Here is a 115,622-nt window from a genome sequence, read left to right on the forward strand (position 1 = left end):
GGTACAGGTGAGTGTGATCAGTGAAGATGAGTCCGAGCAGTGAGTTATGGGAAATGTAGTCTGAGAGTGATACAAGACTAATCTGGAGTGTCTTCTGGTGGGTATCAAGGGCACTCCAGCTGGTGACCGCTACATAGCCCCCCCTTTAAGGAGCGGATTCCAGACGCTTCAAACTGCGGTGGAGCAGGTTGTGGAAGCGACCAGGGCGGAGCAGGCTGTGCAGGGGACCAGGGCGGAGCAGGCTGTGCAGGGGACCAGGGCGGAGCAGGCTGTGCAGGGGACCAGGGCGGAGCAGGCTGTGCGGTTAAATAGAGCAGAGCAGGCTGTGCGGGTGACCAAGACGGCGCAGGCTGTGCAGGCAACCAGGGCGGAGCAGGCTGTGCAGGCAACCAGGGCGATGAAGACCCCTCGGGAGACCACGGCGAAGACCCCTCGGGCGGCCACGGTGGTGAAGACCCCTCATGAGGCCACGGCGGTAAAGACCCCTCATGACTAGACACCAGCTCGGGACCAGACACCAGCTCAGGAACAGACACTAGAACAGAAATGGTCATGAGGACAGACACAAAAACAGAAACAAACACTGGATCGGGAGCAGACATTGGATCGGCCATCTTGTCCGGAGACACTGGGTTGGCCATCTTGTCCGGAGACACTGGCTTGGAGGCGGCCATCTTGTCCGTAGACACTGGCTTGGAGGCGGTCATCTTGTCCGTAGACACTGGCTTGGAGGCGGCCATCTTGTCCGTAGACACTGGCTTGGAGGCGGCCATCTTGTCCGTAGACACTGGCTTGGAGGCGGCCATCTTGTCCGTAGACACTGGCTTGGAGGCGGCCATTTTGTCCGTAGACACTGGCTTGGAGGCGGCCATCTTGTCCGTAGACACTGGCTTGGAGGCGGCCATCTTGTCCGTAGACACTGGCTCGAAGGCGGTGACGTGAACAGAATCTGGATCAGCAGAAGTGATTTGAACAGTCTCTGGCTCGGCAGCAGTGACGTGAAGCGTCTCTGGCTCGGCAGGGCTGACGGTGAGCGCAGGCTCGACAGGGCTGACATGACGAGGTCCTGGAAGCTCTGCTGAGATGTGACAAGGCTGAACAGGCTCTGGCTGGCGGGACCCGGGAACGACGGTACTCTTGATCCTCCGCACTGACTTCAGCGGGGGATCTGCCACACTGGCAACCAGTCCTAGACGGCCATAGACCGATCTGGTGACAGGCTTAATGGTTAACGTGGCGTGAAGATTTTCAGGCTGGGTGGGCGAGGCGTGAAGAGACTCAGAATTGGCAGACGTCAAACTCACAGAAAGAGTTGAACTGCTCAGTTGCAGGGCCAAGTCAATATAAAGTTTTAGAGTCCAGCTAGGGTCATGCAATGGCATAAGGAAGCTTAGCGGCTCAGATAATCCTCCACGAAAAAATATCATTAAGCAAACCTCGTCCATGCAAGTCAGATGAGCAAGGTCCAAAAAGTCCATCACAAAACGCTCAATCGTTCGATTTCCTTGGCGGAGACGCATAATTTTGGGCTGCTGGATTCATTTTGGTAACACTGCTGGATCTTGGTGTGGCGAAGTCTTCTGTCATGAACTGCTCCGAGGCTGGAAGATGTAGATCCAAATGCAGCTTTATTAAGAATAGTTGTACGGGCAGGGTCGAGAATCAGCAGACAGGACAATGGAGAAAACACAGTGGGAATCCAAAAAACAGGCAGAGGTCAGGGCAGGCAGCAATAATCAAAATCCAATAATAATCCAAAGTCAAAAATCGAAGACAAACACAAGAAAACGCTCGGAAATGCAGACACACAGTACAACAAGATCTCGCAAACAGTGAATGTGAACACAAGATATATATAGACAGACAAACAGGATGATACACAGGTGAATGCTATCAGTGAACGAGGTACAGGTGAGTGTGATCAGTGAAGATGAGTCCGAGCAGTGAGTTATGGGAAATGTAGTCTGAGAGTGATACAAGACTAATCTGGAGTGTCTTCTGGTGGGTATCAAGGGCACTCCAGCTGGTGACCGCTACATAGCCCCCCCTTTAAGGAGCGGATTCCAGACGCTTCAAACTGCGGTGGAGCAGGTTGTGGAAGCGACCAGGGCGGAGCAGGCTGTGCAGGCAACCAGGGCGATGAAGACCCCTCGGGGGACCACGGCGAAGACCCCTCGGGCGGCCACGGCGGTAAAGACCCCTCATGACTAGACACCAGCTCGGGACCTTACACCAGCTCAGGAACAGACACTAGAACAGAAATGGTCATAAGGACAGACACAAAAACAGAAACACTGGATCGGGAGCAGACATTGGATCGGCCATCTTGTCCGGAGACACTGGGTTGGCCATCTTGTCCGGAGACACTGGCTTGGAGGCGGCCATCTTGTCCGTAGACACTGGCTTGGAGGCGGTCATCTTGTCCGTAGACACTGGCTTGGAGGCGGCCATCTTGTCCGTAGACACTGGCTTGGAGGCGGCCATCTTGTCCGTAGACACTGGCTTGGAGGCGGCCATCTTGTCCGTAGACACTGGCATGGAGGCGGCCATTTTGTCCGTAGACACTGGCTTGGAGGCGGCCATCTTGTCCGTAGACACTGGCTTGGAGGCGGCCATCTTGTCCGTAGACACTGGCTCGAAGGCGGTGACGTGAACAGAATCTGGATCAGCAGAAGTGATTTGAACAGTCTCTGGCTCGGCAGCAGTGACGTGAAGCGTCTCTGGCTCGGCAGGGCTGACGGTGAGCGCAGGCTCGGCAGGGCTGACATGACGAGGTCCTGGAAGCTCTGCTGAGATGTGACAAGGCTGAACAGGCTCTGGCTGGCGGGACCCGGGAACGACGGTCCTCTTGATCCTCCGCACTGACTTCAGCGGGGGATCTGCCACACTGGCAATCAGTCCTAGACGGCCATAGACCGATCTGGTGACAGGCTTAATGGTTGACGTGGCGTGAAGATTTTCAGGCTGGGTGGGCGAGGCGTGAAGAGACTCAGAATTGGCAGACGTCAAACTCACAGAAAGAGTTGAACTGCTCAGTTGCAGGGCCAAGTCAATATAAAGTTTTAGAGTCCAGCTAGGGTCATGCAATGGCATAAGGAAGCTTAGCGGCTCAGATAATCCTCCACGAAAAAATATCATTAAGCAAACCTCGTCCATGCAAGTCAGATGAGCAAGGTCCAAAAAGTCCATCACAAAACGCTCAATCGTTCGATTTCCTTGGCGGAGACGCATAATTTTGGGCTGCTGGATTCATTTTGGTAACACTGCTGGATCTTGGTGTGGCGAAGTCTTCTGTCATGAACTGCTCCGAGGCTGGGAGATGTAGATCCAAATGCAGCTTTATTAAGAATAGTTGTACGGGCAGGGTCGAGAATCAGCAGACAGGACAATGGAGAAAACACAGTGGGAATCCAAAAAACAGGCAGAGGTCAGGGCAGGCAGCAATAATCAAAATCCAACAATAATCCAAAGTCAAAAATCGAAGACAAACACAAGAAAACGCTCGGAAGTGCAGACACACAGTACAACAAGATCTCGCAAACAGTGAATGTGAACACAAGATATATATAGACAGACAAACAGGATGATACACAGGTGAATGCTATCAGTGAACGAGGTACAGGTGAGTGTGATCAGTGAAGATGAGTCCGAGCAGTGAGTTATGGGAAATGTAGTCTGAGAGTGATACAAGACTAATCTGGAGTGCCTTCTGGTGGGTATCAAGGGCACTCCTGCTGGTGACCGTTACACATCCATCCGTGTTCAGCACTCCTGTTTCAACACACAGCGCCCCTAAGCTGCCAAAGGCTTCATGCTGGACATTTGCACTCCTTAACTTCTGATTATTTCCTAACAGACAACGGTCAACCGCTCGAAATGTAACTAAAGAACACCACGAAATTCAGTGCGGTCAATATGACCGTCCATAGCCGAAATAGGTAAATATGTTCATTTGTTGTTTTTTTTTTGCCTTGTGTAATTTTTATTAAAAACATGTTAAATGAAAATACAGACACTTTTAGGAAAATTCATCCAGCTGGATTTTATTTATTTTTTCAACAAAGTTATTGTAGATATAAAAATTCAAATCGGTCAAAATGACAAAATGACAAGATGAAAAACATTCTAATTTATATGTATTTGTGTGTGTGTTTTGCAGAAAATAACCCCAATTTGTCCAGCTTGTTAAATGTTAATATTTTTTTACTTTAACTTTTAACTACCAAATGATTTTTCTTGTAGCATTCTTTTATTATTTTTTATCTTCTATTATTATTATGATTATAAAGTGAGCTTTTTTTATTTTAATTTTTAATCTTGTTTTATAATATATATATATATATATATATATATATATATATATGTATCTGTGTGTGTGTGTGTGTGTGTGTAGTACTTGATGTTCGTGTCAGGGTTTTGCAGAATTCTGACCCCTGGGGTAATAATTTGGCAAGGTGTTAAAATTCATAAAAATTACAGAGTAATCCTGTTTGTGTCTGTCTCGTATTTGACTATGTGACATGGGTGAATCAGTGGGTGGAGCTAAAGAAGCAACATAGAAGTAGGTTTTGATCTTCTGCTGAGGTGGTCTTTCGTTGCACTATGACGCCATACTGATATAAAATCCAAAACGATTTGTTTTCTGAACTTGGTTTCAGTAAATGTGGTTTTTGGACTAATGAGGAAGTTTTGAGTTCTGAAACTTACAGGATATTTTTATAGTACAATGACCTCTTAAAAGATTAAAGTCCCTGTAAAGTCAAAATGAATTATGTGTTCTGAGTTTGTCACACCTCAGAAAATGAGGATTATTCTCTGCTCTCAATCGCTGGGGGCGTGTCCACTGGCTTTCCACTCGCGGGAAAGCTGCTGATGGCGATCTTAGGCTGCTTTCGGGACGAAAGGATGAAGGCCGAGGCGGGAGATAGTCGGTTCGGCCCCGTTCACCAGTAACAGCGGATTATCAGTGAATCCCAGTTGTCTCCGACTAAAGTTTATAAAACTCTCCTGTGTATTAAACGATCACTACAGAGGTGGGTGTTTGTGGTGATCCTCAGCTCTCCATCAAGGTGGCTCTTCACAAAATTAATCCACCTCTTCTTGATATGATTGTTTTTCGGAAATTTAAAAAAGGACACGATCTGTTTTCTAAGTGATCGCATCCAGGTAATACGAATTTCCGTGACGAGGGCAAAAAATCCTGAACACAGCAATGGTGTAAATTGTGGACACAGTTCACAGTATTTGTAATGTGTTCTAATGTTTATAATGTGTTTAGAATTTTTTTTTTTAGAATTACCTTTTATAGTGACTTTAAGGAAAATTTGATTTATCAATTCACAACCCCTTTAAAGAACGTAACCATGTTAACTACGTACGTTCCGTGACTCAACAGTACATTTATACTTCAAACAGTCAAAGCACTTTTCCCTTTATAGTAGAGTTCAAGCATGTCCAGAGAAGGCTGATTAAGCCAGGCTCCAGAATGAACGGGGTTTGGAATACCGCCTTAACACTATAGCGACATTTTCCCAAGACACCCCGAACAAAGCTCAGTTCATGGCCCTCCTCTGAGATTCACAGCTGAGACTGTCGGATCATCCTATCTAACCCACATCACACAATCACACGTCAGACAGCGAGTTAGACATTTGAAACTGAAAGCATGTTATAGGAAATTAAAATGTTGCAACCGGAGTATGGTGTATTTACTGGCAGTGCATTATGAGAGGCAGTGGTGTATAGTTGGAGGAATGCAGTGAGATGAGTAATAAGAGTTGTACGGCCTCTAGGCAATCCAAGCCTGGTTTCCGTGGTGAGAGGTGTCCACAGTGGGAAAGTGTGAAGCGGGAAAGGCCTGCAGCTCTAATTAGCAACCTAGGGAGATGCTGAAGTTTGGAGGTGACGGACTGCCAAAGGGGATTCGTTAGGGTGAGCATTTCCAAAGAAAGCTCACTGTATTAACTGTTTAAAATGTGCTTTGTGTTGTAACATCTAAATTGATTGGATTTAGTCAAGTCTAATGATGTTTCTAATGATATAATCATCCTGAATATTTCAGATTAGTCCATTTTTAATATATATTTTTTTGATATTTTAAGGCGAGACACTACAGGTGAATAGGGTAATGTTTTCTAATTAGCAGATATCACCATGAAACTTTCCCAGTTGATTACCTACATTTAAAATGAGACAAATTTTTTTCTTTAATTTAATGTTTAAATATGCAAATTAGGCATACATCTGAATAGGTAAAAAGTATTGTTCACATATTAGATGGGAAAAAATACTTAAGATTTAGATATCTACTTTTATTAACCTGTTAATCAGAATATATTGTCAATATCATTAAAAATGATTTCGCCATGTTTTTTGGAATAAAATGTTATATAAATCAGGCTAGGAATAATATATGTACAAATCCCTCAGTAAATGTCTTCATAATATAACTAAGTGCAAGACTGGAAAGTTTGGTGTATATAGGTGCTAGTGAAGGGGAAATTTTGGACTTAATTTGAGAATACGGGCTAGTTTAATCCCACCGGTCACAATTGTGACCGCAGCTTTTTTCTTATGTCTGAAAGCTCTAAAAATGTAATTGACTTTGGGTAAGAAATTCAACTTTTAAATGACAAAATAGATTGTCTTGATTAAAATTAATGTCATGTGACTAGTCTGAAAGGTCACATGACCAGATCAGTTCACTTCCTGCTTGCGCATCCAGGCTGCGTTCCAATCCACTTTTAGACACGCACTTGCGAACTTCCCTAAGCACTTCCCCTTGGGAGAATCCTTGCCGCCATTTTGAAGTGCGTTCCACTTCGTGAAGTGAACGAGGGAAGTTTATATGGACAGACACTCGTTCCCTCGATTTAGACCGAGGGAGCGAGTCTACTTCATATGTACACTTCAGGCATTTTAAATGCCACAATGCAGTACGACTGTGACGTAACCACAGATCGTCTAAACACCACCACAACAAACACTCTATGATATATTAATTATAATTTATTTATTTTAAAATAACCCAAACACACCTGTGGATGCTGCATTAAACAAATTCGTAAAGGGGAAAAAAAGTAAATAATAAATCAACTCATAGCTGATTCAAAGTGATCAAGGGCTTAGGACGTTCCAGTTCAGCTCATTGCCGTTTCCGCCAGTAGTGGGCACTCGTGCAACGTAAGCAATGACGCACATCCAAGTGAACGAGACGGAGGGAAGTTAGCGAGTGAAGGGCATGGCAATTTTGGACTGGAACGCAGCAGAGGAAGATTTCTTCTTCAGACTACTACAAAAAAGTAGTATATAAAACATCTTAATTTACAGATAGAACTATCATATTTCTTTAAAGGGTCTAATACTGATATATTTTGAGAATTATACTCCTGCATATATATTTTGCTCGTAAGACTTGTAAATTTGTTAACGGTCACAATTATGACCGGTAGTATAACACAGTGCTTCAATTGAAAACACAGGTAATGGCAGGTATTGGCAATCCTACACTGAATATGACTCACCTGTGAGGGGGATGGATGATTTTGGCAAAGAGAAGTGCTCACTAACACAGATTTAGACAGATTTGTGAACAATATTTTAGAGAATTATGTTTTTTGTGTACATAGAAACGGTCTTAGATCTATGGGTTCAGCTCATTAAAAATGGGGGCAAAAACGAAAGTTTTGCGTTTATAATTTTGTTCAGTGTAGCATCAGTATCCCAGAAAAGTTTAATGTGTTGGACGTTCTGGATGTACGTGAAATGGATGTTTCGGAAACAAATATGAGACAAATATGAAACAAATATTGACAAATATGAGAAGCCATAGGACACGTTTCCACCCAGAGGAGGAAAAAAACACTCTGGCTGTATCGGTCTCTGTATCGGTAATATTGTTATATTATTAATTTACTTCGAGAATGCTGCTAGTTCAGGCACACGTTTATTTGGTTCTTTGCAATGTTAATAAACATTTTGTACATTTTAATTCTTAATTATTCACTGTTAACTCTATCAGGTGAGCAATGCGTGCTGATCCAGACCACAAGATAATATCTTGTCGACAGTTAGTGGTGGCAGTCTCAGGTGGAAAAATAAGCTGTTGATCAAGATCAGTCAGCATCTTCCAGGCCTTAGCAGTTTCCAGTTGTCCTGGGCGAGAATTGATTTTAACACCTTTTCTTGGTGGTTGCTCTCCTGGGTGGAGGAATATTGTCTTCTGTGTGTACTGTTTTGCTAGAACGGGTGGTAACTTATTGGTCATGTAACGCTTGCCTTCCAATGCTAAAGCCAAACATCGCAGTACTTGGTCATGGCGCCAAGTAAACCGACCTTGGCTAAGAGCCACCTTACATCCTGTCAAAATGTGCCTTAATGTGGCAGGTGATGAACACAAAGGACAAGAGGGATCAGAGGTTTAGGTTCTGTGGTGATGGGAGAACATCATATGTTGACCTGATAAGGAAACTGATCCTACTCTCTTCCATTGACCAAAGGTCTTGCCAGTTTTTAACACAGGTGCTGCCTCCCAAAATCCTGCTGTGTGAAAAGTGTTTTGACTACAAGATACAGAGCAGCGGGGAGTTCAGGGAGGAGTTATGGATCACATATCAACATGCATGGCATTGTTTCAGAAAAAGATTTCCTCTCGGTCTATTTGGACCCAAGAAATGGAAGAAAAATGAGTAGAAATTTGGCATGAGCACCCGTGTTTATTTGACGTTTCATCTGAGCTGTATCACAACCGGGTCGAAAAAGAAGAAAGTCTCACGTGAGAACTCCGGTCTAGCACGTGTGATGTCCATGGTGATGTCGCGTTGTTTTCTTGTCGCATCTCAAGGAATGAGATGTTTGTTGTGAAACGTAGTTTACGCGCAGCATGCTAGACGGAGTTGTCGGCGATTTTTTTCCTATTGTAAAGTCATGCAGTGTGAAACCTTCTGTCGCCGATCCATCGTGCGGTGTAAACACAGCACGAATGCTGGCCAAGATAGTCATGCAGTGTGAAAAGAGCAGCGACCTGACTACTTTTAAAATCGTGCAGTCTGAACTTGGCATTACACATTTGTCTTGTGACTCTACTAAGGTAATTTCCTGTCTGACCTTAGCACACCTAAACTCTCCAGTTAAAGCAGAGACTGGCAGCTGCACAATTCCTTTACTACTGTATAAAGTCCCACTCTGCTGAGGCAGCGTTAAACTCCCAACCATTTCCTGATGTATGAACTTAAAGGATTAGTTCACTTTTGAAAAAACTTTTGCTGATAATTTACTCACCCCCATGTCATCCAAGATGTCCATGTCTTTCTTTCTTCAGTCGAAAAGAAATTAAGGTTTTTGATGAAAACATTCCAGGATTTTTCTCCATATAATGGACTTCAATGGGAACCAGACGGTCTAAGGTCCAAAAGACAGTTAATAACAGTTTCAGATGCAGCTTCAAATGTCTTTAAACGATATCAGACGATGAATAAGGGTCTTATCATGCGAAACCATCGGTTATTTCAAAACTTATTCCAAAAATGTAACTTTTCTAAGGACAAATGCTAGCCTTGCTCTATTCTGTGAGGTATGTTTGTAACGTCACTTAATACGCAATTACGTTCAAAAGGTCACGGGCGACGTAGCCGGAAGTACAGAGTCCGTGTTTACAAGTTGAACGCATAGGTTGAACGTGCAAACTAACTCAAACGCCGTTTACAAAAAAAAGGAATTAAAAGTTAAAACAATGATGTAGGACGATTTTGATTCTGTACTTCCGGCTACTATCCCTCCCACCCCTTTGGATGTCATACGGCGCCTTTGTGGAGGGGGAGGGTACTGTAACGTCACCGTATAGATCTGCACTACATTTCCCAGAAACCTCTTCACCACACACCTGCAGTCACTCTCCTGACTCAATCACCTGCACCTTTTCCAAATCAGTAGCCAGCTCCATATCAACTCCCAGTTTTCACTCAGTCATGGTCAAGCCTCCAACAGGAACAGACCCTAACCAGTCTCCAAGGAACACTCTGATTCATCCAGCACCAGGAATGTAACGTACTCACCTGAAAATACGAACCTCTTTGTCCATGTTCTGATGTTCCCAGAATCTGCTCTTTGCTCCATGTTTCCTGAGTCCTTGTAATCTTCCTGAGTCTCATTTGCTGATGGATGATCTGAAAGAGAAAGACAAGTATCACTGGACTGTCTTAGGCTATGTTTACACGGAAACGATTCTGAAGAGAAAACGCAAAAGTGGCGTTACGTTGTTACTTTTTATTGTGCGTTTAGACGAGCGTTTTGGGTGGGAAATCCGCGTGCGTATGATGACGCAAAAGTGTGTGAAATTCAGGTGGCTAGGAGTGCATACTACACAACAACACCAAGTCCGCGCGCCTGCGTACAACCTTCACTGTCAAGCAGACTTTTGCATTTTTACCCTTTACACGGGAACGTGGCGGTGGAGCGTTTTTAAGATTTCCACTCTGGAGCGTGGTTTCACTTTTTTGCGTTTTTAAGCCCCCAAAACGCCATCGAAGTGTAAACGAAAGGCACATCCAATAAAATATTTTTACGTTTTCATCCGCGAGCATTCTCGTGTAAACAGGGGATCCTTCCTGCAACGTATCCTCCTCGAATTCACCTCTGAAACACTGAAACTTTGAACACTCACCTTTGAACTTGAAATAAAGATTTATGTTTATTCGTATCATATTATATCATATATATCATATTCATTTTATGTCTCCGGGCCTGTATCCTAACATTATGTAGTATTACATGTTGTCATATTCATATATAAAAATATTATCTAATAATAAAGGTAATATAATTATGATATTCTATTAATATAAAATTATACTTCTTTTGCTAAGAAAACTACTTTTCATTTTATCAAGCTAACAAGAAAAGTTCAGCTAAGGACGGCTTCATTTGATGATTGAGTTAAAATGTCAGTGAATGAACACGAAAGACAGACTGAGATTGAGAGAGCGAGCGAGAGAGGGAAGCACTCAGCCGCAGTAATGACTCCGCTCCCATGAGTCTAATCAAAGATTTGTACATCTAATTGCTGTCAAGTCAGCGCTTGCCACCTGCTACGCTGTACGGCACGTTCTTTCCTCTACCAGGATCTTTTCCAAACCAATCCATCAGCGCCTGGTTAGAGGGCATTTATAACACAACCTGTAGCCAGCCACAGACAAACACTATCTGTTTAGAACTGTTGTTATAGATTTACAAATGCACAAGAAGCCATTCACAAATGTGTGCAGCTATTTACAAATGCACAGAAAGTGGTTCACAAATAAATGCCAAGCAGAGTAATGTTTGAGACATAACAATAAGCCAATCTCATTCTATTTATTTGTGAATTTTATATATTTTTTGAAACTCTTTATATTTGTTTGTAGTTCTTAATCTATTTATTTGTGAATTAGATCAATTTTTGTGAATCACTTTACATTTGTTTGTGAATCTCAATCTCTTTATTTGGAATAATGCAACAATTCTCACCCCATGAAGACCCACTGGGCTGAACCAAGGAAAGGGGACGTACTTGCATCAGAGTCGTTGTTTGAATTCACAAATCGGAGACAACGTGTGTAATGGCTACTCTGATAAAAAAAAAAAAAAGCCATAACAATGTGTGTAGTTTAGTATGCATCACTAAGGGAGTTGCTAGGCCGATTTTTTTCTACAAAAAATATCAAATATGTATTATACGTTTAATAAATGGTAAAAAGATGATTTATATGTACACTAATTGTGTCACTTTTACATTTTTTTGTGAATAGTAACTTTAAGGAGTGATGCTATTAACAATATTTTTGGATTTGTGGAAGTGTTCATTTATAAGAATTGTTTTTTTTATGCCATGTTGTATTGTGAACACAGTTTTAATTGCAATGAAAATGTCTCTCATGCTTTTGTTAGGTAGTTTTCATTTGAGTGAATCAGTTCATTTAAATTAATCATATGAATGGATATGTTAAAAAAAGATACTTATTCCCTGTGTGGCGTTTCGTGCTTTTTGTTTAGTTTCTTTGTAATAAACAACAAATTGATTTAGACATTATTACCTTGGGATTTTATGTATTCTGTCATAAATAAATAAGTCATTAACTTATTCCCTGGGGGCTTTTATGAATAAATTATTAAATTAATACAAAATAAATAAAAATCACCTTATTCCTTGTTTGTGCTTTTAACTGTTATGTTTAAATAGATAAATAGATAAGTAAATATTTACTTAATCCATCTGAGGCTTTTTATGTCTTTTGTTTTAAACAAATAAATATTCGGTTATTCCTTGTATGGCTTTATATGTTTTGTATTTTGAATGAGAGAGTGAGTGTGTGTTTGTGTGTGTGTTTACTATAATCAATTTTCTATAAGGCAATTTCTTTTGCAATATTGCAGTTGGCTTTTGTTAGTAGCTTGTAGTTTATAGTTAACTATGGAGTAGCTTTACTGCAGATTAACTGCTTTAAATTATTATGAGTTTAGCTGCAGTTAAAGCAGCTTTCCCAACAAAGACTTATAGCCCATAACCTTCATCACAGGGCCTGGGGGATCAATTGTGCCCCCAACAAAAGTCCCGAGTTCCATTAGCATTATACAAGCTGATTATACAAAACAACAATATTACGTCCACCATTACAAAAGTACTAAATGCTTGCGTAACCTGACTTAGAATTACTGTAGCATAACAAGAAATAAGACAGGACAGAATGTCCCGTAACCGTAATGAATTGCGTAACACAGTTACACCCGTGGAGGTCTGAGTGCACTATCTATAGTTTAAGCTCTGACAACAGGTGTCTGCATTTTCTTTTGCACACACATACTCTCTCTCTCTCTCTCTCTCTCTCTCTCTCTCTCTCTCACTCTCTCCCTCTCTCTCTCACGCTCCTGGAATCCCAGGGAGAATCCGTCTGCTTTAATTAATACAGCCTGCCTTTGGCTTGTTGAATCCAGGCCGCAGTGAGAGAGCTGTGACCAGGTCTCGAGAGCTTTGAGCCCTTGAGCTGAAATACTAACCCTCATTAGACTCATACTAGGAGACTGTTAAGTAGGGCCTCTGGTCTGGAGCAGAGAATAGCAGGTCAGGGCTTTTTCTTCCACCTCACCTCAATTAGCTGTGTTGTGTGGGGCGGATTGACTGATCTATATATATCTACCTACTGTACATTTGTCAGTCTGTGTGTCTAATAGCTTGTTTTCACGTGACATCACGCCACTGCGTTGCCATGGCGCGAAATGCAGATGGAGGGCAGGAAGTGATTTTCTATTAGGGGTGCACGATATTGACAAAAATGTGATATTGCGATATCGATAATGAATATTGCGATATCGATATTAATTTCGATATTTTTAAACGGATGTAAAACTACAAAAGTTATTGGAAAGCGCATCAAAAAAGATTAATAAATAAAACAAGTTTTCTTACAACATAAAATTTATTTCAACTGACAGTCATATTGGACTGGTACAGCATTAATAAATAGGCCTAAATAATATGTCTACAGAACAGGACATGTTAGTTGTGTACACTACAGTGTAAAAGATAATAAATAAATAGCAAGTCTACAGAACACACTATGCAACATAAACGCCACTATATGCGTTTTCTTTGACCGGATAGCTATGACCGTGAAAAGAACAGGTGTAAATGCCCTGTGAAACGCATTCGTGACGTATTTGAATCTAATCGCTCAACCACTTCAGGAGGTGGCCTGGGCCGCATTTCAGTCGAAACTGGAAAAATGTAAATGCATCTCGTTGTTGAAACCCAAAATGTACTCCTTTCAAAAACGCTAAAAATGAGAACGTTACAGGCTTGTCATGTTATGGCCAGATATGACGACGCGCGCGACTGCAACACGCATCACCGCAGATGAGCAGCTGCTGAACATTTCCTTTTCATTAAGTCAACGCGCAAACTATCGCAAATCAAAGTGAAAGTAAGTCGCAGACGCTTTTCACAGTTATCTTCATTAAAAGTAAATAAACGAACTGATCTTATTTTACCTGATGATCATTAAACGCAACTCATAACTGTTGACGTGACGGTGACGTGCACTCCATTAAATCTGCATATAGCGCGGGAATTGAAGATCGTATTTTGATAAATCAGATAGCTATCCGAACAGTAAAAACGCATGAAGTTGTCAGGTGGACCGTGGCCTGATGTTTATACTTGTGCGCTGGTGTGCGCGTCGAGCCGGGGCAAGTGTGTGTGTGTGGGACTGTGTGGTTGGAGAGTGACGGCGGTTAGCTTTGTAGCGAGTAGCGACTTTATATTGAGAAAAACAAAGTGTCTCCCCTGTTCTTTCTGACCACTGTGGGAAATCTGTAGCATGAAAAGTTAAACCTCTCTTGATTTAATATTGTTTATGGAGAAGGAGAATCAGGAAATGAGTCGGGGGGGAAATGTCGGACCAGACGCATCATAAACAAAATATTGCATAAATATCGCGACACTTTCGATATGGATATCGAGCAACGTGATATCGCGATAACGATATTGATTCGATATATCGTGCGCCCCTATTTTCTATATTTAGGAAGCACTATAAACACACTCAAAATGCCTATGTTTTGCGTTGTTTATGGTTGCTCAAAACGATCAAACCACAAGGAGTTTTTATCGTGTGGCAAAAGTTGTTGTTCATAAGGGGGGAAAATACAAGAAATTGACAGAAAAACACCGGGAAAAATGCCTTGCAAACCTACGTCTGCGGTTGGGAGGAGCCGAATGGGAGAATGCCTGTGTGTGTGTGTGTGTGTGCAGTGATCACTTCGTTAAATGTGAGTTAATACATTATTTATGTGGCTTATAATTACATTATTCAGGTGTTTAAATATACTTATGTGGCTGTTTGTGTAACGTACCAGTTTCCGAACTTTGTAAAGTCAAAGGATGTCTGTAAGACTGTCGATGGCAGGCAAATCTCTCAATTCAGTGGAAAATCGGTCCTCTTCATAACGTAAGGATCACGTCCAACATGTTTCGATTTTCTGTTTATATATGTCTCTTGTAATAGCGTCTAAAGTAGTACAGTACGGATTTTCCTCCGTCTCGTCCATTGCGCTCTCCATTCTGTGCATCAACCCAATCACGTGACTGCAAACCACCTATTATCTATTTAGTAGGGATATATCTACACACGCACACACACACATACATAATTATCCTCAATTTATCATTTTGCAATCAAAAAAAAAAAATGCGTTAGTCATTTGAAACCATGTTAAATATCTCCACCTAAAACTGTAGTGTGGAAACCTCCATGACTCCACACACCTCCTCCATTTGATGTTACAGTAATCCATATAAACACGTCTGGTTCAGCCTCATGGCTCTGGTAATTACTAGACTTCTGTGATAAAGTTATATGCTACTATATGACAACAGGCTTGTTTGATAGCAGTGGGATTTGGACTGGATTCAGAAAGGCAAGTCTGAGCAGGATTCCTCGTATCTCTGGGGATGTGTGTGAGAAGTGCTCCTGACATGGGCAGATCTGCGTGTGATCGGGTTAAGCAAACAGCTGGAGGGCTGGCTGGGTGACACGGGAAAAGAGTGCTGGCTGGCTGCTCCTGGCATTGACTTCATTGCTTGGTTTCAGACCAATTTATGTTGGCATCACGGTTTTTCAAGTTTGATTGCATGTATTGATCGCCTACTTCGGATGCAATGAACTCTTAATGTTTTCATTCTAAAAAGGCCACTGTATGGAGGTAAAATCAACTGTTAGTCATGTTTACTTATTTTAATCTAGACGTGTTTCGAGTAGTTTCGTGTGTTGTGAAATGGCGGTGGTGGATCCCCAGCACTTCATGTCATCACACACCACGTCATTGGATCTGACTTCTAGTAATACAACGTCTGAATAATCATTTCTAGTATATAAAATGAGGAAGGTAGTATATTTTGGTCACAGAGAGTGAGAATCTCTAGTTTATGACATGAAAACCTAAGTCTTCAAGTTTGTACAATCTCGTTCATACATTTTATATGTTTTTCTAACACTCCATTGAGGTTTAGTCAATTAGCAAATAAAGCACAAAGTTGTAAAAAATACACCTTAAAAATTACTTCACTGATATTTTTGGTCTTGAGTGGATTAACAGTGTTGTGTTAAGTTGTGACCAATATATAATACGGTAACACTTTATTTTAAGGTGACGTATAACGCATTACTACATAAATCCATAAACCATAACCATAAATCTATAAATAACCTTAAAATCGTTCACTAGCTTTAGTACATGTAGTTAACTCATAGTTAAGTACAATTTAACTACGTCTCCTTAAATAAAGTGAATCCTATTACTATTATTTTATTTTATTACATATATTTTATTTATTTTTATTTTATTATTTTTAGTGCTTGACAACAATGAATTGTGATTAATCGCTTCCAAAAGAAAAGTTTGTTTTAAATAATATATGTGTGTAGTGTATAATAATATTTTTATATATAAATACAATTATTTAATTTTTTTTTATAAATTTGAATTATTTTTATATATATATATATATATATATATATAAAGATATATATTTATCTTTTCTTTTGGATGTGAGTAAACGTTGCCCAGCACTAATTTTATTATATTATTTTATTCTGTTAATCCATCCAAGAGCTGACCTGTCTGTTAAAATGGTTTTTCTCCTTATTAAAATGCTCTTCACGAGAGAGGGAGGCGGAGAGAGAGACAGACAGAAGAAGGTTGATTTGCCTGTTTTGCTCTACAGAGAAATTTCTAAAATAATTTGATGTTAATTTCAGCAATCAATAAAATGTTCAATACAACTGCAACTTTAAACCTATATTAAATTCACAATGCAGATCTGATCACAAAATCAGAGCAGAAAAGGCAGTCTCTATCAAATTCAGCTCTTGTCTTTCTATAGAGCCATTACTGGTTTTATGTTCTCAGTGATAGTTTCTTGGTTTGGAGATCCTATCTGCTCCTGGTAGCTGCAGTCGTTCTACTGCAATTTGATTTGCGCACGCACACACACACACACACACACACACACACACAAAAACATCTGTTAAAATGGCAAGTAATTAAATGAGTCGTGATGGCAATTATGCAATCAGTAGCGTTCTCTTCTGATTTCGTGACAGCAGAGGAGATATGAGCAGTCACATCACTGACTCACATGCTCGCCGGACCATCTGATCAACCGTTTCTATAACGACCAGCAAGCATGTCTAAATATGAACTTGGACCAATTTCTATCGGTCTCTTTCAATATGATTCATAGTTGCATGACCACAACAGAGCTCTAAAATAAAAGAGCTCAACAGATCTTGCATAAGAATTCACATAGTGTAACACACATGTGTAGTGCTGTTTGCAGGTGAAATGGGCAAAAAACAAACAAACATAGACTTAAATAAAATAAGCAAGCAACTACAAGCATCGGTCCTGTGGAAGTTCACTGAAAAGTATGAGATGTTCTTCATTAATTTTAAGCAATCAAAAAATCGTTTTCAATCAAAGCAATCATAAAAATTCTACCATTATAATTAGCATTTCAACATGCAAACCAGTCACAAAAGTTTTTTTTTTTTAATTTATTAAAAACAAAATCATCAGTATTTCAGTGAGAGAGAGACTCATGGAAAGAATATGTGAATGAAGATGTGTTTTAGTTTGCGTAGTAATGTATATGATTGTAAATTATTTATTTTAAACAAATTGTATAAAACATTTTTTATAAACATATATATATATATTTATATAACTCACACTAAAGGACACATTTTGGATCTAATCTGCTGTTCTGGTGTTACACTTATTAACTGTAAAGCAGATCCTTTCCCTTTCTCTGACCACATGCTGCTCTCGTTCAGTATTAATCTTTCACTCTCTTAATCTAAACTCCCACGTACTATAACATTTCGAAATATTAAGGATATAAACTTATAGAATTACTGTAGCAATTTACCAATTTATCTTCTGGCATAACTAGCCTTCCCAGTATCGACAGTTTTTCTGCCCCGGATGGATTGCTCTCTCACTATAATTTTAATCTTCATAACCTCTTTAATAACCTTGCTCCACTGAAAACCAGGACAGTTTCTTTTACTCTCTCTGCACCTTGGTTTACTCCCACTCTTAGAAAATTGAAAGCAAAAGGCAGACAACTGGAAAGACTTTACAGGAAAACCAATCTCACTGTGCATAAGGACATGTATTCAAAGCACATTCTCCTTTACAAAGATTATATTTCTAGGGCGAAAACCACTTACTATTATGGTTTAATCAGTTCAAGTGAAAGAAATTCAAATTACAAACTTCACAAAACCCCGGGATCCACTTCCTCCTCACTTGTACTCTTCTGATTTTTGTAATTCTATATTATCATTTTTTTCTTTAAAAATTGAACACCTCCACCAGCAACTTATGTGTACTTCTGGTCTGAGCTCACCAGTCTCCGTTTCATTTGCTCCCACCGATTTATTTACAGCATTTGCCTTACCATCAATAAATGAAATTTCGTAACTCATTAAAAAATCCAATTCTTCAACCTGCAGATTAGACCCCCTTCCTACTGTTCTTGTGAAGGCTGTTACTCCTTCTCTGTCCCCTCTCATGACAAACATTATTCATTCTTCTCTTGCCACTGGAATTGTTCCTTCTTCTCTTAAAACAGCTGCTGTAACTCCTCAGATCCCAATAACTTTAATAATTTTCGTCCTATTTCAAATCTCCCATTCATCACCAAAATTCTTGTAAAAATAGTTGCTGCTCAACTTCATACACATCTTTCCGAGAATAATCTATATGAACAATTCCAGTCTGGTTTCCGTCCTCTTCATAGTACAGAAACGGCACTCCTTAAAATCACTAATCACCTTCTTCTGGCTGCTGATTCTGGTTTACTATCTATACTCCTTCTGCTTGATTTGAGCGCGGCATTCAATACAATTTCACACACTATCCTTTTAGACAGACTTTCTTCTATTGGTATTACTAACACGCCTCTTAACTGGTTTTATTCCTATCTCTCTGGCCACACTCAGTTTTTTCAGTTAAAATCATTCACTTCTCATTCAGTTTCTGTCACCACAGGAGTGCCCCAGGGCTCTGTCCTGGGACCCCTGTTTTTTATTATTTATCTTCTTCCTCTTGGTCACATTTTCCGTAAATATCAGATTCAGTTCCATTGCTACGCAGATGACACCCAGCTCTATCTTTCAACCGAACCTGACTCAATACTTCCACCATCTTCCCTTACTAATTGTCTCGTTGACATAAAATCCTGGTTCACTTCAAACTTCCTTAAATTAAATAGCAATAAAACAGAATTGCTTCTTATAGGTACAAGATCAACATTAAACAAACTCCATAATTTTTCAATTCCCATTGATGGTTCCTACATCTCCCCCTCCCTTCAGGTTAAGAGTCTGGGTGTCATCTTAGATAGCACCCTCTCTTTTACCTCTCATGTTAATAATGTTACCCGGCCTGCTTACTATCATCTCCGAAATATCAACCGTCTGCGCCCCTTCCGAACGCCACATTCCACTGCCATTCTTGTTTATAGTTTAGTCACTTCTCGTTTAGATTACTGCAATTCCCTTTTGTTCGGCCTCCCGCATAAAACACTCCGTAAACTCCAAATGGTCCAAAATTCAGCTGCTCGTATTATCACCCGTACCCCCTCTATTTATCACTCCTATCTTACAACTCCATTGACTACCTATCATTTATCGTATCAACTATAAAATACTTCTCCTAACTTTCAAAGTCATTCATGATCTTGCCCCTTCATATCTTTCTGATCTTCTCCATATATCCACATCTGCTCGCACTCTTAGATCCTCTTCTTCCATCCATTTCACTGTTCCCCGTGTCCGCCTTGTTACTATGGGTTTTAGCTGAGCTTTTAGCTGCTCTGCTGTTCTGTTCCCTCTCACATTTTAAATCAAAACTTAAAACCCATCTTTTTAGAACAGCTTACTCCCTCTGATCATAACTGTGTTGTATTTTAATTGTATTGTATTTCTTGATTGATATTGTTATTGTTTTGTTGTTTATAATATACGGTGACCTTGAGTGTCAAGAAAGGCGCCTAGAAATAAAATGTATGATATGTATGTATATATATATATATATATATATATATATATATATATATATAGTGTGCAATGTTATGTTTATATATTTATACACATACATACATACATTACATTTATTTTTATGTGTGTGTGTATGTGTATATATATATATATATATATATATATATATATATATATATATATATATATATATATATATTTAAACTATCTTTAAATAAATACATCACATATAAGCTATAAATATTTATATTTATATATTGTCATGGTTTATATAATAATCGTGTTTACATGTTTAAAAATTGTATCTGATCATTTTAATATTTAATTTTTTAATATTTAATATGTATTTATATATATTTTTTTATATTTAATATTATATATATATATATATATATATATATATATATCTTAAAATACATTATATACGTATATCTTAAAATACATTATATTTATCTTAAAATACATTATATAAAATATATAAATTATTTGTAATGTTTTTTTTATTGAACACCATGTCATAGGATCTGAATTCTAGTAATACAAAGTCTGAATAATCATTTCTAGTATATAAAATGAGGAAGGTAATATATTTTGGTGACCGAGAGTGAGAATCTCTAGTTTAGCTATGACATGAAAACCTGCAGCCTACAAGTTTGTACAATCTCATTTTATACGCTCTGATATATTTGATTTATAACAGACATTATATAAAATTTAAGTATTTTATTTAATTAATTTTACACACACACACACACACACACATATATTATTATTATTATTATTATTATTTTCACAATATATTAATGTGTTCTGTAAATCTTTCGTTTTTTTCCGTTTTAAATCTTTTGCCTAACACTAACTGTACCAAATATACTACTCTGAACAACTGCGTATAAATGTCATCGAGATATTTTCAAGTCCCAGCTTTTTCCATTTAGCACTGTGCTGTGATGGAACAATTATTATTTGCTTACCCAGCTTATTTTCAATACCACCTTGGACCGCGTTTGCCAGCTAAGGACTCTCGGCCAAAAGTAAGTGGAGATCTGTTGCCACTGAATGGCAGGAAATGACCTTAAGAGAGCTTATCCTGCGTAACAGTAACTTAACACAATATGAGGCATTTCTTAACCGGTAAACGGCCATATTTTTCCGAGCGGACACTTAAAACTGTTTATTTTCCAACCTGTTTCGAAGTGGCCACCGAGTTCAACTGTTATTGTGAAGTCGACCAGCTGAACTCTCTCAGGCCCAAAAAATCGGAAAAAGAATCCAAAATACGCCCACAGATTGATAGCCATAAAAACACACCCCACCGCGAGTACCGATGGAGGGCTGTAACCTCGCTGTGTTGAGACAGCTGCTCCGATGACTTGGGCTCTCAACAGGTTGCGTGATTCATCTTGTGAGTCAGGACTCGAGACTTCATCTCCATCCGTGTGTGTGATTCACCCACGGCCATTCATTTACGTGTCTGTCCAAAGCGAAGCAGCCAAAGGAACAAAACCAGGAGTCACGTAGAGCGTGAGATAGTCTTTTCACAGCAGCGGTGGACAGTAACCTGCTGTAGATGGCTTTGCTTATTGTCTTTACTCTGCTCTTTGTAGGGAAGCCTGTGAATGAAGCTTTTGTTCACTAGCCGATTATTGATGCAACGCCAGGGAAGAAATGTGGGATTTCCATGGCATTAGAGAGCATCTGATTGGACGAAACTTTGCACTCGCCCCCATTTAGTTCATTTTCCCAGAAGACAACATTTTAAATGTGTATATCTGAATAAAGCTTGTTTTTCTCAACTTTAAGTACAGTACATGGCCTTGAAACTTAAAGTTCTCAAATGTTGCCCTCTTTGACGTGAGAAAAAAAACAACACGTTTGCTCAGTAAATTTGAAAAGCACTCAATTAGTGCTTCATCTGCAGCAGAAAGGCTAGAGAGAGAGTTCACGCTTTACTTTTCAATTACAATTAATGAGCACTTGGCTCTGACCCCTCGTGTCAATGCTGAAAGTTCAGTTTGTTTCTGCGAAGTCCTCCTTCCTGTTACATGAGGAAAACTTTTCCAGCTGCCCAACCCGAGATTGAATAATCTGCTTTTGTTACATCATGACTTAAGGCACCAGACCACAACAACTTTATCTGAGATGTTCAAATGTATAAATACTGTTCTTGAATTACATATTTTGTCTCTGGTGGTTTTCGTATGGTTTCCAACGTTTATAAAATTCAAAAGGTTAAATGAGAGTAATGGCAAACAGCATATTTAACCACCCAGAAATCTCCATAGAAGTTCACATAAAAAAATAATTTGGCCAAAATAAAATCTACCGCCTCTTTAGGAATTTAACATATTAGAATTCAACCCAACGCGTAATTTTTGCCGTGCGCACATTCGCGCTCGTGCGGACGTGTCGAGTATAAACAAGGCTTTACTCCGTGTCAGCACGCGCTCTGATCAGGGGTGCACAAACCTCTCCCGATTCATCTCCAGTCGTAGCAGCCTCTGATCGCACCACTAACTCCGCCTCCGTTTCCCTCCTCAGCTGATATTAATATTTAAACATTCTCTATGATAAAAAATGTTTGTAAAAAATATATTTTATAAAAAAAATATTTTAATAACACGGTTTTGGCGGTTGTAGAGTTATAATGATGGTGTTCAAATACATAACATTAGACTAACGTTAGCCAGCTTATAGTATCTTGATTCAGTATGCTAGTATTTATTTGAGATATTGTTTTTTTATTAATTGAGCAGCAGAAAAAAAAATTCTTTATATTAGTCGTCCAATTAGTCATTAGATTGGTCGACTAATCGATAAAATTATCGCCCAACTAATCGTTTAGTTAATAATCGTTTACCCCAGCCCTAGAATTCAACATACATTATTTATTCAAAAAAGAAAATTTGTGTCCTTGGCTTAAAGGTTGGAGTTTTCCTCATTTTTTATTTTTTATTTAAGCGTTAAGATCAATTTCCATAAGATGATTTTTTTTTTCCTCTTTTTAGTCAACTTTAGCATGGGTGTGTTCACTTATGCTAAGCACGGTATATAAATGTATTATGTTTATAAATATTTATCTAGTTTAATTTTCAATTTTCTTTTAATATCATATATTTGTGTACAAGTATATATTTGGCTAATAAAATTACAATGCATCCAAATTGCACTCATGACCTGACTGAAACTGAGACACAAAGAACCTCATGTAATACAATTATTATTATTATTATTACTATTATTTTAAATATTCTATAGTATCAAATCAACCTCATTTTTTTATTATTTAACCATAGAGCTTCTCAAACTGATGGTCACAAGTGCTATTCATGGAAAAGTATGTCAGCAAATGTTGGGGTGTCCCACAGAAGCAGCAGCTCTCTTATTCTTGAGTCAATCCCAATAGAGTGACCCTAACCAGAGTCTGTGTGTTAGTCAAAACCTTGGCCTCCAAACAGGCTTCAGTCACACCCTCCCTGGCTGTGGAAAGCAGTCTCAGAACTTTGACTGGTTCAGTCTGGTTCCTCTTGCCACCAACCGTTCAGCACCTCCCTGTGCTAGTCTGGACGTGTGTGTGTGTGTGTGACAAAATCCCAACATGCATCTAGCGCACAAAAGCCACGGCACTCCTCCAGTGAGTCACACAAACCTCTCGGGCCTCTGGATTATGGTGCATGCGGTGAGGTACCCGTGCATTTTTTTACTGTATTATGGCTTTGCTATTGAACCACAGAATTCAACACAATCGTAAGAAGAATTGGCTGATTTGACAAGCTGTCATTGAACAAACGCTCCAATCCGCCACACCCAGCCCCAAACACAATTGCAAAGATCACTAGGAGGAAGTCTCTTTATGATAAAAGTGTTTTAGGCATTGGTTTCCAGCTTCCGATTGAGACGGAGAGAGCGAGAGAGCGGATCGGAGCAGCATCTCTTCACGTGGGCCTGAGGGTGAAGGGTATTAGGGGAGAGGTGAGCGACAACTGTTGCTCCGGGTTACTGAGTAACCAGGGCGATTGCCTCCCTCTTAAAGGCCTCTCTCACAGCGCTTCTGTTGTGTTTCTACCCATCCTCCTCTTCTCTAACCCCCAGCCTTCAGGTCTTTCCTTAAACCCAGTTAGTCTAAGCTAATGACCAAAGAAATGTGCTTAAATGATCCTTTGTTAATTTGGGAAATGGATCTATTTTCCCTTTCCTTCTGTTTTGCATCTTTACTCTGGTTATTTGCTGACCTTGACACCCACAAGACGCAGCGCAACACTGTACCTGCTGTCATGACCCCGTGATACAGATCTACACCAGCGTGCTGTTGACTTGTGTGTGACAAAGCTTGGATCTGTTTTTCAGGATGAATGGAGCCTTGTTTTTGTTTTATGGCGGTAGTTATTGTTGTAATGACTAACAAACAAAATTAACAAAACGTAAATGAGACAATATCATCAGTCCTTCTTCAAAACCTTTATTTTTCTTACCCTGATTCACTATTATACGCGTTTATATTTTAGACCTGTCGAGATGGGTTTCGCTGGAAATTGCACACATGCGTCACTCGACCCGTGCGTCTCATCATATCCTATAAATAGAGAAAAGTTGCTCCGTGTGTCTGGTGTGTGATTGACAGATGTTAGTTTTCACAATGAGTGAGAAAGGTTGGCATGGAGCAGATAAATCTCAAACCTCTGGAAAGACACCGGTTTAAAACAAACCCCGAACAGAGGAGATTCTGCTGGTAAAAAGTGAATGCAACAGAGCTCGTAATTAAACAAGAATCAACATTAGATTTTCAGAGATGGTGAGAACTGAGGGGATTTGAAATGTAAAAGAGATGGTGTTTTTATTTCTCAACAGGTGAGGACGATATTTTATTGAACTGATAAATTGCCGTTTGTCGCTCTCTAACAGAGTTGATTGTAAAGCATTATCTATTGTGAAGTGTCATTTCATATATGGTTGTATCGCTGTTGAATTTATTTTCAAGGATGTACCGTGTCTATTAATGGATAAAGCTACAGTAACGTCTTCAGCTAGTCAGCTTGAGATCCTTTCCATTTTAACTGGTTATATCTCTTAAACCTAGTAGTGAATGTTTTATGAGATGTAGGATAATCTCTCTTTTTAGTAGTTATGAGTAAGAAACATATTTATCACGCAAAGCAGAAGCCTTTGAAAACACAAAAATGGTCCACAAACAAGGAACAGATTTAAAAAAATGTATTTAATTACATAATAAATAAAATTCTCTTTTCAAATCTTTTATTTATAACAAAAGTTAAAAAAAGTTTTAAAATTATAAGTAATAAGTATTTTTAAAAACAATTTTGTAGATTTTGTTATTTAAAAAAAAATAACTATAGCAGGAAGTATATTTTTAAGATTGTGCCTTTTTCTCTTTTTTGTTTTTTTACATATTTTATTTTTAAAAACTATTTTTAAAAACAAGTTTGTAGAAAGAACCGCAATCGATTTGTTTTTGTATTTTTAATCTTATTGGCATTTTTTAATTGATTTATTTTTAAAATATATGTAAAAAAAAAACAAAAAAGAGAAAAAGGCACAATCTTAAAAAAAATAACTATAGCAGGAAGTATATTTTTAAGATTGTGCTTTTTTCTCTTTTTTGTTTTTTTACATATTTTATTTTTAAAAACTATTTTTAAAAACAAGTTTGTAGAAAGAACCGCAATCGATTTGTTTTTGTATTTTTAATCTTATTGGCATTTTTTAATTGATTTATTTTTAAAATATATGTAAAAAAAAAACAAAAAAGAGAAAAAGGCACAATCTTTAAAAAATAACTATAGCAGAAAGTATATTTTTAAATGTATATTTTAGTTTTATTTAAAAATAAAATCTTTAAAATTCCTTTTTTATTAAAACTGAAAACTACAGTCAAAAGAGGCATATTTTTTTTAATAATTGAAATTTATTTAAAAATAAAAATGTAGTACAAAGAACCACATTATTAATTATTTTTTTCAGTTTTATTCAAAATATCTAAAATGTAGTTGAAAGAGGCATTTTTTGTTTGTTTTTTAAATAAACAAAAATGCAGATATCTTTATTTCTTCAAATATATATATATAGTCACACTCCTAATCATAGTACATAAATCAATTAGTGAGTGTTAAGGTGAAAGTCACTGTCAACATGATGGTTTAACACTGCCAGACATAAAGTCATGAATGAGTAACCCGACTCTACTATAAGCTCTCTGATGTAGTACACCATGTTATCATGACTCGAGCCAACAGAGATTACGCTCTCCGAACTGAATATTTACAACTGTGTCACTGCTTTCCTGCCACTTAACAACAACAAAAACAAGAACAGCATCACAGAGTGATAAAAAAAAAAAACCCCACAACAATGACCAACGACAGAGCCATAAACAGGGTCTGAAGTGGCACTGTTTGGAAATTATGTAAGCGGTTTTGTAAAGGTTCCAGGAATCTGGACAAAGTGTTCACATTAGCTAAGCAAACACATGTCTTTGGTGTTGAGAGGAAACGATTTGCACAATAGGGCATCACTGGCATGTTTGGTACAGTAAAAGGATTTGGGGGAACTGAGAGAAAGATTAGTGTGATAATGTAGCCTGGCTAACGTCATGGAGACTTTGGTCTGGGAACCACGTTCATTTTCCTCGTACTTGAGACATGGTTACGAATCCAGGGCCGTTTATTGGGTGTTAAGAATGTCTATCAAATATGCCTGTACGTAGCTCATAGCCAATCGTTTTAATTAAACCAGATGACGTATGTAGAGCGACAGAAATTAGACGACGAAGAAGACGATGGGTCATAGATTTGTGTACAAGATGGCGTGTATCTAACAGCCGTTTCACAGCGCATGCGTGAGCGGCGCATATTTTCCCGGCGTGCATGTTAATGATCGGTTCAGAAATCGTCGGGCTAATCAAATTGCCTTTATACAATGATGGACAGATGATCTGCAGTTACGTAATCATCACATTATATAAGAGCGCTTGGGTTGAACTGGTTGGTTTCCCTCAAAGATGACTGCAGCTGGAGAATTGAGATGTATAGATTCCGCTATCGCGTCTGTTGTAAAAGAAATCGATAGCGCATTCGTTTTAAAAGACGAACAGAACTGATATCAAGGCATTTGTCGATCAGAAAGATGTGTTTGCTGTCCTTCCTACAGGATTTGGCAAAAGTTTAATTTATCAGCTTGCTCCGATGGTCACCAAGAAGATGGGACGCAATGAAAAACCTGTGGTCGTTGTGGTTTCTCCTTTGGTCGCACTCATGGAGGACAAAGTAAAATAAGCAACACTCATTATCTCACTTCTTCTTCCAGAGTGTGTGCAGTTTAGTTCTATTGACAACTATGGGTAGCTCAAGTTACGTCACTTACTGCGTTGCTCTGATTGGTTGTTAGTCTATAGAATTGAGTGCAGAGTTTTTTTTTCCTGGTTCGGTTAATGCCTCAAAATCAAAGCCCTATGGAACAGTATCTTTAGACTTTTATTCTGACTAGAATATGAGTATGACAAAGTCAGGCTGTCATATCTTAAATGTCAGATGAACTCATTTTTTCAAGTATCATCTTAGTCTCAACTGTGACTCCTAAAATACTTTGCGTGAATAAAATAGAGACAAATTAAAAGACAATAATCTCATTTGTTTAATTTGAGTATCATCTTTGTCTATCAATGTTTCTTCTAAAAACCCTGAAAAATGGGACAAACGAGACAATTGTTGACATACAACATAGTGTATAGAGCTATGAATAATCTCCACTTGCTTTTATCTCCTTGCCATCTAGGATATCCAATTGAGATATTAAAGAGTCTAGTTTGTGATTCTAATGCATTCACATATTTATAAGTGCTAACTGTGCAAACATGTATTTTCCCCTATGCAAAACTGGAGCATCTATTTTTGTCTTCAAATTAAAGGGAGATTGAAAACTGCAGTGTAATATTGACGTGGCATTGAATGGTCCAAATTAGTTTGAGTGTTATAAAAAGTTCCACTCCCAATTAGCGTGTCAAATGCGGGCAGTGTTTTTTTTTCAGCTCTTTAGAGTTGGTCCAACCATGAGCATCTGGCTCTCTGACAGAGCAATGAATAACCACATGAAGAAGAGAAGAGACCCCTCGCGCTCGGCTGAGCTGCCCAGCCCGCTAGAATGACTGGGACACTGTTTCTCGTGTTTCATGTTACGTTAGATAATCTCTTTCTTGCTCTCTTTCACACAGATGCTATTCACTATGATAATGAAGGGTAAAAGTACTGCAACTCTTTCTCAAGTCAAACACTGCAGTTCTTAAAGAGTACACGGCTGATTCGTTACTGGTCTACCGTACTTTAATGTCTACTGTAGTAACAGTCCAGACAGAATGTGATAGACATGGAGTGGGTCATTTTGAAAGTGACCACCTACAACCACCAAAACACCTTAGCATCAGCTTGGCAATCAGATAACATTCATCAGAACACCTTAGCAACCACATAGGAAGATCCTGGCAACCACCCACACCTTATATCACTGTGTCGGTGAAAATCACATTTCTGCACATTTCTTTGTTAAACCAAAACAAAACACAAAACCAAACCCTGAACCAAAACAATATACAAAACCAAACCCTAAACCAAAAAACCACCCACAAAACCCAACACAAAACAGAACCCTGAAACAAAACCCAAGCACAAACCAAAACAAAAAACCCTAAAACAAAGAACCCTAAACAAAATGAAAAACAAAGCACTAACAGAAAAACCTAACCAAAACACAAAACCCTAATACAAAATAAAGCAGAACCCTGAACCAAAACACAAAACCCTGAAACAAAAACAAAACACTAAACCAAAACAAAGCACAAAACCCTAAACCAAAACACAAAACCCTAAAACAAAACACAAACCCTAAACCAAAACAAAACACAAAATCCTAAACCAAACCACAAAACCCTAAACCAAAACAAAGCACAAAACCCTAAACCAAAACAAAACCCAGAACCAAAACAAAACGCAAAATGCTATACTAAAACACAAAACCCTAAAAACAAAACAATGTTAAACCAAAACACAAAACCCTATCACAAAAACCCTACAGCAAAACAAAACACAAAACCCTAAACCAAACCACAAAACCCTAAACCAAAACACAAAACCCTAAACAAAACACAGAACCCTAAAACAAAACAAAACGCAAAACAAAACACAAAACCCTAAACCAAAACAAAGCACAAAACCCTAAACCAAAACACACAAAAAACAAACACACCATAAACCAAAACACACAAAAAACAAACAAACCCTAAACCACAAAACCCTAAACCAAAATGTAAAACACAAAAACCTAAACCCTAAACCAAAACACACAAAAAACAAACAAACCCTAAACCAAAGCAGAAAACCCTAAATCAAAACAAAGCACAAAACACGAAATCCTAAATGAAAAAAACCCCACAAAACCCTAAAATACAACACAAAATCCTAAAACAAAACACAAAACCCTAAACCAAACCAAAACACAAAACCATAAACTAAAAAAACCCTCAACCAAAATAAAAAAACACAAAACCCCAACACAAAATAAAACAGAACCCTGAACCAACAAAAAACCTAAACCAAACCAAAACACTAAAACACAAAACCCTAAGCCAAAACAAAACCCAGAACCAAAACAAAACACAAAATGCTAAACCAAAACAAAACCCTAAACCAAAACTCAAAACCCTAACACAAAATAAAACAGAACCCTGAACCAACAAAAAACCTTAACCAAACCAAAACACTAAAATACAAAACCCTAAGCCAAAACAAAACCCTAAACAAAATTGAGTATATTGAGTCATTACGTCACATCTGTACACATGAAGAAGGAGTCTCGGCTAGTATAAGCTATATTGAGTCATTTAGTCACATCTGTACGCATGAAGAAGAGTCTTGACTAGTAGACTATATTGAGTCATTACGTCACATCTGTACACATAAAGAAGAGTCTTGACTAGTAGACTATATTGAGTCATTACGTCACATTTGTACACATAAAGAAGGAGTCTCGGCTAGTAGACTATATTGAGTCATTACGTCACATCTGTACACATAAAGAAGGAGTCTCGGCTAGTAGACTATATTGAGTCATTACGTTACATCTGTACACATGAAGAAGAGTCTTGACTAGTAGACTATATTGAGTCATTACGTCACATTTGTACACATAAAGAAGGAGTCTCGGCTAGTAGACTATATTGAGTCATTACGTCACATCTGTACACATAAAGAAGAGTCTCGGCTAGTATAAGCTATATTGAGTCATTACGTCACATCTGTACACATAAAGGAGTCTCAGCTAGTAGAGTATATTGAGTCATTACGTCACATCTGTACACATAAAGAAGAGTCTTGACTAGTAGACTATATTGAGTCATTACGTCACATCTGTACACAAAGAAGAGTCTTGACTAGTAGACTATATTGAGTCATTACGTCACATCTGTACACATAAAGAAGAGTCTTGACTAGTAGACTATATTGAGTCATTACGTCACATCTGTACACATGAAGAAAGAGTCTTGGCTAGTATAAGCTATATTGAGTCATTACGTCACATCTGTACACATGAAAAAAGAGTCTCGGCTAGTAGACTATATTGAGTCATTACGTCACATCTGTACACATAAGAAGGAGTCTCGGCTAGTAGACTATATTGAGTCATTACGTCACATCTGTACACATAAAGAAGAGTCTTGACTAGTAGACTATATTGAGTCATTACGTCACATCTGTACACAAAGAAGAGTCTTGACTAGTAGACTATATTGAGTCATTACGTCACATCTGTACACATAAGAAGGAGTCTCGGCTAGTAGACTATATTGAGTCATTACGTCACATCTGTACACATAAAGAAGAGTCTTGACTAGTAGACTACATTGAGTCATTACGTCACATCTGTACACAAAGAAGAGTCTCGGCTAGTAGACTATATTGAGTCATTACGTCACATCTGTACACATAAACAAGAGTCTCGGCTAGTAGACTATATTGAGTCATTACGTCACATCTGCACACAAAGAAGAGTCGGCTAGTAGACTATATTGAGTCATTACGTCACATCTGTACACATGAAGAAAGAGTCTTGGCTAGTATAAGCTATATTGAGTCATTACGTCACATCTGTACACATGAAGAAAGAGTCTTGGCTAGTATAAGCTATATTGAGTCATTACGTCACATCTGTACACATGAAGAAAGAGTCTCGGCTAGTATAAGCTATATTGAGTCATTACGTCAAATCTGTACACACGAAGAAAGAGTTTTGGCTAGTAAACTACATTGAGTCATTACGTCACATCTGTACACATAAAGAAGAGTCGGCTAGTAGACTACATTGAGTCATTATGTCACATCTGTACACAAAGAAGAGTCTCAGCTAGTAGACTACATTGAGTCATTACGTCACATCTGCACACATAAAGAAGAGTCTTGACTAGTAGACTATATTGAGTCATTACGTCACATCTGTACACATAAAGAAGAGTCTCGGCTAGTAGACTATATTGAGTCATTACGTCACATCTGTACACATAAAGAAGAGTCTCGGCTAGTAGACTATATTGAGTCATTACGTCACATCTGTACACATAAACAAGAGTCTCGGCTAGTAGACTATATTGAGTCATTACGTCACATCTGTACACATAAACAAGAGTCTCGGCTAGTATAAGCTATATTGAGTCATTACGTCACATCTGTACACATAAAGAAGAGTCTCGGCTAGTAGACTATATTGAGTCATTACGTCACATCTGTACACATAAACAAGAGTCTCGGCTAGTAGACTATATTGAGTCATTACGTCACATCTGTACACATAAACAAGAGTCTCGGCTAGTATAAGCTATATTGAGTCATTTCGTCACATCTGTACACATGAAGAAAGAGTCTCGGCTAGTATAAGCTATATTGAGTCATTACGTGACATCTGTACACATGAAGAAAGAGTCTCGGCTAGTATAAGCTATATTGAGTCATTTCGTCACATCTGTACACATGAAGAAAGAGTCTCGGCTAGTATAAGCTATATTGAGTCATTTCGTCACATCTGTACACATGAAAAAAGAGTCTCGGCTAGTATAAGCTATATTGAGTCATTTCGTCACATCTGTACACATGAAAAAAGAGTCTCGGCTAGTAGACTATATTGAGTCATTACGTCACATCTGTACACTTAAAGAAGAGTCTCGGCTAGTATAAGCTATATTGAGTCATTACATCACATCTGTACACATGAAGAAAGAGTCTCGGCTAGTAGACTATATTGAGTCATTTCGTCACATCTGTACACATGAAAAAAGAGTCTCGGCTAGTATAAGCTATATTGAGTCATTTCGTCACATCTGTACACATGAAAAAAGAGTCTCGGCTAGTATAAGCTATATTGAGTCATTACGTCACATCTGTACACATGAAAAAAGAGTCTCGGCTAGTAGACTATATTGAGTCATTACGTCACATCTGTACACTTAAAGAAGAGTCTCGGCTAGTATAAGCTATATTGAGTCATTGCATCACATCTGTACACATGAAGAAAGAGTCTCGGCTAGTAGACTATATTGAGTCATTACGTCACATCTGTACACATAAAGAAGGGTCTCGGTTAGTAGACCAAATTGAGTCATTACGTCACATCTGTACACAAAGAAAGAGTCTCGGCTAGTAGACTATATTGAGTCATTACGTCACATCTGTACACATAAAGAAGGGTCTCGGCTAGTAGACTGTATTGAGTCATTACGTCACATCTGCACATATAAAGAAGAGTCTCGGCTAGTATAAGCTATATTGAGTCATTACGTCACATCTGTACACATGAAGAAAGAGTCTCAGCTAGTATAAGCTATATTGAGTCATTACGTCACATCTGTACACATGAAGAAAGAGTCTCAGCTAGTAGACTATATTGAGTCATTACGTCACATCTGCACACATGAAGAAAGAGTCTCAGCTAGTATAAGCTATATTGAGTCATTACGTCACATCTGTACACATGAAGAAAGAGTCTCAGCTAGTAGACTATATTGAGTCATTACGTCACATCTGCACACATGAAGAAAGAGTCTCAGCTAGTATAAGCTATATTGAGTCATTACGTCACATCTGTACACATGAAGAAAGAGTCTCAGCTAGTAGACTACATTGAGTCATTACGTCACATCTGTACACATAAAGAAGAGTCTTGACTAGTAGACTATATTGAGTCATTACGTCACATCTGCACACAAAGAAGAGTCTCGGCTAGTATAAGCTATATTGAGTCATTACGTCACATCTGCACACATAAAGAAGAGTCTTGACTAGTAGACTACAGTGTTTCCTCTAGGATTTTTTCAAGCTGTGGGGGCAGGCCCATTTCCCCAGGGGGAGGGGGCGTGGCCCACGAGTGATATTCCCTTAGGCCACGATCATGCGCATCCCGTGTGCAGAATGATGCACTTGAAGCAACACCAAGTCACAGCACGCAACGCTTCACATTGAAAAGAACAGAGCGAAGGGATTATATCTATAATCTATGCTTAGTAGGGCTGCACGATTTGGGGAAAATGTCATATTGCCATTATTGAGCCAATATTGCAATTGCGATATGCGACTCCGATATAATAAAATGGTTTCATGAGTCCAACTTGCTTGGTTCTAAAGTAAAATGCACACACAGATTAATGTTTATTTCTCAACTCAAACTAAAAACAACAACTAAATGATTGATAACACCTATAATGATCAATAAACCATCAACCAAACCAACATTACAGTGATTCCATCATTACAATTGAAAGCTATCAACTTATATAGGCTTAAAAAATATATATAACAGCTTTTAAATTAAGTGAACTTCAAACAATCCCCACATAAACCCATAATAAAAAACATATTTACCTGTGCCCTTCCTGTCTTAACAGGTACAGAAATTGAATAAAGTTATCAAACAGTCTGCGCTGCATGAATCATAAATTATATATATAATAATCCTTATTAAAGCTACAAAAGTTCTTTAGTCAAGATCACATCTGCACACATAAAGAAGAGTCTTGACTAGTAGACTATATTGAGTCATTACGTCACATCTGTACACATAAAGAAGAGTCTCGGCTAGTAGACTATATTGAGTCATTACGTCACATCTGTACACATAAAGAAGAGTCTCGGCTAGTAGACTATATTGAGTCATTACGTCACATCTGTACACATAAACAAGAGTCTCGGCTAGTAGACTATATTGAGTCATTACGTCACATCTGTACACATAAACAAGAGTCTCGGCTAGTATAAGCTATATTGAGTCATTACGTCACATCTGTACACATAAAGAAGAGTCTCGGCTAGTAGACTATATTGAGTCATTACGTCACATCTGTACACATAAACAAGAGTCTCGGCTAGTATAAGCTATATTGAGTCATTTCGTCACATCTGTACACATGAAGAAAGAGTCTCGGCTAGTATAAGCTATATTGAGTCATTACGTGACATCTGTACACATGAAGAAAGAGTCTCGGCTAGTATAAGCTATATTGAGTCATTTCGTCACATCTGTACACATGAAGAAAGAGTCTCGGCTAGTATAAGCTATATTGAGTCATTTCGTCACATCTGTACACATGAAAAAAGAGTCTCGGCTAGTATAAGCTATATTGAGTCATTTCGTCACATCTGTACACATGAAAAAAGAGTCTCGGCTAGTATAAGCTATATTGAGTCATTTCGTCACATCTGTACACATGAAAAAAGAGTCTCGGCTAGTAGACTATATTGAGTCATTACGTCACATCTGTACACTTAAAGAAGAGTCTCGGCTAGTATAAGCTATATTGAGTCATTACATCACATCTGTACACATGAAGAAAGAGTCTCGGCTAGTAGACTATATTGAGTCATTACGTCACATCTGCACACATGAAGAAAGAGTCTCAGCTAGTATAAGCTATATTGAGTCATTACGTCACATCTGTACACATGAAGAAAGAGTCTCAGCTAGTAGACTACATTGAGTCATTACGTCACATCTGTACACATAAAGAAGAGTCTTGACTAGTAGACTATATTGAGTCATTACGTCACATCTGCACACAAAGAAGAGTCTCGGCTAGTATAAGCTATATTGAGTCATTACGTCACATCTGCACACATAAAGAAGAGTCTTGACTAGTAGACTACAGTGTTTCCTCTAGGATTTTTTCAAGCTGTGGGGGCAGGCCCATTTCCCCAGGGGGAGGGGGCGTGGCCCACGAGTGATATTCCCTTAGGCCACGATCATGCGCATCCCGTGTGCAGAATGATGCACTTGAAGCAACACCAAGTCACAGCACGCAACGCTTCACATTGAAAAGAACAGAGCGAAGGGATTATATCTATAATCTATGCTTAGTAGGGCTGCACGATTTGGGGAAAATGTCATATTGCCATTATTGAGCCAATATTGCAATTGCGATATGCGACTCCGATATAATAAAATGGTTTCATGAGTCCAACTTGCTTGGTTCTAAAGTAAAATGCACACACAGATTAATGTTTATTTCTCAACTCAAACTAAAAACAACAACTAAATGATTGATAACACCTATAATGATCAATAAACCATCAACCAAACCAACATTACAGTGATTCCATCATTACAATTGAAAGCTATCAACTTATATAGGCTTAAAAAATATATATAACAGCTTTTAAATTAAGTGAACTTCAAACAATCCCCACATAAACCCATAATAAAAAACATATTTACCTGTGCCCTTCCTGTCTTAACAGGTACAGAAATTGAATAAAGTTATCAAACAGTCTGCGCTGCATGAATCATAAATTATATATATAATAATCCTTATTAAAGCTACAAAAGTTCTTTAGTCAAGATCAGTGAGTAATTTTCTAATTTCCCTTTGTTCTTTTAACTTTACTGACAGAACGCTTTATTCGCTGCTGGCCCTTTAAGAGAACCCGTTGCCGAAGACGCGGATCTCACACGCGCCTCATAGCGCACAACTCTTTTCATCCATAGACTTTTCTTATGTTATGAAGATACTAGACAAAACGACATTTTGGCATAATTGTGTGTGCTATTTTTCGTTCAAGCTCGAAAGAGAACTGTAGCCTATATTCTGGCACGCGGTCAGTGCATGCGCATTATCATGCGAGTCTCATCTATTCTAGGGCACTCACAGGCAGCTTTTCACTTCTTGTCGTGCAAAATGCGAAAAAGCATTTGCACGAATAAGAGGGGGATCTTGTAACACTAGTCAAAGGATGACAAAAAAGAAGAGATGCTGCGTTATATAGCCCTAATTTGTTTATTTCATATAAAATCGCGGCATTTTGCGTTATATAATTGCATAGGTTTGAGATCGCTATTACGACTGCGATATGATTAATCGTGCAGCACTAATGCTTAGTGTATTCTATTTATGAAACAGTTTTTTGAGCATTTTCTTTTAACAGTTTTAAATTTCAGTGCGCATGAAGAACATACTCTCGACTCCAGTGCTGTACACCCGGCCAGGGAATGTGATTTAGAAAGGGTAAACTCCACTCCAGCAAGATAGTCATTTTATGCAAATCATAGACCTTTATGCTTTATCTACAAATAAAGTATAATATTGGGAACATTGATCTTGAAGAGAGTGTCGTCGTGTCGCAACCGAACGCGACGGGCTGTGTGAATGCTGAATGGAGAATGACTGAGGCGAGATGACTTTCCGTTAACTTTAACTTAGAGACTAAATATTAATTTTACCACACATTATGCTATTGAATGACTTTAGAAGTCTTGGAATATAGTGTGAAAACTTGATTGTGCTTTACAAAGTTTTTTATGCCTTTAGTGGGGCTTAACAAAATAACACAATATGCAGAATGTCGGACGTCACTGAATGAAACTGAGGATTTTAAGTGTGGCGGCCCGCCACGGGAGAATGAATGTAGCGGAAACACTGGACTATATTGAGTCATTACGTCACATCTGTACACATAAAGAAAAAATCTCGGCTAGTAGACTATATTGAGTCATTACGTCACATCTGTACACATAAAGAAAAAATCTCGGCTAGTAGACTATATTGAGTCATTACGTCACATCTGCACATATAAAAAAGATTCTCGGCTAGTATAAGCTATATTGAGTCATTACGTCACATCTGCACACATAAAGAAGAGTCTTGACTAGTAGACTATATTGAGTCATTACGTCACATCTGTACACATAAAGAAGAGTCTCGGCTAGTATAAGCTATATTGAGTCATTACGTCACATCTGTACACATAAAGAAGGAGTCTCGGCTAGTATAAGCTATATTGAGTCATTACGTCACATCTGCACATATAAAAAAGATTCTCGGCTAGTATAAGCTATATTGAGTCATTACGTCACATCTGCACACATAAAGAAGAGTCTTGACTAGTAGACTACATTGAGTCATTACGTCACATCTGTACACATAAAGAAGAGTCTCGGCTAGTATAAGCTATATTGAGTCATTACGTCACATCTGTACACATAAAAAAGAGTCTTGACTTGTAGACTATATTGAGTCATTATGTTACATCTGGTCACATAAAGAAGAGTCTCGGTAGTAAACAAACCAAAACTTTTTTTCATACAAATACCAAAAATTATAGTTACATTTTGCCATGATAGTGAGGTGCTATAGGCTATGCTATAATGCTATATGCCTGGCTTTATCTGTGGTTATCATGATCTAAATGCATGATACTGGATGACCAATTGTTAATTTTAATAAAACGCAGTCAGAATATTACATTTTACCAAATAAAATTGAGGTTGTTAATTTTTTAACAGATGTTACTGTTTTTGTTGTACATAACAAAATTAACAAGGAACATAAATTTAACTTAGTAAATCTGCATCCTAACTCAAGCTAATAGTACTGTCACATATGCGTTTCGAGAAACGTGCAATATTAATATTGCAGCCTGCACTGCAAACTGTGCTGAAAATACGTGCCAATATCCCCCATTAGCGCATGTAGAAAATAAGAAATTATTTTTTCTATTAAGATGTTCATTTTCTTAAGGAAAAATTACAATGTGTGAATGTTCCACCTGAGATTTGTGAAATGGTCACCTATTTGTCATGTTCTGACAATAAATAGTAGTTTAAAACCACAATCAATGCTCAACTTTCACTTAGGAGCTAAAATCTGCCTTAAAACTTGAAAGAATTAAAAATTTGACATTTATCGTGATAATTATCGATATTGACTGATTTAAAAAAATATTGTGAATGTTTTTGGCCTTTCACCAAATATAGAAAAAAATAGAGATTATAAGCTTTCAAATGGTATATAGTTTGTCAAGATTAGTTTAGGTTTAGTATAGGATATTACTTTAAAAAAAAAATGTAATGGCTTTGCGTCCACCGGTGGGCCGGTGACACAACTTCAAGTTCATAATAGTCAAAACATTTCCATTGTGTCTGGATTAACTAATATTTAAAAAAAAAAACAGACCTACAATTAACAATTAGCACTGCCACCAAAACTTTTGGCCTCATAGGACATTTTGTGAATAATCCTAACTTTCCTCATTAACTGAAACAGGCAGTAACAAGCGTGCATATTGCTTAACACTCATTCTGATATGATGAATGTAAAGGGGAGGAGACATGTGCAAAGATTAACCAGACATTAGCAGTCGAGGAATTTGGCTGCAACAGTGAATTCCTGCAGAAAATTGTCTCAGGCACTTAAGAAAAAGCAAAAAATAAAAAAAAATAAAAATGAGTGTGAACCAGGAGTAATGCATAAATCTATTGTTGGAGATTGAACTAAACTTTATCACCTTGAAAAACAGATCTGCGTGATTGACAAGCTGCTAGACTGGATGCCTTTCACTTTAAGAGTTTAAGAGTTAGATATGCAACAGATCAAGATAGGAATAGGATTCAGTCAGAGGAATGTGTCTGACATCATGCAGAGCTCGTGGCAGCACTGGACAAAGTCCAATACCACTCATTGACTCAACCACTGCTTCCCATCGAACAGCTTTATCACATCGGATTGAACTTCCAAAATCAGCTTGACCCAAATTTCGACTCTCACGCACCATCCTGGTTTGCACTCTATTCATGTGAGAAAAGAACAGGAGGGTGTGTGGCTAAAGGTGCTCATTTATGACGTTTCAGAACATCCCAAATATCTGACCTAAAATATCCTTTTAAACCATTTTAATTACATGCACTAAATGAAAAAGATAATTACTTCAATGTTTGCTTTGTAATGACATAATTATTAGGTTTAAATGGTTGTTTTAAATTTATTTGAATGGTAGCTGTAATAACTTCATATATATATATATATATATATATATATATATATATATATGTATGTATACTAGGGGTGGCACGGTTCACAAAACCCACGGTTCGGTTTGTATCACGGTTTTAGGGTCACGGTTTTCGGTTCTGTACGGTTCTTGTTATTTTTTTCTTTTAATCTTTAACACTCCAGAAATGTACTTCAGCATGTGATATATAGCTTAATTATCCACACTTTAGGATACAGCATTAAAAAAATATATATTATATTCATGCAATCATGCACAAACTGAATTTGACTCTTTGACTTTAAGCACATTTTGGGACTATCTCAGAGGAAAGCTAGGTGAGATTTAGATACAGCAAGAGAGAAGAAATTGACATGCTTTTTGTTTATTTGGCAAAAAAAGGAGAATGTGTATCACTATCTCTACAAGAACTTGAGCATTTTTATCACATAAATCTTATTTACACAAAGAAATTAACTTTCATGTATCAACTGCTAACTTTTGTAGCTCTTACCAAAATTCTATCTTTTAAAAGAAAAAGAGAGCAACTCTTAAAACACTGTCTTTTAAATGTCAATATACATGAAACCTCATTGCCTATAGATAATTAAGCTATAGCAATAGCAAAGGCCATAAACATAAAGTGAAATTTAAGTTCAACCTCAACACAAAAACAGTATCAACAATGCTTCTATTCCCAAAATGTGAGGGTACTTTTTTCCACTTAAAATTAAAGTGCAGGGTGTGGAAACGTATGACTGAAGCTCTTATCTATACATAAAGTGCCACTGTAGTTAAATTAAAATATCATAACATGAAATCCAAAATGTTCCCACACACCGGACTTATACCATAGACTTATACGACGCTGGCGCATCCTCCAACTCCCTCATCTCTCCCACTTTCCATTTCTCCGCGTGCCGTGACCTGCAGCGCTCCATACTCCACGTTTACTGGCTTGTTTACTAACTTGAACCGGCGCTGCACAGAGCGATCGGTAATGACACCGCGAAAGTGATGAATGCATACGGAGCCGACTCGCGCTAGATTGATGTTATTCACCGATCGCTCTGTGTGCAGCGCCGGTCCAAGTCGAACAAGTTTATGTCGCGCGAAAAGAAAACACACGTCACATACGGGCACGAGGTTACATTGCGCATGCGTCGAACCGTGAGACGCACACGCGCTCCGAACCGAGACAAGCGAACCGAACGGTTCGGGTGTTTTTTCATGTACCGTGCCACCCCTAATGTATACTGTGTATATATATAAGTAAAAAAGAAATACAAAAAATAAATAAAAGCACACTTTATTTTTGTGTCCTTGTCACACTTTACATGTAGATACTGTAGTATGAAAAATAAAATATGTATAATTACATGCAACTAACCCTAAACCAACCCCTATTCCTAACCCAGTTCATGTGGTAAATTATTACTGGCAAAGAAAGTTAACCCTACAAACGACTTGTTGCGACTTCCAATTTAAAATGAGTGCATCAGATATGGTCTTAGAACATGCTCAAAAGTATGTCCTTTCCTAACGCCTACAAAGTACTTTTAGTGCATGCTAGGATGAATTGAGGCACAGCACAGTGCAAAGTGTTCCAAGTGAAACTGATCTCCTGCCAACAGTTTAGTGCATACCGAAAGCAGTTTGAACGCAAACTAGGACAAAAGGGCAAACGCAGGGCAATTTTGGTTAGAACAGACAGAGAAATGGTCTGATGGATGGATGGATATGTCAGCTGTGTGCGCTGAAGTGTTAACCCTAATGGTTCCTCTTACACCTGCTCATGGAACACAACACCTGTTGGACACCGGTGCGGCCGCCATATAACACGTGCTAATGGGAAGGTACGAGCGTGTGTGAGTCTGTTAAACACGGCCATGTGCTTCATTGCACACTGATACATGCACAAACCCAAACCACCAGCTGGTGTAATACTCATTAACCCAGAACACTTTCTCTGACATGAGAGGGTATAAATGTTTACAACACAGTTAGATACTTTTTTACGAACCTTTTAGCAGGGTCTTGGAGCAAAGGTGTAAAATAATAACTGATAACAGGCGGCCAATCAAAAGTGTGCTGTTCGAAGGTGGTATTTGTGTACTTGAGTTAAGACCAGACCTGTCAAAACCTAGACCAATATTAGAGCCTGACTCAGATTAAAAGCCGTTCACAGCTTCACACCAAGGAGGCTTACTAGTGATGTGCGGGTTGGCTTTTTTTCTAACCCGCGGGTCCCGCTTTTATGAAATTATTTGGCCCAGCCCGGCCCGCACCACTGTATCCATTTTTACAACACGCCCTGTGACCATTAAATAGACATACTTGGTATTGTAATATAAATGAAAACAGCCTTTATTACAGCCTGAAAGTGCTTGGAAACATCATCCTGTAAACTGTTGAATATGTTTATCATTATCTTATTAATATGACCTGATTTATGGTTCATATTCATAATCATGTGTTGTTGCCATTTATAAAGGGTTTGTATTCATCTAAGAGGCAATTTCTTAGACCCCACAAATGTTTGACATGCTGGAAAAGTGGAAATGCCTGTTTTGTGGCTCTCCTGTTTTTATATTTTTCACACGAGTTGCACTTCACGTAGCCGATAATGTCTCCTGCTGCAACTATTTCTGAGAACCGGTCCCAAACATTAGATTTATGAGCCAGACCTTTTTTTTTTCTTTCTTTTAATTATGTAAATTCCCAACCTCAATTTCTCACGCACCTCGTCTTCCATCTTCACTTTTATTTCTCTGTTCGTTCTGCTTGTCCGCTTTCGTGACGTGTAGAGAACCTAATAAAATTTGAAAATAGATATTCTCAAATATTTAATATAGGCTGGAAATGGCACACAACATAGGCTATGGATTTTTTTTTAATTAATTTTGCTTTTAATAACCCGCCCCACAAATAAATTGATACTTACTACTCTTACACTAATACTTACTACATCGATAATTATGATAATCATTATGATTCTTTGGGAATAGGAAAGTTTACACAGCACAACTATAACACTAACAACACAGTCATTATGTGCGAGTAACGATTAAAACATTGAAAGCCAATCAGAATCCAGCAGTGCACACTTCTAATTAACAGAACCTTGTCGTGCCCTGGTGTGGACGCTAATATAGATATTGTTCTTGGCGTGAACACCAAAAATACATTTTGGTGAGTTATCCCCATCTGAGAAGCCTTGGGTTAAAAATCTAGGGGTTGTCTTTGATAATGGACTAAAATTTGACACATAAAAATACAGTGGTCAAATCATAAGCTTCTTTCAGCATCGACTACTCATAAAAGTAAAACCTATTCTGTCAAGAAAAAAAATTTGTAAAGTTAATTAATTTTATATTACTGTAACTCACTTTATTTTGGGATCAGCCAGTCAGCTTTATGCTGTTTGCAGATAGTTCAAAATGCAGCTGCAAGACTTTTAACCAGTACTGAAAAAAATGGGAAACATTACACTGGTTTCATGTTCTCTTTTTTTGTTGCTCCTCTCTGCGATATCTTATTTTGGTGTGTGTGTGTTTAAATACATTTATTTAGCTGACCACCATAAGTGTCCATTTTGTTTTAGCCAAACCAATTGGCAGTTTTTTGGTACCCTAATGATGTCTAGTTGAGAATTATTGATGTTGCCGAGGTCAACTTTTGTCTCATGTGGTTTGATGGTGGCCATTTTGAAGAGACGTCAGCGCTAGATTTTCATATAATCACAAAACATACAAAGACAAATGACCCCACATTTTCATATAATTCTGACGCCAGGAATCAAATGGAAATATCACTGACATGGTAAAATCACTCTTTATTATTGAAAAACAGGCAAATGTCACATTTTAGGCTCACAACGATTTAACTTTTGTTTTGTAATAGTTCCCTGCATTAGTTCTGTTTGTCATAGACCCATGAATGAGGTGTAAAATTGTTGCAGATTAATGAGGAGAGGTTTGGTCTATCTTTTATTAGCGATCGGGTGTATGTTCTCTCGGCGGGTAAAAAATTGGGCAAAAAAACTCTCATAGACTTAACATTGCAATGAATGTCATTGCAAGGATTTTGTAGAAACATGTGGGTTACCACATTTGAAGAGTCTGACAGGCTCTGTAAGAACATACCTCACAATGGGGTGTAAATTGTACCCCTGGAGGGCAAGAGCTGCCCAAAGTTTCCCCAAAGACATACTATGGTGAAGCGACGGTCCATGAAACAGGGATTGCGCATATAATATGTGTTTATCCTACTAATGGTAACTTGCATAGGAATTTTGTATTGAAACCTAACTCTGGATAACAGTGTCATAGAGACAGGGGGTGGTCTCTCAGGATCACCATGAAGAATGCTTGACTTCGCAAACATTTAGAGCACCCTAGAAACAAGCTCTTCCACTGAAAGAGGTTTATGTGATATATTTGGATGGAAGCATAATAGAAACATGAGGGTGGGCTCATTTGACTCGGGTCAGTCTTGAATCAGCTTCAAAACATTAATAGCCACGCCCTTGCAACCATTGCCGAGCGCCCTAGCAACCCAAACCCAGAGAGGGATATCTTCAAATCCAATGTCATAGAGGGATTGCAGTTGGTTTATATCATTCATAGTGACAAGCAGCCTCTGGAGTTTCATCATTGGAAGCTATCAAACTACTCCCTAGCAAAGACACAGTACCCTGCAACCTTTTATCAAGACCTATATGGTGGTTGGTTCCTTTGACTAATGCTAGAAAACAAGACTTTTGAGGACTACAGGACAGTCTGAGGAGGCTTTAGCTGAGGTCCGTCAGAAGTACACACCATCGACACCTTCGATATGGGCGTGAACATGAGGCCTCTACCACTTGGAACCACGTGGAAGTACAAGCAGGCCAGTTCCATTCTGCCATGAACTACCTCGGCATGATCACAAACCATATGGTGAGATTGTCCTTGAGGCTCAGCTGGTCACAAGTGGCTGCCTGAAGAGTGTGCTAAGGGGAAAGGCATACTCCAAGGCCCTCTTCTACCTCAAGACTGTCTGTTTAGCACTGGAGTGGCTGCTGCTGGTTTCATTGAGGAAGAGGATGTCCTGCTCACCCTCATCAAGAGAACCTCGACCTTGCTCTTCAAGATGACTCCACCCTCAACATCATCAGGCATTACCTGGAGTATCAAGACAAGGTCCGCAAGGGTCATCTCAGCAAAACAGCAGTGTTCTGGCTGTCTGTCACAGACCATGGGAGGCTCGTTTTCATGCTATTCTTTTCTGTGAAGACCAACAACCTGGTGCTCTCTTATAGTGCGATGGGGACATGGCAGACTTGTTCTTTGCATTTGATGGTCAGAACTCTTCCAGGTAAATTTATTGAACAAAGTTATATGATTAATATTGTTAAACTTCAAAGATTAAATAACATTCAACACTCTACAGCATTATTGCCACTTTATCAGGTACCTGGTCTGGTTTGAGGTCTTCCTCACCAACCTGTAACTGACTTATCCTAGTGCCACATACCTAATCAATAAAAGGGGGCCATTGCTTGCTCCCTTATTCCTATAGTGCCATGAGTTGCTGTAGACAAGACCATGGAAGAGACCTTTATAAAATTTCCTCAGGTATGTAAAGAGGGTCAAATTATAGAATACTGTAGTACGTTATAGTGGCAGCTTGGTTTCTGTTGAATGTTAAATCAGAATTGGTCCCCATTTCCAGGAGGTCTGCTTGGCATCTTCACCAACTTCCCAGTTCCCCGTTTCATGGACTGTCCCTTCACCATAGTATGTCAATAGGGCAAATTTGGACAGCTCTTGCCCCCCCAGAGGTAGAACTTACACCCCATTGTGAGATATGTTCTTACAGAGCCTGCCAGCCTCTTCAAATGTGGTAACCCACATGTTTCTATACGAAATCCTCCCTCAGAGCTATGACTCGTCAAAGTTCGTTGCAATGTTAAGCCTATGGGATTTTTTTGCCCAATTTTTCACCCACCAGGTGAACATCGTATTCCCACGATCACTTAAAAAATAGAGCACACCTCTCCTCAAAATTCCAGGTGCTTGACTGTTTTCGGAAAGAAGTGGTACAGCTGTATCGGTCTTTTATAAATCTGATCAAACTAGACTCTTTGGAGATTTGAATGCAATACTACTCCATAAGTACTCAAGATTAACATGAGATTGGCAGAAGAGTGTGTTATGTACCCTTTAAACTTTTTTATTTCAGTTAGCATGCATGTTAAAAATATTTTGCTAAGGAAACATTTAAAATGTTTAAGTTTAATGTAAAACAAAACTGAAAAAACAAACATTAACTGAAATAAACTACATTAAAATGAGAAATTTTGCGTTTGCAACTAGCTGAAATAAAATATATATTTTAAGTTCTACTGAAGTATTCGAATAACTAGATAAAATCAATCTACATAGACTAAATAGAATAACTATTAAAAAGGACAAAACAACAAAACTACCAAAGCTTTAATTGAAATTAAGATGAAAACAAAAAATCTAAAAATAAAACCGAATTCCAAATATGACCAAACACTATAATAGTATATCAATGATACTAAAATAGCATTGTTCCATATTATCTACCAAAAGTAAAGTCCATGGGGACTCGCAGCCAGTTGCAACAAACCACTAATGTTAAGAAAGACCTTAGATAATACCCATACAATTATACCTTATTTTAAGTAACAAAACCCGCCTGCTTATAATATAAGGAGCTCATCAACTTTCGTTAGCTGGACTATGTTGGTCTGTGTTGATTGTGGGTTTGGACGGGTTGAGGCGGAGTTAGTCTAGATCTCAATCCAGTGGTCTATCCACAGCCATGATGTCATCACATTACAGTGCAACACATCAGCTTAGATCACGTCTCATGGTGTGACACTTAAGAGCAAAAGTTGTGGTGGTACAGTGCGGCCTGCATGGATAAACTTAATATGCTAACTACATATAGTTTCTTTAAGTCCCCCTAACAAATGTGTATTATTGTCATGTTACCTGCACCAAACTATCCTGTTATGTGTCTGCTCCAAATTGGTGTTGAAGCAAAGGTACAAAGAGCCTTGTTTTCTCTAGTTATGCACACCAATTAAAAAAACTACTACTGCATGTTTTATTAAAAAAACCATCTTGCCAGCAGTGAATAACCACTGTATGCCACATTCATTCAATGTAAAAATATGGATTTAATCAAACAATAATAACTGTACCGTGGTCTGATGGAGAACCGAGAAAACTCTCTATCACACTATATAATGTAAATGGAAGAAAGAGCAAGATAAAGATCTTGATCTGATGATAAACAGTATGCTGACTCTTGAGTGTACAATACAACACACATGCACTTCTTGAAGAAGATGGAAATATTCTGGGTAGAAAATGTTCTTGTTATATGGATGTTGATTTTCATATTTTTTGGAACTGCCCAAAGTTAACTTTTGGTGATAGTTCAATTTAGATTTAAAAAAAAAGTAAAATAGAGATTTTCTAAGGAATGATGTATCCTAGTAACATTTAAATAAAACATTTAATATAATGTGTTTTTTTATCCAGATTTATTAATTCATAAAAAATATATATATAAAAAAAATAAAAATACAGTTTGGTATTTTTTGGTGGAGTATAAAGTCAGGGTAGAAAAACTGTCTGATATCATTATGAAGAGAAAATCCTATTCGAATCATTTAAATTAGTTAACCCTAAAACCATATTCTGGACAAATGTGGGCAAAATAGTTTTGATTTATTTTTAAAAAAAAAACTTCCCTTGATCTGAGAGGTACAAGACTTGGCTACTTTTCCTACGTTTGCCTCCTGAACACACACATTTTTTTTTGACTCAATTCTACAATGTTAAGTGGGTGAAAAAAAAAAAATCCTTAATTTTGTGTTTGGGTCAAAAATGGGCCCATTCAATAGAAATGAATGGGAAAAACTGTAATTTAGAGCATTCTAAAATAAGCCAAAATAAGACACCAGAGGTTTACATCTTTAGGTTTTAGCTCGAAGAACTTAGTGGAATGATATTTTAATGTAGTTAAAAAACAAAAAAAAAACAAAAACATAAAAATAAGCATAATTTACACAGGAAAATATGGTACACTTTGAAGTAAATAAATTCAAAAATACGCCTAAAATAAAATGAAAAAACACCATAAATGGACAGACAAAACTTTATCGAAGACAGTGATATAACATTTATAATAAATAAAAATTAGGGTTAAACCTGAGTCCTCTGTGCCCACATTTGTCCACAATTACAGGATTAAGGGCTGTAAAGTGAATACGGTTTGAGGGCTACGTAGTTTGGCATACTTTTTTTGTTAATGTTTCTCAATTTTCTTTTTTAAACAAAACCCCTTATTGTGAAAATATTGTCAAAATAGTCATGTGTCGAAATCAACAATGTAATGACATTTATTAAATAAACTTAATTGTTAGTTCTAGTGTGGTTATGTTGGAACCTTTTAGACACTCAACTACAAAGAAAATGATTGACTTTTTTATAATTAAATGTGAAATATTTTTACTTTCACAAGTACTGGATGTTTTTTTTCTTCATGTTGAGTTAACTTGAGTTAACTTAAATGCACTTCAGTGTTTGAACACTTCTTGCAGCCACTGAATGTCGAAAAAGCAAAAGCTCTCCTCAGACCGACACTGGACTGCACACCAACGCTTTCAGCTGGAGTGTTGCAGGTTTAGATGCTGTGTGATAACCAAAATGAGTTTCCGTGCCTCCCACAGATGTGATCTGCGTTAAAAATAGTAGTCTATATTCATAACCCATTTCACAGTAAACCACACCACAGTGTCACACTTGTACTTCACTTTTCACTAGCTGAAAGCCTGGAGCTGAAAGCGAGGCATGTGAGGGGCGTCTTAGCTACAGGCACCGCGGGGAGAGTCCCTTTAATGCGGCCATGTGACGCGCTCAAAATATTCCCCCAGATGAGAGGCCATGTGGTCCACAGCGCCTCTCACACACAGAGATCACTGTAGTCTCCTCACACCCCAACGCTCTTTATCTGTCACCCTGCGCTTCTGCGAGGCTATACTATTCTGTCTGCCATTCTGTACAAACTTCTATTAATAGTCTGAGTAATACCGCTTTTATTTTCTCCACTGTTTTTCAGCGTTTCGCTAAATTTAGTCGAACGAGCACTGGCAGGCGTTTTGTCGGCAATTAAAGGATGGCGTGACTGGCCATTGGGCCGCTCACATGAAAGCACCATTGTCTGAGAGAATGCCTTCGACTTTCACCCCATTGGTCGAGTTCTCCACTGGGTGGCCGCAAAATTTCATTTAACTACCTCTTTCAGAAGAGGCTGAGAAAGGAAAAACAGTGGGAACTTCTGAGTGCATTTTAATGTTGTTTAGAAACAATTATGATTTTAAAGTGAACAAGTGAAAGACACAGGCAGATGGATAGACAAAAAGATAGATGGATAGATAGTGACACAAACACCTATGATTTTTTTAGTATTTTATTGCTGTTTTGGAAAAATATGTTTTAAAGAGAAGACTGATTCTGATTGCAGACGACGCTGACTCACATCAGGCCTCTGTGGCGGGGAAAGAAAAAGCCCAATGCAATGACTGTACATATATTTGAGTGCATGTGAATATGCATGTAGCATGGGCGGCAGTGTGCTTCCTCAGGCCTGCTAGTGGCAATCTCCATTGACGTGGGGAGAAGATATTATTACAATATTTTTTTTTCTCAGCGTGAGCTGTCCTCTCCTCTCCTCTGGCAAACAGCAGCGTCCAAAGAGCAACAAGTGAGAAATCCAGACCGATATGTTCCTGTATGTTCGCTGTCACTGGAGTCTCTTTGTTTCACATAATTAGTAGTACCCAGTGAGAAACCCCTCCCATCACCTGACGAGTACATGAACATGGTCTTGTGGCCAGTTCCAGGACACGGACATCCTAGCTTGTTACAATTTTGTATTGTGTGGCACATTTCAGGACAGCAGGGTTTGTACCTGCTGTGGAGATCTGTGCAGGACAGACTCAGCGTCTTTATAGGCATTTGTAGGGTTGGTGACCGCTTTATACACCTCTCCATACGCACGAAACACCAGCTCTGTGGATTGTTTGAAGATCTGCTCCCTGAGAGAGAGAGAATTATTCTGATTATTATATGCTAAATTTACACATTCAATTTAAGATAGCACATTAAAAATTGGTTACATTTTATATCACAGTACAGATGTCACCACGTTGGCATTGTAATTAAATATGAACTTAAAAAGTGAATTTACGCAAGTTAGACATAGATGGATAGATAGATAGATAGATAGATAGATAGATAGATAGATAGATAGAGATGGCCAGGCAGACCAAGTGGGATAGATAGAGATAGACAGACAGTTAGATAGCCAGCCAGAGATGGATAGATATAGATATAGACAGACAGGCAGACAGCAGCAATAGATAGATAGATAGATAGCCATAGATAGATAGCCATAGATGGATAGATAGATAGATAGACCAATAGCCAGATAGATAGATAGATAGATAGATAGATAGGACCGACAGCCAGATAGATAGATAGATAGATAGATAGATAGCCAAAGATAGATAGCCATAGATGGATAGATAGATAGATAGATAGATAGATAGATAGATAGACCAATAGCCAGATAGATAGATAGATAGGACCGACAGCCAGATAGATAGATAGATAGATAGATAGATAGATAGATAGATAGATAGATAGATAGATAGATAGATAGATAGATAGATAGATAGATAGATAGATAGATAGATAGATAGATAGATAGATAGATAGCCAAAGATAGATAGCCATAGATGGATGGATGGATAGCCAAAAATTGATAGCCATAGATAGATACTACAATGTAAAGTGTTCCCAAAATAATACAATTAGGTAGCAATTAAAATCTACTTACAATATATGAGTGGTAAATAAACCAGTCAAGGTTAGTCTGACAACCACATTTTACATTGTGTCACTGAACAAACCAAGTGAATCAAAACAACACCATAGATAAATGACTCGAGGAACACTTTGGTAGCCATAACTTGGTGCTGTTTTGGTTTTGAGGGTACTTCTGTTGATCTAGGTTCCTGGAAACCCATCACACAGGAATCGGCCTTAATTGAAAACTACATAAACTGGTCAGAACATGGCTGGTTGAGTGAGCAAAGACAGTAGAGCTACACAAGACACTGATCTGGGTTCAGTTCAGGACTAACACTGCCCTCTACAGATGCACTTCTACCAATACAGATACACATATGTGCACACTGCAGTTTTAAAGGTAATTGGGCAATTTATCCACATGTGGGTACATGAATTATCATGAATTCATGTATAAAATCAAGCGTGAATTAGCCATTAATTCATGCATTAATATCTCATGAATCATCAGGAACTAACGTTCAACGTTTTTCATTCAAGCTGATGAACAACAGCTTAATTAAAACATTAACTAAGATGAATAGATCATCATAAATTATGTTTTCTTTGTTCACAAAAAATTGTCTTTTACAACCCATTGTGGATAAAGCTGCAGTTACAGTTATGGTACATGAATCATCATGAACTCGTGTACTTAAAAAAAGAGTAATTAATGCATGCAAGACTACTCTTCGAATTATTAAAGGAATACACAAAAATCCACATTACCTCATGCATGCATACAGACTAAAACAGTATAAATATAATTTTCTGAATTATGATCGGAGTTATCCAGTATGTTCATGTCTTCTTCAGACCCCAAAATAGACCAATCCCAGGTCATAGCACATCAACTCTGTTGACATTCAAATACAGTAAGCATAATCTTTTAATGACTTCATGTGTGTGACCCCTCAACTAAAGTGACGACTTAGCACAAATGGTGGCATATCTGTGACATAATGACATAATATGATCATGAAAGTTCAAACCTTTGCAAACAATATACTGTGGACACAAATAGACTTCTTGGATCCTAACTTGGAAAAATGGATCTTAACTGTACCGCTTTATTCTAAAACTGTATAAACCAGTGAAATCAACAGCGAGAAGGAATAAAAGAGCTGAGAAGGACTTCAGCACATACACCATCAACTTTGTTTTAGGTTAAGGAATAATATCTATTCATAAAACTGTATACATTAAAAGGTGACTCCTTAACCGAAAACATTTTTTTATTTCTTTTTTTGTAAAAGATGATGCTTAGTTAATGATGACTTCTGTATTTGAATGTCAACAGAGTTGATGTGCTATGAGCTGTGATTGGTCTATTTTGGGGTCTGTCCATTTACCTGCAGGCTATGAAGAAGACATGAGCATGCTGGGTAACTTCTCACATAAACTGATATCCTGTTCTAGCCTATATGCATGAAAGAGGTAAATGTAGATTTTTGTATGTCCCTTTAATAATTTGAAGAGTAGTCTTGCATGAATTAAAGCAACACGAAGTAATTTTTTTTTTACCTTAAATTAATGTTTTCAAAATCGTTTCAGTGGTTCATCAAGTCGTGACATGGTGAAATGCACTTATGCCACCGCTTTGCGGTCCTTTATCTGATATATCCACACTATGTAAGATTGCCAGATCGGGTCGCGTTTCTGTAGTACAAATGCAACATAAGAAAACTACAAATCTGACTTGCTTTACGGCAAGCGTTACAATTGCCGATAGGTGGAGTGTACTCGACAGTAGACTACAACTATATAGCAGCTGGGTAGCTTGTGTGTGACAGAGAGCATGTGTGTGTGTGTGCGTGCGACATTAGGATGTGGTAGGCTAAATTATTTACAACAGCAGTAATGGACAGTTCCACTTCCAACCTGTAGGGCGACCGCAGAGGAAAAGTTACTTGGTGTTGCTTTAAAGCTTTTTTATGCATGAGTTCATGATTCATGTACCATAACTGAAGCTTTATCCACAATGTGTAATAAATCATAATTTATGATGATCTACTCATCTTAATTAATGTTTTAATTAAGCTTTTGTTCATCCATGAAGTCATGAATGAAAAACGTTGAACTCGTGTTAGTTCCTGATGATTCATGAGATATTAATGCATGAATTAATGCCGTAATTCATGCTTGAATTTGTACATGAAAATGTGATAATTCATGTACCCTTACCGTAAAGTGTTGCCATAAATTTAATGATTGGCCTATAAGGAGCAGTTCAACCAAAAATACTACCCACACACTTAAACTAATTGACTTACACACATATACCAAAATAAATAAATAAATAAATAAATAAATAAAAGTTTTCTCTGCATTTCTCCTATGCTCTAGCTTTATAATCTAACTTTAAGATAGATAGATAGATAGTAGGGATGCAACGGTACACGGTAAAATCCCGGACCGTTCGGTCAGCCCTGCACGGGACAATCTAACCTCGTGTCCCGCGGGACTTCGGTTCTGCCATAGAGTTCGTGCTGATCCTTTTACCGTATTTTCCGCACTATAAAAGGCGCACTTAAAAGCCTTTAATCTTCTCAAAAAACGACAGTGTGTGCCTTATATTCGGAAGCGCCTTACTATATGGATCAATTAGTTAACAACGCTCCGCATTATTAAATTCGCCCGCGAACTTGCGCTCGTGTCCAGCTTATTCCCGCTTTGTTTGTCACACGGCCAGTTCAACCACGTATAAATCAGGTAATGTGTGTGTCGCTCACGAGCGCTCACTCTAACAGACACACGAACAGACCGGCGCTGCTCGCGCGTCATAGACGTTCATAAAGCGCTCCTCGTTCACACGGGTCGTCTCATTCAAAACAACCCACTGTTGTTAGCGAGCCGCCGCACATTGAATACTCATATGAGTCAGGCTGCGAATGTAAGTTACGTGCCCGCCCCAGCGCGCTCACGCTTACTAAATAAACGCCTCACCTCGGCTCCAAGCACTCGCTACATTCCCAGCACAGATGCATAACGCAAACCCAGTAAAAACTTTGACTGCAGTATATTTTTGCACAAGAATCTCTCAAAAGTGGATGAGTAAATAACATTGCACTTTGTATCCTGAATGCAGTATTTTTTTTAAATTATATTATTTTGCTCTGCTCTTTTTATTCAAACCACAAGCTAATTTATGTTAAAGGTAAAAGTGCACTTTTTCTTTCACATTGATCACTTCATTTACCAGTTATCAAGGTTTGGATTTGGGATCCACTTGAATATTTTAAAGTTTGCTTGTTTACATTTTGTATTTCATAAGTGGTAGTTGAAGAGGTTCAGTACAGACTAGAGTGTTAATTTATTCCATACACATTGATGTTCTTACTACTGTGACATTCTGTTTATGCTCATAAGAAAAATAAAACATATTTTTGGGATGAAATAGCAGTCTCTTTCTGCACAAAAGGTACCGAAACCGAACCGAGACCGTGGCCCAAAAACCGAGGTACGGACCGTACCGTGGGCTATCTGTACCGTTGCACCCCTAATAGATAGACAGACACATACACACAGAGAGAGAGACAGACGTAGTCAGATTCGTGAACAAATCTTTCAGAACCGTTTTGTGAACCGGATAAAGGAATTAAATGAAAAGATCCGACCCAAAATAGCAATTCCTGTATGAATCAGACAAGAAAGCACGGGTGAAGAAAGAAAAGAAATTCAAGTCATTCAAGTTTGAACAGACGCAAGGCTTATTAAATAACGGCAACATATTCAGATTTGGTTGAACTTATCCCTTAGAAGTGAACAGAACAAAATCTATGTGTGTGCGTATGGATCCATCTCCATTTAGCTCGTCTTTGTATCTCATGCAGAGTTGAGTCACGTGCGGCGTGTTTATGTGTGGGAGAGATAGAGAAATGGACCAGGAGCTAATTAGCTGTGCCAAACCCATGCACGAGTCCATCTCCATTAATAGAGAACATTAACCTGAGGGACAGTGAGTGCTCCTCAAGCCGGTTACATTTCCCAGTAACAATGTGACTCAATGTGTGCGCCTCTCTACCGCTCAAATAGCAACATCGCACTGATGTGCTGATGCTAAAAGCACCAAGAAACATGACAAACGCAACAGAAACCTGTCATGCTCATGACCGCTTAACTAATGTCTTGACGGCCCCATACATTTTATGGGCCAAAGCCTTATTTGTTTAAGTCAGATGTGGTTGAGTAACAAGAATAGCTAAACTTGAGCTAGAAATTGTAATGTTTCGAAACGTTATGCTTCGTGTTAATTGTAAATGGCTGTATTATAGATGAAACATGTGTGATAAATGGAAGTAGACTCATACTTGATAGCAGCACTGAGCAGGAAGTTGAGCTGCGGCATCACAAGTGTATCAGGAGAGGCCAAGTAACGGTCAAACTGGACCTGTGTGTAAAACAAACAACACACTGTTAGACACATCAGGAATGGAAAGAAAAACATAACTTTGCTGACTTTAGCAAATGTGACCAGACCTTTAAAACCATTAGGTAGCACTATTCAGACTGGATTTGATTTGTTAATTTACAATTATTAACAAAGGATGTCTGTGATTTCACCTCAAAATGTATGTGATGTGATTTCACCTTAAAAAAGTGGTAAAAGGGTCTGAGAAAAGGATTGACAGACAGAAAAGCTGTGAAAACACTAATTTGTTCTGCAGGTTGTGTGAGGGAAAAAAAAACGGTTTTCGATTCAGACTGGATTCAAATAACAAAATATGTCTGAAAACATGAATCTACCTGCAGAGCCACGCTTGTGTGTCCATTTTTTTTTAATTGAGATTTATACATTACATGAAAGCTGAATAAGCTTTCTGTTGATGTATGGTTTGTTATGATAGGACAATATTTGGTCGAGATACAATTATTTGAAATCGGGAATCTGAGGGTGCAAAAAAATATATATATTTTGAGAAAATTGCTTTTAAAAGGTTTCCATTTCTGTTGGCGATTGTGCTGCATCCACTTACAAAACTAAAATTTGTATGTATTTAAAGGGTTAGTTCACCCAAAAATGAAAATTAAGTCATTAATTACTCACCCCAATGCTGTACCAACCCCATAAGACCTTCGTTCATCTTCGGAGCACAAATGAAGATATTTTTTATTAAAGTTGAGAGCCGAATCACTACCACATAGGCTCCTAAGGGCATGACACTTGACGGCCCAGAAAGTCATTGAAGAAAATGTTTAAATATTCCATGTGACTACAGTGGCTCAACTATAAGTTTATCAAGCGACAAGAATACTTTTTGTGTGGAAAAACAAACAAAAATAACGACTTTATTCGACTATTCCTTTTCTTCCTTGTTGGCCTGAAACGAGACTTCCTTAGATTTCCACGACGCATGCGCGAGAACTGAACTGAAGTAGTTGAAGGAGATCGCAATTCTCACGCATGCGTCGTGGAAATCTCTTGAAGTCTCGTTTCAGGCCAACAATGAATATTTAAATATTTAGTCACATGGAATATTTAAACATTTTCTTCAATGACTTTCTGGGCCGTCAAGTTTCAATCCCTTAGGAGCCTATGTGGTAGTGATTCGGCTCTCAAATTTAATAAAAAATATCTTCATTTGTGCTCCGAAGACGAACGAAGGTCTTACGGGGTTGGTTCAGCATGGGGGTGAGCAATTAATGACTTAATTTTCATTTTTGGGTGAAATAACCCTTTAAGGTAAGAAATGTACTAAATATCTTCATGGATCATGATCTTTACTTAATATCCTAATGATTTTTGGCATAAAAGACAAATATAACAAATAACAAATATACCTGTGAGACTTAAGTTTTGTGCGACGCTGGTTTTGTGGTCCAAGTTCACATATTATTATCTTTCATGTAGTGTGTAATTTAGCTGTTTGAGAATGTAAAAGGTCTGCGGCGTTTCAAAGATAAAAGTAATTGTCTCCCAAAATCACCTTTTCAGAAGATTCAGAGCCGAATTGGTACGGTAAAATCAACACCATCGTTACTGTGTGTACAAGAGCTGAGAAAGATCAGATATGGCCGCTCAGTTTCTAAAACAGGCTGTATCGTTGACCAATCACAACAGACTGCGTCATTTGACCAATCAGAGAAGAGTATCCAAAATAGTTTTGGATAAAAGCGTCTGCTAAATGAATTAATGTAATGAGTAAGCTCTCAGAAAGGGTTTAGCGAGACTGAATCCTTCACTGAACTGTTTAAGCCTAGGGATGTCAATTTACATAAATTCCCATAATCGATCGTTGTTTAAATGAAAAATCAATTAATTGTTAACCATAATCTCTTAAATCCCAAGCAGGAGGAGGGCTAAGTTATCATGTTACTTAACCCCATGATAACTAACACAAAATAGGTGTTGTATGTTTCCGACACTGTAACAATACAAAGTAGGTTGAAAATCGGCAAAGTGTTTTTGACCTTGGACGCATTTAAACCTATTGTCGGAGACCTCGAAAACAAAATTAGAAAACTTTAAAATAGCATAATAGGGGCAATTTAATAAAGAGAGAAAAACAGGCCTCACCATTGCCGTTTTTAAGGATGTGCTGTCCATGCCAGGGAGGTTGGCCAAGGGACCCTAAGAGGGAGAACACAGCAAAACATGAGCGAAGGATACACAACTACTTTCCTTTAGCTGTGTGAACTGAAACAGCCTGCGGCATAGATACAACACATAAACAAAGAGAAGGAATAGGTGCAACAGGACAGCTTGAAAACACATTTCAACCTAATTCTTAGCTGCTTTGTGACGCTGTTGAATAGATGGAATAAAAAAAATGAATAGGAGTGAAAACGGACAAAAACATGTCTAAGAAAAGAACATCTATTGTACAATGCAATTGAACAGCAGCAGCACGTCAATGGTGTTGCATTAGGAATTGAGTTCTGACACACTGACTTTAGCAGATATGAACTCAAGCTTGTGTACCCAGAATCCTTGTTCACACGCTTGTAGAGATTATGGGTACGTTTACACGACAACGATATGTTTAAAATGGAAAAGTTTTTCCTTTGAGTTTTCCGTGTACAGATACCATTGTCAAAGCGATCCCCATTCTCGCGGATCCCCAAAAACAAATAAAAACGCTGTGTTCTGCTGCCAGGCCACTAGATGGCGATGAAACACTATAGACTGAACACGTAATACGCCTGTGCATGACGTCATCGTCTTCAGAGATTCGGGTTTTTGTTGTTCACACAAAGACCGTTTTCAAAAACTTGCCCAAAACGCCGTTGTCATGTAAACGAACGGCCAAAACGCATAAAAAGTTAGGTGTCGTGCAAACAGCCCCTGTGATAGCAGTAGACTCGAAAATTTGATAGGATGAGACCTGTTTAAAGGGGTGGTGAACTGAGAAATCAAATTTTCCTTGAGCTTTTGACATCTAAGAGGTCATCGTATTATAAGAATATCCTGTATCCTGAATATCCTTGGACTCTGGGTCGAACATGTATGGGCGAATCATTCCGGTTGCCATTTTACAACATTGGACATTTTCAAAACAATTTCCCACAAGTGCATCGACGGGTGAGCTGAAACTCATTATAATATGCAAAACTGTTATCCACTCACAGCAGTGGGCGCTTACTTCAAGTCTTCAGTGCGAGACGCCCATAAAAACCCAGCGTTTTTCAGCTAGGCTCAAAACTAGGCTACAAAATAGCCAATTACTTATTCATTTTGATGCTTTTGTATACAAAAACCAAGCAAACGTCATAAGTTGACCTCAGACAACAATATAATCAAATTTAAAAAGCCAGTTCATGACCTATTGACCTTATGAATTCTGCATAAGGGTGAAACATTAAAGGCCCTTGAACACCGAGTCCGAAATTAAAGTCCAAAATTTTCATACGTTAAAAAATAAATACAATGTCAATGAAGCTTCCACACTGCCTCCGAAACTTTCGTCCGTCATAAAAAATGTTGAATCGGGTTCGATTTTCTGCATTTTTCACATCTGTAGCAAGCAGTTTGAATGGTGTTTTGACAATTCAGAGCCACCAAATCACGAATACGAAAAAACGCATACGAAAATTTCGGTGTGCAATGGCTTTAACCCATGCAGGTTCGCAACAGGTTCAAGGTTTTACGCGTATTTGCCGCGTTCACCAACAGAAAGCTCTGAGTTGTGCTTCAAACATTGCTACACTACTGACAACAAACAATGGACCTTTCAGATCATTCATATTTTAACCACAATTAAGGCGATTTTAGACATACGAATCGTTGTAATGCACAACCTTTCATGGCTTATATTATAACACGGATCATTCTTATGTTCTAGGTCCTTTGCTCCATGCCTACCAACATGAACAGTGTACAAAGATTCTGAGTGTCAGACATCAACAGGATCTTAATACTGTCTAATGGTCTTTTTCTAGCACATACAATTTGTAGGTTGGTAATGTTTTTAAAATGATGCCATGGACATGAGACACAAAGTTGGCTTTCGAGGGCCTGGTTGATGAATCACGTCTGTTGTGGGCAGTAGTAGCCGTATAAAGCCGAGACGGGCCGTAATTACCAGCGTTGAGTGGACAGAGAAGACATTGAAGCAGTAAGAGAGACAGTTGTGTCCTTTGCTGTGGACAGCAGGTGTCCAGAGACGCTTAGTCACACGCCAGCCTTTTACGGGGGAGTGTGATGAGGACAGGCGTGGAAATGCCCAGACTGCACTTCTCTGCCAAGACCCACACACACACACACACACAGATCCATGGCTTACTTTCAATGCTTCTTGCTTTCTCGCCTGTCTTCTGTAATATAACACCTTGCTCAAAGTGCCGCTACGGGTCCGAAAGAGTCGCCAAGTTCACTGGAAACTTTTTCACCTGACAATTACTCAGTAAGCATCAAAAAGCAGTGGGAACAACATGAAAGGGCAACAACTCTTGCTTTATAAGTTTGTGACTTAGTGAGTCAGTAGCTGTTTCAAGTGATTCATTAAAAAGAACTGGATCATCAGTGCCAGTTCACTGGCAGAAGAATCGTCCGACTACTCTGGTCGCACTATGCGTTTCAAATTCTCACAAAAAACTACATTTTATTGAGAATCGGACTACAAGAATCATTCATTCTGGGATCTAAATATACTGGCCACTGTATGTTTCAGATTTTAAAAAAAGTGTCATAAAAGTAATTTTTTTGAGAATCGGACTAGACCGGTAATGTTGGTGTTTTTGATTCATTAAAAGAACTGGATCATCAGTGCCAGTTCATTGGCAGAAGAATCATTCATTTTGGTAATATCTGATTATGTTGTATGTTTCTGATTCACTAAAACAAACGAGTCAAAAGAGTAATTTATTGAGAATCAGACTACAGCAGTCACGCTGTACATTTTCTTTCATTAAAAAGAACTAGATCATTCATGCCAGTTTATTAGCAGAAGAATCAGAGTACACTGGTCGCACTGTATTTATTTATTTTTTATTAATTAAAAATACTAATCAGGGCTCCAGACTAACTTTTTTTACTAGGAGCGCTGTTGCCCCTGACTGAAAATTTTAGGAGCGCAAGCAAAAAATTTAGGGGCACACCTTAAATAAGCTTGCAATGCAATTATTCAAATTTCCCACAAAATAACTGTAAAACTGACAAATTATTTAATAATAAATAGACTTAACATTTTGATATGCTGTTTTATTTTAACTTCACAGGGCTCCAGACTCAAAGTTAAGGGCAGCATCACCTAAAATGAGAACTCACAGTTCTATAAAAAAAAAAAAAATCTGGTAGCACTGGGGCTAACAATAAATCACTAAGCTTAATTTAGGGTGTAGATGAAATTAACTTTAGTTTTTATCATTTATAATGTCTTAATATTAATTAATAAAAGTAGTGAAAATATGTATATGGAGTGAAAATAGCCAATAAACATCCTACTGTTTACAATGGTATTATTATTAATATTATTATTTTAAGTGTTTAAATAAGAGTTTTCCAACATCATAATTTTTCGTTTAAGGACAATCTTTAAAGGATGAACAAAAAATTTGTTGGTATGGTAATCACATAAAAAATACAAAAAAAAAACATTTATATATGATATTATTGAAGTGCTGGGAAAGGATGTGTAGTAGGCTACTTACACATTATCATATTTATGGTAAGAGTTAACTTGCTACATTAGCCTAAATCCATGGTTCTGTTAGGCTGATTTGTGGACTGAAAGCCTCCTATAAGTGTTTCTCCTGGTTTCCACGTCAGCGCTGTTTGATCTGATATGGTTTATAACAGAACTCTGCGCTGAATCTGAGTGTTTCTCACTGGATCTCGTGGTGTTGATGTTATTAATTCTGAGGCGAATTCAATGGATTTCTTCACTGGATCTCCTAGTAACAGTGTTGCGTGAGCGAGATCGGCCCGCGACTGGCAAGTTCGGGGCTTTATTTTGTCAATGGTTCACGGTCCTAATCATATATGAGTGGCGTATTTTCGTTCCACTTTCATTTTGTTTGCATTCGTTTCTAGGTAACGACTAACGAGTCGATAGATCGCTGATTGCTCAGACGCACATCAGTTTGTGATATTTGTTTCCGTCTCCTTCCCACAAACGTTTACGCGCGCTATTCTTGTCACGGATTCATTGACGCGTCCCTTCCACGCTTACCATGCGTTTAACGTGTGGCAAATTTACTGGTCGCACATGTGCGACTGGATGTAAAATTCAGTCGCACACTCTCAATTTTTGGTCGCAAAATGCAACCATTTGGTCGCAGTGTGGAGCCCTGCTAATCATTTGGACTACACTGGTCAAGCTGACTGTCTCAGTCATTTGTTCAGTAATCAGTCTGCACTGGTTGCTGGTTTACTATTAATAAATAATTAAATAAATAAACAACAACAACTCATTAAAAGTTGTTGAGTTTGAGAATTGAGACCATTGGTTTGATAAATGGACTACACTGTCGCATTTTTACAATTTATACAAAACACAAAAACATCTGGAATGAGTTCCAAAAAATAACTGGTTCTCAGTTCCTGAACCGACTCATACGACATACTTCTGTGGAGCACAAAAGAAGAAACTTTGAAGAATGGTTGAAAAAGAACCGTGAAAGACTATAATGTTGTTGTTTTAAGATCTTAAATGTCTGCAATACACATTATAAAGTACACAATGTAAGAAGAGATGCTGAGTGCTTTCAGCTGTGTCAAACCAAATCATTAATGAAGAACAACAAAACAAAAGGGAAATCATTTGCCTGGTCTAATCTGCAGATGCGCACACAGATCTGGACAGGTAATCGTGTTTACAGCATAAGCTTTATTTTTGTGTTCTTTTTCAATCTCAGGCCATTTCCTGCCATGTGATGAATTTCCCTGAACATCCACGCTCTGTGATTTTATTAATGAGCCTCTAACCATAGGGTAACCATGGTAATAAGGTCTAAAGGGATAGGAATAGACAATAGAGATTTCAAATGTAAAATGAAAAGAAGATAATAAGGAAGTAATGTGCGCTATTAGTGTATGTGTGTGTTGGAGGTGATATAAAAGGGGGAACATGGCCACAAATAGTGTTTTGCAAAAGAAAGTTTAGGAAAAAAAAATAAACAAAAAAAAACAAAAACAAACAGGTTTCCTACACATTTTTCATTTCAAAATTTCACACGTTTCCAGACTCCTCTGCAGGGAGGTTTTTCCAACTGTTAAAATAAATAACGGTTTATATATATAAAAAAAAATAAATAAATAAAATAAAAAATAAAAAATCGAACAAGATTTAAACAGGAATATAAACAAAAAAATGTAATTGTTCTGAACAGAAAAAGTTATTTAATATTACCTTTAACCGGCTAATAATGTTATTTTATCATTCTGTATAATAGTTTTATTTGGCAGCTGTCACTCAGCTGTCAAGTCATCATAGGTATTATATTTAAGAGAATTTGAATGGCAGGTAATATCCAATGTGGTTTGTGTTTCATACAATTTAAAATAAATAAATAAAAAGCTTTAAGAAACATATTCTGCTTATCAGGTTAATCTGCATTGAATATTCCATCAGATTTTACAACTAAAACTTTCTCCTTTTCATAAACTCATTTACCTTTGATGTGAAGCAAGAAACACTCAAAATGTTCAGGCTGCATTAAAAGCATAAAAGCAGGCCTAAATAACTGATAATAATCGTCAATGGGCTGCTTTGTGAGGATAATTTCCTTAAAAGCTTTATTTCTGGGTCTTGTGAAGCTGTGTATAATTCATATAATTCCTGTAACGCTGGGAGACTTCTGCAGTTGCAGAGCAGGCGACAGCGCCAAACGGCGAGGGGGAGAGTTATGGGGATTTTTAGGTGTGACCCAAGAAGAAGAGTCAAATCCCGAGCGGTTTTCACACGAGCTCTCACCTGTTCAGCGCTGTGCTGCTGGACACAGCTGTAGATGTGACTCAGTGCGGCTCTGGTCAGCACAAACGTCGCTTGCTCATTGATCAGAGTGTCCAAGTGAGCCTCAATCTACAATAAGTGACCAATAAAAATAACTTATATTCTAATAATCACTAATAATCACTTTCATTTAGAACTCATTTATCATTTTAAATTGTCTGATAATTTCACATTTTGCTATAAGTCCATGTGTAACACACCTGAAATTCCAGCATTTCCAAGCGTTTATCGGTAAATTCGAAGAGCGCCAATGTGGTCTTCATCATGTAGAGGGAGTTGACCATGTAGGTGGCCATATCCGCTGTGCTCAGGTTACTGGCTGATACCGTGCAGAGCTGCAGCAACGGGTCAAGGATGCAGGACAACACCTGAGCAAAAGCGTGAAAAGAGAAGACAAACTCATAACTGTTTGACATAAATATAACCAATGTTGGGGAAAGTTACTTTTAAAAGTAATGTGTAACAATATTGTGTTGCTCCCTAAAAAATTAACTAAGTGCATTACTGTGCACAACAGTAATGCATTACGTTACTTGAATAAGACTCAGGCTGAAGGAAATGTAAACTGAGGTTTAAAGTCGTTTTCGCCTATTAGTGTGGTTGAATTGGATCATTGAAGCCAGGACAACAGCCTAGGCATTGGTTAATAAAGTGAGATTAAAGACATAAAATAAATGTGTGAAAGTAATCTGATAACGTAATCTAATTACGTAAAGTAATCTGATAGCGTAAAGTAATCTTATAACGTAAAGTAATCTGATAACGTAAAGTAATCTGATAACGTAAAGTAATCTGATAACATAAAGTAATCTGATGACGTAATCTAATTAGATAAAGTAAACTGATAACGTAAAGTAATCTGATAACATAATCTAATTACATTAACAAATTATGTAGTCATCTTATAAAGTAAACTGATAACGTAAAGTAATCTGATAAAATCTAATCTGATCAAAAATGTCTTTGTTATGACAACTTGACATTAACTAAGAAATTGTAACTAGTCCAACGTGTTCCACTTTACTTGAGGTAAGGGGAAATATTAATGACACTGTTAAAGCATTTGACATTGTTCCACTTTACTTGAGGACAAGTAAAATTGTCACAGTAAAATTATAATGGGGTCATGACAACCAAAGTTAAAACCAACCATAACATATGACAGGGTAATGTAATGTTAACACAAAGCTAAATAACTTCTTTAAGTTTGATAATTAGACCTGTTATGACATATTTGAGAGGGGTTGACAGGTTATAATTTCTTGGTTAATGTCAACTTGTCATAACAAAGACATTTTTGTTTTTATTAATGTCAAGTTGTCATAACAAAGACATTTTAAACAATGTCAACTTTGCATTAAAAGTGTCACAATTTACCAAATGACACTTAATGACCACAGTCATAAACATTCATAAAGACTTCTTCATGTTTATGATAGTGTCATGTCTGTCTTATGCACACCCCTTCAAATAAAGTGTTACCACGTAGGGTAATCTGATAACAAAGTAAACTGATAACGTAAAGTAATCTGATAACGTAAAGTAAACTGATAATGTAAAGTAAACTGGTAACGTAAAGTAAACTGGTAACATAAAGTAATCTGATAACGTAAAGTAATCTGATAATGTAAAGTAAACTGATAACGTAAAGTAATCTGATAACATAAAGTAATCTGATAACGTAAAGTAAACTGATAACAAAGTAATCTGATAATGTAAAGTAAACTGATAACGTAAAGTAATCTGATAACATAAAGTATTCTGATAACGTAAAGTAAACTGATAACGTAAAGTAATCTGATAACGTAAAGTAAACTGATAACGTAAAGTAATCTGATAACATAAAGTAATCTGATAACGTAAAGTAAACTGATAACGTAAAGTAATCTGATAACGTAAAGTAAACTGATAACGAAAAGTAAACTGATAACAAAGTAAACTGACAACCTAAAGTAATCTGAGACCGTAAAGTAAACTGATAACAAAGTAAACTAATAACGTAAACTGATAACATAATCTAATTACATAAAGTAAACTGACAACGTAAAGTAATCTGATAGTCATCTAATTATGAAAAGTAATCTAATAATGTAATCTAATTGCATTAAGTAAACTGATAACGTAATCTAATTACATAAAGTAAACTGATAATGTGAAGTAATCTGATAATGTTATCTAATTACATAAAGTAACCTGATATAACGTAAAGTAATCTAATTACATAAAGTAAACTGATAATGTACAGTAATCTAACTACATTAAGTAAACTGATAACGTAAAGTAATCTGATAACATAATCTAATTACGTAAAGTAATCTGATAACGTAATCTAATTACATAAAGTAAACTGATAACATAAAGTAATCTCGTAAACCCATAATGCGTAATTGTAAAGCTCATCTCAACACTTAACATAAGTACAGCACTCCATGCATATTTGGAAAACATAAAAAAAGAAGGCATAAACAAATATAATAAGACAACTGATTAATTTCTTGAATGAAACGATATAAAAAAAATCTAAAAGCTTAATAAAATGTTTCACTTCTACAAAACCACTTGATAAATGTTGTATAATAGATAAATCCAAGTTAACAAAAACAAAAAAAACAAAACGGGGAATATTTATTTCTGACAACCACATTCCATTCACTAAAAGGTGGAAATACACTAGATTCCTCCTCAAAACAAAAAAATAAAAAGTCACCTGTGCAAAGTCAGCCTGTCGGGCATCAAGAGGCAGAACTGATGAATCATGGGAGGCCAACACCTCTCTGAGGAGCGACAGAGTCTGGGTGAGGGAGGCAGTGGGGCCCAGATCAGGAGGAGGAAGCTCTACCTGAGGAAACATTTAAAAGTCTCGTTTAAAACACAAGTAATATATTGTAGGTTTCATGTGTTTTATCCTTTTTCCTACACTAGTTTTAATTTAATGACTTTAAAAATGACACATGGTGCACCCATCAAGTTATAATATTTCCCTCACACCACATTTTGACTTTAAGCTCACAAAAAAAAAAAAATCACAATGAATTAAAAAAAAAAAAAAAAAAACAGAAAACATCTCCATCATGAGATGTGTATGACGTGCATTTTAATATCTTCTTAAATAATTCATAGGTTCAGACAAAAAGATGTGCATCATGTCATTGACCCACAGACAAAACATGCAGAGTTTTAATAGCAGTATTTACCGCTCTACCTCGTGTTCAATACCCTCAAACTTAAAGCAGGGCATGTCTGACAGTGAGACTGACACCTCTGAAGACTGACTAATAAACACCCTGCTACGCGAACCCTACCTAGGGCTCTGCTGCCACTAATAGAGCTTATTAGCTCTGGCCGGTGTTCCTGGCACCGAGCGACGTCCGGGAGTGATGCGTAACGTCCTAAGCCTGAGGTGATTAGATTAGCGGGCTGCTAAGGCCATAATTCTCTCAAAAGTGTGGAGAGGAGGCCATCTTGCTCTTGCTATTGATCCACTTATCATTAAAGTGTTGTTTTTTTTTGTTTTTTTTCCGAAGTAGCCTGTTCGTGTTCAAGGATATTTTGGCGCTAATTTAAAATCCTTAGTGCGAGAATGCTGTTTTTCAGCCTGGCAAAAACACCATCCAACTGATGAATCACCTGAAGGCACATTTGTTGTGTCAATCACTATCAATGGATAGGATGTTGTGTTAGAGTGCCACAATGGAAGGGTGTTCTGGGTTGTTTTCAGGCAGTTGTTAGAAGTGTTTTTGTTGGCCATTAAGGTGTTCTTTACTGGTTTACTAGCATTAGGGTGAGTAAATGAGAGCAGAATTTCAATATCTTTTCAGATGAATTTGGAATGTGTACAGTAAGTGTTGTTTTAATATAATTTTATTATACTAAATGTACTAAAATTAATAAATTAAAAGTGTTATTTTAGTATTTATCTATATTTTGAATTAGCTTTTATTTGTTCGTATTAGGTTAAGTTTACGAAATTTTGTAACATGCTTTTGTCATTTTTATTAGTTTTCATTTTTTTGTAAATATTTCAACATTAGTTTATTTTTGTTTCAGTATTAATGATTTAATACTACAACTTAAACTTACTTCAGTTTGCTGCAAAAGCAAAATATATTTAAGTTTACGTTTTTCCATCTAATATTTACATTTCATTTTATTTCAACATTATTTCAACCGTTGTAAACTATTCTTAAAGCCGAAGCGTCCGCAAGAGCGTGAGTCTCCGCTGACTGCGTGCGCACCTCTCCAAACGCATGAGGCGTTTATACTTGACACACTTGCCGTTGTGCTATTTTGTGAAACGACGGGGCAACTCGGAGTAATTCTCCTCTAAACCACCAGGAATCAGCAGCGAAGAAGTAGTTTGCCGTTTATTGGTAGTTTATTAATTGCTAATTCATAGTGCAAATGTGTTCCTGTTCACAAAATGAGATTTTATTTTTGGTCGCCCATCAATGCAAATGTCTCCGTGTATAGAAGGATCATAAACTTGCTGGTACAGATCGTCCCATTTCGGCCAGATTCGGCTCGAAGTCGTACATCTTTGGATTGGGCGTCGTGCGCGATGTTATAAAAAGTGCCGTGCACACCGCCAGGCGATATGGGGTTTTGCGCCCCCAACGCGCATGACCGCCCACACCACAATGACGGCATTTTTGCCGCGCACCCTTCGCGCTCTTGCGGACGCGTCGAGTATAAACAAGGCTTAACTCTTTCCCGCCATTGACGGAATTTTCCAGCTTTCCTTGTGTTGTCACTGTTATACAGTAGGGGGCGCTATGACACATCTTCTAAAAGAGTAAAAAAAAACTCTGGATCGAAACACGTTAAAAAAAAAACATCATGCAGAAACATGCGATAGCATACGCAAGCAGATGCATATGTAAAATAACGGTATCATCGACATTAAACAGCATATAAATCAAAGCTCCTTAACGTTACCGAAATAAATGTTGTCCCAGGACAATGTACAGGACTGTGAAGCTTTAGGGGTGTTGATGGACACGATCTACTATCTCGATCTAGGTTTTGATCATCGTTCTGTATCTGATCCAGGCTTATTCGTTTTTGATAAACACAATTTTCTCAGCTTTTGTTCAAAATGTTGTTTTTTTATGAAACTTAAATGCATTGAGCTAGAATAAAATGCATTCATGTTCTCATATAGTGAGACTGCAGAGGCTGAAAAACACAGCGTGCTTCAGTGTGTGTATGTGTGAGGTAAATTAAACCACACGTCCGTGCCACTCATTCACACTGAGACATGTAGAACTTGCAGGATTCGTATTTAAATAGACTTACTCTCGTGCCCAGATGCGTTCTCAGATACGGAAATTTGGCACAGATTGATCTAATGTGAATCGGTACTTGGTAGTACCGACGTTATTCAGTTCAGTGCCCAGCCCCATTGACAAGAAAAAAAAAAAACCCAGAAAGAACTTACTTTATCCATGAGGCGACTGGCATGGAGACTGAGACTGTTGAAGAACATCTTCTTACTGAGCATGTGCATCTCATCAATGGTCATCAAAAGAGAGGAAACGCTGGTACCCATGATGCCACTGAGAGAGAGGCACACACATTCAGAAAAACTGCAATATAAAAGGCTATGCCAAAAATTGGATTTATGTTTTGGATCTATGTCAAGCTCTTCAGTAAAATAAGGAGGATTTGTCCTTTCATGAACCATAGTCTGAAGTGAAGACAATAAAGCCATTCACAGAGGTGTGTGTGTCTGTGTGTGTACCTGATGGTGTGATGATAGAACTTGAGCAGGTTGGAAAGTTTATACAGAAGAACTGCACCTGGCTCTGCAATGATGACCTGCTCGATTCGCACCTGGTGGAGGAAATAAAAAATAATAATAATAAAAAAAACAAAAAAAAAACAACACAAATCAACACTTCCAGTGTCTGGTGTTGCAAAAGTCAGTACAGGTTTGCAAAAATATGACTCACTCAAATATGATACAACAACAAAATACTAGGTTAATAAAAAAAACCCATATATATATATATATAGAAATGCAGGCAAATTGAGGGGTTTATGGGATTAAGAAATGTTGCAAGCAGGACTTGAACCTCAGTTGCCCATTTAAGCACCACAGCTCAACTACTAAAAACTAATCCTAATAATTAGTTCTGACACCGTTTTCATCTCACCTTAAGTGGTCTGCACACTCCTTCAGTGATGTGGCCAACTACTTCCTGCATGTTTTCTTCAACCCCTGCATAGACACAACACAACAATTGATCTACAACTCGACTACTTTCGCATACCGAGGACAAGCTCTAAAATGTCTGAAGTTTTAATGGCTTAATGTTTACACTAGGGATGCACCGATCCACATTTTTTCACTTCCGATCCGATCCCGATACCTGACTTTGGATATCGGCCGATACCGATACTTTTCCGATACCAGACCTGTGTTTGCTTTAACATTATTTATCATTATTGCTGATTTTATATGATGCTGAAATAAACACCTCTCTACAAGCAAGGATGATACGTACGTATAGCCTATGTCAATATATATATATATATATATATATATATATAATAGATATATTAAACAATAGATAGACAATTAAACAAAGATATACACATTATACAGGCCTACACAGTGCTTTAATTTCAGGAAGGTCTACTAACATTATTCAGGTATATCGTCTAAAAAGAATTATAATAAAGTAATCAAAAGTAAAATAGCACTGCAAAGTTTATCATAGATAGATTTATGCTTATTAAAGCTGAAGTTATTCATTCAAGAGCTGTGAGTGATTTTCTCTTTGCCTTTGGTTGTTTTATTGTCAGTAATGTCGCAATCGTCACATTTATACTGCTGCCCCTTTAAGAACTAGTGCGGATTTCATAGTCTACTGATGCACCATATTTTCTCCCAACTATTTCCATAAACCGTTTATGTCTAAAATGAACGTAGTTAAGTGATAATCTCCAAGCCGGTCGTTTTGACATTTTTGTGCAGGCTACATTTGATCGTTTAGACGCGCATATGAAGCCCAAAGTATAATTTGCTTCAGCTTGTCTGTTTCGGAGCGCGCGCCGCCCTCTTGCGCAAATTTTGTGCTTTTAATAGCTCTTTTTATTATTAAAAGCGTCCTGCAATTTAGCAACAGCAGAGACGGCATTTTACAACAATTACCGATCGTGCTGATTCTGTCTTAAAGTTTGAGTTTTACGGAGAAATGACAGTGCACCGCCGCGATGGGAAGGAAGTATGCTACACAGAATGCGGCTATTGTTTAATGTTTTTTTTTTTTTACCTCAATATATTCTTTAATCTTTGGAAATCAGACTAATATCACAGATCTAAAGTGTAACCAGGCTATGTTTTCTCTGTCGTCTCGTCACTCATTAAGCAGGGCTGTCGTGTTGTGCGTGCTGTGGCACCGCGTGAGAGATCTCTCTCTTTCTCTTCTGGACTGCGAATTGCAAACATGCATCACAGACAAATAGTTTAATTTATACGGCTTTGCAAACATTGCATTTTGCTGTCTTGCTCTGCTGCGGTGTTTCCAGTGTGAAGTATTTCCACCATAGGATTTCCACACAGCGAACATATTGGTAGCTCAATGCTATCCTGCTAACTGGCTGCAAACTGCGGAATGGATTTCTTGAGCGGGCGTCTGTGTGTCTCATTGAGCCCTATTTTTTACAGTCTATGATTGAGCTGCACCTCCGTTCAGGATATCCATTCCACAGTTTGCAGCCAGCTAGCAGACTAGCAGCCCCGGGGAATCCCTTTTGGAGTCATTTCAGCAGCCAACGTTAAAGCGCAGACATGGATCATAAATATCGGATTTCTCCGCAGGTTGGATCGGAAAAATCCGATACGTGAATTACGCTGGTATCGGTCCCGATACCGATACTGGATCGGATCGGCCCCATCCCTAGTTTACACTGTAGTTTATTTTGGTTGTCAGTTCACCTTTTAGAACTTAATCCTGTTCTGTACACACACGGTTCAGTAATGTACGGGAGTGACAACCAGACAATTGCAGGGAGTGACAACCGCATTTACAAAAATTCTACAATGTGTCCGGAACCGAACTGAACAACTACTGTAGATGTTAGAGACGTATTTAAAGGGATGCATCTCTCTTCTCTCTCTGTGTGTGTGTGTGTGTGTGTGGTGCAAGAAAACCACAAGGGAAAATGTTACGAGTCTAGACTAATTCGTGTTGCCAGATCTTCCTGAATGAAAAAAAGCCCATAAAAAGAGAGATAAATCAAAATGCTTTATATGGAAAACAATACCTAAATATTGCAACCTGCATCTGCCTACTAGTCTTTGGTCACTAATATTAATTTTGTCATACCAAACACGTGAGACAAGAACATTGCTATGGTTGCCGTGGCATCAATCATCGCAATTGAGTTGTGTTCCGTACCCACATGGAATATACTTTAGGGGATTCACTCCCATATTTACAGTGCCCTCCACAATTATTGGCACCCCTGTTTAAGATGTGGTCGAGGACTTTTAAAAATTCTCCCTTTTTTTTAAACAACATAGAACCCAAATGCAAAAAAAGAGAAAAATCCAACCTTTTATTTAAGTACATTACTTTGGTGGTAAAAAAAAAATTAAAATTTAAAAAAATAAAAACTTCAAATCATGTGTCCCACAATTATTGGCACCCCTGATGTTAATACTTTGTACAACCCCCTTTTGCCAACAAGACAGCACTTAATCTCCTCCTATAACATTTCACAAGATTGGAGAACACAGAGAGAGGGATCTTTGACCATTCTTCTTTGCAAAATCTTTCTAGATCATCCAGAATCCTGGGCCCTCTCTTGTGCACTCTCCTCTTTAGCTCACCCCACAGGTTTTCGATTGGATTGAGGTCTGGGGACTGAGATGGCCATGGGAGGACCTTGAGTTTGTGACTGAACCATTTTTGTGTAGATTTTGCCACACGTTTTGGATCATTATCCTGCTGAAAGACCCAATGACGACCCATCTTCAGCTTTCTGGCAGAGGCCATCAGGTTTTTATTTAAAATGTCCTGGTAGTTCAAAGCGTTCATAATGCCATGCACCCTAACAAGGTTCCCAGGGCCTTTGGAAGAGAAACAGGCCCACAGCATCACAGATCCTCCACCATACTTCACGGTGGGCATGAGGTACTTTTCGGCATACACATCTTTTGTTTTACACCAGATCCACTTAGAGTGTTTGTTGCCAAAAAGCTCAATATAGTCTCATCCGACCAAAGCACACGATCCCAGATGAAGTCCCAGTGCCGCTTGGCAAACTCCAGACGTTTACGTTTGTCAGTGTTAGTGAGAAAAGGCTTTTTCCTAGCATGCCTCCCAAACATTTTGTTGGCATGTAGAGAGCGTCTGATGGTTGTTTTGGAGATTTTGTGACCCCAAGATGCCACTATTTGATGCGACTCACTGTGACAGTGAGCTTAGGACTTTTTTTTACTTTTCTTAGCATCCTCCTCACAGTGCGTTTTGGCAAGATAAACTTGGGACCTCTTTCAGCCTTGTTTGTCACTGTTCCAGTTGTTTTAAACTTCTTAATGATTCCTCTAACTTTAGATACGGACAAGATAAGGTGAGTGGCTATTTTCTTGTAGCCATTGCCTAACTTATAAAGGTCAACACACATCTGCCTTACTTGAATGGTGTGTTCTCTTGTCTTTGCCATGTTGACAAATGGGTAAGAGAATTAGGCCTCTGTGTCATGTCATATTTATACCCCAGGGAAATAGGAAGTCATGAATTACTAATTAAAAGTTGCTAGATATCCTGACCAACATTAGCAACTACAGAAAATATATTTTTTTAAAAATCAATTACATTTTTTAGCGGAATTGTTAGGGGTGCCAATAATTGTGGGACACATGATTTGAAGTTTTTATTTTTCTAAATTTTTACATTTTTTTTTACCACCAAAGTAATGTACTTAAATAAAAGGTTGGATTTTTCTCTTTTTTTGCATTTGGGTTCTATGTTGTTTAAAAAAAAGGGAGAATTTTTAAAAAGTCCTCGACCACATCTTAAACAGGGGTGCCAATAATTGTGGAGGGCACTGTAAATGTAGTCGTCTCCCGAAACAGTGTGTACGTGGCCAAAGTGAAGTCATGTTACCCAAATATAGTCCATTGTCAACAGAAGTCACTTTCAAAGTATTGTTAGGGGTTTTCAAACTGTGTAGTTATAGGAAACAGCCACCATTTTCCTGGTTGCATTTACACCGCCAGCGGGAACTCTGAAGTGACGCAAGCCGGCCGACAGTGATGTCATTAAAGCGCAGCGTTCGACAGCTGGTGTGATTGGAGCAGTGTTTATGTTGTTGCGTCATGGGTTTCGGAATAACGGAGATGGAATGTAGACGTACAGATTATGTGACTGAAAGAGCAAAAAGGAAGGACAAAATCTCCTATGACAACAAGCATTGACACAGAGAAAAGAACACAAGGCCATAGACAAAGCTGACAGATAAATGCCACTAACATTAGCTTTCTGTTCGTTTATGTCTATAGCGGTTTTCCATGTTCGGGAAGCAATGCGTTCCAAACAACTCGCAATTTGGATTTTTACCAGCTAATTCTTGGAAATAATGCCTGGATTGCCGATTAAGGTCGGACATTCGACCTGTGAACTCGAGGTACATCGATAAACGCCAAACCTCAGCGAGACGCGTCATTTGACGTCACTTCCAAGATGTCGGCAATGAGCCTAAACGTAAAAACAAACTTTAACAACAGACATTACAGGGATGGTTCACCCAAAAATGGAAATTTTGTTATTACTTACCCTAAAGTTGTTCCAAACCTGTATGAATTTCCTTCTGTTAAACACAAACAAAGATATTTTGAAGAAAGTTGGCAACCAGACAGTTGACGGTAGCCATTGATTCGCATAGTAGGCAAAAAGAAATACTATGGAAACCAATGGCTACCGTCAACTCTCTGGTTACCAACGTTCTTCAAAATATCTTCAACAGAAGACAGAGACTCATACAGGTTTTGAAGGACTTGGGGGTGTTTATAACTAAAGTCATTCCTAGTTCCTGTGGTGCGAACATGCCAATAAGCAGGTTCTTCCACCAATAGTTATAGGAACTATGAAAATGAAGCGAAAGCTCATTTTCTGTTGCTCAGTGCGGCGAATTTGCATGCCCTCAAGAGAAATTCCTGATAGCAACGATTCCTATTAGAATTACAGGATTTGTCTATTGAAACAAATTATTACAAAGAAACGGCAAGTAACATTATAAATAAGATTTAAGATTTTCTTGTAAAACTCCAATAATCTGGTTTAATTCAAAATTATTGTATTTTTTCTAGTGTATTGACGATAGAGCTTTTCAGCAGCAAAATCTTTCTGATGTGACCGTCGCTTAACAAAGGAAAAAGCATTTTGAGGCAAAACTCCAGGAGCTGTAGAAAGGCTGAACCTATCCCACTTGATCTTCAACAGAAATGGTGTAAAAAACGAGCAAACCTCACTTCATTTGTGTGAATGGAACGACATGTACCTTGCACAGTAACTTGCTTGAGCAAGGCCTCCAGGTGCTCCTTCTCTGAGGCTGTGGCTTGGTGAAGCCAGGCTAACATGTCACCAACATACCTGTGTGGATGATTGTGTGTTCAAACAGACATGCATAAATCAATGGATCATACAGTATTACTGTAACCCTATTGAACTGTTGAATAAAATCAATATCACATTTGCAAGTAGGGCTGTCAAACGATTAATCGCATCCAAAATAAAAGTTTGTGTTTACATAATATATGTCGGTGCACTCTGTATAATTATTTTATATACGTATATAAATACACACATTCAAGTATATATTTAAGAAATATTTTTATACTGTATATATATTTCTATATAATTTATATTATATAAATATAAATAAGTTTTGTATAAATATTTTTTTTCTTAAATATAGATGCATTTGTGTGTATTTATTAGGGGTGTAACGGTACACAAAAATCACGGTTCGGTACGTACCTCGGTTTTAAAGTCACGGTTCGGTACGTACCTCGGTTTTAAAGTCACGGTTCGGTACGTACCTCGGTTTTAAAGTCACGGTTCGGTACGTTTTCGATACAGCAAAAAGAAAGAAATGCCAGAGAAATGTCCTATTTGTTTAAAGAAAAAATATTTTTAAATAAGTGTGAGTTTTCCTAGATCTTGAAACTTTCAGGTTTATAAATAGGGGTCATCTTTGAAGGATGAACAAATAATGTTTTGGTCATCACATTAAAAATAACATTTAAATATATATTTATTTATATAATATTTGAATTTTGAAGTGCTGGAAAAAGATGTGTGAAGTACTTGAAAGCATTTCACCATTCCAGCCAAACTGGTTACAGTTAGTGTTACTATATTAAATCCATGGTGAATGTTGCTGGTCTGTGGACGAAAGTATTACTAGTTCATTCACGGCACAATGTTTCTCCTGGTTTCCATGACAGCGCTGTTTGATCTAATAGAGATCTACGGTAAATAACGGAGAAATGTGAATGCATCTCACTAGATCTCGCAGCGATGTTATTACCTCAGTGGCGAATTCAAATGTTTTCTTTACCGGATCTCTTAGCGCGGTGTGGTAACAGTGTTGCTTGATCGAGATCGGCTCGCGCTGCACAGATGTTGCTGGTCCGAACTGATAAACGATCCGTGAAGCACATAACGAGGAACGCAGTTTCGTTCTGCTTTCATTACCCTTGCCATTTGGATGTTGCGCAACGTTGTGTTGGCCGCGTCAGCACGAATTTTGCCGGCAAGAAAAATGGTCCAAGCAATCGTTCGGTTTGTATGCGTACCGAACCGGAAGCCTCGAACCGAAACGGTTCAATACGAATACATGTACCGTTACACCCCTAGTATTTATATATATACATGTACAAAATAATTATACACAGTGTACCCACATATATTATGTAAACACAAACTTTTATTGTAGATGCGATTAATCGACAGCCCTATCATATTCGGGGAAAACAGTATTCTTGCTCAAGTCAACTACATCATTTAGAAATATAGGACACAAATTCATGCAGGGGTGTATTTTGCCTCCATATCTTGATAACTTCATTCTACTAGCCTGGACTTTCCAGGAGTGTTGCAAAGTGAGTGACATGATAATGTCAGACATCACTTTGACTTCTTTTAACAGTAACATCAATCTAGCGCATGTTTACATAGAAAAACATTGGAAAGGCAGCATTATATCTGACCAGCCACGTTTAGTGTGAAATAAACTTCCTTTAATATCTCAGTTAGGGTAAGAGATTTAAACAAACCCATAAACCAGATTGCACAGGTAGGAACTGGATGACTAGATGATTAATTGCTTAAAGTGTTTCTTCTAGATTTGTAGTTGAGTTATAGATTTCCTGAGATTTGAGGCCATCACACAGTCAGCTATCATTACATCGGCTCCATATCCTTTAACACCGGTCAGCAGGGGGAAGTGCTGTTCTGAGAACCACCGCTTCCCACTTTTATCGACGTTCTGCCAAGAACCTCATGTTCTCTCCTCGGGTTCCTGACGGGAGGGGGGAGGAGGGCGTTCGAAAGCGCGATGGGGTGCCGGCCTGGAGCACGTGCGACGATCCATAGATCTCAAAGGCCCGACCTTTCTCTGAACCTGCGCTAAGTAATTCTATGAAAGAGGAAGCACTTCCCTGAAAGAATCAGGTTGGGTTTAATGTGCTTAGACGCTGAATTGGATTTGCAGCTTCAGGATACGCAGCACAAAGGAGCGTGGCAGCTCTACATGCGAGGACGTTAATCAGCGATGGAGAGGCTTTTAGTGGCTAACAATGGTGTGACCCTCGAAATGACCCACAATTATAGCCGGTTTGAAGTAATTATTTTTAGCGCGCTGAAGAGAAAATGTCATCCATTTTGTTTCTGTAAGCTTTTGATTGGAATGATCACAATGGGTGGACTCTACCTCATCGGATCGTGAGAGTGCATCTCTATGGGTCTCGGGGTCCCGCCCGGGCCTCCGCGGGTCAGGGCGTCAATAAAGCCTCGGACCACGGCAGAACGCCGCGCCGTTCCGAACTCATCCAGTGTGTACCTGGGAGAAGTAGAACAGAGTGGGAATTAGATATGATTTCAAGAGGTTTTGCTTGTTAGGACCAAGCGGCAACATTCTAATCTGAAAGATGAATCCTACCCGGAAGTGCGAAAAACTGCAATACATCTCAAATCCGCTAGAGGCCAGTCCCAAAAGGGAGCAAATATCCAGACGTCATATTAAAATATACATTTTCACAGCATAAATTCATATGTTTACTAGGGCTGGATATCGATTCACATTTCAATTTCGATTCGATTTCGATTCACAAGCTCTCAGTTCGATTCGATTTCGATTCTCGATTCAATTTTCGATTTCGATTCTCGATTCCTGATTTGATTCTCGATTCGACTATAATGAAGATGTAATACAAATCCTATATTTATAAAAAAGAACAGTGGACATAAGTTTACTAGTGGTTAATTAATACAAAGAAATTAAGAGCCATAAACCTGTATATAAAACTCTTTTTATTTTAGGTACACTAAATGCATACAAAGAATAAACAGGATTTTGATGCAATATGCAAAAAAAGTCAGAACAGTCACAGAACAGAACAGAACAGAACAGCTTGATCAAACAGTATCATGTTATTTTATGTTTAAGATAGATATAGATAAATAAATATATAAATATTTAGACATTTTTTACATTGATCTTACCTAAATGGTAATGTAATTTTTTTGTTTATTTTTGTTTTTTGTTTTTGTTTTAAGAGTTTATGTATGGAAGCTTGATTTCAATCTTTGAATTAAATTGAAAAAAGTAGCACAAATAAATACAATAGAATAAAGACACAAATTAAGAGACATTTTGGGGTAGTTTTTTGGGTATGTCAGAAATACTACAGAAACTGAATATAGTAATCCAATGTAAAATAACACTGGATAGTCTTTTTAGTCCAGACTGAATTAAATACAAAGGGTTTTAATTCTGATTGCTTACAATTAATACTATATTCTGTTGTTATGACAACAGAATTAATGACTGACACAAATGGCTGCGTTCACTTTAAGAACTAGTGCGCGAATCCATTACTGTTTCATTAACTTTCTGTCACACGCGTTTAATGCTAATTTAAGACATTACCGACTGTCTTTAGGAGGTTACTCACCAAGACCAGAGTTTTGACATAATGTCGCGTGTTTTAACTGTTGAAGTGATATAATCCAGGGACAAAACTTTTGTTTCTGGCGAGCTGTTTGTGAGGCAGATTTAGGCTGTAACGTTACTGTGCACGCAGTGAAAGACATCTTTCAATTCGAGAGTTCGCAAGCACGGGATGGTTTAACATTGCTTGTAAAACACAAAAAGACGTGAAAATGATAAACGTTAGTTACGATCATAGGTTACGATGCAATGCTGGCCCGATTGTTAAGTGAATATTCCGTCATGTCCCGACTCCTAAACGCGTGTGTGTATCGACAGCTGCAGCGCTTGGCGCTTGCCTAGTGCAGAGAGACGAGAAGATGCAGCACCGCGTCCGCAAGCCCTTTATATGGAAAAAATCGATTCCGGCCGTTGAGAATCGATTTTGAATCGAACACATTTTAAAAAACGATTAATCGAAAAATCGATTTTTTTTGCCCAGCCCTAATGTTTACAGTTTGGTCCCATGGACTTTTATTGTAATCTTCAATATGTTCCGCGTGCCTGACAACTGTGAGGGGGGTGAATTTTTTTCTAACTCGTTAGTTTATATCGTATTTATATATAAAGTGTATGACAAATAAGGGCTGTTAACTTTGATTGACAGCTGATAACGGGCTGCGCCGAGTGAATTTGACGACTCGGCCATGATCTGACACAACACATCATACCACCTCTTTATCCTTTCTGAAACTTTTGTATTTTGTATTTTCCAAGATTTTCCAGTATGGCGCTGCCCATACCCCCATAAACAGCCTCAAACCCGTCTATGGGTGACGTCACAGACGCTTTGTCCATATTTTTTACAGTCTATGGTTAGGACATAGCCCTTGTTGTAACCACATGCTCTGCAGGGAAAAAGGATCCTTTTCAATTGAGGGCCGTTCCAAATTAGTTTTTTTTTTTTTTTTTTAAAACAACACAATATATATATTGCCAATAATTCATTTTCTTTTAATGTAGAGTCAATACTTTAGCAGTGGCTGATTCTTTTTGGCGGCTGGAAATCTGGAAATCTGCTCATTCTTCAGTTGCCATCAAACAACATTGTCATTACAATTTTTTTCCCCATGGCTTCTTAGTAGTTAGACACATGGTCACACTTTGTTGCCGAGAACTTCCATATATGATGACCCTCTATCTAGCGAGGAACCCTATTCACAAAATAAAGGAAGTTCATGCATCAATGAGAAAAGTAACCTTGAAATTATAAAGACATGTTGTTTGTTTACTAAATTGTCATTGTACTAAAATCAAAATAATTATTAAAATATTATCTGGAAAATATTCAATTAGATAAATGTGCAAGTTATCCAACTAAATATTTTCCAGATTTTTTTTACAACTTTATTTGCACAGTTCTTTTGAATTCATATTGTTGAAAACTAGGGATGTCATTTGAATAAAATCATGAACGAGCTACTAATTTCAGTCCTTATCACTGTAAAAAAATATTTTCAAGATTTGCTTTCACAACATTTTTTCTTTTGTCAAATCAACTTAAATAATTTATTTAGTTGAGATAACTTATTATTTTGAGTTTCTGATGATTAAATTAATCTCACTTTTTCCAGTTCAATCAACTTAAAATTTTAAGGCAACCAGGTTACTTATTTTAAGTTAAACCAACAATATTTTTTTTACAGTGTACAAAGTAAAATGAACAGGTAAATGTAAAACTCGCCTTTCTAAAATATTTTTCATAACTTTCTCTAAAATTTTCAGAAGACCCCCTAGCATAGTGGTTCCACGTTTTTTTGACTCCAACTATCCATTATAAAAATCTCCATGCCTTTTTAAGATGATATTTAATTTACATAGAAATCACACTTTTAAAATGTAAATGACTTATACAGGTGTTCCTGGTTTCCTCCTTTTAATGGTTGTTTTGTCTCAAGTCAAGTCATCTTGAGGTGAGGTACATATTAAAAAATGTTGTTTTTACATCTGTAGTATAAACAAGATTAAATGACCGGGCCACAAAACAAAACAGACACTGTGAGACCTTCAGAACAGCCACCGAAATCAGCAAAAGAAAAATACTTTAGGTTAGGAAAACCCAGGGTCACACACCCAGACAAAAACAATGGAGGGCCCCGTTCGCAGTTAGGAAACGTGGCCATGTTTTGATCTACGGGCTGAGAACAGCCCTGCGCAGACTAAACAGTAGCGACCGCAAGGGCCAGAGAAAAAGGGAGGAGAGGAGGGATGGAGAAGTTTGGCATGGATTCCAGGAACTCTGTGGGCCCCGTCCTCTTGCTCTTTCTGCTTCGGCCTTGGACACCCATAGATAAAATCACTGCGGGTCGAGGGGGGGATTCAGGATAAAAAAATGAAGGGGACACAGACAGAAAGACGGAGAGCAAAAAATAACATAAGAGTGTGAGAAAAAAACACGAAATGACAAGGAAACGGTCAAGCCCCTCCACATGTTTGAACGCATGACGCTACAGCGGCACCTTGGGAAACTGTATGGTCTATTTAAAAGATAAACTGAATAGAAGTTTTAGGAAAGATAGAAACGCAAACAATGTGAGTATCTGAACATTTTGGCACTTTTGAGGGATGCCAGGGATGTTTTCACAGATTGGCAGCACCGAAAGCAGAGATGAAGAAATTAAACAAGATAAAACATTACAACTGAGCAAGTTTGCGGAAATGTGACGCTACATACAGCATTTACACTATCTAAAGACAGGTTTCCAATGAAAATAAACTATCGAAATATTTTCATTCTTAGAGTGGCATTAAAAAGTAATAGGAAAGGTTGTGCATAAACAGATGTATGAATATGTATACAGGTGAAACTCAAAAAAATTTGAATATCATGCAAAAGTTGATTTATTTCAGTAATTCAACTTAAAAGGTGAAACTCATATATTATATACACTCATTACATGCAAAGTGAGATATTTCAAGCCTTTATTTGTTATCATTTTGATAAATATGGCTTACAGTTTATGAAAACCTTTCACAATATACTAATTTTGAAAAAGCTGTAAGCCATAATCTTCAAAATTTTAACAAATACAGGCTTGAAATATCTCACTTTGCAAGTAATGAATCAATATAACATATCAGTTTGACCTTTTAAGTTGAATTACTGAAATAAATAAACTTTTACACGATTTTCTAATTATTCGAGTTTCACCTGCAGATGAATTGATTTTCAATCAGGCTTTAGGAGGTCATAAGGAAACAGATTGATGGAAGTAATTTGTGTGACATGGTTCTTTTGAACCTACAAAAAGCTTTTGATACAGTGAAACACTCAATACTGTTAGATAAATTAAGTGTTAAATTCCCTCTGTAATCAATTGTATCCCTTAAAACTCAACTCATCTTTGAACACCAAAATGACATGTTTTCATGCCTTAAAATAGCATAAATGCAACTCTACACCCTTGCTTCATTTAGTATACCTGGAACAATGAATGCGCTAAGTAACGTTAGCCCCACATTCATTTGGTCAACTTACTGAGGTAAACGCTACACAATGATATCGCTCTTTACAATGACACATAACGGTAATTAATATGATTAGCCTTTTGCTTGACTGAGTTGCTAATGTTACACAAACCATGTTCCAAGTTTTAAGGAGAAAATACTCGTGGTGTTGAAGTCAATGGTGTTGACTTGTGAATTTGCAAACAGTTTGTCCTAAACCACATTAAAAACACCACTTAGACATATAAACAACATTAAAAACTTGATTTTCACCACAGGGGGACTTGAAGTGTTTCTCCAGTACAGTGATTGCATGGTTGGCTTCTTATCTAACAGGGAGAGTTCAGAGGGTAGAAGTTCGAGGGATCATTTCTGAGGGGAAGCTTGTAAATAATGAGTCCCTCAGGGTCATGTACTTGGCCCTCTTTTGTTTTTTATATATATAAATCATATGCAAGCTGTTTGTGATTGTAATTTATTTGTAGAAGCGGATGATTCTGCTCTTTTGGTTTCAGATAAGGGGACTAGTAGAACACAGGAGAAATTAGGTGAGAAGATTGGCTCTCTAAAACAAACTTCTATTACTATACATCTGATTCTGAGTAAAACAGAATACACTTTTTTAAATTCAAATTACATAAAGTTGAGTTGGGAGTCAACTTGGCGACTGTAATATAAAACAGAACTTCAGTTAATTATTTAGGTTGTGTTTATCTAGATATGTTAGTTTTTTGGATAAAGATTATTTAAAATCTTTTGATTTTAAATAATCTTCTGAAAGAAGAGTAGCTTACCTGAAGCTCAAAATAGTAATATTTTTGTGCATATTTCTCAAGTGTTAATGTAAAACATTGTTACAATAGTAGACAAAGTCTTATGATTAATATCTGTTGCAAGATTAATATCTGTTGCAAGACCATGTATGGGCAGAGGTCGTTTGATTACACAGTATAGGAGCGGAATAAGCCACCTATGGATATTAATTGGATATTAACAAATATGTGGTTCTTGGAATATTAAAGACCACAATGGAAACACGTTTTCTAAAAGGGTTAGTTCACGCAAAAATAAAAAAAAATGTCATCAATTAGTCACCCATCGCTCTAAACCCGTAAGACTTTTGTTCATCTTCAAAACAGAGAGATGTCAGGCCCTCCATTGACAATCCATGCAGCTACCTCATCTTTGTCTCTTCATAAAGAAATTATAAAACTAAACCAAATGATTTGAGCGGTTTAGTAAAAAATTTCTGTAGAGACTCAATCGCTTTTCTATGGTGAACAGATTGAATTTAGGCTTTTATTCACTTACAAACACTGATCAGCGAAAATAAATAGAAGCACAACTGTGCGTTCTTGACGCGTAAGAACAAACCTCATTGGTTCCTTTGGAAGCTCAAACGTGCTGCGTAACACGATAATGAATCTCATTGGCTCTTGCTGAAGCTCAAACGTGCTGCGTAACACGATAATGAATCTCATTGGCTCTTGCTGAAGCTCAAACGTGCTGCGTAACATGAAAATGAACCTCATTGGCTCTTGCTGAAGCTCAAACATGATGTGTAACACGAGAATGAACCTCACTGGCTCTTGCTGAACCTTTTGTTGCACAAGCTCAAACGTCAACGTCCAAATGTGCTGCGTACAGCTTTCCTGTAGCTCAAACAGTAGAGCGTTTGGTGCTTGCAATGCCAAGGTCCTGGGTCCGATTCCCAAGGAAAGCAAGAACTGATAAGAATGTGAATGTGTACCTTGAAGTGCTTAGAATAAATGCATCTACCAAATGCATAACACAAGAATGAACCTCATCTTGGCAGTTGCAATATGAGCCATTTTCATTACCATTAACTGACATCAGATAACCGTGGACAAGCGAATATGTTGTTAAATCTTAGCGGAATATGTTGTTAAATCTTAAGTAAATATTTAAGTCAAAAGGGTTTGGCTGAAAAGTTTGGGAACCTGAGCTCAAGAATAGTCAAAATGACAGTAGACTGTTTTTGCTGGTTGTCATGGTGTTATGAGTTGTTGATAGGGTGTTCTGGGTGGTTGCTTACAGGCCCAAGTCAAAAAAGCCCACCCATAAGTCATTCTCTGTGATCTCTAGATATGGTTCTGGTTGATTATGCGTCTAATTACCTCTTCTATACGAAATATGAGGTTTCACTCATTGTCGTAGCACTATCGCTGATGTTTAGCACTTACGGTAAGGAGTTTTCTCAAATGACTAGCCCCAAGTATGAGTAATGGCATGAATAATAACTACAACCTGTGTGGGCTTTACCAAAAAATATGTTATGTAATTCAAACTGAAATCAAAACATTCTGAGGAGAGTTTATTTAGAAATATGTCATTTTTCCTGGCTGCGTTCATTCATGCAAACCAAGTTGTTGTATTGCATTGATATAGCTCATGAACTCAAAACACATTAATCAATCTTGACGGTTGTTTTCTTTTACGGAAGTTTGAACATTGATAATGTACTGACAGTTGGAGGAAGGTACGGAAAACACAGGAAACCGCTTCCATAAGGATGTGAGAGACTGACACCTTGTGGTATATGATGGAATTTCAATCTGGTTTCCCCTGTTGCTCACAGGTATGGGGAACCACTGAACCGTTTACAGTATCGAAACTAAACATAATCGCATGTGCACTCTCTGTCACACTTTTACAAGACAGTCTGTCTCATAGCTAGGCAAATACATTACTTTTATATACCACAAACTTATATATATATATATATATATATATAAATATAAATATTTTTTTATATTTATTTATATATATATATATATATATATATATATATATATATATATATATATATATACAGATGTGCAAGTTTTGAATAAATTAATCTATAGTTTTTTATTAATTAATGTTGACATTAATAACAATTTTCATTTTAAAACATGTTTAAATTTGCACCTAATATATTTTTGTACAGTACATTTACTTTTTAAATTGTTAATATTGTAAAGTTCAGATTCAGTAAGATGCGTCAGATATGAAGCAGCACAACAGTTTCAATAGTGATAATAATAAGAAATGTTTCCTGAGAAGCAAATTGGCATATTAGAGGATCATGTGAGTAATGATGCTAAAAACTCAGCAATATTTAACAATATATTTAAATAGAAATTATTGTAATAATATTTCACAATATTACTGATTTTACCTAAATAAATGAGCAGAAGAGACAAAAACATAAAATAAATTTGTTCAAACTTTTGAATAGTATTCACCACAAATAAAAAAAAAATGTGACTTGAATTCTTTAAAAAAAAAGATTTTAAAAAAGTTATGAGATTCATGTCATTTTTTTATTTTATTTTTACTGGCTTGACAGGGCAATGTCACCGAGCTGGCCTCTCTACTTCTACTCATATGAACAAATTTCAAAAAACTTAAACCTTCATCTTTTATCCAATTTCACATACAATATATCTTCAGATCAATGATGTCGTGATTATCCCTCGGAGCTGGCTGGCTTGAACCCATGCCTTTGAACACTTAATTAAACAATTTTTTAAAAAGCCCACAGAGAAAACGTGCGTGTAAAACCCCACTGCTGAAAAGGGATGTGCATTGTTGTGCCCAACAGGCACTAGATGACTGTGTCGAAGTGCATGTGTGAGCGACAGACGAACTCACTTATAAAGAACAGGCCGATCCTGGAGAGACTCCATAGCCTGACTCAACACGGGAGAAACATCACATGATTCCTGAGTCAACCCTCGGCACTCATCTACAGACAGACACACAAACATCTATGAGGCATCCTATAACACACATCCCACATTACGCAACTATAATATAGTACGAAATGATTAAATTCGTCATGAATGTAAAACAGGAGTGGCATAAGTCGTTCTATATGCAATGAGTCAATTTTATGTTCCAAATTCTCTGGCAGTAGCAGCTGTGCTGATATTCCAGAAGCTGTGTGTGTGTGTGTGTGTGTCACTCACTCTGAGCCCAGCGATAGAGCTGTTCATATGCCGTCTCCTGTAACACCGCCATCTGCTCCATGATCTCCAGCCTGCAGTTAAAGCACAGATATCACTGAACATCTACATGGAAAAAAAGCCAGTTATTTTCAAGGTTTTGTTTTGTTTTCCAAGTCCGTTTTACTCTACTGTCTCTCACCCTGCTGTTTGCTGGTTGGTCCTCAATAGGACTTTCACGTCTTCGTGGATGTTCTTCACATGGTTCAGAGCTCTGAAGAAGTCCTGCACAGTAAAGACAGAGTTCACTAAACTATTACAGCTGATTCGGCCTACATTCATTTTTTAAATCGTTTGCAAGACGCAATGGTTTCATCTAAGAAGATTTTAGTTGAGAAAAATTGGAAGATTGAGAGGGAGAAATGTAGACTTTTCCTGTCTGTTCTGTTCTGCATGTTGTGTTTTTTAAATGGGATGTTGAAAAAACTAACTAAATTAAATGCATTAGCTTCATTATTATAATTAAAGGGATAGTTCACCCAAAAATGAAAATGATGTCAGTATTTATTTACTCACCCTCACGTTGTTCCAACCCCGTAAGACTTTCTTTCATCTTCGGAACACGAATTAAGATATTTTTGATGAAATCTGAGAGCAGGATCACTCCTGCATACTCATCTATAGGCTTCTTGAGCGATTGAAACTTGCCGGCCTCAAAGTTATTAAAGACATTGTTAAAATAGTCCAAGTGACTTCAGTGGCTCAATCTTAAAGGATTAGTTCACTTTTGAAAAAACTTTTGCTGATAATTTACTCACCCCCATGTCATCCAAGATGTCCATGTCTTTCTTTCCTCAGTCGAAAATAAATTTTTCGTGTACTTCTGGCTATGTCGCCCGTGACCTTTTGAACGTAATTACCTATTACGTGACGTTACAAACACGCCTCAGAGAATAGAGCAAGGCTAGCATTTGTCCTTAGAAAAGTTACATTTTTGGAATAAGTTTTGAAATAACCGATCGTTTCTCATGATAAGACTCTTATTCATCGTCTGGTGTCGTTTAAAGACATTTGAAGCTGCATCTGAAACTGTTATTAACTGTCGTTTGGACCTTGAACCATCCGGTTCCCATTGAAGTCCATTATATGGAGAAAAATCCTGGAATGTTTTCATCAAAAACCTAAATTTCTTTTCGACTGAGGAAAGAAAGACATGGACATCTTGGATGACATGGGGGTGAGTAAATTATCAGCAAAAGTTTTTTCAAAAGTGAACTAATCCTTTAACTTTATCAAGTGACAAGAATATTTTTTGTGCGCAGAAACAAACATAAATAACGACTTTATTTCAACTATTAATTTCCTTCTCGCTGGACCTCTAGTCAGTGTAATTGCGAAAAGCTAAGTCACACGTAGGCTCACTATTGGCCGACGCAGGTCATGCGTGTGATGCATGTGTCGTACAACAACAGATCATACGTTGTTAAACTAGTAACCTTACTCGAGGCAGAGAGAGAGAAGGACATGAATAGTTGGAAGAAAGTCGTTATTTTTGTTTGTTTTTTTGCGCACAAAAAGTATTCTTGTTGTTTGATAAACTTAAGATTGAGCCACTGTTGTCACTTGGACTATTTTAACGATGTCTTTAATAACTTTTCGAGGCCGGCAAGTTTCAATCCCTCAAGAAGCCTATGGACTAGTACGCAGGAGTGATCCAGCTCTCAGATTTCATCAAAAATATCTTAATTCGAGTTCTGAAGATGAACAAAGGTCTGGAACAACATGAGGGTGAGTAAATACTGACAGAATTTTCATTTTTGGGTGAACTAACCCTTTTAACTTTACACTCAGTGAAAAGTAATGCAACATTACTCCCTAAAAAGTTACTTGGTAACGTTTTAATGGAAAGTAATGTTACACGTTACTTTTTCATTACTTTTTCTCACCTTAAAAGTATATCAGTGTTATTTAACATTTAATTATTGCAGGTTTGATGTTTTTATTCATTTTGAGGAATACTGAAAGTGTTTTTGTACAAGTGAGATGAGTAAATCCATGTCTAGTCTAGATCTACAATAATAATGTTCACACACAGCGTCTCTGCACTCACTCGCGATTTCTCTCAATGACTGGAGAGCTGTCCGTCAATACATGAGAAAACAAAGTAACTTGCATTACTTATTTAAAAAAAAAGTAACTTGGATATTTTGTATACTAGTTACTCTAAAAAAGTAATCCGATTACATAACTCACATTACTTGTAATGTGTTACCCCAAAAAAACGGTTTATAATTATTATTCAAGATGAAAATAATGCTGCCATCTTGCGATTCAAAAGCATTCACATGCTTTAAAACTCAAAAGAAATTTGACCAAGCAGAGGTCACCTCTGTGATTGGTCCATCTCGTGCGGAGCGTAATGTTGCCATCTCAGCAGTGGACAGCTGGAACTTTAACAGGAACGCCTGGGCCACCTGAGCTCGAACCTCCAACCGATGACTGAAATAAAGACAGAAGGAAATACCATAGAACTTTGAATAACAATTTAATAATTTCAGCAGAGTCATACAAACTCGAGAGAGAGTGAGAGAGAGAGAGAGAAGAGAGAGAGAAATTTGGACAATACATATTTACATTTGTTTCACATTGATGTACTCACAGAAAATTCACTCTAAATCAATGTCCCTGAATCAACACTAGGTGGCAGTCACACTCTTGTCAAAAACACAACCCGCATTTATACTTTTGAAACAAACATAGCATTAGTCTTTCATCCCCTTTCTTTTTAAGAGCACTGTAAAGTAGCACTGGGGAAAAAGGGCTTGAGGCGACATTATTTGAACAAGAACATCTATAAAGTATGACATCAGAACAATAGCAGTCACGACAAGCGTTGTCCTCAGAGAGCAACTCACTGCTGCTGATTCAGCCCTCTTTCATTTCTCTGCTTTCCTCTCACCAATAAAGCCAACCAGCACTCAGACTGTGGATTTAGATTGTACATTGTCCGTACGAACACTGAATAAACATGTCAAACTAAATTACTCATAAATACCATATTTTGAAATGTCTTCAAAGTTGTGTCAGCCGAATGATCAACAGCAAAGTAAAAAAAAGTACAATCTACAGGACAGACTGTACAACTATCCTTTACAGTTCCTCTACCCTGGTTAAGGTCGGTAGAGAGACTCAGACCACAGTTTCAAAGGAGCTTTTAACCAACACTGGTGCATTCTGGGTGTAACTCTCAATACAACACTAGACATCTCTCAAGCAAACACAATATGCATATGCTTCAAACTGACAACAAAGACAGCTTCACAATGTTTCACACACTCTTCTCTTCAACAGAGAGGCAGGAAACGCAAAGAGAAAATGAAGAAAACAGAATCAGACGACAATAAATTTGACGAACCTAGAAATCAAGTGTCATTTTCCCCCCCAACAAATATAGCTAAAATGTTTCAGTGTAATGTATTTTACATTAACACAGCGGTAAAGGAACCCTTATTTCATTATCAATTAGAGAAAAACGGTTTAGCCTCAGGGCAAGCTTAAATCATACCAATGATTGAAAATGACCAGAGAGGATCAAGATCCTCGATCTTATCACGATTTTTTTTTTTCATATTGGTTTTTAAGACTATTTTGCAAGTTACTAAGCAGTGAAGCCAAACTAATTTCCCTATTTAAAAAAAAATAATAATAACCTTACTAGGTAAAAAAAAGAAAAAAAAAGAATGACGGACCATTTAAGCCAAAGTTGTGGTGGGCGCAATCCGACAATACTCTTTTCTATTATTTTCTTATTAAAAATATGAACAAGGATGTAAATTACAAATACAAGGACAAATCCAATAAAAGATACAAATGAAATAAACAGTCAACTTCTGGCAAGGCTCTAAAAGGCATGAAAATAATACAATTTCATTATTAACTGTAATGTCACTATCCTGGGAATACCCAGACAACTTCCTGCAAATTTAGATTTGCTCTGAAAGTTAGTCTGGCAAAGAGCTCATTCAAGCCCATTTCCAATCCACCGAAATCGCGGGACCAATCAGAAACGTTGGGGCGGGCTTTACAAGATGACGACAGTGCTGGGATTTTGAAGAAGACTTTGTAGCCTACATTACACAGATGGATGCCGCAGTCGAACATCACTCGTTCGAATCAGCTATCGCCTCTGTTTTAAGCGATTTGATTCGCCCCACGACGTCCGTTGGTGACGCCCCTCTGGAAATGATTTGCCTATAATGCTTTGCCAGATCATAAGTTGATTACAACTGAGAATGGTCTGGTTTTAACCAGGCTATAATGTCAAAAGAGCGTAAACCAACCGCTACATTGATATGTTGTACACTACAGTATGTTATGACCTGCACTGTAGCACGATACTATGACATCTCTTCAAAGGCAGATCATGGAGACATTTTAATCGTTCACAATCTAAAAATCGAGATATCGCACACCAGATGTTCCCCCATAATGTTACATTAACTCTCCCCATGGCTATGTGCTTGTAGTTGTAACAGTGTTTAACATGCCAAAGGAAGCATGTAAGCATTCAAGGGATGTGTCTAGTCGTGTGGACTTGCTTTGGGATCATATTCCATTTTTCCAGGTTTCAAAGAAGTATTTGGCATTTGCTTTAGGCCAGGGGAAAGATATCCGATCTGGAAAATTTGTACAATGAGAACATGTCAAGGATGTATTAAATGGAAGTAATTCCCCGCCACCCAAGGTTTACATCTTCAGGGTGTGTGTGTGTGTGTGTGTGTGTGTGTGAGGGACATCGTAAATGTCAGAGAAGATGTAAATTAAACCTCAAAGACAGAGACAAGCTTGCTGGAAAGAAAACTGGAATTTCAGGCATTTGAATTAATGAAACAGTTCTGCGCTTTTTTAGATCTTTCTATTAAGCTTTTTTTTTATTTCAGTTGTTAAGTAATAAGCAGATCATAATCAATACTAAAGGAAGGAATGGAATATGTTGCACATGTGGCTTTCCAATAAATAAAAAAATTGTCACTCATGACTTTCTTATCGCTTTTTTATGCTTAAAATACATTGTTGTTGTTAAGAATAGTATAATTTACTTTGGTGATCGGTAACGGTGATCGTTCCTCCTATAGCCCTGCAAGATCTGCTCTTTTTTAAGTGTGATTTAAACTTACCCTTCATTAATGTTGTAAATTTTGTTTTATTGATGGGTAAATATCATATCCATACTTGTAAATGGAAAAAATGTAAGCCCTCCTTTAATATATTTCTATGTAATTTTACTCAAATGTTTCAGAGCTTCAAACACTTTAAAAAACGTAACTGTATCGTCTCTCTGTATCAAAATATTTACTTTTTTAATATTTTCATTCCTTTCATGTATACTGGCTATGTGCTTGTTTTCACTCTTGCTCCTTCCTTTTTTTCCCAAACTCTGTATTTATCTAAATGGAAGTGTCTTACAGTTTTTACAGTTAAAAAAAAAAAAAGTGATCGTATTGGCCAATACTGCTTCCAGTGATTGTCCTGATTGGAGCACCCTTATATTTGTTCATTACATTTGTATTACTGCATTAAAAACTATGACTAGTGTTTCTTGCCAGAAAAGGAACATATGGTGTGGAGTAAACAATGACAATTTTCATTTCTGGGGGAACTAATCCTTTAAGACTACAAAATCACACTACTTTCACTGGAGTGTAACAGTAAAAATTGTACCAACAGATCCACAGACGGAAAGTTTTGAGCATTTATGCTCAGATGAGCATGGGTGACTTCACATCAGACACCAATATGTGATTGAGTGCGTTTCGTCAATCCTCCTCAGTATATCCTCATAAGCTATTAATTAGAACTGCAGAAATCATTCCAGAACTATAGGATGTCAGAAAAGAAGAAAAAAAAGCAAAGAAAGTGCACTGAAAAAAAGAGTGAGACCTTTTTCACTTCAAGTCAAGCAAAGTCTAAAAATATCAATATAAAAAGCACGAAGTCACAGATGAATACATAAGCGCAGTCTGTAAAGCTCAGTGCTCATAACCGCACAATTGTTTCAAGACTTGCAATCATTACCATGACTATTCGCTACAGCACCAACATCATTACATATACAATTGTGTTCAAAATAATAGCAGTCCGCCATCACTTACCAGATCAATCACTGGGTTTGGTAGAAATTATCTTTCTACATGGCAAATCATTTACTAGCAGGTGTAGTAGAGTAATAGTAAAACAACAGACCCAACAATCATGACATGCATGCTGCTGTTGTACTGATACATCATCTGATGCACCAGGGCACATCATCAGTGATGTATCCTGAGGTCATCGGGTGTTTCGGGTCTCTTGAACATCAGACACCCTCACTCAGGCGACCCAGCTGAGGTTGATCAAGCCTCAGCTTGTGCCCTGGCAGCTCAACCACGGTTCCGCGCTCTTAATCCAGAGCCACCTAGAGGCTTTCTCTGCTGCCTCTGTGCTGCTACAGATGGCTCTTCTCCTCCTTTCGCCTGTGATACTGAGTGCAGTATATGCCCTGCAGAGGGACTGTCCAGCAAAGCCTCTACACCCTATCTCTACAGGGAAGCACCTTGCCTTCCAGCCTTGTTCATGGCAGTTGCTGACTAAATCTTGATATTTCCTTTTTCCCCTCAAAGGCCTCCTCCATTCACTCCTCCCATGGCACAGTGAGCTCCGGCATGACAACATGTTGTAGCATCAGATACCATGATGATGTCAGGTCTGAGTGAGGTCTTAACTACTTGAGCTGCTTGCCCAGGTCTACTGACAGCTGCCAGCCCTGTGCTGTTTGGAGAAGCCCCGATGTTCCTTTCTTTGTTCCTGGCTTTTCTCTGGCTCTAATGAAGCTGATGGTTAGCTTCCTAGGTCTGGACTTTTGGGAGATGGAAACAGCACTAGAGATGCTCTCTGCGATAGTCTTGAGCACCTGATCATGATGCCAGCTGTATCGGCCTTCCCCCAGAGCTTTAGGGCAACAACTCAATACATGCTCAAGGGTCCCCGCCTGGACCAGGAACTTGATGCGGTGTGGTTCTGACCTCCACAGGTCAGTCCACGAGATCTTCTTCCCCACAACTTGCAAAACTAATATTTGAAGATTGCTGGGTATTATTCGATTGTTATTTGAAAATCGCACCCCTCCCCCACACGCACGCACACATTCATGTATAGGCTACACACCAGAGCATGTGAGCGAAGTGTAAGGGTGTGACGCTTAAATATAACTTAAACATATGTTTCAATATAATGTTCCTCTGACTAACACCTCCTCCAATCAAATATACTGATTATCAAGCGCAACATATAACAGAAATGAGTGGTGATAACATTAATCAATACCTCAGCCCACAAAATCAGAAGTCTAGAACAAAAAAGCAGCAGGCTTGCCTACTTATTGACTTTCTTTAACTTGCTACCGTATGTGCATGGGGGCGTATGAAAGACGGAGAACATTTGTGTGGGTGGGTAATAAGGTCCCAGCTTAATTAGCACAATAAGATAACAGACCCTTCTGGATATCAGGATTTTAACTGCAAGTCTCGACTTACAGCAATATCACTACCAGAGAAAGAGCCATAAAACTTTAAACTACAGTTTATCGAAGAAACCAGAAACCAGAACAAGATGGTTTAGACAAATCAAAAATGGTCTTCCCTGAATGTTATGTCACTTATTCCTTTCCTATCTATTGACAATTCATCAGAACGCATCTCAAAATGACATCGGTTGGACAGTCATCAATTCTCCACCAAAAATAAATAAATATTTGCATTCTGAGGGATAAAAACTGTGTTACGGGTCGCTTCAACCCGTGGACTAAAAAAAAACAAACCGCAGCGTACACAGTGTAAATGCCCAATTCCCAATGAAACCCATGGACTTGGCAACACTGTGGCGTAACAGGATGTTTTTTCCTTCTGGATCAAAGATGTTTGTCAGTGGAAAAGCAAATAGTTAATAGCACAAAACAGAGTGTGATAAACATTTTAAGCTATTAACTTTTAAAAGGGAGGAAATGTTGATCATCATGTGTTTTGTGTCATGAATTATTAGCTGCCAAGTGAAAGCACCAAATTATCATTAAATGTAGAAACATAAAAAGTTAATACAACAAAATAAATAATAGCAACATCAACTAATATTTATGTTTGACTATATAGGGCCATTTGTGTTTATTTTTTCAAATATTTGTACTTTTGTAAAAATTGTGTTGGGTTGGCACAACGTCTAAGTGTTAAATTAAGTTCCTGAAGCTAAACCAGTTGAAACACAGGTTACGGCATTTATTCACAGAAATGTCATAACATAATAAACTATCTGTGGCTGATCTTCTCTGTAATGAGTGTTGGATGCAAGAGGCATCACCTCACATCCGACTTCAAACAGATGACGCGCTACAGCCTTCAGAATGACGCTCACTTCTTGCCTCTTAATGAAAAGGTCTCTCAACACCAAGTAAAGCTTTATTGATATGAGGAAGATATAATGAGAGGGAGTTGAGCTGATATAATGAAGGTCGTGGAAAAACAATGCTGCTAGGTCGTGGTCTGTTTGACTGTCCTTGGTCTTTTATGTTGGAGCTCTCAGTACTGTCGCATAGTGGTATCTGCATTTATTCTCAGTTTCAAATGAAACAGTGCACAGACTTTTCCACTGATATCAAACATCTTTGATACAGAAGGGGGAAAATATCATGATACACCACAGAGAGTTTAGAGGTTTAAGAAGTGAAAAATTGGGGGCTCGTCCGGAACACACTAGTTTATATGCAGACAGCGTTCTTGAGTAAAGAATAAAAACTTCAGTAATTGATCAAGCCTCTCAAAAACTTCAGTCTCTACATTAATCAATCATTTCAGTTAAATGAAGCTATGAAAATTTATAAATGAATGCATTTTGTATAGATCAACTACTGTTGCAGGTATTTCTGCCACGCAATTTTCTCACTCAATATCAGTGACAGAAAGGTCATTCGGCCAGATGAACTCCAGATTGAGAAAGCTGAACACCAGCAGCTGTTTATTAATATTTGAGATTCTGAATTCTGTCCTCTTTGGAAGCATGACAAGCCATGTCCTGACCTGTCCCTTGCACAGCTGTCCCTCTGGGGACAGACACGATCAGCCAAGGTTAAAAAGCAGCTGGACAAACAGGCGCAATCCCATCTGGCTGATAAAAATGTCACCGAGACAGGCAATGTCTCAACAGAACAGCAGGACAACACAATGTGGAAGGACACTGTATTCATAGAATACCCAATGTGACTTCATATGGGACAATGCAGCAAAATGTATATTAAAGAGCACCCATCATGGATTTTTGAAAATGACTGTTCATGTAGTGTGGAATATAAGGGAATGAAAACATCCTGCAAAGATTTATATCTGAAAATGCACCGTATATAAAGTTATTGTCTTTCAAAAGTGAGAGTCGACTCTAAGTCTATTAAATGAATTGTTTTTGAAATGCATTATTATCCGTTTCGTCGTGACGTAGATAGAAAACATTAGCTCATTGGCCGCTCCCAACAACTGTGCGCAGACGGGAGTGTAAACTTGAAGTCTAGAACACATTCAAATACTTCAGCTGAATCGAGTCATGTCGAGAAGACGCTGTGTTCTACATTGCAAAGACAGCAGCTTCTAAGCGGGGTAAAGTTAATTTTGTTTTTGATATTCACCAGACATTCATTGAAAAATGGCAATTACCTCCTAAACGACTTAGCCAAATATGACTTCGCTCTATATAATAAGCACTGTTCCTCTAAAGCCGCCACAATGTGAGTTTCGGCAGGAAAGCTCACTCTTGACAGAGACGCGAGTAAGGGACCGTGTGGAAAGTGCACTTTTTCTGACATGTTTGTTCAAACACTATATACAATTTTCAACACTTGACAAGCTATAATCCTGGTTATGGGCGTTCTGTTGCCGACAGTCTCTGCCTACGGTTTACCAATAACAACTGACTGGGTCATTTGACCAATCGCCACAGATTTGCGTCACTCAAAGGAGGTGTTTGGGAAAATGAATCGTCGAACGAATCATTTGGGAGTCGTTGAGCAAATCAGTTAAAAATAAATGCATATTATAAGACAAATAAAGTGTTTTTTATCCTTGCATGCACGTTAAACTGTTTTTTGGGAACTCCCAAAACAAAAATAGGAACATTTCAAATGTAATGATAGGGGCTATTTAAATATATGTATAGTGGACACATTCTATAGTTCTGCATTTTATTTTTGTCCTCTAAAGTCAACTGAATGGTAGTTATAATTTAGTTTTCATGACCATTTTCTAACCAACCCTTGAAGGCCGTGCTGCAGGGTTGATTTTTCAACGAATTTGTGCAATTTGCTTGTTGGTAATAAACATTTAAACTGTTATCCATTGTATGTTATGTTGTTGGGTATCACAAAACGGAATATAATACGAAAAAGTAGGTACTATCTTACAGGGAGAGAATTTACCAAAGCCCGCCTTGAGAGCATTGAGAGCGACAAGAGAGATGAGTATTCAGATTCAGCGCAGATTTTTAGGCTAGTATATAGAAAGATAGCCAGACAGCATAACGTTAGCATAGATAGCTAGCAGTTGGATAAATAAATAGATAGGTAGGTAGGTAGATATATTAGGTAGATTGACAATGGTGAGGAACGTCACATCTGGTCGCGGGGTGAGCTCCTCGACCAGCGACCAAAACGCACTCTCTTTCCTACAGAACACAAGCTTTCCAACGCAGTTTCCATGGGACGACACCACTCATCGCCAGACACGCGGACACGGCAGTTATGTTCACAACAACATTTTCACTGGAGGAAGAGATAAACGCTTAGAAACGGCCATTTAGCTAGCATGATGCCTTCTATTTCTAAATGACAAAGACAAAGTTTACCAGTACTACAACACTAGGACAAAGGTTACCAGTACTTATCTGATGTCAGGATCACTGCCACTAGATATAAAGACAACATTGATTTTTCACTCGGTGCTATTCAATGACTGTAAAAAAAAAAAGTGTGTCGTTATTGTGCACTGCTGCTCTTAGAATAGCTACAGTGCTCATTGCTGCGTTGCTAAATGAGAGCAACTCACTAGGACACTTCACCAACTCTCCACTCATTCTCCTCGGACCATGCATTTAATTGGCTTTGACGGCCATCCGTTCTTGGCAATTCCTCATTTGCCCTCTCACATCTGGCAGGTTTGACTTTATATGCCTGCGGGTCATCATACATGTTGTCTCTTGCCAACTCTTCCTCATCCCAGTCAGTTGCCATAGTTCTAATACTAGGTTGAGGCACCCTTTCCTCCACTTCTCCCCAACGTGACGTCATCACCGAATTGCGTAAAAAAAACCCAGTTAATACCAAAAACGTAAAAAAACTGGTCTTTAAGACCAATTTTGAGACATTTTAAAAATTATATACATATCTTGAGTGATTTATGTACCTATTAATCGAAGTTCGAGATTGTGAATTTGGATCGATGACATCCTTACCCTGATCTGGGAGGACCAAGTTGCTGAATATTACACAGGTTTTGCTATGCAAAATTCAGTGATCATTAATAAGCTCATTGTTATGGCATCATAAACAAGCCATGTTTGAAGAGGAAGGTTTTGCATTCAGTATACCAAACAAAAAAGAGGAAGGGGCATCTTGTTTTCAGTGACATGTCCCCTTTAAAATGATTGAATTTGAAACCTCACGAAATTGCATAGAACAAACACTAAGCATTTTTATTGGCCTGGACAAATATTTCCTGACAGGATTCTATTACAATACATTGCCAAAAATAACATCATTATAGTTTCATCAATGTCTCCTTCCCCCTTACCGCTCCATCTCTTCTCTCTCACTTGTCTGTCTTTGCGTGACACTCTGTGGATTTAGACAAACTCTGCTGGACGAGTACAGGGGTTGATGGCAGTAGAGCGTGGAGACGCCAGCTGTCCATCACAGCTGTCAGCATCTCCTTTGGAGCCAAAATCAAGGGCCGCTCCACAAGGTCAGAGATAAGGTGGACTCTCGCTTCTAAAACAACAGGATTATTTCCTCTTCCAATCTCAAACTCGTTTAAATCACACAAACCTCTGAACTTCCATCTCTCAGTCCGTTCATCTCTTAATCAAAAGATCTTGTTCTGTCTTCACAATGTTCCCCATCCTCATTGAAGTCTGCGCCTCTTTTCCAAAGCCTAATGAGTTCCCAACCTTCTGAGACTTCATAAGCGCGTGCCTGGTGTGAAGTTTGTTCCAAAGGTTATGTTGCCTTCGAACACCAGACAGCGTCACATTTTTCCCCTCACAGAGAATTCAATCCACAACGCATTGTGGCAAAAAATGGAGAGATGAATAAACTTGTCAACTATAAATATACTTATATTTCATTCCGTGCTAAATTAATGTTTTATATACACGTTGAAAACGTTCAAAAGTTTGAGCCTGTATAATTTTATTTAAAGTCGAACAAGTTACTACTTTTAACCCCTTACCTGTCACCCCCCTTTTTGAGAATGGGGGTTAAAATGCACTATTCACACTTAAATGGTTGTAATTCAAGAATGCTTTGGAATATATACCCAAGTTTGGTCTTGTTTTAAAGGAAACACTCAGCAGAATATTGCTGAAGTGAAAACACATCAAAAAATGAAAGTATGAAAAAGTTATGGAAATTTAAATACACAGTAAATCAAATATACTGTATATTTTCTATTTTATAAAAAATATATATTTTACAAAATATTTTTACTCTAAAATTACTATAAAATCAAAGCCAAAAATCTAACCAAGTTATGTTCCAAATTTGGAGTTGATATCACAAAAATTGAAGTTCCCATGAGATTTTGTTTAGGCGTAGTACCAAAAATAGACACCGGGTGCCATTGAATTCCATTGAATTTAGTTGTATATATTCTGCCTTAACAAATTAATAAATTTCTGTCCAAATATCAATTTTGTCACAAAATTTGGAACCTTGAGACTCAGACCTTTCTGACAATATGTGTTTTGTCAAGATTAGAAAAGGTTTTGATAATTATGAAATATAATTATGCCCAAAAGGGGAGGAGCCTGATAAAATAAGTACGGTCTCTATGGTAACGCAATGTTCAATTATAAAATGGAGTTTATAAGCTTTCAAATGATACCTAATTCATGATAACTACTAAAATATGTGATATAATAAAAAGGCGATAAAAAATATATATATTATATGTTAGAGGATAATATATATATATATATATATATATATGTATATATATATATTATAATTTTCAGAGATAATATTATATTATATATTTTTTTATTGAAAAATACTAGATTATATGTTTTATTATGAACTTTTAGCATAAAAATAAAAGTTTCAGTGATTAAAAGTGGGTGCATCGACTTTTTGTGATAAAGGTCAGACCTCCTGTTATGATGCAGATTTTTTTGAGGTGCACTCTTGTCATAAATTCATCAATTACTCTTCCTACATAATTTGTGACAAAACAGGGGTAGAATATTTATTTAGAAGTCTTAGACCTTTCCAACAATATATAATTTGTCATAATTAGATTAAGATTTAATAGAAATAGTGAAGTAAAGTTAGGAGTCCCGGTACCGGGACGGTGACAGTTAAGAGCAAGGACACAATAAATGTATTAAAAGGGACAGTAAAGACAAAAAATTCTCAAAATAAATATAGAGAGAAATTATTCTGTAAATGCTTTTCTTTTAAACTTTCTATTCATTAAAGAAACGTTTCTTGAGTATCAAATCAGCATATTAGGCTGATTTCTGAAGGATCATGTGATGCTGATCCATCTGATAGCTTTGCAATCACAGGAATATTTTTTTTTAAAATATAGTAACTGTTTTTTTTTATTTTCTTTTAAATTTTAATATTACACAACGATTTTACTGTATTTTTTATGAAATAAATGCAATTGTCTTTCAAAAACCTTTGATCACAAATGCGCGCATGTGTGTGTGTTAATGCCATACTAAACTGGAATCAATTGTGTACTAAGCCTGTAGATTATTTTAAAATATAAAGTATAGTAATATGTAAAAATGTGCTCAGGACTAAATCCTCTAGAATCTGCCGCACTATTAGAAAACAAACATATTACACTGCTGCCTCATAGCAACTGTCACAACTGTATATAGTTGACATTTCTAAACACTCCACTCCACTGTCAATCCCACAATGCCCTGCATAAGCCTTCCTTCCGCTCAGCTCCAATAGAGACTGAACAGAAAACACCCACTCAGCTCCGCACCAGTGGACACGTACATGCTTAGAAAGCAGCTGCCCGTGGAAAGCAGACAGCAAAGTACCTCACTGCTATTTGTCTCTCTCTCCGCATCTCACTGGTCCACCACATGGCACACCGAAACCCCAGCAGAGTCAATGCCCCGTCAGCCCTCTCTTCAATCAATTCCACTCAAATGACTTTCACTGGCAGTCTCTCAATGGCCATAAACAAGCACATTTCACCAGTGAGGGCCATAAACCTGATCTGTGGGTAGCAGGAAGTACAAGACATGCTGAATCTAGAGCCTCGATTCATCATTCTGTGCCTTCACCTTGAGTGTCAGACCAAGAGCCAGATTCCCTGATAGGGTTTGGTTCGACCAATCAAGTCAACACAGTCGCATAATATACCAGACGCATTGTCTTGCTATCAGCGGCTAGCTTGTAATCAGTTGCATTCAAAGCAAGCAGCAAAACAGATAAAGGGAATATTAATCGGAAATGCAAAACTGCACTATAGCAGGGATCAAACTTTCCAGCAGAAGACGATGAATGATTCATTGACCTCATCAAAAGTTGGTCATCACAGTGCTCAGCGGTGAACATGTGCACACTCTTTCAGATTTCTCTGATGTAGAAATGGAAATGAGATTGGAGTAACGCTGCAGTCTTGTCATCATCGACTCTGAAAGGCTGCCCTGCTGACAGAGCTCCTGTACTCCTGTACGTTTACTTGCAAACACATGGTCGCTTTGACACATAAGTATGTGTATTTAACCGTTCATGCCTAATTAGTGGACAAAAAAAAGTGTTTTATAAGCAGCGGCTTCATTTGAGCGTGTCTCTCAGACAGTCAACCGACAAATTTCTACCGGTTAATCGGGTCTACCATGTCCCAACCCCTATATGCAAATAATTTTTTTTATTTTAATAAACACTAGGCATACTTAACCCTTTATTACATAGTGTTGCTGAGGGGTAACATACCAATTTTCCCTCATATTCTCAGGCTTACAAAATCATACACCAAAAAACAACAGCTTATTTTAATCTGGAAAAAGTATGAAAAGCCAATAGAATGCTTGTATTTGATCAAATGACTTTTGTGAAACCCCCTTTTCAATGTCTTTTCCTCACCTGCACTCACATGCGGCAGCCATGTTTTTTTCAGCTCCACAAAACTTTGAAAAAGTGACTTTTTCCTTAAGGATCTCCATGAAATAAAAAACATTTCCACAATGTTGGGTAAGTTCTGATTTAATTTTACTCTGTTGATTGTGTTTTCATTGAATATATCTTTTGTAAATGGGTAAAATAGCTGTTGCCTCAAAGCAACAATATGCAACAGTGGAATGAGAATTTTTGTTTTTATTCCCATTTTTGCATGTTGTTGCGCCAAAATTACAGAGCTAGATTTACCCCCTATTATTATAATCTTTGTAAATTATGTGTTGAATTGTTCGATGTTCTCTCTGACTGGTAATAAAATGTGTGGAAATATTTTTTTTCTCTATCATTTCATATATCATGCAACAGTCATATCATGTTCTAAGTCTAAGTTACAATAACTTTCCAACTTTGAGTTTCTGAATCTTTTTCTTAGACATGGAATTACTTAAGCAAAGCTTGGAAACATTAATTTATTACATTTATATAGCGCTTTTCTCTGCACTAAAAGCGCTTTAAACAGTATCTGGCCATAGTACACCAGAACGCCCACAGAACAACCACACCAGCTTATTGGTGGAGAGGAGACAATCAGTATTTATGGGGATGATTAGGATGACGTGATGGACGAAGGCTAATGGGTAAATCTGACCAGGATGCCAGGGTCACATCCCTAATAATTTTTTTCTCGAGGACATCCTGACCACAGAGTCAGGACCTCGGTTTAACGTCTCCTCCGAAGGACGGTGCTAAGTGGGCCGCACAGGACCGTTCACCTGGGCAGACTGAAGGACGGGCAACATCATTTTAATATAATTCATTCTTTATCTATTTACGCAGAAAAATGGGCCAGCCCAGATTGCACAGCAGCCCAACGGGAAAAGTGCCGGTATGGGGTGTAAAAATACACTCATGTCACGACTTGGTCGATACATGATACTGACCTCATGATAAAATACTCACAAAACTTTAAACAATGCAAAAATAAAGTTTTAAAGTTTATTATAAATATTATTATTATTACTTCTTAGACATATAAAAAGGACTGTTTATTAAAGCTAAATTTGGTGTCACATAAGGGGTGAACTTAAACAGGCTTGGACCTGACTGAATGCATACATTTAAAAGTTCTATATACTGTATTATATGATATTGTATTTTTTTTTTTTTTAGTTTTATTTTATTAATAATAATTAATAAACACAAAAGCTTAAATGTCTGTCCTTTACCGGAAATGTGTCAATTTTAATTTTGTGTGAACTGTATACAATACATTTTGTCACAATCCATGATACATGTTGTATTTTTGGTATTGCGATATATTGTACACCATATGTTGTTACACCACAGGCTCCATATGATATTTAGTGCCACAGGGATGATTTATTGTATTGCACCTCTTTTTCATTTTGATATTGCTTCAATACATGCCACCGGCAAGCCAGCTCTCCAGCTATTGAAAACCTCATATCAGTCAAACACTGCAGTGCATTATATCAGACTCACTTCTCTCCTTGAAGTTTGTTGGTTTTCACAATCAAGTCCTGGGTTTGTTCTTTGGCTGCCTGTTGACAAACAGAACATGACAGCTGGGTTACGGGGAGGAAAGCATGTTCCTTCAACTATGCACATTCTAATATCTTCTTGAAATTGCTTTTTAAGTCCCCCTGTGTTGAAAACCAAAATTTGAATGTTGTTTATATGTCTATGTGGTGTTTTTAATGTGCTTTAAGACAAACCATGGCATGTGTAAATTCATAAGTCAACATCACTGCTGAGTATTTCTTAAAGCTGCAGTGAACCAAAGACAGTCTCAAAAACACGGTTTGAATTCGCTGGTGTTTCTGACGTCAACAAACTACCAAACTACCAGGTCAACGTGTGATCGTCAACGAGTGGATCTCTAAGCTGGTGTGAGTGGAGGTGGGGCTCATTTGCATATTCATAGCACTGCATATACTAAATGAAGTTGTAGAATTAGATTTAAGATATTTTATGGTATGAAGAAATTCTTTTCACGGAAATAATATTTAAATATGTAATTCTGATGATCAAAGATGAGTTTTACGTGATAAACTTTTTGATTAATAGGGGACAGACAACGTTCTGGAGTACACTGGTATGTAGATGACCTCAAAAGCTAATAGATATTGAAATAAAGCAACAAAAGTCCCATTTTGATTTCACATGTTCTTTTACAGATGATGATTGTAACTGATAATCTGAAAGCAAACATGCATGATTACCTTTAACCTGTTGGTCATTTCTTCACAGCAGGAGCTCATGGCCTGAACATCTTCATGGACACCCTCGAGTTCCTGAAGCAGAAAGACACATTTAAGATCTCTGAAGGGGAGTCCCCTACACAGCAGCAGAAGGTAAGGAGCTTATGTGCAAATGCAAAGCAACAATTTTAAATCATCCAGTCTTCAGTGTCACATGATCATTCATAAATCATTATAATATGATAAGTTGCTTCTCAAGAAACATTTCTTATTATTATCAATGCTGAAACAGTTATTCCGCTTTATATCTTTGTGGAAACCATTGATTTTTTCCCCAGGATTATTTGGTGAATAGAGTGTTCAACAGAACAGAATTTATTTGAAATATTTATTTTTTTTTTTTTGTAAAATGTAACAATGTAAAAGTCTTAAGTGTCCCATTTGATCAGTTTCTTTCTGAATTAACTTCTATTATTTTTTTAGAAATCTTAAAAATGCATAAATATACATTGTAATTTAAAAGGGGTCATGAAAATCAAATTTGCCTTGATCTTTTGACATATAAGAGGTCTTTGAACCATTAAAACATCCTGCATGTTTCATAGCTTAAAACATCCTTGTCATTATAAACAAAGCATTTATTTAATCAAGCTCGAAAAACAGCTTATTTTGATATTGCAGGATCAGTGACGTCACACGGCCAAATATGGGCATATGCCTGCCTCCAGAGCGACATTGGCGTCTTTGCTGTCCCATTGGTGTTAAAATGTACACTAAGATCTGACGATCATTAAAAAGCCCCACACGGAGCTTATGTAATGTAATAGTTTGTGATTGTTTTAGTCTGAGCTGCCTCAAAGAAATGGTTGTCAACTTGTATATATATAAATATATATATATAGCCTATACACCTACAGTATAAACACACACACATATATATATATATATATATACACCTACAGTATAAACCAGCAAAGCAGCTTCCATCTGCTCTGCAACTCTGCTCTGCCTGTGAATTTACCTCTGTCACTTGTTTAAATATCCGTACAAACTCTTCATTGATGGACAGGCTGCGTCTCTCGATGTCTCCCCGCAGGTTCCTCCTGGTTCTCAGACTGTTCTCGGTGAAAAACACGGAGAGAGATTTCAACGCTTCCAGCATCTCCTAGAAATAGAGAAAATAAATGAGATAATAGGACCTGCTGATTGTTTATCAACTGCATCCTGCCTACAACCCATACGACATGAAGATCATGGCTAGAGACATCAGATGATTTATAAAGTATCAAAGCAAAATGTCTAATCAGTACTGCAAACTTTCATCAAATATACTGTGGACGTGCAGTACAAGAATGAAGGTATGGAAATGTAATGGTCTTTTGAAACTAGTTTCTAAGTTTCGATTGGGCAAGATTTTTTGTATGTTTTGAAAGAAGAAGTCTCTTATGCTCCCCAACTTAAGGCTGCATTTCTTCAATTAAAATACAGGAAAAGCAGTTATTGTGCTTTCTGTTTCCATATATTGTAATTCATTGATTAATCGAAAGTTTGTAACAATGTAGTAATGTTTGCTGTCACTTTAGATCAATTTAATGTGTCATTGTTACCATGTTATAACATTGTAAAGTATTTCATATAGCTAGTCCGCCTTACTGAAATGTTGGTACTTTTGATGCTATCTATCTTTGTTCACCTTTATTATTTAAACCAAGAATTCATCATGGCTATTTATTTTAAGTAAAATAAGAGTATATTACTTAATATAACATTAATATGATATAGAATTTTTATTATTAATAATTCTTATAAAGAGTAGCGACAGGTGCACTGCGAGGCTGCTAAGTTAGCTAATGCGACCTGACCGTCACTCACAGACCTTGTCATTATCCAGCCTGGTCTCCAGGATCTTGTTGAGTTTTCTGGACAGAGGGTTGTTGGTCTGTGAGGACGACACATTCCCGCTGCCGTTAGAGATGTGAAGGCTTGAAGCATCAGTTGACAGCTCTGCTTTAGTCTCTGCCATCATCAACATCCACGTCAACCTCCAGGAAGCTGTTTTGAGTAACCAGAAAACCGTCCCACTGCAACAAGTCCCGAATGCTTTAGTTCCGCGTCCCAAGTCGTGCTTTTTGACCTCTATGTTTTTGACATTTGTGCTGAACAATAATATCTCCAGAAATTAAACACTCTTCTTTTGAGGTTGTCATTGAAGGGGAATGTTTAAAGTCGGAATGAAACGGAAGTTGCGATAGTCTTTTCTTCCCTATTGTATCGGAGTAAAACGGTTATTGAGAATCAAAGGAACGTGACTTGATTTGATTGGATCATCATGTGACAGGTTTCCCCGCCTTTGTGTCAGTAAACACGTCATCAGAGAAGAGGGCACGTAAAAAAATAGCCTATAATTATATTAAACAATAATAAACAAATAAACAATAAATAAATAAACAATAATTATACAAGATTTTAAATTATTTTAAATATTCATATATTTTATATATATAAAAATCATATTGCCCTGAGATTTTTGATTTCAGGGAGGCCTTAATAAATCAGGTCAATAATGTTTGAAATATTTCAACAAAATTTATTTTATAAAATAAATATAAAATATTTTGAAAACATCTCAAATGAAATCTATTATTAAATTGACTATTACATTGTTATAGGCCTATAATAATAATAGCCTTAAAATTGTCATTATTATTATTATATTTTAAAACATTTTCCCGTAGTAATTATAGACAACTATACTTGTTGTGAAAGACTGCCATGCACATAATAATATACAGTTTTCTGACTGACAGCTTAAATAACAAATCGCTGGAGAAATCAGCTAGCTAGTCATGACTGTTTCCCGAAACTCATTGTCGCAAAGTATCGTTCAACCATGTTGGTTTCGCACGTGGTGGAGTAATAACTACTTTTAAGGAAACTGTTGGGTATCCAATTAACACTAGATTCTTTATACTGTATATAAATTACAGACATGTCATCTGAGGACTATTTCTAATTGTTCTCAGTTATTTTGCTTTATTACCAGACTCAATATTTGGCTCGTTCTTACATAGTCTTACAGAGCATATTTGCACATCCGCACTCTTCAAAATCTGTATTTTAAATATTTTGAAAAACTAATAGACGTAAATTACATTTGTATGTACTCTAAATAAAAGGCACCGGTTGTACTGAATGTCAGCTTGCTTATGTTGCTCAAGATAAGGATTTATTATGTCCAAATGTGATGCAATATAGAAACGATGCCTCTAACCACAGGTCGACACAACTTTGCGATGCTGTTTGCAAATGTTCATTGGAATGATTGTTTCGGGAAACACCAACTCGTTGAACTATGCTGACAACGACGGAACTTGCGACCATTGTCGGTTAACAGTGCTTTCGGGAAACGCACCCCTGCTATATATAGCTGATTCTGAATGAACTCGTCTTCGAGATGACCGTGTTCTAATGCATTTTTAGTCAATAAAATATTAACACAATAGTACACATTTGACCATTAATTTGTCCACATTGTCCATACCATATAAAGAAGAACACTGGCCACCTCCACCAGTTGCTAAAGATATTCCACTTCCTCAAACTGCATTGAATAAACCTCTACCTTCAATTCCAACAGCAGACCCAGTCCCAGACTTAATGGAGGAATTAACTGCATGTTTGAGTAGTCTAGGCAGGACATCCCACCTGCCTTCATGCCCACTGACACCTGAGTACCTTGAACCAGATGAAGATTCAGTAGTGGCATCTGACCAGCAGAAGGCACGTGATACTGATAAACAGCCCAGGTATCCCCACATACCTCCTTGTGTCAGTATGCAACATCGAAAGGAGAATGATGAGGATCCTCACAACCCTAAACAAGAAAAAGCATATCGAGGCCCTAAGCCCATAATTCCGGATTTCTCAAAGGGGGACCCACAAGAATTTGCCAGATTGAAGACTTCCCTGGATATTATTCTACCTGAGGATGCCTCTTCTGACCGCAGACTCCTATACAAAATCAAAGAGACCTTATTCAGACACCATGGCTTCCCTTGCAGAGCAGTATGGACAATGCCACCAGTTAGCTCTGCATCATTTTGCTGAACTTGTGGAAGGCTGTTATATTATCCGCAGTTATCCGCAGTCATGATACAACTGGATTCAAGAAGTTTGCACTCAAGTTAGAGTATGCTAGATCAACTAGGTGAAAGTGGTAATATCGAACTACTATAGTGTGGCTAACATGTTACTAGTCTACTGTCCAAGTTACCTCATGACCAGAGAGCTAATTTCAAGAGGTACATGTATCCCCTGGTAGTCTGCATCCCCACACTTCTAAATTTTGCATATTTCTCTTTCATCTTTCTCTTTTCGGTGTCTCCGCCTTTTGGTCATACACCCACTCACCACGCTTATGCGCCCACTCCTTCCTCACGCCCTTTCATTACCCTCAGCTGTTCCCACTCTCTCCTTGCATTTGCGCTAATTTTTCCTACATTATAGATTATTCTATGTTAACTACATGAAGGATCACAGCGCTCTTACCTTTCGTGCCTGTCCAGTCTTGTCCTGTCCTAGTCTGTGTTTCTTCTGACTGAATCTCTGCTCACTGGTATTTCCCTGTGAATGCTGTTGCTCACTCTCTGAACTCTATTCAGCTAAACCTCTTGCAGAGCTCCAGACCAGCGCCAGTATCCAGCCATCCTCAATCTTCTGATCTTCCGAGAACCAAAGCCCGCAGTTCCCTTCCCAGGACCGGGCGCTTCCTGCATTATGCTGTCCTAGAGCAGGATTTATGTTGTGTTTTCACTAGTCCAGTCTCTGGGCAACATTTCGTATTTTCTGAAGATTTCTGTTCATTACTGATTTGCCTATAGACAGCATCTTCAATTCATAAAAGACTGTTAAGTCGCTTTTGGGTCCTTTCTATACCACACCATGACAATGCGATCTGCCAATTATAGAAAGTGGCTTTGAGTTTATTGGAGAAAGAAGGGAATGCTCTGACCAAAGGAAGGACAGACGTAAGGACATCATGCCTAAGGACAAACATTGTCCATATTTCAGAGCTCAGATCCTTTCCCCACCAATCCACTGACAGAGGGGTCTGCTCCAGGTGATACTAGACCTCAGGAAAAGGTAAAGGCTTACTGTCCCTATTGCTCTAACACCCAGCATTACTTGAGTCAGTGCCAGAACTTTAGTCAGCTTACTTAAGAACAGAAGAGCATCTGGGTAAAAACAAACAAGAAATGTTGGCATTGTGGTCACACCCAACAAGCGGCACAGTGCTGTCTGAAATCAACCTGCAAAATCTGTAAGGGCAGACATCTTGAGGGACTTCATAAGCTTAATGATAGATCAATCAGAGAAAAACCTTCCCTTGTTAGTCCCACCAATGAGGTTCTGTACTTGGATAGACAAGCAGGTATAGTCAGGTACTACTGAAAGTCACCAAAGTGTTAATTCGCAATGGAGAAAATGCGGCAGAGACTTTTGCTATGATAGATGATGGCTCAGAGTGAATAATCTTTCTTCAGGCTTCTGCTCAGAAACTAAATCATCGTAGGAAGACAGAGGACCTGGTATTGAAAACAGCTTGATAGGACATGAAGGTCATACGTGGTAATTAATGGTCCTTTCCCCTGTTTGTTAGCCTTAAAAAGTCTTCAAGATCAACAGAGCATTCTCAGCAGATCAGCTAAAACTGGCAGAACATATCTACCCCATTAAAGCCCTACAAAGCAAGTATAGCCATCTCAGTGGACTGCCCATGCCCTTGACAAAGCTCAACCACTCTTGTTCATTGGCTCTGATTATCAGTGCCAGTGCTATTTGACCAGCTGCGGTGAAGATGAGGTTCGGTTGGACAGTGCGTTTGCACTAAGATTTTCCATTATCAGCTTCAGACTCAACAGTGCCTGAATGTTTCTGTTGTGTCTCCCTCCAACGAGCTGTTCAAACATGTACAGAATCTTTGGCAACTGTATGTATTACCTAACAGAAATGAGAAGCTTGTCACTAGATCAAAGCAAGACCAGGAGGCAATTGACATAATAGATCGACATCAATGGGATCCAGCGTTATGCCACTCCTTTTCTCAAGGTAAGGTGCATGCCTAAACTACAAGCAACAAAGTAAGGTGTGATGGCTAACCTCCGCAGCACAGAGAATCTCTTGATGAGAGACCCCCAAAGGGCTGAAGCCTATATTGCTGAAATTGTCTGTTCGCAGATTTTACAGTTCCTACTCAGCAAATTCGCATCTTTTGTGATGCCTCAGAAAAGGCATATGGTTTTGTTGTGTATCTACAACCAGAAAACCCTAAGGGATATGTTGAAGTGGCATTCCTCACTACTAGATCAAGAGTGGCACCTAGGCGACAACTATCTATGCCAAGGTAAGAACTGTGTGCAAGTTGTATTAAGTTTTTCAACGTTCAATGGAACACATTTTTGCTGGATACCCATACGCTGTCATAGTAGATGATATATTATTTTTTGGACACACAGAAATGGAGCACAACGACAACCTAGAAAGAGTGCTGGAGCAAGCCATACAGGTAAATCTCAAGCATCAAAGACTAAAGCCATCTGTGAAATGCCAGAGTCCACAAATGCTACTGCTCTTCAGAGATTTGTCGACATGGTCAACTACATGGGCAAGTTCATCCCTATTCTCAGTTAAATATCTGCCCCACTCCGCCAGCTCACTCACAAAGACACAGTATGGTTTTGGCTGAAACAGCACCAGGATGCTTTCAATGCCTTGAGAAAGTGCCTAACATGCCCCCCTGTCCTGTCTTACTACAATATTGACATACCCGTCAACTTAACATGCGACTCCTCACAGTTTATTTTAGGAGTAGCATGCCTGCAGGACAGTGACACTATTGCTTATGCTTCATGGGTCCTCACACAAACTGAAATTCGTTATGAGAAAATAGAAAAATAGCTCTTTGCTGTAGTTTTCGCTTTCACCCAGTTCAACAATTGCATCTATGGCAAACCAGTGACCATTGAAACAGACCACCAGCCTTAGGTGACAATCATCAAACATCCGATACACAAAACTCCTGCCCGACTCAGCTCCAACGATACAACATTACCTTAGTCTACAAAAAAAAGAAAGCACTAGTACATAGAATACACCTTGTCACAAACCACACTGGAGGAAAACACCTTTGAGGTAATGAATGTCTACAACGTCACTATCACACATGGATGAACATAAACGAGAATGCAATCAGACAAGCATGGCCAGCCAAACTGCACAGTGTTTTCCTAGCAATGCGTTTGTTTCAAGCATGCATGTACTGGTCACAGACGATGGAATTGTGTGGAAAGGCCATGAAGTTGTCATCCCAGAAGCACTTCAGCTGGAATACACACAAATTGTATATAGGGGTCACCCTGAAGCTGAATCCACCAGACGAGATGCAAGTGGCATATACTGTACTTTTGGCCTTATGACACATCTAGTGTCACATGCAACAGCACCAAAGCACACTAACAGAAAGGAGTTCCAAGCCTGCCATGGTCAACAGTAGCAGCTGACATCACTGAGTGGAATAGTCACAAATACTTGGTACTTGTCGACTCCTAATGAGGCTAGTACAAGATCGATCAGCTCCACAATTTGACCATAGCAAGTGTCATGCTAAAGCTAAAGAGGCACTTCTCTGTTCATGAGTCCCCACAAACCCTCTTCACATACAATGGGTGACAGTTCATGAGCAATGAATTTAAAGATTTTGCTAAGGTCTGGGACTTCGTTTACAAAACCAGTTGTCCAAACTACCCTCAAACAAATGGCCCAGCGGAGCCCGTGGTTCATAGCGCTAAACAACTCATGGAAAAGTCCAAACGAGATAGCTCTGATATCTACAGTATCTAAACCTACTGAATCTGCGAAATGTCCCATGAGATCCTAAGCTTTGATCACCAGTTTAGAGATTAATGTCCAGACAAACCTGGACATTAATCTCAAACTCCTCCTCTGGCCTCCAAAGAGATTCATGCACAGATCACAAAGAAGTAAACAAGTTTTGACTTGCACTATCAAAACGGCAAGTAGCGAGGATGCAAACCCCTCGTGGTTATGATGACAAATGAGTGGTGAAGGAAGTCTGCCGTCAAACAAGACCTTACATCGTCCTGTCTGGTGAAAAGGAATATTGGAGAAACCGCAGACACCTTCTATCTGTGAAAGTGCCTATGCCATTATGATGATGATGGTCATGATGTAATCCATGCTCCAAACAAAGTGAAATCTCCAATTCCAAAGATACCACCCAACCACAGGTCAAATAACCCTTTACACACACACACACACACACACACACAATTGAGAGCCAGTCAGTCTTTATGTGTCATGGTCTGGACCGTCTGCCTTAACCCAAAATACAAGGACTGAAGTGCTTGATATGCTGTTGAATTGCACATTCATGTTTTATTTAATTGTTTATATAGGTTACAAGCACCAGTTTTGTTCCTCATCTACACTTTATTAATTTACAATGCACAATACTTTACTTTGTCTGATATTGCAACTGTTTCAAATTCAATATACCTTTGTTGTTCAAGGTTCATATGTATTAAATGAGAAGAATGGACTAATGTTCATTGTAAAGAAGAATTCGGATGTAAATGCAGCTGCAGGGTCTATACATGTTTTGTATTTTGATACTATACTTAGAAAAGTGTAGTACATCATTATGTGACATCAATATAAGAGTACAGCATGTGATCACTCTCTATCTTGTCACGTCCCCTCAGGTAGTTAGTGTGATATACATATGTATCTGCCTTGTGATGTACTTGGGTGGTTAAGAAAGCCACACATTTTGAAGCTGGAGTCTATGTTAATTTACTTGTTACACAAGTCAACATAGTGGAGAGTAAATGTTGAAGAAGAAACGTCAGAGTCCTTATTGCATTTTAATTGGATGTGCAATAGGGATTGCAACCAATTACAACCAGCCAAATTAAGTACTCCAGAATAATACTACTTAAAAACAATGGAAGGTTTTGGTATGTCCCCATAAAATATAAATGTGTGTGTGTGTCGGTCTGGTCATACATTGTGACCAAATGTCTTCATATAGTAAATGATATTAGATAGTAAAACTGTATAGGCTATATTGAGAAAGGAGAAACATTAGCTCAATATTTAAAAAAAAAAAAAAAAAGAAAAAATCCGGCACACCCATGAGATTGAGAGTGGTTTGGTGGTTTTGGAGGGGGATGTAACTAGATGAATATTTTAGTTCATAAACAATTAAAATGATCTTTTTTGGAAATCTTTCTTTTAATTAAACTCCCTAACAAAAAGCACATATTACTGTTGTTAAAATACAACAAATCACTTCAAACCAGTGCCTTGACATTCACTTCACCTTGATAGAGGGAAAATTGGGAGTTCCCTTGACAATGAACAATGACAACAACTACAATTATTGCACCTGAGAGGGCAAAAAAAATTGAATTTCAGCCCATTTCTCCTCAGAGGGATTAAAAGGGGAGAAGAGGTGGGGCACAGGGTTACGCTCTCTGTAGTGTTTCAGGATGTGAGTCTTTCTGAATTATTCACAGCTAAGGTCACTCATCCAGCACACACCACTTTACACCAGTATCTCCTGAGATTTACACACATGCTGCATTTCTTCTGTCCTCCCAGAAGTCACATTTTCTTCTGAGCTGCTCTTTAGTCAGATGTATTTTGCCCCGGTCAGTCAAAAGGCTGCAACAGCAATAATTGTCATCGAGAATCGAGAATTCATTTTCATTTCTATTCAAAACAATTGCTCTCATTGACTACGTTTACATGCAGCCAATTTTCGGGTTATGGTCGGATTAAGGTCACTATTCGGGTTTCTGAAACATTAGGAATGACCCGTTTACATGCGTGAGCAGAGAGAGTTTCTCCTGTATACATGGAATTGCAATATCCCGATGTAAACGGCGACGCACGGTTAGAGACGTACGGACAACCATAAGACGCAATATGCGTCATTTCCGATTCTTCTTCCTGTATCCAAGACAACAACAACAGCAGCACGCCGATAATGAATAGTTTGGGGTTAGATAGTGATCGCCTTTGTTTGCGCTTTGATGCTGCAATATACTGACCTCGCTCCATATGCTGTGTCTTGCCTAGTCTCGCTATGTTTACTTCCGGTATACTGCACACGGATTTTTGTATGCGCCGAGAAGTTTCTCTAATCAAAAGACCAAGATTCCTTGCGAATAGAACATGCAACAATTGAATACACGTTTACATGACCAAAAAAGCAGGTTAGAAAAGGGGTACCCCAGGTATAATATACCGGTTTTTAAAATCCGGGATATGAGCAAAATTCGGGTTTTTGCCGTTGTTTACATGGGCGTTCGCGACCGGGTTATTGCTAATATCCCGGTTTTGAACGGATTATTGGCTGCATGTAAATGTAGTCATTGTTATGGTAAAATTTGGACATCCTTTCGCACCACGAACAATATACAAAAAGATAACTATAATGATAACTACATTAGCGTCCACACCAACGCACATCGTTATGTTTATTCTAAGCTCAGTTTTGTCATCTGTCACTTTAAATGCTGGAGCTCTATAAAGCAGAATGGATTCTGATTGGCTGTCAATGTTTTTTATCGCTCATCAACTGGAATAAAAAAAATGGTTCTGAAAGTGTTTCCAATATCTGTGCTGTTATCATTATAGTTGTGTTGTGAACTCTATTATTCTTTAATATTAAAAATGATTTTTTGAACTATACCTTTATCATTATTATTTTAGTTATCTTCCTTGTTGTAAAACAGGGCCTTAAGGAGAACAAACAATACAAATATAATTACAGTATTTATTTCTATTTGATACTTTCTTGTTTTTCTCACGATAATTTTCTGTTTGGTTCCTTTCTGTTGTTTCTGTATTAGTTCTCATTACTCTATGGTTACTAATCAGTTAATTCTCGTCCAGCTGTTCCCATTAAGTTCCCTTCATGTTCTGTGTATAAATACTTCCTGTTTGGTTCAGTTTGTTGTCGGTCATCATTGTGTATGTGTTACCTGCTACCGTCCTGAGTATTCCAGTTTCCTGTTAAAGGACTATTTTGTGAGATTTCCTGTTTCAAGTCTCTTCTAAGACCAGAATGACTGACCTAACAAAGATTTTGAAGATGGATTCACAGGTCTTGCAGAGGCTCATCACCTACCAGAACAGCCCACTGGATGCAAGCTGCCCAGGACCTCTGCCTAATAGTGATGTGGTGTGTGGATCTATTTCCCTCCTGAGTCCCCACCCTTGAGTCTTTGCCTTCTAACTCAGTCTCGTCCGACTGCCTGTATACTCTGGTTCAGTCCGGACATCTTCCTCCTCCCGTACGCTTCCCAACTCGTCCACTGGTTTTGTCCAATTCCCTGGATCCGTTGGTGCCACTGGTGTCGTCCTGCTCCTCGCCCCTGCCCCACCGCTTACTTCATGCGGCTCCTTGACTTCGGCTTTGGCTTCCTCTTGACCAGCTCAACATGAGACTGAGTCCCTGGACCTCTGTCAGGTTAAGGTTAGAGTTAGGGTTGTCTCCACCTCCCATCTAGGCTTTTCAGCTTATCATCTCCGACCCGGCTCTGTGTTCCCTCGACTCCAACATGCTGCATCAGCCCTAGGACCCCTCCGGGCTCATCAGGCCCTTCTTTCGCTCCGGCTTCCCCGTCCATGCTCTCTCTGTCATTGCCCCAGTCTGCCAATCCCTGTCTCTGCCTCTGTCCCACAAGCCAGCTGCTCCATCTAAAGGGGGTCGCACACTGGGCGCGCAGCGCCGCGCCACATCGCGTCGCGCCACGTCTAGAACAATTCACAGGTATCGCTCACCGGACGCGCACATTCTATTCGCACGAGCTCAGTTTTGAATCAACTCCTGGTAGAAGTCAAGAGCTGCAGGATGGGTGAGTTTAAACTGGATGTATTATATACATTTTTTTGTTAAGTGAATAAAATAGCTGATGTTTGAACGTTATTAACCAAGTAAAAGTGTCTATCACCTTGTTAAGTCTGTTATTTTGTTGTAACGTTATCCGTTGTCTTGGCAACTATGTTAGTTACAATAGTATTTATTTAGCTAGCGTTTAGCCAACCCGAGTTTAAATATATATATGGAGCACCCCGATGATATATATATATATATATATACATTTGTTTTCCCAATATGACTATTCAAGCTGTTAGGAATTAGGAAAATTAGGAATGTTAAATAGGCTTAAATGTATATTGCAGCACAGGGTGAAGTCAGTATATAAGGAGCACCGAGTGCCGTGTTTCCCTGATCCTCTTGATTTCCATGAGGCAACAGAGAGATCGGAGGGAAGGCATACAGCAGGCAGCTGGGCCAGATTTGGGCCAGTGCGTCCTTGTTCTTTGAAGAACATTGGCCAGTGAATGTTGTCTTTTGACGCAAATAGGTCGACTTCCGCTTTGCCGAAAAGGCGGCATAGTTTCTGGAATATTTGAGGGTGCTGGGACCATTCCCCTGGGGGAACGTTGTCCCTGGATAGTTTGTCTGGGCCGTCGTTCAGGTGGCCTGGCACATGCACAGCTCTCAGACCAAAAGAGGAGGCGT

At 38.0% G+C, this 115,622-nt stretch overlaps 1 protein-coding gene across 1 annotated transcript; it reads right to left on the reverse strand.

The window, feature by feature from the left end:
• Positions 1-48,889: 48,889 nt before the first annotated feature.
• cog6 (component of oligomeric golgi complex 6) lies at positions 48,890-105,266 on the reverse strand. The gene is made up of 19 exons (XM_039660114.2): positions 104,883-105,266; positions 104,028-104,171; positions 103,028-103,099; positions 102,288-102,346; positions 87,739-87,850; positions 85,554-85,636; positions 85,376-85,446; positions 85,059-85,152; positions 76,677-76,805; positions 74,241-74,332; positions 68,885-68,949; positions 68,470-68,561; positions 68,167-68,284; positions 65,437-65,568; positions 62,930-63,097; positions 62,691-62,798; positions 56,855-56,908; positions 54,648-54,727; positions 48,890-49,523 (listed from the first exon to the last, which is right to left on the reverse strand). The coding sequence occupies exons 1-19, from the start codon at positions 105,036-105,038 to the stop codon at positions 49,376-49,378; spliced, it is 1,977 nt and encodes a 658-aa protein (XP_039516048.2). The 5' UTR covers positions 105,039-105,266; the 3' UTR covers positions 48,890-49,375.
• Between the last annotated feature and the right edge of the window lie 10,356 nt (positions 105,267-115,622).

This window comes from Pimephales promelas, chromosome 16 (genome assembly GCF_988280905.1).
Source record: "Pimephales promelas chromosome 16, fPimPro1.hap1.1, whole genome shotgun sequence".
Lineage (NCBI taxonomy): Eukaryota > Metazoa > Chordata > Actinopteri > Cypriniformes > Leuciscidae > Pimephales > Pimephales promelas.

Bases quoted from the DNA above. Each gene is read 5' to 3' on its own strand.
- cog6 (XM_039660114.2), bottom strand. From the start codon at position 105,038: ATGTTGATGATGGCAGAGACTAAAGCAGAGCTGTCAACTGATGCTTCA. The intron at 68,562-68,884 runs GTGAGATGAAAA...TTCCTCCACCAG, and splicing joins GAGTGTGCAGACCACTTAAG to GTGCGAATCGAGCAGGTCAT. The intron at 68,285-68,469 runs GTACACACACAG...CCTCTCTCTCAG, and splicing joins TTCTATCATCACACCATCAG to TGGCATCATGGGTACCAGCG.